Here is a 130,151-nt window from a genome sequence, read left to right on the forward strand (position 1 = left end):
ATGGAGTGCGTGTGATTGTGCGTATGCATGCCGCCGTATTGATCCAGCTGGAGGAAGACTTCCACATGGCCTCGATGTGTGAGAGGCCGTCTGGACCTGGAGACTGCAGTATTGATCAGCGTGTCTAGTCTTAAGTAGCCTCTCCATTCAAGCCTCTTGACGGCAACATACTTCCAAAATGACAGTAATCAATGGAAATGGTTAAATGACCTCACACAACTCAAATGTTATGAATTGCCTTGGGAAAGTGGATTTATCTTTGTGGATTATGGAGCACCGTCTGGCTTGTTGACCACTCATGAGGCTACTTATCCTCCCTCGGATTAGACACTGTGTCAAACTAGAGCTTTTTGTTGATGAACTGTACTCCCAGTTAGTCAGTTTACTTCTCTTCCCTTGATGCTGCAAAAGACCCTCTTTGAATGATAGGCAATACATGAGCCATTCCCCCGTTTTCACTCCTCACTGCTTGTAATCCAAACACATTTGAGTGTGATGGTTGTGAAATGGTAGCGGGTAATCAAGACACAGACAAAAATGAATAATGCATCACAATATGTCTGGCTATTATTGTGTTGATTATTGTCAGAAGGAGCCAGAGCACTGTTTTCAATATGAAAAGACATTCAGCACAGCTCTAGCTCTTCATCCAACCAAATATACATCGTCAGTCTCTCTAACATATAGTTAGAACATACTGCAGCACAAGACAACAAAGTTATAAAAAGTCAGAACTGCAATTGTCAGTTCCTTCCTCATATATTGTAAGCTCGAGAGGGAAGAAAGGTATTCAAGTCGTCCATCACTTCACTTTGCCCCAGTAGTGTAGACACATTGACAAACAGTATAACGCAGACAATTGAGATTGATAGAGCCATAGAGATACACAGAAAGCTCTGGACATAACGGAGCAGACCACAGCAGCAACATTGTCCTATCACGAAAAGCTTGCACAAAACCGTTATGGACAACCGGGCCCAAGTGATTGGTAAGCAGGGGAACTATCAAAATATGCAGGCTGAAAAAGTGAAATGCCAATTCAGAGGTGCAAATGATCTGTCATTAGACACGGCGGAAATGGCAGATGGATGTAAAAAAAAAAAAAACATGTAAATTTACAACAATTCCTCCCTTTGATTCATACAACGCAGGGTCGTGCAAGCAGCATGGTGATTTGTGAGGATCATTACGGCGAGAGGACAGTGTTTAGGAGGAGGACTTCTCACATCAGCAAGAGTGACAAAGATAGAGAGCTAACGGAGCGAAAGTGTGAGAAACTAATTGTAAAACTGACACCAGCATTTAGCCACTGTTAAACTAAAAGGCGGCATGCTGAAGAAAGGGTGCTTTATAGAGTTGTTAGTCATTAGAGAGCAAAAAAAAAATGACATACTCCGTTGCCCAATATTGTGCTGTTAGTGGCATATCTTGGAATTAAAGTGAATTGAACTCCATGGGTAAGAGCTGCCAGTGTTATTAAAACCATAGGGAAGAATGGACATGTATGATAAAGTGACATCAATGTCCACAGCATGCATACAAAACTAATCTATTTTCTGACAAGACTCTGGCACGTTGGCGCTGTTATTGCAATTTTTCTGAGTGTTGCATGATGACAAGCCCTCTCCATTTTTATCTAAGCCTTAATGCTTTTAGCCCCACTTTTTGAATTAGCTGTCAGCCACTGTGGTCTCCTTCTCAATGCTTCTTTGGAGCTCAAATGACTGAATTAGGCTCTACCTCTAAAGATAATTGCTTAATTGGGGTCTTTTCATATGCTGTCTGTAGCTGAGGACCTGAGAAAGGCTCTGATAACTCCGTAATTATGCGGCTACAGCAGATACACGCATTTGCGGAAGAGCTGTGAAGAATGAGCTGACAGCCTCATGCTCTCTTTGTGTCCACTCTTCCTCCATTGAATTTAAGATACAGCTAAAATAGCAGGGCCTCTTTCTGTGTGTGTGTGTGTGTGTGTGTGTGTGTGTGTGTGTGCGTGTGTGTGTGTGTGTGTGTGTTTTGTCAGGACTCATGGCTGTATCTCAGTGTTTGAATGAGACGTCAGAGTATGTCTGAATCCAGCTAGGTATGTCTGGCTTAAAATCTCTGCCTCTGCTTTTATTCCTGCTCGACTGCCACTGTCTCCTATTTGAAAGGTGGAAGAACACTATTACATGGTACATCTTCTTCTTTCTGGTACAGCTCTTGGATACAAAGCATCAGATGAAGTCTATTTGCGTAAGTCCTTTTTGGGGGGGAAGCATTATACATGGCGGTGGCTTTCACCGAAGCTCTTTTTTACAAAGGCTTTGTTGTCAAAATGACTTTGCCCGTAGAACGTAGGAGAGATGTACCAGTAGTGTGGAGGGAGCAGAGAGGGAGAGCGAGAGATATAGAGGGAGGTAAACACAGTGATGGTCTGGGGTGAATAACGGGAGGGTGTCAGAGGAAGAAGTTGGAGCCAGAACGGGAAGAAGGGAGGGAGAATAAGAGGTAAGGAGGACACCACAGGAAGAGAAGGAGGGGGGGAAGATTAGTTTTGCTCCGGTAACGACAGATCATAAAAACACGAAGGGGAGGAAAGAGGAGAAGAAAAAGAGAGAATGGGGGAGGATTAGTGCCACTTCAGGAATGACAGAACATAGGGGAATGAGGGAACTGGGAGTGGGATGGAAGAGGGGAGGAATCCTGGGAGTTTAGTTAGGATTAGTTTTGCTTCAGGGGCTGGGGATTGAATGAGGGAGAGGGAGTTGGATGATCTGGGTGGCGTCAGGGAAACAAAACCTCTTATCAATCAATTGTTGACAAAGTGACACCCAGAACAATCTCTCTCTCTACCTCTCACCCTGCACTCCCAGCCCTCTGGGATGTGTATATTTACTGGATGTCACTGGCAGCACACTTTTATAAGTAATGATGCAGTGGTAAATAAAAGTGTTGAACTACAGTCAGTGACCACATGTGATCCTATCTAAAAAATAAATAAAATACTGTTATTATTTTCAAAAAATATATCTTCATGTGTCCTATACAATCGACGGGTCCCAACACAGTCCGCGTGCACCCATTAACCTCTTAAATGTGGATAGTTTTTTTCCCTTCCTAGTCAACTGAATATCTTTGAGTTATGGACAAAAAACTAAATTTGAGGATCATCTTGGGCTTTGGAAAACATTGATCAATGTTTCTTTTTACCATTTTCTGAAGTGATTAACTGATTAATCGAGAAAATAATCAACAGATTAATTGAAAATAATTGTTAGTTGCAGCCCTAGATGGCAGTAGCAGCTTTATGTTGCAACCCTTTGTCAAAGGTTAGCTTTTTTTGAGCTATGAGAACTTGAAGCAAGGAGGGAGTTTTTTTAAACTTTTTTTTTACCAACCTACCATTATTTTAAACAAGTGAAGAAGAAGAAGAAAATAGCGAAGATAAGAGAAGTGTCTAAAAACATTTTATTCAGCAGATGGACTGTTTTTTTCACCGCTGTTATACATTCATTTAGTGTAAAATAGTGGGTAAACACAGTGTGACTGAAAGTGATGGGCGGGCCGATTCTTTTCTGGTTGAGTTCATTTCTATTTTAGTGAGTAGCTGCCAAGCTGTCTCAAGTCTTGAGCTCGAGTCACTCATTGATGTCCTCGTTCGAGACAATGATTCCTGCCCATTCATTGGATGTCCCGGTTCCTATGTTTTGAGCGACTGCACGACTGCAGCGTGAGCAGTACCTTACAATTACAGTAAGTGTGTGGGCAGTATGAATGGGAAAAGTCAGGGATTCATGAGCACTCTGTTCATTTCATAGGCTGACTGGATGTAAACTGGCCCTTAGTTATTGTGTGTTAGAGTTAAAAGTACTATATACATAAAACTTCATTTGCTTGATTACTTACCTCCTCAGCTGATTCAGATTTCCCGTGTTTCTGCAGGTAGCCCCTCCCTACATATCACAAATAATCTTCCATCAGTCCAAAACGAGAAACTAGTTTGCAGCACATGAATCAGAATGAACATCTACAGCTGTTCCCTTTTTCAGTTGGCAGGAATCTCCTGCTGCTCTTATTTTGCCTTGGAAATGAAAGATTTGCTCGTGCGATATTTTTTCTTCCCTTTTATTGGGGCCATTGGGGGAGCCTTTAACACAGAAATAGTGCTCAACAGGGTGTTCTTTACTGTGATAGAGAGTACAAAAGTGGCACAATAACAAAAAAAGGATGGTGTCTGTAGTTTTCTTCAAAGTTGTGGATAAAAGAGGAAGAAAATGAGATGACAAGAAAGATTGCCAACTAGCTCCCTGGTTATTAGAGACTTTGCATAGCAGCCAAAAAAAGAACAATAGGCCTTGCTTGATGGAAATAAACACCACTGCTGGATCACATCTTTGACTAATCAAATTTCTTGGATGAAACATATTATATGAAAATGGCTATAGCAGATCTGTCTTGTTTTTCTATGCCAAAATTTACACGTAGTGAGAACTGACTGACTTGTTGCCAAGTCAGGTGAATGTTTCTATGAAGCTGCACATGGTATCTTTTCTTCATGCTGTGCCCTGACAGAAAGTGATGGGGGAGAAAAGAAAAAAGGCCCGGAGAGAAAGCAGTACAGCGCTATGACTGGCCTATTAACAGGACTGGTTGTCAGTGTCAGCGGGCTCAGCTGCGGACAGTGGGCAACAGTAGTTGCGGAGGAACATTGTTAAAAAGGAGCAGCGCTGTCAGAGCTAGACATTCTCCTAAAGTGTACATGGCTGAGGTCACAGGACGCATGGTTAACACTCGCAGAAGAGAATAACAAGTCCAGTGCTTTGTACAGATTGACTCTGAAGACTGTCCCAATGTGAATATCAAACCTCGACCGTGACAAATAGGCAAAAAGGATGAAGAGCTGTGCGAGAGTGAAATGATGGAAAGAGGTTGCCGGGAGGAAGGGAGGGTGAGAGAGAGAGAAGTAAAGCGCAAGAGAATGTACGGCAGATGGAGAGAGGTGACAGTGCAGGGAGAGAGAGAGAGAGAGAGAGAGAGAGAGAGAGAGAGAGAGAGAGACAGAGAGAGAGAGAGAGAGAGAGAGAGAGACAAAAAAGGGTTAAGGTTTGTGTTTAATTAGCGGCCCTGGAGAGTGTCTTGGATGAGCCAAGAAGGAACATGGGGTGTTAGTTAATTGGCCCCGCTTTGTGGAGAGGGAGGGATGGAGGAGAAGCAAGAAAGAGAGGAGATGGACACACGAGGGAGGAGAAGAAAAGGAGGAGGAATGACTGGACTTTCGTCTGCTTGGCTGCATACGTGCATATAAGCAAGCTGTTGTGTATTTGTCCATAGAGATATGAAACCAAGTCACTGCACTCATTACATCTAACTTGAGTTTACGTTACTAATTTATGTTTAACTGAGCTGTACAATATGCCGTTGCAAATTTGTAATGTTACCTGGAATAATTCCACTATATATACTGCAGTTTAGTATGTAAGTTTAATTATTAAATAAGTATCATCATTTCATGATTTATAGCTATATACATTATTGGAGCTGGAGCCAGGATACTGTTAGCTTAGCATAAAGAGGAGTACTAATACTAGTTTCTACCTGTCGCTGTTTCATGGGCACAGTTGTGTGTGTGTAACAGTGAAGTGGAGAATTTGATGTGAACCGTGAAAGAGTGAAGTTGGGTGTTTACTGACCATCAATGTGTTGACACCGATGCTGCTACTCAACTCTTCCCAGAAGAGTGGAGCCTGTTAGCAGCTTGTCATTTTTTAGATCCATAGGTACAGTAGCTAGCTGGATCCTGAATTTAAATGAGGTGATTCATCAGATTAAATGAGTTAGTCTAAAGAAAAATCGACTTTTTTTTTAATGAATTTAACTTGTAAGTTTTGTCAACATAAATATATGTGTGCAGCAGGCTAATCCAATAAGGACATACAATAATGATGTAATAATAATCGCTCTATTAGACTCATTGCAACAGAATATTTCGTGAGATAAAGACATGGATTTTGGAAATTCAATTTTGACGTTTGGACTTTACAACACTCTGGAGTTACTGGAAAGCTTGGATCACATGAGTCAGAAACAGTCCTACGCAGCCACATTGGAATCAAATTTTTCAAATAGGTCTACTTTATTCATGTAGCATAATTGTTATCTGAAACTTTGCAGAAATAATGGATTACAACAGAATCTCATCTCATCTCATCTCATCTCATCTTCATCCGCTTATCCGGGGTCGGGTCGCGGGGGCAGCAGCTTTAGCAGTGGACCCCAAACTTCCCTTTCCCGGGCCACATTAACCAGCTCTAACTGGGGGATCCCGAGGCGTTCCCAGGCCAGTGTGGAGATATAATCTCTCCACCTAGTCCTGGGTCTTCCCCGAGGCCTCCTCCCAGCTGGACGTGCCTGGAACACCTCCCTAGGGAGGCGCCCAGGGGGCATCCTTACTAGATGCCCGAACCACCTCAACTGGCTCCTTTCAACGCTAAGGAGCAGCGGCTCAGGAGGGTGGCTGGAGTCTAAGGGAGACTCCAGCCACCCTCCTGAGAAAACCCATTTCGGCCGCTTGTACTCGCGACCTCGTTCTTTCGGTCATGACCCAACTTTCATGACCATAGGTGAGGGTAGGAACGAAGATTGACCGGTAGATCGAGAGCTTTGCCTTCCGGCTCAGCTCTCTTTTCGTGCGGTGAGGTAGAGCGACTGCAAGACCGCCCCTGCTGCTCCGATTCTCCGGCCAAACTCACGCTCCATCGTCCCCTCACTCGTGAACATGATCCCGAGGTACTTGAACTCCTTCACTTGGGGTAAGGACTCATTCCCTACCTGGAGTAAGCAATCCACCGGTTTCCTGCTAAGAGCCATGGCCTCAGATTTAGAGATGCTGATCCTCATCCCAGCCGTTTCACACTCGGCTGCGAACCGATCCAGTGAGTGCTGAAGGTCACTGACCTTCAGTGACCGCAAAAAAAAACCACAACTGCACAGCATTCAAGTGCCGATTTTAGAATTTAAATGCCAACGTTATGAATGATCATCCAACTAGGATTAAAGCAATTTTGCCATAACCAGCGGTTAAATTACGTCACAGTTTCATAACCGTAAGAATCGTAGACGCTACGATATCCATGGTGTTCTTATTCATGCATCGTTGTGCCTGTAAAAAACAATCTTGTAATTCATGTTTTTTTGTGTATCTGGTGAAATCTTGTTTGGTGTGTAAAGAAGAAGAAGATCCACCTCGTTATGCTTAAGTCAAGGTTAAAAAAACAACCTCAGCCAGTGAATTTGATGTTACAAAGCTGAAACAAAACAGTTTCAACTTTGCTGGAGTAGTTGACACCGTGTTACTGCTTTACTTTATGAATCTTGATGTAACTCAGGTTCTATGAGTATGCGTGTAACCCTCTATATCCGATGTTAAATAGGATGATGTGTTTTATTTGCAGGAACAAAAGAGTGCTTGTGTGATTTTTTCCTTCCCCAGTGTCAGATAATACATTTCCCGATTAATAATCTTAAAAAACATGATATTACCTCTGACAATAATGATCTCATATCAGGTAGGTAGATATGTAGGTAGATAGATAGATGGATAGATATATCATGCTGTATAGAGCAATAAAAAATACACAACTAAAAAGGATACTCTTATATTGGCGTATTTCAGAGTAATGCATGTTCGTGCTTTTGCTGCACAGGGTCAAGGAGAAACTTGGTTGCTACGACATGCAACAGAGAGGAGAGGGGAGAAAGCTCAGAGGATATGAATAAGGGAGCAGGAGAGATGGATGAGGGGAGTGGGGTGAGGCAGGAGAGAGACAGAGATGGATGGAGTGAAGAGTCTGGCTGTACAGGGGCACCGCTACAGAGAGAGACAATTCACAGATGCACAGAGGAGATCTGGGAGAGGCTTTGGAAAAATGACAAGTCAAGAAGTTGGGGAAGGAGGGATAATGAGCAAAGGCAGAGAGGAAGGGGTTTGTGTTTGTGTGCAAAAGAAAGAGACCAAGGCCAAGAGGGAGATGTGGGGAGAAAAAAGGGAAGTTTATTGGAGAGAATTTGGAAAAGGGGGGGGAAGAGATGCGCTCGGAGAGATGCAAAAAAAAGGAGATTCAAGAAATGTTTGTGACAGAAAGTAAAAATAAACAGAATCTAGTGGGAGAAGGGACCATCCAAGAAACAAATCAGACCAGCTCAGCAGGTTTTCTTCATCCATTCCATTTAACATGGTGGCATTATTCTAACCATAGCCTTAATCAATACCCCTGACAGCGTATTGGTGATCAATCAAATGTGCCAGGACAGAAATGATCATGCTCAGTCAAATGTGACATAAACAAGGCCTTGTGATCAATATGATGTTAGTGTATTCAGTCCAAGACAAACACTCTGTATCTCAATTAACTGCTCATTTTTCCACAGTGCACTTTGATAAAGAGAGTCATTTGTGCACACTTAAAACGCAGCAGGGTGAAAGATGATATGTATCTGTATGTATACGAATGTATATGTAAGATGATATAACATTACCGAATTATGTAAACCTCAATGCATTTACCTTACCTTCAGACGCAATGCAAAAGCTTTCACTTTTAAACACATTGTTTTATAATAAAGAATTACAAAACATATACGCCCGAAGCATTAAGTGAACACCTTACTGAAGAGGCAATCAACAGAGAAATTGGAGCCAGGGATTTTTCTTTTTTTCTTTTCACTGCAAAGTTAATAACACAGCACACCACTGCAAAACAATCAGATAGAGAAGAGCCACAAGAGGTGCCTTAATTATACGTAGGAGCTAATTATGCTAGATTGAAGTTATGTTTGCTGCACCGATGTCACCATATAATGAGACAGAGCAGAGCAAGGGTCACAACAAAGGTGCGTAAGGCAAAAGACTGCACATCGTGATACTGAGGTCGCCAGATGCACATTTAAAGTCTTCATTAAAGCTCCGATAATTGTGCAGCCTATTGGATGTAAATGAGGCCTGAAGATCGATACCCCATCACTTGGTTTGGTCTAATGGAGAAACGAGTGATGGTGATACATGGTTATAACAGCGCTGCCTCGTATTATGGATAACCCTTGCTAACCCTGTGTACTCGCTACACCTGCAATTAAACGATAATGCCCATGGGAGGGAGAGCGAGCGAGAGAGGCTCGCCGCTCAGATGCTTCTATCACAGCTAAATGATACTCTGTCTGACCTCAGGTGTAGCTAGCCGCGGCGCATGGGGAGCTTTCGGAGCTGTAATGCACCATTATGATATCGAACGGCCGATAGCTTTCTTCCCTTCTCCCATCACCACCCCCACCACCAACGCCCACACAAACTCCTCTGCTTCTCTTCCTCCTTTCAACGCTGAGGCATCGAATTGGAGAGCGTTAGTGTGATTTTCAGGAGTTGAAAACCCCGAGGAGAAAGAAGAATGGCTAAATTGACCAGATTACTGAGACTAATTGGTCCAATCCTTAAGAACTGGCTCATTAAGGTCTGTGAAAAGGTAATGTCGCATGCTACGCGATGCAGGAGAAACATGTGAATAGCACACATGCAAACAGCATGCAATACTATGCTCCACTATCTGGTTTTAGGTCAGTGAGCTCGTTATTTATTGTGGAAATCGGTCTTTGGTCAAATATTGAAAAATTACACAATGACTCGAGGCACAAGGCACAATGGGTTTACTTTATTAACCTCCACTGAACCACAATCTTTTCCACCTTGACCACAGTGCGTTTGTTGTGTAAACCTCAACACACACCAAAATCAGGGTCCTTCTCTCTTATAGTATGTAGAAGACAGGCTAGCAAGATGATAACTGTTAATTAAATAGCCATTTACCTCCATTGAGGCAGACGTTTTTTCATTTTCCTTTATTCATTTAGGTGAACTGACCCTTTTCAATGTAACAACTGATGTTCTGAAGGCTGACACATACTCAATAAAAAACTAATTAGATCATGTTTATGGGCAGCAAAAGATGGCAAGAGAGGGAAGGGAGTATGTGTTTTCCCCGTGCTGAAGGCCTCCATCGCTTCATCGCCCCGTCACTCCACAATCCATCCCTCCATCACGGATTGAGAGAGGGGAACGGACAGCAATGCCTGAAGCCAACAGAGCAGTAGAGCGAGCAGCAGAGAGAGAGAAAGAAAGAGAGAGAAAGAGAGAGAAAGAGAGAGAGAGAGATAGAGAGAGAGAGAGAGTAGGCCAAAGTGTGAAACGCAAAACAAGGCAATGGGGGTAGAGGAAGGCAGAGTCAGGTGTGGAGGAGAGCGATACAGAAAGACCGAGCAAGAGAGCATGAGAGGGACGCTACCCTGAGAAGTTTTCCTCTCCTTTGGTTATCCTCCATCACCCTGCCTGTGTTCTCTCTATACCTGCTCTCTTCATGGCCCTTTGGCTCCGTGACCCCTGTGTCGGCTGCCATTTCTCAGCCCGGCCCTGTCACTCCACACCGGAGAGTCGAGTGTCGTCAGCGGAGCTTGAACCTCACACCATTGTTGTAAGACAGAGCAGATCCTGTGATGGACTAAATGTGACAGTTGAGCTGCTGACCTTTGGTCCGACAGAAACCAGCAGCCAGAGCAACAACGCCCACACACACATGGGTCCTCCATACATCCAGAAACAGAACCAAAGAAACATACATATGAGTTGTACTGCAATATTAAAATTGTGAATTAAGAAAAATGAACAATAACCAACTTAAAACAAGTCAGTTTTACGTATTCAGGGTTCAACCCAGTGCAGGAGAGGAAAAAAAGGAAAACATCATTAAAATATATGAGTATGATCACAATGACATACTGCACAAAGTATCCAAATGGCATTACTTCTTAATTCTCCTATTGTTGTTCTACTATTATCTTTGTTTATTACTTTTTCATCTAATGAGCTTTATTGAGCAATAAAGTTGATACGGTGTTACAACAAGAAAGGTTTCTTGTTGAAGAATATGTTAAAAATAATTTGAAAAACATGCAACGTGGATGTATCTGGCATGTAATTTTTCTCATAATATAAAGAACTAAGCCTTTTTTTCACTAATTCGTGGTGGCAGCAATACAATTATTAAACCAATAAGGAATAGTTTGAGGATATAAATACGATTCTCATGTCTGTACACTACACGTGAAGGTAGAGAAGATTAATTTAGTTAAGCATGACGACTGGAAATGCTGCTAGCTAGTCTGGCCCATCCCAAGCTGTTTAAAGCACATGGCATCTTGTCTGTAGAATTCAAACACAAACAGAAATGTTACACATGGGATGTGGTACAGTGGACAGGGCTTTCACTCCAGTTTCAAAGTGTATGTATGTAGCATATGTCAAAGACATGAGCAAAACGTAGATGTGTGTGCTTAACTCAGCACTTTCTTTGAACAGAATCTCAACCTTCTTATCCATCTCTCTAAAACAAATGTAGATGACATTTATAATGAAATGAAATGTGGAAACGCAGGCATCGCTTCAGGCTGTAAGATCCCACTGTAAACATTTTTTACACTTTTAGAAAGTGTAGTGTATAAAGTATACTTTATACTATGGCAGTTTTCCTAAAATTAGTTTGTGTTTTTAAAAAAGCGCAGTATATCGCCTTGCTTATACTATTGCTAATATTGAATCGTAACCTCTGTATAGTGATACGTATCGTATATATATATTGTATCATATGTATTATGGCCAATACACAGCGGGAGTAAATGTAGTAGTCCATAGCCGATCATGTTCCATTATCTTTTATAAATAGTATTGACAAATCAAAAGCTACTACAGATAACAGACATGTTGAAAGTTGTCACCCTGCATTCGTAACTTGACTTCAGGTCAAAGTCTTGAAGAATCCTCTGAAATTTACATCAGCTACTACTTTACATGTTTTGAATTAACAATGTATCAGTGAATGCATATGTTTAATGTAAATAATGAATCTACGTGTTGTGTATGAAACAAAGGCGTTTTTTAATGAAATGCATATTCTATATATTAGAGATGCTAATGCAGAAACCAACTATCTCTCTGCTCTAAAAGAAAAGCTCTATAGGGAAGAGGGGACTCTCAACATTGGCAAGAACTGCAGGGTGTAAAGTACAGTCATTTAAGTTAAACTACAATTTGTTTTTGTAAATGTCAGTTGGTTTTAATAGGTTGTATAATCCCTGTAGAGTCATGACACTGGCTCCTCACATAGCAGGCCGTGCCAACGCTGGCTGAAGTGAATATGGAAATAACCAGGATTGGAGGTAAAAGGTTTTTCTGTCACAGCAGCGTTGTGTGAGTTAAGGCTGAAGCGGTCCCTGGGGCATTTTTTCCCCCCTCTGGCAGTCATCGTTTCTGTTTCCATCGATTCACTCTCTTCAGTCACTTACTATATTTCCCTCTGTGTTCCACCTTTTATACCCGCCGCATTTCAATTTCATTGCCTCCATCTTTCAAAACGCTTCTCCTCTGAGTCCGATTCAACAGTCTGGTTTGTTATCTGCCTCTTTATCTGTCTATTTTTTTTTGGTGACAAACCATCTACCTCTCTTTACCTCTGTGTCGATCTCAAAGTAAGGTGTGTGTTGGTGTGTGTGTGTGTGTGTGTGTGTGTCTGTGTCTGGTATCCTTTGCACTTGGCGAGTGTATTGCTGGGGACCCAAATGACGTACTTTATGTCTAATTTGGTGCAATTTGTCCGGATGGCAGCACTAGAAAACAGTTTAGTTTGGCCTGTAACTTTTGAGTCGTAAGTCTCAGGAGCAATTTTTTCCGCCTGTATTCTGTGGATCTAGGAAAATCATCTAGATCAGAGGTGCCCAATTCCGGTGCTGCAGGGCCACTGTCAACTAATGATGTGCTCTTTATCAAGCAGCTGAAGCCCGTCGAAGGTTTGATAATCATTAGACTCAGGTGTTTGAGAGCAGAGAGAAACCTAAAACATGCAGGGCAGTGGCCCTCCAGGACCGGCATTGGGCACCCCTGATCTGGATCAACTTTCTGCCACTTTAAATTCTGTCCAAATCTTTCTTTTGCATATCTCAAGAAAGGTTCATCCAGTGAACTTCACACTTGGCAGGAGGTTTACTGAGGACCCAAGGAAGCAAAACCAGGAGCAAAGAAATCGCCCCCAACGGCACTCCCCGAACGGCAATCCCCGAACGGCACGCCCCGTACGGCACGCCCCGTACGGCACGCCCCGTACGGCACGCCCCGAACGGCACGCCCCGAACAGCACGCCCCGAAAAGCACGCCCTGAAAAGCACGTCCCGAATGGCACGCCCTGTAGGGCACGCCCCGTAGGGCACGCCCCAAACGGCACGCCCCGAACAGCACACCCCGTACGGCACGCCCCGAACGGCACGCCCTGAACAGCACGCCCTGAACAGCACACCCTGAAAAGCACGTCCCGAATGGCACGCCCCACCCAGCCACTGCACTAGGCTCCTTAATGCCTCTCTTCTTTCTCTACCTGTCTTAAAAAATAGCCTCCGTCTACTCCCTTCCCTGTCTTTTTTGCTGTTTCTCCCTCAGAGGGGCACAATAACTCACTTCCTCCCCCTCCCTCCACTCCTCCTTCTCTTGCAGTGTTTGTTTAAGCAGTTTCACAGTCACTGCACCCTACTCTGACTGTGTCGAACGACCAACCCTCCCTCTCCCCATATCTTATGGACACACTTTGTATTTGTTTCTCTATCTCTGTATCTCTCTAGTCCTCTCTCAATCCTTTGTATTCTTGTACCCTTGTCCTTTACTGTATCCCTCTTTCTTTTCACTCTTCCTCATGGTGCTCTCTGCCTCTTTAGACTCATTCTGAGATTCAGAGTTGCTTTTAAGACTTCACAGCCCCCCCTTTGTCGTTGGAGCTTTTTAGATCAGGCAGCAGAAATCTGGGCCAGATAATACCAGGGATTGGCAGGAGAAAATATAACTCATAACACATAAGACTATCGCAGAGACATGTAATTGTTAAATGAAAGGAAGGCAGCTCGTAATTATCAGAAGAGATTTATGCCCTCAGTGGGCAATTTAATAACCTGGAGGGGGCACGGACTGTCGGATCTAGCTAATGTTTGAAAAGAGCAGCGTTAAGACACTAATCCCATTCATTTCAAGTTCTATAGTCATTTTTCTTGTGTTAATAATAGCTGCACAAGGACATGCGAGCACTTCAGTTGCCCCGTCTCTCATCTTTACAGTTTTTAAAATGAGTTTGTAATAAAATTATAGCTATCATATTACTCTCAGCAGGTATTTGAGATAACAATTAAAAGAAAACTCTCCTAGAATCACTAGGTTGACATGAAGCTTTACTGAAAGACAGTCTTATAGTATACTGTAGTGTCCATATTTAAAGGGGAACGCCACTGATTCTACACATCGTCAGCAGGACTTGAGTCACCGTTGGTTGGGGCTGAAGACTAGTTTTGTCTTATAAAATGAATAAAAAATCATTTTGTTCGGAGTAAGAAAGAGCTGAGCTTAGCAGACCTCTGTAGCCCGCTCCTCAGGCTAGCAAGTTGAGGCTACATTAGCCGCTAACAGCAAAACACATTAATATCTCCAACCAAACTGTTGTTGGTTAAGTTGCATTGTAGGCTTTGTAAGTACCAGATTTTGACAAGAAAGTAGAATATGTGGAATAGAAAATAAGATATTAGTGGTGGGAGACGAATAAAAAAATGTATATAATTAAAAAGAGGCTTTGTAATTAATTAATCGTGATTAATCGCATATCAATATCAATATATATATCAGTTGGACACAAGTAGCAACATTTTTCTATTTAAATTCTTAATATATTATAAAAAATAAAACAGTGCTTAGTAAGTGTATTTAACATTGCAAAAAATATTTAGAATAATATCTTTGGCATAAAATAAGCAGTTTAACATAGAGAGCCTATGCTCCCATGTTTTCAAAAACACATAAAACAAAAAAGATCCATCAACTAATGACAGTCCCCCCCTAGTGCCCAGTTCAGACCCAAGATTCGCAACGCAACTGTTTTCGAACGTTGCAGGTGAAAGTTGCAGCGGTGTGAACTGACCCGTCTCGTTAGGAATCTAGCCCGCAGATGTCGTCGCTAGCGATTCAACTTGTCAAATCGCTCATTATGAACGAGGCTCAACACGCGTGTGTGTGTGAGAGAGAGAAGTATAGAGAGCCGTTGCTATGGAGATGATACACCGTCTCGTCTCGTCGCATTGGTCTGAATGGGCAGGTTTCAGAACGTTGCGGACCTGCACGTTGCAAGTAGTTGCAAGTTTCAACTCGTTGCAAATTTTTGGTCTAAACTGAACTTTAGAAATGTCCGCCCACTAAACCCAGCCACAAAGTTCCAGCCCTAGAAGATATACAGCATGAGTCTGAGTGCAATGCTACATCAATGGCATTCTCCATTAAAGCAAATGTTCAAAAATATTGGAGAATACACTTAAGCCTCTCTCATATCTGACCGTTCAATATGAAGCTGGAGCCAGTGGCCTGTTAGCTTAGCTTAGCACAAAGACTAGAAACACTCTCCGATTAAAAGTCAATCCCAAAATGTCTTTTCTATTGTGTTAAGCTTAATAAAAAAGCACCTGCGGAGCTTGTACAGATTCTAATTGTTGCTGGAGGACTTTCAAGCAGGACTGAGGCTACTTAGATCAACACTTCTGTTTCTACGTCACCTTATTGCTCTATATGACATCAGTATTGCTATACTTCCACTTGCACTCTAAAAATGAGGCAGACGAATGAGAGCTATTCAAGTATTCGACCTTTCATTCACCAGTGAGATCACATTTGTAATTCATTACTACAAGCCTTTTTAGTCTACAGTATGTGGCTGTACTGCACCACCATCAACTTCTACTACTACACACACACACACACACACACACACACACACACACACACACACACACACACACACACACACACACACACACACACACACACACACACACACACACACACACACACACACACACACACACACACACACACACAAATGCATACATCTCCAAAGCCCATCCCCTACATCATTCACAGCCCCATTGACAGCTAGAACACTTTGTAGTTCCATAGAATGGGTTGTATTCAGCGTTCTCCTCGCTCTCAACACTACTTTCTAGCCTTGTGAGTCTGGGGAAATGTGCCATTGATGACAGTAATGTATTCTGGCCTTCCCCGCAGGCCTCCATGGACCTGGCTCCCTTCCTCTTCTTTTCCTCCTGGGACTTCCTTGATGTGGTGGGAGCTGAGGCCTGTTGACTACCTCCCCACCTATCCTTTTATAATGTGTTGATTCCCATCTTCCCGCCTTTTATTATGGGTTAATGTCTTTTCTCCTCAACCTGGCAAACTGGGATCGGATAAACTGTAAGAAAGAAAACCACAAGGCAGAGAGAGGGAGAGGATATAGTACAATATACAGTAGTCTCATAAAACTGAAATGCAGATTATGTGCTGTGGCTCTGAATAATACCAAGATTACATTCCCTGCGCCAAAAATTGGATTATGTGACAATAGCATGATTTGGATTATGAAAAAATTGGATGAGCCTTTTTTTCATCAGTGTGTTCAATGCAAAGCTGGATAAATCTTAATTTTAGGCTAGAAAAACAACATTGTTTAAGGACAGTGATGAGTTTAAGAAAGCGTTGCCCAAATTGTTTCAGCTCGAGACATAAAAGAGAAATTAGGTGTCTCCCCAGGACCCAAACTCACGGAATCTGGTGCACGTGCATTGACGAGCACTCGATTGGAGAGCGTGGAGCAGCGCAGAGGAGCTAGATGGTAGAGGAGGAGCGTGAGAGTTGTAAAAATTTGACTGAGTCAATTCAACCTGCCAGACTTGCCGACTGTACCTTTACTTAGGAAAATTAATGCACATATAATAGAATTGTTATGCATTTTACTCTGCTGATTGGTGACCCAAATATAGATTTGCAACCCATTTTGGGTTCCAACCCTAACTGTGGGAAAGACTGGTTTAGGGAACTAAAATGTAGTTCACTGTATCTGTCTCTTTCTGGTACAGATGCACCGATCCAGTTTTTTCCGATCCAATCAGATACCGATACCTGGGCTGAGCGTACCGGGCGATACCCGATACCGATCCAATACTACTGTTGAATGAATGAACTGTAGACCTTGCAATGTGAGTGAAGGTTAAAAAAAAAATGTAACAAATTAACACAGATATAAATGTACTTTATATTATCTATTAACAAATAAAGTGTACATTAGCAGCAAAAATAACACCTCCATGTAATGTGCACTGCAAACAGATATTTTAAAATCCATTATAAAACCCTACTCGGTGTTGCAAACAGAATTGAAGTGACTAAATTGCTGTAACTGTATTGCTGTTTAAGATATTAATAAAAAAGAAATAACTGGATCAGAATGCTGGATCGGCCTCATTCATCCGATATCCAATCCAGCTAATTAGTCAATATCTGGTATTGGTGCATCTCTACTTTCTGGTAATTTAACCTGCTTTCTTTTGCTTTTACTATCCAGAGCTCACACTAGCATTAATGACATTTGCATATATTTCAGGAGACCAGGCACTTGATTGCATGTAAATAATAAACTACAGTACATTGACTCCACAGCTAAATATAGCTGTCTTTTTCTCAGAGTTGTGCTAAATACGCTTTGCCCATTGAAAAGAGTGACAACTCTGTTGTCATTGAATATAATATATATATATAGGTAGTTTCTATCAAATCAGAACACATGCTTGGTTGCTTTCTGCACTGCATATTAGATAGAGAGATGTGACATTCTCACACTTTTACATTTTAATTCCTTGTGGTCCCACCAGTTTTGTCTGGAATAAATCTAAAAATTGTAACTGTATTGGAAGAAAAAGCTCACTTTTATTTTTAGTTGTGTTACTTTGTCACATAACCCGATGGACGAACACTTCTGGTTGTTTGGCCGTTCAAGTGAGGTATCAATGCTCTCTCAAGCTCCTGTCATCACCATCTTTTATCTGTACTAAACGTTGCTATGGCTACGGACCTTAATCACACAGCTAAGGCATTATTCATTGGTTAAGGGGGCTAACTGCATTTACCTGTTCACAAGCACACACTGCTCATTTCATTCTGCTCTGCTGCGTACCACAAATTGAAATTCACTCTCATTAGTGGATAGCATGTCAATCTCAAACACCAAACAATGTGAATGTAGCCTCAGATGCACAGCGGGGAACGAAAACAAGCGTAGCATGGTTGAAACTCTACACCAAATTTATTTCATCTTCTTGTCAGCCAGTCATCATGTTAAGCACGTCTGCTGTGACCTGATCAGCTGCCACTTCCAACAATTTGTAATACTAGCATGCACAGAGAGCGACCAATAACGTTTCCTAGCTGCTAGATGTAGCGTGCAAGCACCCAGATGGCCTGTTTATATCTATGTTAACAAAAGACTAAATGTTTGCACAGAAGAAGAGGCATCAGAAGAGCAATGATGGTGTCTTTTTCTCTTTCTTTCTATTCTTCGTATCTCTGTTTGTGCTCTCTTGCTGTCTGATGTGTCCCTGTGTTTGTCCTCTAAATTGAATGATTGCATTGACACACAGATAAGGAACTGTTCCTCCAATGCTGACGCTCATACAGTATGTACACACAGCACAAACAGAGGCATGAACACACTCATACTGTAAATTAATGATATGCACAGATTCATACAGTGTGTATACACACACACACACACGCACACACACACACACACACACACACACACACACACACACACACACACACACACACACACACACACACACACCTACAGGGAAACTTTACTCAGCTCTCTGTATCTTGGGTAAACCTGTCTGGCAGAAGTAAAATTTGGCAGAGCAGTTCTCCACGGCGAATAACACTGAAACTAATGAGTTCATCTCCTCCACTCCTCTTTTCTCTCTGTCTCCTTAGTGCTCCACATTTGCACTCCTGTTTCTCTCTTCCTCTCCTTAGTTTTGCCCTCTGTCTTGATCTGCCTCTCTCAAACACACTCTTCATCATCTCTCTGCTACTGTTTCTCTTTCTCTCCACTCCTCGATCCACCCTCTTGGACATCCTCTCTTTACCTGCACAGATGGTTTCGTGACTCCTCTGAGTCTTAATTATTTCATCAATTACTGTGGGGAAATGTGCAATTAAAGTGGACAGTTATTTTGTGCCGTGCGGCTCCATATTTATTAGGGTTACACCTGATTTCAGAAGCTCTGGAGATTTTCGATGCTCCATGCCATCTTTGCTGTCGCCTCTAGGTATATGTGAGGGACATCTTGGGGGAATTTGGAAATTTTATTTCCCTAACCTTTCTCTCTGTAGGAATTCACACTAATGGATGAAATAGTATTGTGAGCATATGGTCTATGAACCATTAGATGACACGCATAATATAGCCTAGTTTAGTGTTGAAATAAGAAACCATATCAACATAATGTAATGGCATTGATCTGTTTTTCTTGATGTGCCAGTCTCACTCAGGCTCACTGTGCTCATTGCTGGCTTCGCAGCAACCCACAGAGAGTATTTCCCTGGGAATGAGTTTGTGAAATCACGCACTGTGGTGCAACCAAACACTTATATGCTGTGTTAATCCGTTGGAGTACTGTTCTCCCCCAACCTTTGGGTCCATGGCTCTCCCTCTGCTCTTCATTATGAGGCCTTAATCCTGACAGCGACACTCCGCACACAAGGCAGCAAGGAGACGGCCAAACAACAGGAGACCTGCTTATTCACCAAAAGCCCAAAGCAAACACTGCTGCTTCTACGGGTGGGTGATACTGACAGCTAGAGCAGTATGTCAGGGCTAAAGAAGATTGATAGGTGAGGGATATATGTAGGCCTGCACACAAGTATGATGAGCAGTAGGGCAATCTAGATTAGTATCCAGTGTAATGACACCCACAGTGAGAGATAGATGCAGAGTGAAAAGGGGAGAAGTGAAGGAGATGCTTGGCTGATGAGGAGAGGGAAGAGTGTTGTGTGAGGAGAAAAGAATCAGAAGAGGAAGCAGAACAGCAAATAGAAAAGCGAGAAGTGGGAGGAAAGGGAAGAAAGAGAAGGAATACGAGTGAAAGATTAATAGGGAGAAGACGGAGATGGAGGATGGTGGTGGAGTAGAGTGAAGGGCCCATGGCGCCACTCTAAGTCATCCTAACCAATGAGGACCTGGATGCTGAGAGGGCTTGTTCACAGCAGGCAGCTGCTAGCACATCAGTTTGAAACCTCTCTCACATCTCTCTTCCTCCATCTTTACTGCTCTCCCGCTTCCTTTTGCTTAGATTGCATGTCACTTATTATGAATTGTTTATTTTATTTATTTTATTGTTGGTTCGTTAATATGAAGCTCCTGTCTCGGCTTGTAAATGAGATCCTGGATCATAGTGGGAGTAACTTGCATTTAAAAAAAATGGTTGATTAAAAAACAACTGTGAGCCTCCCTGCTCACAGGACAGACGGTAAATGAGAGAGACAGCGTTGTCAGCGGTTAACCGTTTATTCCCGGCTTCTTCTCCCCCCCAAACGTGACTCAACGTCATACAAAGCTGTACGGACGAGCAGCCGTCCCTCTGACGGCCGTGGGCCGGCGTCTGCTGCCTCCTACTCGGTCCCCGCTCTGGTCCTCTCATAGGACCCAGTCTACTGCAAGAGACAGAACCAGGTTACAAACGTGCTTATATAGCTGACTGATTACCTGATTCTGTCCAGCTGTCTGATCACCGGCCGAGCCACTCCTCCCTCTCCTCCAGCAGTCGACACCTTAACCACACCCCACTGCCACAACAACATTTAAAAAAATCTCTCCTAGTCCTCTTTTTTTCTCCATCTGTGGACTGGCAGCAAACGTACAGGGTGTAACTGGGCAGAAGCCTCCTCCTCCTGCTGCTCATTAATGAAAAGATGTGAAGGAAGCCGAGAACAACACATGATTAGTGAATATAGTTCTCTCTATCTTCAGGGAAGTTTTAAGCCTTTACAAGTTAATGTTAAGGAACATCAAAGGGATGGTTTTGATTTTTTTGAAGTGGGGTTATATGATGTAGTTATCCATAGTCAGTGAATGACCTACAGTAGATGACAGTCGGCACGCCCCGTGTCCGGACACAGATGCTCTGGTCAAGGCCACCAGACTCCATTGACAAAAACAGAACACAGGAGTTGCTGGTCTACTGTTGCCTCGATCGATTAGTTTATTTGTGTTATTGTGCGACTTTGGTGTACTGTAACAGTTGTCAGCACCTTCGTGACATCCATGGCAAGTGGATTTGTGGATAAGACAGATTTATTAATCATACTCTAGTTCAGGATAGTGCTAACACACAAACATCCAACAGTCTCGGTCCATTTTCCCATTCAGTTACTCAAAATTGCAGAAATCTTGGTTTTATTTTTTACTTCAAGACCTCACCTGAGACAAACATGTTTAATCAATAGTTCATTCCGGCTTTCATAATCTCAGAAATCTTTCAAAGATTTGACTATTCGACGAATCTAACTAACTGTTAGTTACTACTCATGGCAGTTGTTGACCAACAAAAGTTCTGCGAGGTAAAAATACTATTGTTAGCAATCAGTCTTGTGGCTTTGAAGAGAGCATAGATAACAACTTCAGTTCCCCCATTTAAACTGCACGCATCTACACTGAACCAGGTTCTCTGTCATCTACAGCTTGCTTTTGATACTGTGCAACTGCAACGTACCTTGTGTGAGTACTTGTGTGTAAAACTTGTTTTGAATGCAGACAAAACAAAACTTGTGATGTTTTCAAATGCAAAATCAAAGCCACTGAACCCTACACCTATTTCCACATTTCAGGGCTCTGAGATTGAATCTGTATCTCAGTACAAGTATCTTGGAATAATAATTGACTCTCATATAAGCCTGACATTCAGCAACTGGTAAAAAAAAAACTGAAGCTGAAATTGGGTTTCTACTTGAGGAACAAGTCTTACTTTTTCTTTGAGGCCAAAAAGGGGACTCAGCCTTTATGTCTGTGCTGGACTGTGGTGATGATGTATACACGCATCTGCACAATGCCTTAATATGCTTGATACAGTCAGAGGCAGAATAAAGCTGATTCTGATTCTGACTGTGTACCATGGAGCGATGAGATTCATCACAAATGTCAAAGCTCTTGCTCACCATTGTTCTTTGTGTGCTTGTGTTGGATGATCAGCCTGGTTTGTACATAGACTCAACCATTGACATATTCTTATTTATAGGGCTGTTCTTGGTCTTTACTCCCAGGACATATTCCTACAAACTGTCCCTAAAGTCTGTCCTGAAATAGGAAAAAGGGCATTTAAGTATTCTACTCCCCCTGATTGGAACCAGTTACAAAACCACCTGAATCTTCGGGAGTTGGTCTCATTGGACACATTTAAAGCAATACTAAAAGATTTGGAAGCCGTCACATCTGGCTGAAGATGATTTGAATTATGTTTTGATATCTTAGAAGTATCTTTCTGTAACTGTGTTACTTGTGCTACTGCCTGTCCTGGCCAGGACACGCTTAAAAAAAAGATATCTTTCCTGGATAAATGAAGGTTAAATAAAATAAAATAAATAAAAATCTTGCCTGCTTCTCCAAACTAAATGCACTGCCTATGAATAATCACATCATACAACCCCACTTAAAAATAGCTGAACTACCCCTTTAAATTGATGAAAAACAATCTGCATAATTTGGTTGATGAGTATATATTTACCATCTACCAGACACGTTGTCAAGTCTTGGGTGCTAAAACTTCAGTCTCATCACGTTGATTGACAGGTTGACAGGGGCCACATTGTGTCACTTCACTGCGGTGTCAAACATTAAGTCCATAGGATCAATCCATTGAAGCTCAAGAGTGAAGAACAGAGGAAAAATACATTGCATGCTGATAATTCACAGTTAATGGGAAGCAAAAAGAACAGCGGGGGAAACTTATCAGCCGCGTGATGTAATGTTTACCGGCTTTTTAATTAATTATGAAAATTAGCCGAAGCAGTAGGCACGCTGAGAAGTGAAATCAGATCTTTACGCTTATCGCAGCCTTGCAGCACTCACAGGGCGCTGTTTGAATGACATCTCATCCTGAACGCACAGTCCCACACACATACTCCCACAAATACATTATTCCCTTTGTTCACAGAGACATTACAAATACACTTGCACATGGAAGCTTATAAAGTTCAGACTAATATTAATTTATGCAAACATTAAAGAACACAATGCCATAGAAAAAAAAACCAAAATGCTATTAATTGGATTTACAGTTTTCAAGGTCTGAGTAAAATTAGATTTTGCCCTTTGATCCTTGAATGATGACAGAGTACTCATAATATTAATCTGTCAACATGGACTCGCCTGATCTATATTTGTAAGCATTGATCTGGGGAGAAAAAAACAGGACCAAATATGCACAGAGTAACACAAACAACCAATTACTTCAGTGGCTGACATGACATTTCTGTGGTGTTGATTTATGGAAAAAAAACACCATATTTTTCTTTGTGTCTCCAATCAGCAATCGGTTGTTTAAGTGTTTAGCCTTAAAGGGGAGTATTTCTCTCTTTTTTTGCAGGAGTAAAAGGTTCCAAGACTGTTAACGATATGTGGGCTGCACATGACAGTATAGTAGTATCACTGCTGTAGTGTCATTGTTTCAGTTTGTACTGTTTACCATTAACTGTGCAGTGATTGAGCAGGGAATCTCTTCTCTGTTAGAGCTTGGTTACTCATCACACAAAGTTGGTCCGTGTAGGATGGAGATGGGCAACGAGCAGAATCCAATATTCCACCTTCGAAGACAACCTGCTCTGCTCCCATCATCTCCAGCCGGATTAGGGAGCAGGATATTTTCAGAAATTAGAGAGAGAGTGAGTGAAGCTGCACTGCCAAGTTTACTCCTCCTCCTCCAATTGGACTTGTGTGGAGAAGTAATGCAAAAGACAAATGTGGACAAGACAGGAGGCTTTTTTTCAACTTTTCCTCAAAGGAGGGGAGCAAAGAAACACAAGTTGTCCGCAGGGAGAGGCAGGATTAGCTGGATTAGCTGAGACGCACCAATGATAAGACTGGGCCCTCCTGGACAGAGTAACTCTGGCAACTGGGCCTGTTTGCAGGGGCCAGATGAACAGAGCATTGTCTTAGTAAAACATTGCTCAGAACTGGGTTCAAAGCAAGAGAAGCCTGCATCTACTATTTCCCTGCCTGCTGTGTTTGTTTATCAATGTTAAAACGGACAAGCTTCTGCTGTCAGGTTCAATGACTTCTAGTTTGGGTCCGTAAGTAGGTCTTTCACCTCCCCTTCTTTGGAGAATTTCCTGTTTTCAGCTTCAGTGCTTTACAGGGTCTCGCTGATAAAGTGTTATGAATTTGCATTGCATATTCTGATTCTCAACTGGTGGTCTAGATATTGAGAAGAAGCACTGCTATTAATCCCAGAATTATTATAAATTTATACAAGGATAAATAATAAATGAATAAATAAAGTAGGTGGCCGCAACGCAAACCTGTAATTTATTTGGTTGATCGGCCTTGTGAGACTGCATTAATGATACACTGTCATTGCACCCCACGCTCCTCTGATTTAACACAATCTTTCCCTCTTAGGACATTAAATTTCCCTTCTTTTTACTTCTGTGTATTATGCAGATTTTTACACACGCATTTACAGTGCAGATGCTTTGTTGCTGGCATAATCCCCATAAGTCCTCTATGGTTGCACGTACTGCACACTGCTCAGTCAGTCCTGTGAATCTATATGCATTTTTGTGTGATATGGCATTGGCATTCATTTCTCTGCATGTTGCCTCAAGGGTTCCCCTCAGAATAGATTTACTGTATCTAAAACAAAAACCACAGAAGAGAGAGAGAGAGAGAGAGAGAGAGAGAAAAGAGAACAAAACAGGGGAAGCAAGCCAGCTAAAAAAAGAGGAAAAGAGCAATGAAAAGATGGGAGGGGAGCAATTAAACGAGTGCATGAGAGAGCGAAAGTGAGAAAGGGAGAGGAACTGTGAAATAGGAGGGGGAATTGCATGTTATTAGCGATGCTGGTGTCACATTACAGCACAGTAGTGTTTGTAAAGTGGTAAGATAACTCTCACCTGAGGCCGTACACCGCTGCCATCACTCACAAGGACAATCATGCGGCGAGACTAATGCCGCTGTACCTACTGTTACTGCTGTGCATGCATGTGCTTGTGTTGCTGAGCTCAAGTTTGTGTGTGTATTCCTCTCTGTCTGGGTCTTTGACAATGTGTGTATGTTCATGTCGAGAACTAGAACTACAAATGAGCACCTCCTGTAAGCAGGTCTCAGCTGCACTGTAGGACCAGGAGGAGCGGCTGCTCTGCCTGTGATTAATTCTCCTGTGAGTCTGCATGCGTCCAAGGAGTCAAGCATGCATTATATGCGTTATTTATCGTCTCCGTGGTTTGTCCCTGGGAGGGCCTCCCTTTGGTTCCCCTTTGGATGACACGGTGGGCTGCATGAGACGGGCTCATTGTTGTTCACTGCAGTCTCGTCAGGAAAGACAACGGGGAGGAGGTAGAGGGAAGGAAAGGTGCGGCGAGGGGCAGAGCTTTACCCAGATTGTCTTTGCTCCAGCCTTGCAAAGAGATTGAGAAGGAAAGGGTTACAGTCCGATCCCTGGGCTAAAATCCTCCTGGCTAATGGAAGCTGTCATAAATCTGAATGTAGATTACTTTTTCTTTCCCTCGCCTTCTAAGTGTCTTGGATGACAACACGGTGAAACAGTGTAATAGACACTCCAGATGTAAAACCCTACTGTATGCATGTCAGGGGTGGCGCATGATGATTTTATACTGGAAGATTATTGAGATTTGCTTGTGGAAGTGGGTGTGAAGAAGGCTGATCTTGCATAAAATCCCACCCATGCCTTATTTCTGTATTACATGATCTGCATCATCATCAACTGTGTGTGTGTGTGTGTGTGTGTGTGTGTGTGTGTGTGTGTGTGTGTGTGTGTGTGTGTGTGTGTGTGTGTGTCAATGCCACAGGGGAGGAGAAAAAAAGAGACATACTGTTATAGAATGGCTGTTTGTTACAGTACATTAGAAAACGTCACGGCTCGGGTAGCAGAGCCTCAATGATGAAAGAACAATAACAGCAAAAGACAAGTGCACATCACACACACACACACACACACACACACACACACACACACACACACACACACACACACACACACACACACACACACACACACACACACACACACACACACACACACACGCACACCTAGTAATTACTATGTGCCATCACACAGCTAAAGGGTAATTGCACATGGTGGGAAAGCGCTGCAGCAATGTACATTATGTGCATACTGATACAGGAAAAATGACCTCTATGTTCCATGTTCAGTCTCACCTTTTTGGTCCTTACTCTGCCAACATTATCACCTTCCTTCTGTAGTAAAGGTGGGCTGTAAGTGCTCGTGATTTTACACAGCAAGGCTCAGAGAGCACACTGGAAGCTGCTAACAGTAAAAGGAAAGGATGGAATCACTCCCTCAGCAGGGTAAATCTACAGACCAGTGACAGAATTATGGAGCCCAAAGGAGCATGACCTGTTTTCTGCTCCTGTTTAAAGAAAAGCGATGAATGTGAGCATCCTTCTTCTTCTTTTTTTTTCAACAACCTCTGAGTCTGTTTTATTTTAATTCTAATTCCTAGCATGCTCTCTGTCTCTGTCTGTCTTTGCTGTAACACCTAGCCTGATTCTAGTGATGCTGGTAAATGGTGGCCCAGTTTGTCCCCCCGCCTCCTCCCCCACGCTCCCGCTAGTGAAATTACCAGTTGGTTACTATAGAGACGTGTTTATAAATGCAGTTTACGACTCCCTTTTTGTCCTTTCTCTGGCTGCATTTACCTCCTCATTTTCCACACCTATCTTTCTCTTCTCCACTAAAATGGCATCTTTCTATTTTCTTTCTTTCTTTTTCTTGTCTCTGTCTACCCCTGTTGCAAAGCTTTCTCCTTCATCTGTCCCTTCCATCAGGTTCTTTTTGCCCTTTCCCCCCTTTCTTTGTCGAAATCTCATTATTTTTTTAATTTCGTGGCCAGCCGCCATCAACGTGACTCTCATTGCACAGAATTAATACCTAAATTACCTCAATACTCAAATGGGCTCCACTAGCAGCTTCCCAATCTAGGTGTTTACAATACCACAGGGCTGCCATCTTTTTCTGGCTCGGGGGCTCTAAACTCCTTTTCAGCGATGATGAGTAAATGTAGGGCTCTTCTGTATGATAATGCATTTGTGTGGGTATGTGCCATACATCTTTGTTTGCAAAGCACCCTTCTACCTTTGTGACCAGAGAGGTAACGCAAAGGAAATAAAAGCTGTGGGTTGTCTTTCTGCTCCCTCATGAAAGTCTAATGGAGAGCTGATTCATGCTTGTATCTACCCAAGAAGACAATGGATGTATAGGCATATTTAGACCACTCAAAGCAAAGTGCTGCTGAGGCTTCAATTCTACTCCTACTGGGTGCAGGTGTGGAGGGGGGCTAATGCACTACAAAGGGTTATGCTTATGTAATTATGTAATAACCAACCTACCTCCACTGGCTCCAAGCGAAACACTTACCTCCAGTTTTATTTTTCCATAAATTCTAATTGCTGCTTTAAAAACACATTTACTCGTCTCGTAGTGAGGCATCCTTTGTGTTTGTGATTGACAGATTTTCGTCAGTGATAATGACTGGCTATGCTCTGGTCATTTCAGTTAAATGTCACTCTTCTCTGCAGCTTGGGGAGTTTGCAACACAGAAGGTTCCTTCTGTTGCTTGTCTGTTCAGCCGTAGTACCACTTTCATTCTGCCAATATTACAATGCACCACTCTGGGTCTGAGAAGAAGGTAAAGCTAACTGAGCCTTGTGCATAGTAGGGTTGCAGCCATCGAATCTTTTTGTAATCGAGTATTCTACAGATTATTCGATTGATCAATCGAGTAATCAGGGGAAAAAAAGTGCAAAAAAATATATATATAATTTTGCGTTATTACTCACTATTACTAAAAAGCCAGAGACTGTATCATACTAAGCTGCTGTGAGCTGTAAATTCACCACTTCTAAGCAGAAGGCAGGAGATAACATTATCTCAGAGCCTGCCGTGCAAAGCCTCTCTTCTTTCAGGCAGCTGCCTCCGTCTTCGGGTCTGCAGCTGCCTGTGCCAATTGCAGTCTTCTTTTCCGAGTGAACAGGATGACTTGACACGTAGTGGAATGATTTTACCCCTGAGAGCAATGTGAAAACGAGGAGCGCTCACTCTGTTGCTACTTTTGCGGACCGAAATGTCCCCAGAAGTACACTGCTCACTGACTGACCAAAGACAAACAAAACAAACGACTTGAAGAATCAGAGGCTTCCCAGGATTGAACTCTTTTAGGGAGCAACAATGTTTGAGTAAACATTAAAACATTTCTGGTATTAAACTTTATTGTAGCAGCACTGCAAAATTAACTCAATGTGCTTTTATACCAATTATATTTGGCCCTGTATCTGGTAATATCACAGTAATATTCTACCAAACTACACAATGGATCTAAAATTATGAGGAAACCATTCAAAGTAAATCAGTTTGAGATGGATATAACTCTGTGTGTGTGTGTGTGTGTGTGTGTGTGTGTGTGTGTGTGTGTGTGTGTGTGTGTGTGTGTGTGTGTGTGTGTGTGTGTGTGTGTGTGTGTGTGTGTGTGTGTGTGTGTGTGTGTGTGTGTGTGTGTGTGTGTGTGTGTGTGTGTGTTTGGGGCTGGGGGGTGTCTGCCTGCATCATGTCCCTGATTTGGACTGTCTTGTCATTGCAACTCCATTCCAAGAAGCCATGTTGGCAGAAAAAGCCTGTCTCAACACCCAGGCTGGTTAGATTATACCGTACGAGACAGCGGGACGCGCTACCGTGACATCGATGACACGACGCGTCACCCCTCTGCTGTCTCTTTGCCATTTTGTGGGCCCGTGTGGGGCCCTCGCTTTATTTCTCGCCTTCTCCCCTTCTGGGGATGTGATGAGGTGCAGTAATATATAAGAAATGACTTGGTGGCAACTCATCTAATATGATTTGTGTAGGAGCTCATAAAACCTCGCCAAGCGTAACTTTAAAAGAATGAAATGGAAGAGCCGTGTTGATTCGGCTCCCTCTGTCGCATTGCAGGGATCATAAATGCGTTCAGAATCGGGCAGTGGGATGAGGATTTTCTGTGAATTTCCATCAGTGCTAATGACAACCATATCATTTTGTCTTAAAATGTGTAAGTGCACAATGTTATGTTAATGTTATCCAGCAGCCAGTTTGATTACAAAGAGCTCTCCCTGGGTAACTCTCCTTCAGTCTGTGACTTCCTGTGAGGAAGCAGAGAGGCGTCTGTTTCCCCCTACTTCCCCCCTGCAACGACGCTGGAAATAAATAATAAACACATTTAATTAAAATGAAAATGCGCTGCATTTCCACGTTAATCCTAATTTATTCGCCTTAATTGAGCTTCCATTTGCTTTGCCAGTGGTTGGCAGGAGTGTTAATAAATAAGCCATTGTCTAGATGCCATGAAGCATTTAGCTGAGCAATTCTTAATATACTGTAGCACTTCACCTGCCCAATCAGCAGGAAGAAAACTCCTCAATGTCATAAACTTCTACATGCAGCACACACACATGCTTATTCATGCCTAAGCTACATGTATGCACACACACACACACACATACACACACACCCTGGCAATTTTTCAGCAATAATTACATCCTTTTCATATTGGAGACCCACCCCAACATTAATTATAACAGTATATTGCAATCATAGCACACTGTGTGTTGTATAATGCGCTGTGATAATACTTCCTCATTTATTTATCTTCTTCCTCATCCAACATTCAGTGTGTGGTTGGACAATCGATCTATTTGTCCCTTTGTTCCTCAGCTTCATGTTGCTTGTTAGTGTCATTTGCTAAGAGGATATCTCGCTAAAGTAGCCTTTACTCCCCGCTCATCATCTTTCTCACCTCGTCTCCCCACTTTCCCCTAAATGATGAAAAGCTAGTTTTCTTTCTCTCAGGGCTAGAATAATCACTTTTCCAAAGCAGGGTTTTAATTGCATGTTTAAAGTCCTCTTCGTGAGTCTTTCACTGTTCTTGAACTATGCTCCTCTGACTGTCACCGAACCAGCATGAAGTAAACTCTGTCTCTGTCTCTGTCTCTCTCTCTCTCTCTCTCACTCATGTGTCCCTCTTTCTCATTAACAACGTTTTCCCTTCATTACCCTAATGTCACAATTCTGTCTCCTTCTTCTTCTTTTCAGAAAATGTAATTGGGCTTTGCATGTTGGTGATTGTCTCCGTATCTGCTGCATGTAAAATCACCGAGAGTGAAATTTCACCCCGGGCGTATTTTCACCGTCTCTTAACCTCCCTCTTGGCTTCCTCGGACTCCTGTTGGGAGACAATGAATAATTTTCTGAGGGAGGGTAAATTCAGAGAGCATGAAAGTAAAGGTTGAACACAGGCACATTTCTTTCACTCCCTTCCTCGGCCCCCTTCGCTGCACCTCCATGATGTTTCTCAATCTAATACAGGCAGGCCAGCAAAATATTACACTTCATGCATTCAAAGCAGTGTTTATTCTGAGCATCTGATTAGAGTCCATGTGTTTTTGTAGGGGCGCAGCAGATATCTGGTGTATATATATCAAAAGGCAGGGTCCTCTATGTGGCTCCAGGCGAAGCATCTGCACACATCTGCAGAGTGCAGAGTATCCCCCGTTGCCTCGTTATCTCCTCCATAGCTGCTTAGTGATTTATTTACCTGCTCGCCACATGCCGCTCAGGCAAAAAAGGACGAGGGTTATAGAGGGAGAAAATGAGGAAAAAAGGGAGGGAAAGGGACCAGTTGAGGACAGTTGATGAGAGACAGAGGAGAGGGGAGAGAAAGGAGGCACTGAGAGAGAAAGAGTGTTCAGGCGATGATAACATGCTGATGATGAGAGGAGCAGGTGGAAAGACACATTCAGACATCGTTTACCGACTGACAGAGCCAATGAAGGACCGGGTGAGTGGAGGGAGGAGAAAATGAAAACAACAGGACTGAGATTCAGACTTTAATTCTAATCAGGAGATTTGGTTTGAAGTAAATACAATTCATGCAAACCCCCAAAGATGCCACTTCACGTTAGTGAGGATCCTGTCATCTACAGGAAGACATCAGCAACCCCTGAGACACCAGGTGGTGGTAGACAAAATATTAATCAAGGAAAAGATGACCGTTTTGTGTCATGAAGCAAAAAAAAAAAAGTGTTTGTTTGAATATGCAAACATACAATGAATTCCCAGTATAAATGGATATTTAGAAATCTGTGATCCAAATGTAAACATGTAAACAACACCAGCAAAACCCAAACTCGATCAGTTTTAAATAAATTGACAGGTATTTTAATACAGCACAGTCACAGTCTGAATTATTAATATTTTCTCTTAGATGATTGATTACATCAGGTATTTTTTTAACCATTGCTGTAAAATTGTCCTATATTTCCAATGATTAACGACAAACACAGTGAACGCAGGTTTTTTTCATTAAGAAGAAAAACTCTTTAGTCATATATCTGAATTTAATTTAATTTTTAATGTAATTAATTTTAAGTGTATTGTTCAGTAGCTGTACATATAGTGTAGGTTGCTGCTGAGAGCCCTGGAGAAGTTGGTGACAAATATAAATATTTCTCAAACAAAATTAGTAATAATCCTTAATGAGTCCCACAGTGGGGAAATCTGCAGTGCAAAGGGGATACTGCAATAACAAAAGCGTCAGTTAAAAGGAATAATAAATATGTAAGCAATATTGCAATAAAAAAGCATTGAATCAGTAAATAATCAAGTAAACTTTCAAAAGCTAAATATAACAAGCAAACACACTTTATGGTTGAATACACAATATAAACAGGACATATTTGGCCTCATTCACCAATATCTTGAAGTTATTTCTTGTGTGTGTTATCAAAAGAACGGTTGGTGACATTGATATTGCACACTTGAGTAAAACATGAATTATGACATTTTCACAACTTAATAAACAACAATCAAAGTTAAAGTTCATGAGAAGACATCTTCTGTTATTATGTATGAGTTTAACAGTTAATCTGCTACATCAGGACAGTGTGGGTGTAGTTTGATCAAATTTGACTGACAGCGACCAAACAACCCACCAACTGTCATCAGACTCTGAGTCATGCCGCTGAATTCTGATTGGTTCATGAAATCATGTGATTTCACACAGACAAAAAACAAACAAACAAATCTGTCATATGAAATTGTTTCATATCACAGTTGCATCCATACCGTATCTATATTTTGGTCTATTCATATTGCACATTTGGATTCATTATTCATTCATACATTTATTTATTTTGTCATTCCTACATCAATATACACTTTGTAACTCCTGGTCAGATGCTTAACAGCATTTTAATAAACTGGTACTCACTCTGCAAAGAAAGTTGTTACCATATAATAAGGTATCTCACTAACCATTACATCTCTATAACAAGCAGATGGGTTGGCAGTGAGTGCACGCTTGCCAAGGTCAACCCCAGGGTACTCAGAGATATCGGCGCCTGTGAGGCAACACTTTCATCCACAGCCAAGACTCACGCTGGTCCCTGGAGCGCTGCCTCTCCTCCCCATGCCACCCTTTCTGTCCCCTCTGGATCTGCAGGCTTAGCTAACTCAACCGTGTAAGCACATCTCCCCCACCGCAGGAACCAGCCTCCGTCGGGGCCATGCTTGCTTTGCCGCACAGCACGCACCGCCAGTTTCACTGGAAGCCAGACAGAAGTTCATGGAGAATTCCCCCACAACCACCCTCCTGTGCTCTCAGCCCTTTCCTAACCCAGCATGCCAGTTTTACCCCAGAGGTTCAGTGCCAGTCATGTCACAGCCAAGCCCTAAACCATCTGGGGGTCTAAGATCTTGCTACCACATTCCACTGAATCCAGTCTGCTGCAGTTCTGGAGGGGGGGAAGGCCTTGTTCAGTCCAATCAGGTTTTTTGGAGCTGGAGTGCTAAATGACCCTCTTAATGTCACTGGGGAGAAAAATGGGCAATCTCTCAATTTGGCATGAGCCGGTCCGTGGCAGCAAGGCAAGAACTTGATAGAGTGTGGAGGTTTTAAGCGGCAGAAAACCTGGTGACCTTTCCCTGTTTTCTGACGCGCTGACTCGATTGCCCTTTCGAAAATGCTAATACCAAATGGTTCTCTACAAAACAGGTCCTCCGAGAAGACCCTCAGCGTGTCGAATAAAAGGGTGGAAGACGACCACAAGCAGTGTATGTTCAGAGGGCACTGTGTCAAGTTTTGGGGTTGAAGCCCTGTGTAATGGTAAACTGGCTGCATATATTATAGTGTGTGTTTTTTATGGCAGAAAAACTTCTCTGCAGCATCTAAAATGAGTTGAAACCATCAATTAAGTTAGAGCAAAAAAACGAAATTGCTCTCTCAAAATTTCAACATCTGAAGGGCCAATTAAGAATTTTACGGGACTATTATAAAATCACCATAAGCCTGCTGTTTATGATTGTCGGTATTGTTTTTCCACAAATAAAGTCTTTATTTCTCTCCTTGTAGCACCTGCACAACCTTACACATGGCACATGGCTGCTTAGTTTGTTGAGCTCTGCAAAAAAAAAAAAAAAACACATAAAGACCAACTTAATTATTTGCAATTTTATTCATTCCACAGGCCACAGAGGTGTGCAAAAGGCAATAGAAAGCTTAATTATGTTAATGGAAGACTGAGATGCATGCCCTTTGTAACACAAGCACCTCTTAACAGCCAAATCAATAGCACACTACGGCTGTGCCCTCAGCCCAGGAGTGGCTCACCTCCATCTCCACTATTGAGCACTGATGATCATAATAAGCTGCTTTGATGTGATTCACATCAGCACAAATAATGAGGCATCCTCAATCGAGAGAACGCTATTACCTTCAGCAAAGTTCAACATTAATGTAGATAAACAAGATTCTCTCTGAAACTCTCCAGGGTTTTAAATCCCACTCAATCATTTACTTTCTCTCTCTATTTCCCCGTTTTTCAGTTTGAGTGGCATTTTTTCAAAAGATGAATCAACACTTGGAAAAACCACGTTGTCATGAAATACTCATTCTGGCAGTGTGATAGAGACGCAATAGAACAATAGAATCTGATGACCATCTCTGCACAAGTATCGGCCTTGTCGGCTATGAGCTCATAAGAGAAAACCAGGAGTGCATATTCCACCAAGATGGCCACCACACATCTGGGTACATTCAGCTTAAAAACAGATCCATACAAATTCCCTGATGAGGCTTTTATAACTCCACGTATAAACACGTCAGCTTTGTGACACTGGGAGCAAATAACACTGATTGCTTGGTTCATTACTCCTCCTCACTGGACCCCTGACTAGCAATACTCTAAGGCATTGCACTTGGCCTTCGTACAAGTGCTTACAGCAGAGCGGACTGTGTGGCTTGTTGAAATAGCTCTCTGAGCATCAGCTGATCCCCCTGTGGCTCATACTGACGTTCAAAAAAAAATAAAGTGCCATGGTGTTTGGGGAGAAGCAAGAACAGGGGGATTTAAATCAAGACAGATATTGTTTTGTGACTCCGAGTTGAGAATGGTGTCAATAACGTCCGTCAGGAAGAAGTATCTTGACTTGTGATAGGGAGCACAACAAAAGGCGTGGGACCTTCTCCTTTGTGCTGTTGTTTGACCTGTAAAGGCGAATCTGCCAGCATTGCTGTGGTGTTCGGGTTGTTCATCATCAGTAGTCTCACCCTCCAACACATGAAGGTAGTCTGTGTTAGTCTCAAAGCACTTCTAAATTAATGAATGGGTTATGATAAAGGCATGGGTTAAAATAATTCTTCCCTCCAACCTCCACAGTGCAGATGTGAAACATCTGGATAATTAAACCCAGTGGGGAATACTTGCAAGCTAATGATTAAAATCATTAACTGAAGAAATGCATCAGTCGATACAAAGTGTTGACATGTATCCCTTAAAAGTTGAATTCTGGCCAGTAAACAACATAATATCAAGCTAGCAAACGATGCTATGTGGACTGCTGGGTCAGCCTTGTGCAGGCAGAATGCTTAGTCTTTAGGGGTGTCTGGTTGGTTCAGAATACAAAACACAAGGATTGAATGGAGGGTTACAAAAGTGAAATAACTTTCACGTAGTAGAGGCTTGAGGGGTAGCAAGAAGTGTATTGTTAAAGCAGTTGATCACAGTACAAAAGAGAAAAGAGATCTCTCTGTTTGTTAGAACTCAACTATTTTCAACATGTAACAGGTTCTACAGGATCTCTTTAACAAAGCTTGATATAATATTCTTTACAGGTCCATACATTGCAGTGTTATATGCAGGTTAACAAGTGAGGTGTGACCACAGTAATGGCGGCGTGTCTACTGTTGCTTACAACCTTAATTTGTCCAAAGCAGTGAATGAAAGGACCTAAAAATGTTTCATTTAAGCCCAGCCATTGACTTAGTGTCCTCGCTGTCATTCCCTCTGTTCTGTAGGCACAAGCTCTAAAACACACGCACACACACACACACACACACACACACACACATGCACACGCACACGCACACGCACACGCACACGCACACCACACTCACATACATCCAAATCAGCCACATGCCAGACAGTACGGCAATTATTCACACAGCTAATTAGGTCAGTCAGCTCCTTCTGCCCTGCAGGCGGAGGGTTGTGCAAGATGGTCAGGCCTGACATAGTGACCTCATGACGGCTTGCCTGGGCATCACTAGCTGGGATTGGTCCAAAGCCAAAAGGATGAGTGACCCTATTGCCAGTAGGATTCATGATTGAAATCCTGACCATCAAGTACAGACCTTCTGGGCATCGTGCCATGTGTCGCTGTGATACCGTACTCTATAGAGAAGACGAGCAAGAGTGAAGTCCTTTTGAACAGTTAGGCAGGGTTTATTTTCCCCCCAGTAGACAATAACTTAATAACATTAACTACGATTTCAGGAGATAAACACAGACCATTCACAGGATTTACTTAGACCTGGGTTAAATTGTATTCTCAAATCATTCCTGGCTTTTACTTAATACTGCAGGAAGTTCCAGCCAAAGAGAGTGTTCACCAACATTTGCTGATTGTAACCCCAGTTTACGAAGTTAACTTTTTGACTCACTGTCTAAGGGGACTGGTAGATGGGAAGTCCCCCGACCAAGCATATTTTTTACCAGCCAAAATAATAAATTGCCTTTTTGCATCTCATGCATTCATTTCAGAGTGGTATTTCAGATTTGCTTTCCAACCATGGAAATAAACTATTTAAAAAATATAGTATTGACAGTTGAATATTGATCTTGGAAACCACAGTGGACAAACAGATCTCAACTCAAGATCCATTTTTGTGTGTTGTTTAGTCGCTGGTTGCTTTTTGAACAACTTGATCACTTAAAGCTAACATGGACAAGAAGTCATCTGTGTCGTTAAAATACTGCAAGTTTGAAAATCTAATTTTAGACTATTTTTGGAGTTGAGATTTGGTTGGTTAAACTTGTCTTGTCTGTGAGCCAACAAGCTGCTTACCATTATTTGGTATTCCTCTACAATTTAAGTTTATTATTTAAAATGTATGCACTGCTTCCCCTGATTTGTGTTGTTTTGCTGGAGTCACATTTCCTGAATCTACAACAGATGTGACAAGAACAAAGTTAGCATGCCCACAGTCACAATGGCCACAGTTCTGAGAATAAGTCCCAGGTTAAAAAATACAGTATTTTGCCTTAACTCTTCTCACGACACCTCAGATTTATGTGTAGGCTAAATGAAAAAGTAGGGCAGTGCAGTGTGACAGGATGCTGTTATAATAAGTGAGACTGAGCTACAATAACTTGTTGCTTTCAGAGCAGACCATTTGGTGAATACAGCAGTCTACAGCGTTGACACAGTTATGAGTTATAGCCTATAACAGCCGTGTATACTGTCAATGACACTACATTAGTTCCCAGCTAGATGAATATTGAGCCCACTGGGTCATCACTCTCCATAATCAGCTTGTCTTCCTCCTCATCTGTGTTCCCAGTCGCGACTATGAAGCTATAATACAGCTGTGGTATTTTTTTTTCCAGAAAGCACACATATTGAAAGGTTGATGTCCACACCAGGCCTTGCTCCGGTAGTGATTGTGACATTTCTCCTCCTCCCTCAGGGCTTCACTACAACCCCCCCCCCCCCTTCCTCCTCTGTGCACCTCTCATCCAAAAATGCTCCAATTCCTCCGGAGCAATATCTTCTGCTCGTGGAGAAAAAGGTCACATGCTCCATTATTTCAAAGTGAACTTTCGACCTAACATTTACAGACGAGGCAAAAAATAGCCGCGGATGTGAGGACGCAGCAGGTTTCTTATGACTGTATATTTTTGGATGAAGGATAGATGGGTGGGCAGCATGTAAGGATTATCACTGTTTGACAACACAGAGCTGAGTCCCTGATATAGAGACAAGGGAAAATAAGGCTCAGTGGTCACGCATTGATCTGAGGGCTCCAGCTGCATGTACTGTACAAGCTATTAGGGCATATTGTGAGTCGTGTCTATGCTAATAATAACTGTTCTCCTTGAGCGTTGTGGAGCCTTTACATGCAGGATACGGCCAGCCCCTGAGGCTGTGACTAACATTGCCTTTGGACTCTGATTCACACTGCCAATCGGTTCTCTCTGACAGTGCACTTCCACCTTCATATCTTCTCATTAGAGCAGTGGGCAAGCACAGTGATGAGATGCAAAGATAATTTCTTTTTTTTGCCATTCAGGGTGTGACATGAGAGAATCTGTGTTTACTGATGATGTCCCTCCGTCCAGCCAACCACCGGTGATTAAAGGATTTCAGGGACACTACCTTTACTTACCTTCAGACAGCAATGAGGGTGGATGGAGGGTGGGGAGAGAAACAATCCTTTATGAATACATTGAGATGCTTACTTAATTACTTCCTAAATCAATGCTCGTCCTGTGGTCAGTCCAGGCTGCTGATTTGTGCCTGGTTATTGACTCAGCTGTTGTTTGTGTACAAAACCAATTCCCTGGGCTTCACTGAGAACGGATCCAAGTGAGGGAGAAAAAAAAAACCTTTTAACCAGACAGAAAATATTGTGTAGTTAATTTTTATCATAACTCTCGTAGCTCTCAGCATGCTATTAGGTTTGTCAATACTTCTTCATGCTTGTGCTCGTATTGTTATTGCATGAGGCTTATGTAGGCATTTTTAATGCTTCTGTAACAACATGCTTCACTTAATTTCCAAGACACAGCCACAGTGAACAAAACACTTGGCAACAACATTTTCCATTGCTCGTATTGATTTGAAGTCAATCATGAAGAAGCAGACAGATCTGTCTGTCTGTCTAATGCTTTTAACAATATAAGTCGGATCAATATACAGTTAATATACTTTCTCAAATCAGATTATAACTGAATTGCACCTGCTTCTATCAACAATGCAACAATACAGATGTCTCCTGTCAATGAAAGATCAGCAGTTTAAAGGAGCTGTACTCGACATTCAGAACATTATTTTATAGCAGCAAACTAATGTTTTCTATGAAAATATATGGTGGAGTGATGGCGTCCTGAGCAGAAAATGAAGTCCCTCTTCCTCTGTTTGCCTCCTCTGTGTAATCTGAACGTCTCTGTTCTTTGTTTTGGTAGCCGGCTTTGGTGCATGTGTCTCCTTCCCTTTGGCATCAGAATTTGACGACCTGGGAATGAGAATGGGTTCATGTTCTGCTGGCTGGCTGATCTCTGACGACTTGCTGCTGCTCTGCACTGCACGCTACACGGGCCAGACTTCTGTGGACGATCGGTGCTCATATGCAGGTTACACACTGATAACGCCGCCATCCCAGTTTGGATGGCTAATGTCAGTTAGCCATCCAAGCTGGGATGGCTATTGTAAGCTTGTGGCGAGCAGCTAGCCGCTACAGTTCCATGTTTGATTGTCATGTTGGAGGCGAGAGCCATGTGCAGCCATTCCTGGCTCAGAGCTGTGCAGAGGCATTCCCAGCCCAGAGTTACTCTTTTTCTCCATTTTTTCGAATACAGCCCTTTTAATTCTCTTTTTGCAAAATATTAAATCATACCTATAATAAAAAGTACAAAACAGTGCCTGGGGTTTTCATGTATTTTCTTCAGCGTCAATATTGCAATTTCTACAACTTTTATCGTAAAAACAAAAACAATCCTGAGCCTTTTTTTGAATTCTTGAGTTGCACTGAAAACACACAATTTCAGCTTCCTGCAGGTTCTGTGTGGTGGGGGAAAAAATCCTCTTCCCTTGTACCCGTCATGCTAATAATTTTCTCCTCTTTTTGTTTGCTTATCAGACACATGCTGCTCTGCTCTTGTTTTCTCTCTCCTCTCTTCAATATTTCATGCCATTGAAAGTGCATCTATTCTCAGCGTTCCCCATGCCCTACCACCTCCCGGCTGTCAGAGCATAATATTCTAACATTCGACACCCCTCCACCTCTCTTAACCCTCTCTGTGCCTCCCTGGCTTCCAAGTAGGGGCCATCATGTGCACTGGCTGACCTCAGGTTTACTAAATTAAGTTTTATTTACTTTCTGGTAAAAGAAAATAATGTATGGTATTCAGCATAACAAAGGTTTTATTAAATCTAGCAAATGAAATTAGATGAGATCTGACACACATGATCATGTGACTGAATAGTGAAAGCATGGGTGGTCTATGAAGAAATGACCATCTAACTGGTTGTAGTGTTACTGTAATTTTGATGCTAGATTAGCTTAGACATTTTAGACTATTTAAAGACTAAAAAAAAGTTAGCCAGCCTGTCCCCAGACTAACTGTGGATTAAGAGCCATGCTTTTTGGCTGAATTTAGCTTTCTATATAAAATATAAAGTCTGACAGTTAGATCTAAGCCAAAGTCACAGTCTATTTTTATGAAAACCCCTGGAGAACTGAACTTGGCACTATTGTCCTCAGAAAACATTTCAAACATGCCTTGCATATTTGCTGTGATTTACACTGTGCAGGAAGTTTCTAAACGTCCTGCTAAAACTACAATATGTGTCCCAAAGGTTATTTATTTGCTGATCAGTCTTTAAAGCAGTCATACCAGACAATAACTAAGTGAACTGTGAGCCAGTGAGACGAAGCACGGCCCTATGTAGCAATTTGTCGATAACTTGTTCACATTTCATCCAGTTTTCACAAACTTTGGAAACATATTTTCTTATGGGAAGTTATTTTTCCAGTTAAAGCATATTCCATCCATATTAAAGCCATCAGTATGCTCCAAACAGCGTGCTTGTCGTATGGTCGAACATCATCTGAAACCACCTTCTCTCACCTTTGTTGTTGGAATTGGAGGAGCTACATCAGTTTCCTTCAGACGTGGTCAGACAACTTGTCACATGGACTATTTTGTTTTTGTAACAAATCAAGCCTTTTAGACAGTGCTATTTTTGTACAGCCTAATATAACATACAATGGCTTTAAGGCCCCAAAAAGCGCAAGCACAAAATCCTGCTGCAATGTTGTTATTACTCTGCTTGTTTTCCAAGCCCTCGTATGATGACCATATTTATTTTCTTAAGAAGTGCTTTGCCCTTAATCCATGCCAATTTACTCCTAACATAATTCTGCTGTTTCATTTCTTTGTGTTCCTCTAAACAGATTGTCCTCAAAGTTTATCCCCTCGCTCTTCCAGCCTTCTGTCCTTTACGACCATTTACAGTCACATCACTCCCTTCCCCAAAGGCTCAGCCCTCATCCTAGCATCCATTTCCCTGTGCTCCCTTTTCATCACAGCCCGACGCTGAGGAACATTGTTCTTGATTGTTTGGCAGATGCCATTATCCTGGGCTTATATCTTCACAATCACATTAGCCATTTGCACAGCTGGGTACTTACTGAAGCGAGGCAGGTTAAGCACCACACTCGAGGGGGCAAACTGATGGAGGCCCACCTGGAGCTTAGGCCAGGACTCTCCTCAGCACCATGCCATTTACCAAAAACACTGTTGGCCTTCCTTCCATTTAGCTAATGCCTCCATGTCTTCCTCTCAATCTTCCCTCCCTACACTCCTCAGATTCCTTATAGCATATAGGTTTTTTTCTCCTTCCTTCATCCTTGGTCTATCCGTGCCCCCAAGGCTCGCTCTATTGCTTCCCTCAACTTTTTTTGTCCCTTACTCCTTTTAAACCATTCCTCCCTTTATCACCAGTGTGATAGTGGAGTTAAGGGAGTGCAAAATGTGAATTCACACCAAATGAAAGAAGTAAAGAAGTAGGGAAGTTGGCGAGGTGACTGTGTCAGCACAGTTTACAAAATGCTGAGCTTGGGCGGCAGGCCAGATATACATTTTACACACTCTTACCATATGTTTACTGATACCACTATCGGGAATGCCTCTGATACTGCCTAAGACGTTGGATCGGTTATCTGCAAGTATGTGAGTCTATGCACCGATCCAGTATCACGTTATTTATTAGCCCCCAAAAAGCAATTTTTCTGGAAATCGATTCTTCTTTACTGCTCTAAAACAGTAACCAGTTGAAACAGTAGTAGAAGAATTGATTTCCGGTAATTCATCACGCTAGTTCCTGAGTGGTTTTCTACTGTTTTATATTTCTACTGTACCATTTAAATGTCTTATTCTCCTAAATTGTGGCTACTTTTTTAATGCATTAGTATCAAATTGACATTCAGTGTCGGCTGATACGAAAGTAATGAACCGTAATCAGTATCAGGAAAGAAAGAAAATGGAACATCTCTCTTTCACACAGATGTTTATTTGTCTCCAAGTTCAAAAGGTTGTTGTCATGATCAGGTTGTCTCAGAGTTACTGTATATTCAAGTTTGACATTTCACTAGATCAATTGATTAATCAAAAAAATTCTTCAACCTCGATCCCTCCGTGCCCCCAGACTCTCTCTATTTCTTCTCTCACACTCAATAACTGATTCTGTCCCTTATACTTTTTATCCATTCCTCACTTTATTACCTGTATGGGCATAGTGGAGTTAAGAGACTGCAAAATGCAGATTCACACCAAATAAAAGAAGTAAAGAAAGGAGGCGTGTGAGGGGAGTTGGCGAGGTGACTGTCAGCACAGTTTGCTGAGTCCAGGCAGCAGGCCAGAGATATATTTGACTCACACTTACTTTCACACAGACATGTTTATTATTCTGTGTCTCTAAGTAACCTCCATATTTGAGCACTAAGATTAAATTATTATGTGAGTAAGCAAAAAGTTGTAATTATGTTGTTTTTCGTCACGTTTATTCTAATGAAATCGCCAAAAGTAATGTTAGCTAATGTAACGTTAACTTGCTCACTTACCATTAGAAGAGTCGACCATACAGCTACTGAAGCTAACGTCATTTGGGGAATGTAATAATGTGGCTGTTATCCATGATCAAAACAATTATACTAAAAATATCTTGTGTGTTGAACATTGTTGTAACGTTATAATGATATTGTATGTCATAGTCGGACTTCGTAGTTAAAAATAAAAAAAGAAGAATCCTATCCCTAGTTCAAAAGGCTGTTGTCATTTAATGTTACTTCATTTTCAGGTTTGACATTTCACTAGATCAACCAATTAATTAAATAAATTGTTGTTTACTGACACCGCCACTGGACATTAAACTCAATTAAGACCACCTCATGTTAATCCATTAACATTTAGCTGGGATTACTCTGAAATGAGACATAGGGAAAGGAGGAACAGATGGGTATTTGAAATAAGAGGACACACAGATAGAAGCCGGGAGGAAGAATAAAGAAATCCCAGTGAGGATGAAACCAACGGATTTTCTCCTGGAATATTGCTTACGCCAGGAATTAAGTCAGTTAGAAAATCAATATGAAGTCAACAAGGATATATGAAAGTGCTGAGGCTGATTGATGACAACAAATTATCTGAATAATCAATATGCCCATAGCTGCTGTTCATGAATTAATCACAAACAGAGTCAGAGTCAAGGTAACGAGCCATGGTTACTGTTACTATAGTGGGCACTGACGCCTAGTGCAAAATACAAGCCGCGCTGCTGCAGAAGCTGCAGGAGGCAATAAGCATACATAAACAGCGCATCACATGGTGCAAAGCCGAAAGAACAATCGTGTTCAATAACTTATGACACTGGGAAGCTTCATTCAGTCACACATTCAAAATACACACTTACACACACACACACAACGCGCATCATAAATATGCAGCTGTGCCTCTGCTGCTTGAGACCTGCCCAGGAAACATATTAAATGTCACTCTCTATATTTTCAACTCTCTTTCATTGGCACTGTGTGGTCGGTGCACGCAACAGGAAGCGAGAGATCATCAGTTCATGAAGAAATGGAGGAATATGCTCCTTATATGCAGCACTTTTCTCCTGAGTGCGAGGCAACAAAAAAGATGACAAATGTTTGAGTGGATGGAGGCGAGTGATCCACTGGAGCCACACAGATACGTGGTGGGATGGAGGGAGGCGAGTCGGGAGGGGGGAAAAGTAGTAATGGTACTTGCTTCTTCATCCGCCCCTTTACTCCAGTCGCCCGGGCAACATGCCTGGAGGGCACACAAGAGGCGTCATCGCTGACAAAAACAACAGAGAATCAGGGAGTGAGTGAGAGCAAACGAGAGCAAACTAGACAGACCGTGTATGAATGAGAGCTGAGAGGAGAGAGTATAGGCAGAAGATCTACAGCTGATGCCGACGACCTCTTGTCACTCAAAGAAGAGCGATGTGACCTCCAGAGACTCTGCTGAGAAGTGTAATGACGAACATTCATTCATTATTAGAGGTCATTCAGATTCATGTTTGGACCGCTCTGCTAAAGTTTCACCAACGGCGTCTACGAGCACGTTTATGGGTGTGAATATCGCTGATATCCTCTCTCCAAAAAAGGACACTATTATGGGAAATGAAATTGGCAGAGTTAATCAAACCGAGGCTAATGCTTAATATTTGGAATTAACTGAGCCATTAATACCGCAGGCTGCCGTAAGGCTAGATAGAGTGGTTAAACCACTACAGGCGAAATTAAACAGGTTAATTAAAGTCTCTAAATTTCCATGCACTCTCCCCCAGTCTGTTTCACTGTGAAACACATACATACGCACACACACAATTACACACACACACATGTTATTGCTATGCTTGTGATTGCCTCTCGCTGACTATTAATTTTCTAATATTAATTTGAATTATAGCTCTAAAGTGAACCCTTATCCCCTATACATTCCTTTTCAATTCTGTTTAAATTCAGTTTTATTGTTTGCAGTAATGTCTACCCAAATCATTTTACTTGCACTATTTTTTTCTGTATTTTCTTTTTATAGTTTTTGATGAGCACCGTTGGAGGGCGCCTGAGGCCAAAGATTTTCATCGCAAATGACTTCCTCTGTTATTGTTGAGCACATGATAAATAAAGAACCTCGAGCATTGAAGATTGCTGAATATTGAATCGGAAATAACTCCAAAATCCTGCCTCCAAACAAAATAAATCACACAAAAACAAATATTTGGCATCCATATTGTGCCTCAGACCAGTTTGAGCATCACACTTACAGATAAGCATAGGTGGCGCCAGGGGTGGGTTTATTTGGCTTAACCCAGATCATAGCTGTTTAGGAACCGGTGGACATTTTGTGTGCATGTGCATCGCATGTCCTGGACACTAAATATTTAGCCAATCAGCCGATGTGCAGTCTTGTGGCTGTGATTTGACAGAGAATTGTTAGACAACACAATGGACCCTAACCAATCATAGCTGCTGTCTTCCACGATCTGAAGCGTCCACCACCATCATATTGGATTTTCCTTTGAATTTGTCAGAGATCTGTATATCAAGCAGCTTTCTTTTTTCCCTAGCTGTTGACAGAAATATGTGCTTGTACTTAACCATGAAAATGATTAAATGTGTGATAAAGAGTCATTTCACAGCTGGTGAGAATTTGAGTGTTTTAGTGCGTTCGCCGTTTAATCCCAAAGTAAACCCTCAACGTAACCTGTCAGCCGTATTATTACCAGCCAAGAGACCGATGCTGGTATTGTTTTCACCTTGTGAGTCTGTGTTTGTGTGCGTCATCATGGCAAAATGTGGTCCTGGAAGTCCTGAGAACTACCACGGAGGCAATTTTGAGCTATTTGCCAGGTGTCTTTTCTGCACCCACATTGCTACCAGTCACTGCAGTAGCATCCAAACCGTGCAAGATGCAGTCACAAAACTAGGGGTGTAACGGTACACTAAAGTCACGCTTCGGTATGTACCTCGGTTTTGAAATCACGGTACAGTACAGGACGGTACGGTTCAGAGTTAAGGGGGAAAATGAAAAAACTGAATGTTTGTCAGAACGAACATGAGTTTAATTAGTTCTACACCGCAAAACAAGAGTATACATTCGCCATATTAACGCAATGTATGCTACAGTCCAACTCTGTATTCGTCAGGAAGAGCCTGCTGTGAGGGTTTGGTTCGAATATGTATATAAATATATAACCCTACACAAAACGTTACAGGTGTGAGATCAAATTGATGGTCGAGTTTGAAAATGGGTGGTCCGAGCATGGTCCCCACCCCCACCCCCCATTTAATGCCCCTGGCCTCATGACCGTGCAAGACACAGTCAGGAAACTTTACAGGATCGTGGTTGGGATCAGAATTTAGGTCAAGGTCAACCTGAAGCAGGGAACGGGCAAAAGTTAAAAGTTGAAAGTTAATATCCATCAACTAAACTTACATTTCAGCTTCACTCAAACAAACCCTTATCCCTAAACTTAAACATAAACTATAATTGATCCTTCAAGAATTGTGACTTATTTGTACTGTTTTAATTGAGAGGATTAACATTTTCTACACACACACACACACACACACACACACACACACACACACACACACACACACACACACACACACACACACACGCACACACACACACACACACACACACACTGCATGCTTTGAGGGGGCGGGGCAGCAGCATAGATGGACATGTGAACACATCTCTGCCATCAGAGGGCGGGTTTGTAGCGTTGTGTGCGCAGCGTGTGGCTGCTGCTGCTGCTGCTGACGAGAGGAGCGCGAGCTACACAAGCCTTTCAACGGAGATCCAGCGGTTTCACAGCTGTGCAGAAAAACAACAACTGTAAACACCGACCTCAGCTGTCAGTGGTGAATGTGGTAGCATTGCCTTATCATCACCTGTGCTGTTCCTCTCTAATGAAAGTCAAAACAAACAAGGGGTGAGTTGAAAGTGCGCAGCGGGTACAGAAAAAGAAGTGAAGATGTCCAAGTGGGTCTCGGCGCAATGGGATTTGAGTTGAAGAACACGTATCCACTCAGAAGTCACCCTGATTTAACCCGTTGTTAAGGTAGCTGGGAACTTGAAAAGGCGTTTTTTGTGTGTGTTTTTTGACCGCTGGGATGTTGTGAACGACACGTCGCCTGGGACAGAAGGAGCGGGGACGCAGAAGGAAGAGAGGGGAACCAGGGCTGGACGAGCACCGGAGGGATTATGGCTCTCGCAACGTTTTCTCTCAGCCTCTTCACGCTGGTGCTTTCAAACTTGCACCTGTCGAGAGCCAGCGACCGGCATGCGGTGTACTGGAACAGCTCAAACCTACTGTAAGTGTCTCTCTGCAGCACGACCTGTCCGCGTTTAACAGCAAATGAACTTGTGCTCCTCTTGGGTGATGCGCACCTGTGCTGATAACTTGTTTACAAGAGAGTGGCCGTCCTCTGCAGCGAGGTTTTTCTTTTGTTCAGGACCTTGACATCACAGAAAGACGTTAAATACCAACAAGCAAACCAGTTATTATAGCCAGTTTTAATACAAGACAGTGAACCAACCAGACCGTCAACATCTGCCTTATTAAATTAGTTTATTTTCATGTCTGGAATAATTTAGAGCCTCAGAATGTCTCCTCATTTTCTATGTAGTCATTTAATCAAGAATACAGTAATGCATCTCCAGAGGGAAAGTGTTCCTTTCTGTCTCTGCATCCTGCATGCAGAGTGGTAACCGTATAAATATTTAATTTAGTCCATCTTCTACCTCACAATAATGCCTCATTTAAACCGAAAATGCCAAATATTCACATACACAGCTCCAACTTGCATAAGTAAATGCTTTGAGAATAGTGCGCTCACCATCAATAAGTATGCTTGCCATACAACCACACATGTAATGTATTCACTGAGCCTGTCCTTGCACTCAGTTTCCTTCCACAGCAGTGAGGTTGCTTACCTCAGGTAAGCTTCCCCAGGCTCTCACTATCTCTCTCTACCTGTGAGCTATAAAGCCGGCTTGCTGTGGGGCAGAGATCGATGTGGATTCTACTGCCTTTGTCTTCTCATTAGCCAACAGTGAATCCATCTTTCTCACATTCTTTTATCTCCTCCCCTCACACAACCCCCCCCCCCCCCCCCCCCCCTCTATCTGTGTTGCTCCTCTGTCCATTTGTATGCACCTCAGACACGGGTCTCTCCTATCGCCTCTCTGTATCTCATACTTGGTTATTTTCTTCCCTCTCTTATTTTTCTGCTGTGTCTCACCAGCCGGCCTGTCCCCCTCAATTCCCTTTTTTCTGCATCTCATTACCGCCCCCCCATCTGCTCCTGGTGCCTCATTCACCTCCCAGGCTCTCAGATGAGAGTACACACATACAGTTAGATGATTAGAATTAATATTAGAGCAGATTAATATTTTCATACTATAGAAATAGTGTGAAAGTAATTTGATCTTGATGTGGGGTAATTGAAATATTCAAAGGTTTCTCTCAAGCCAAACAGTGAGAAACCTGCTGTAAAACTTGATAGGAAGAGTCAAGGTACTGCTGCAGCGCGTCGCTTCCTCATTAATGTTAATGTGTGAATGGCAGAGTCACATTCAGAACTATTATAGATTTATGACTGCAGCTAATCCTGTGACGTGACTTGACGATTGGTATATTCATTTTGATACTTGCATTTAAGTTCTGTTAAAGCGCACTGTTTTTTGAGTGTCATAATCAGTGTAGGTCCTTTCTATCAATTTTACTGAGTCTTCTGGCTAATTCTCATTCTATGGTGATTTTGACTGCATTGATATTGTTGCTCATTATAGTCATTTATTACAGTGGCTTAAAATTGATATTTATGTGTTAAAGTGACATGTGCTCATATTAATGAATTCAGAATACTGTGTGAGAGAGAAAAAGAGAGGCAGTGAGGGAGAGAGGGGAACACAGAGGGACACAATGTGCAGGTGTGGGTTTACATGCCTGTGTGTTCAAACCTTTCTCCACAGTGATACAAATCTCTAAAATAATGCAAAAATTGACCCACTTTGCAGGTAGCGGACAAATCCTCCGAGGCTATGGCAAGAATACTGATGTCCGTCAAGATTTAAAAGGCCTTAGGCTATGGGCCACATCTCCACTTGTCGACATGCATAGAGAACCAGCTGAAGGCCTCTCTTGTTCAGCGATGCAACTCCTTCCCTCACCCAGCTCTGGTTATAGAGACAAACTCAGGAGGGAGCTTTAAGAAATGAAGGCAGCCAGAGAGAGCCAGACACCAGAGGCCTTTAGGGCCAAACTCTGTTTGGGGCCTTAATGTCTTACCCTTGAGCGCAGCATTCAGCACAGATGGTGACGGCACAGCTGCAAGAAATGGGATCACTTGGATGCCAAGCTGTTTGTGCCAAAGCCATGAAAATGTTTTTTATGATAACTCTGAGCTAGAAATGTCTTGCTCTTGTGTATGGGAAGTCAAAAGGGGGTTGTCACACAATTGATACCCAGTAATACTGTTCTGTTCAATTCTTTACAGCTTTTTTCTGAAGTAAACAACATCGGACGACTTATGAGAGCCTTTTCCTCTGCCTCGGACAATTTGAAGCGAGATGTCTCGATTATCATAACCCAAAGAAATAGCTCAGAGTGCTTTGATTACTGCCCAAGTCCGTCACGATTGCACTACCCCCCATTAGAATGTGTTGCTCTCAGCTTCCGCTCTCAGCAGTGCGCCTGGCCAACTCGTTACAGATGTCCCTGCTAATGGCTGACTGAGGCAGGAAAAAACACACACGCAGGCCATTAAATCATCTCGCATCTGAGGCCATCTGCCAATTAGAGGGGGGAGATGTGGAACATCTTGAGAGCACACAGGAGCAGCGGTGCACTGCGGTAGCCTCGCCTACCCACGAGCAGCGTCCCATGCCTCTGCCACCTCCTCCCTTCAGGTGTTTGGCCTCACTGGTTAGACAGGCCGCATCACCATAATTGGGCACCCCATGTCAGCATGATCAAAACAACAGTGCAGCTCTCATTCACTCTCCCACTCCTTCCATAAGTCACACAGTGTGTCTCCTGATGCTTACAACTTAGCAGGACACCTGAGTAAAAAGCCTTTGCACAGGCGTGGGAAGGAATAGCAGGGAATTGAGTTTGAAAATGCGCCTCACATCTCTTTATGAAATCACCATTCCTTTGCCCCCACAGCAAGATGAAAGTCTTCTTTTCGCCGTTAGTGGCTGATTGGCAGTGAGTTATAGCTCTGCATGTTTCATGCTATACATTATGACTGTCATTTGACTGGAAATGGTGTATTTCGGGCCCCTAGACCCTGTGAAAAAAAAACAAAAAAAACAGCCCACATGGTATCAGGTGCTACACAATAAATTATCACCTTGACAGAGATAGCCTCCCTAAGAGTTTGAGGTACAGAGGATCTGTGATCAATGTTTAGTTGAGGTGCCGTCTTACTCAACAGGCTCATTAACCGGCAGGTCGAGTTGTGTGGGTGTGTGCAGACCCAGCTTTAGTTGGACGTGGTTCCCTGCGGGGTAGAGGAGAACCCTGACACCCTACAGGGAGAGGTTTGTAGATATTTTGTTGCAGTAAAAGGAATTATTGCTGAAGAAAAGACTGAGAGTGATGGAGAAGAAATCAGGAAATAGATGGAGGGAAAGAGATTCAAAGTGTGAAGAACATCACTGCAGGGAAGAGGTGGGCGTAATGGAGAGATTGGAAGGAGAACATGCTGGAAAGGTGGAAAGTGGAGCAGTCTTTCGGAGGAAGGAAGAGAGGCAAAGATTGATTGAGTTGGCAAAAAGTCAGGAAGGGTGAAAGAGCGCGGGTTTTAGCGGATATGGAAGTTAGTTTATTTGACCGAATGTGTTGCAGCTGCTGTTTTCTGACGAGATGATGCCCACGGCAGTTGATCCGTGCTAATGCGGACACAGGCTGGGTCATTCATGTGGACCGATGCTCAGAGACAATAGCATTCACCTGCCCCTCTGCCCCGCGCAACACGGCACGGACGGAGCATACAGGAGAAGAGCCGATTTGATACCTGATTACATGCACGTCCATCTGCCCGCAGCTCCGTCTCTGGGCTGTTTCAGCAGTTTTGCATACAAATGCGTCTCATTCATTGCCATTCAATTTATTCTTTCACATTCATTGTACCACACAAACAGCACAAGATAGTGTATTTCTTCCCTGGTTGCAGTTGTGGTAAATGAGAATGTCTGAATACCACTGATTGAAAAGTGCAAATTGACCTTTTATACGTTTTTGAATTAAACATGTCTCTCCATCTGTGATGCAGTATTCTGTTCACCAACTATTCAATTTGTTTTTGAACATCTGAATGCTTTATGTGCTCCATCAGGCCCAGGCATCCAGAAGATTAGTTTGACGAACAGCACTTTTAAATGGATAGTAACTTGACATTATCACCTGGCTTTATTATGCCGCGGATCTACAGTGGTGTCTCAAAACGTATTGGTCTGGTGTGCTGGCCATTTTTAGCTCATAAGAGTCGGCTATGAGTCAAATGGATGGAGAAACCCTGAAAGCATGTTTAATGGTTCGTATGGATCCTAGAGTGGGTGTGCGGATCAATACATTTATATGGTATGGCGAAGTGAATGGGCCCTGGCTGAACAGAAACAGTACAAGGTTGCTTTCTGAGCAGCAATCAATCTGGGTGCATCAGGTGATCAATGTCCGAATGTATTTTTAATTGGATTTCACGGTGTCAGTAAATTTCCATGACGTATTCTTAGCTCAGCCCGGGAAGCTCAGATGAAGGATCGCCTTGGAGCAGCATGCTTGAGAATTGATTATAACGGGCTTGTCAGTCACTGCTCCGGGGTTTATGCTCCATGGAGGCCTTAACAATGTCTACACTAAACAAGGTCTTGGTAGAGCAGCAGAGGCCACTCCAGAGAAGACAAAGGCTAAAAAAAAATGAAGCTGAGCACAGATTAAAGAAAAATGTTTCACACTACATCGGTGACCCTTAGATAAAAATAAAAAAAGTTAGAAATAAGTCTTTCCTCCATCATGAACATGCAAGGTTTTCATCAGAGCGTAGATGTAGATTCTGACTCCTTCACAGATTCAAAGGTGAGGTGAGAACGTCGCCAGTCTATATGTTTGCCAAATGTCTCACTGCTCCCCTGCTTAACACCTTAAAGCAAGCTAAGGGAAAATAAAAATAGCCCTTCCCATCACTGAATATGTGTTGTTTGCTGTAAACAATTCTCCACACTTACAGTCAATCTTGAGGCAAAGACAAAAAAAGAAAGAAGTACACTAAACACTTATTTGGCTCTACAGTCCAGTGAGTCAAAATAAGAGATTGGTACTTAATTAACCTGGAGTTTAACGGTTGCAAACCGAAGAGAAGAGATGAAAAGTATCAGCACTCTAAAGTCTCCCATCTTTGTGTTTCCACTTCTTTATCCTCTGTGGTCCCTCTAGATGTCCGAGACACCCTAGTCCAGCTCAGCTTCATTATTATGAGGAATTGGCAGGTTTGATGGACCATTATAGGCTGGACTCTACCCCAGGTGAGGCTGGAGGGAATCCAAAGAAAAACATAGTTAGGCCTTTCATACGTCATCAAAAGTGATTAGCAGTCCTTGCGCTCCAAGGTTATAAAAACTGCACTTAACTGGCAGTGGTAACCCACAGGAGATAGTCCTGATCCCAGCCAGGTAGAACCAATTTCTGACTCAATGATTTGAATGCAAATGCTTTCTACGAAGAGGCCTTTCCAGCTTCCGAAAGGGAGCTCCACAGTACATTACACTGGGAGTCTGCACCGCAGTGCCCGTTACCCACTGGGAAATTACATTGCTGCTATGATGGAAATGGCTGCCATGTAGGAAAAAGATCAAAGCTGTTGATAGGTGGACGGTCACTGGCTGGAGTTTGATTATTTGGGAAATGGGCCTTGCTACGCTCCATAGCCTGGAAAACGATATGGCAGCCACAGCAGTTGGTCAAAATAATTTGTTTTGTTATTGAAGCAGAAGGCCCCTTCTGAGGTATGGCAATTGAGGTGGTATTCTGCACCGACCAGCGCCCTCAGAGTTATCACTGTCCTTTCATAAAAAAGGCAGCAAGCGTGGACACAGGTTTGTGCTCTGTCATATCTTGTTCTCTGTTCATTCCCTTCAGGTCTTGAGCTGTGACAGGTCTTCCCTCTAATGCTCTTGGGCGCTTAACAACACACGGTGTTATGAGAGGTGGAAACTGTCCTCACAGCTTAGTGAATGATACGGCTCAAGTTTCCCTTTCATGTGAGGGCAATTTAGAATATGGGCTGCGTAATAATTAGGTATTCTGTTAAAATTGAGATTTTTCATTTTGAGGATGTAATTATATGAAGGTCTGGGACCCTTTGGCGGGCACTCTGTAATGAGAATATTTTAAGAAAATTGAAATCTCCCTCTAGTGCTCTGCGCATCTAGAATGACTAAAGGTAATTCGACCCTCCAGAAGCAGCAGCCAACACCACCAGTGGCTTAATGTATCCCTCTTATATTGTTAGAGGGAACATTTAAATCAGTACATCTTCAAGCGAAACTGTTCTATTACAGATATGATAGAAAAGTCGTCAGAGCTTGAAAGTGTGATGTAAGTAGATTGGAAGGTGAGCAACCTGCTGACAGAAATGAAAGTTATGCGATTGTGAGGGGTCTGGAGGGCTGTGCTGCTCAAATTGTACATTTTCAGACATTTAAATACTCCTGAGGTATCTACAGAGTTATGAAATTAAACGCTTTTTTTGGAGAGAGCCTGGACTTGTTGTTAACTTTACAGGATGACCTGTACACACAAGGCATTACACAGTGTTTGAGCCAGGTCTGGGAAGGGGTCAAATTGGCCCCTTAGTGCTTTTCTCAGGGGAGTCACTGCTCCATTCAAGGGGGGCAATAAACAATACTGGGAAAGCAGAACACCTGGTGACTGCTACAAAATAATACTTAAAATAGGATGATTTTTATCACACATATTAGGCCATGCACAAGGTTTGCCACTTATTAAACACATCTGAGTTTAAAAATCATTTTCAACATACATAAAACAACGGAATATAATATGCTGTAACGGCATTGTAGCATCACTTTCTACCTTTATATAAAATAGTTGTGACATCACAACCACACAGAAGTGGGCTTGTTTAAAGGCACAGTTTCTGAATACAGGCTGTGTGCATTTCTCTGTGAATTAGGCATTTTGATACCTTCACATATTTAAATAGCACCTCTCCTTGCTTGATAATTTAAAAAAAACGACACGGACATCTCACTTTTTACAACATGGGACCTTTAATACGCCTTATAAAATCTAAAAGTGAGAAGCCTGCGAACAGCTTTGATTCTGCCCTTGGTTTTATGGGGGACAATTGGGCGAAGGAAAGTTGTAGTGATGGGACATTTTATGTTTTAAAGGGGGGCACTGTCGCAATGGCACGCTCAAACTCTGAATATTAATACAGAGTCAGTGGATCAGAGTACGGCTCTGTCAGTGGTGCCACACTTTTTTCTTTGCGGCCTTGTTTCCATATCTAAAACCTCATCATTTAATCAGGTCTCGTGTTGGTCTGCATCAAAAATCTATTTGGAATTCATTTGCTGCCTTGATGTGTAAATTCAGATATGGTTAATACATGAGCTACGGCACATGCATAATCATGTCTCTCTACACACACACATGCATTTTTTTTCTTTCCTGGTGTTCCCACCCATTGATTTGTATGGACAATACGTGACTCATCTCACACTACTGGCATCCTCCGTCAATGGGGGGTGTTCCTTCCCACTCCTTTCCCCTGCCTCCTTTCTTTGGATCAGTGTTGGTAAGAGAAACAGTCCTACAGGGCAGTCTGTTATTTGAATTTGTTACAGCCGAGGGGGGTGATTTGAAAAGGGGCGAGAAAGGATGGTGCCCTGCTTGCTATCGCTACATCTTGAATGCTTCACTATTAATGACTAGATTATAAAGGAAATAAAGCAGAGCCAGTATTCCTGCTCAACATACTCCCTTGTTAAAACTGTGAAAACTTTTCCTCTGGCTATGTACCAATCTGCTACTGTGCTCTGTTTGTTATGGTATTTATTTGGTTAGTTCAGCTGCTTTTCGGTTGCTTTGGGCTATGTACATCTGTGTGTGGTGTTCTCATGGTCGTAATAACCACATTTTAAACATGACATCTTGTGTAATGCTGCATGGGGCTGTGTCTAGACTCAAGTTCTTTCAATACTGATACAGATACCAGTATTGGAAATGCCTCTAACCGCCAACTGCCTACAAAGCAAAGTGTTTTTAAAGTAGCTCCTGCTGTCAGGCAGTTACCGGGCAAAGTTAAGCACCATGAACTCTGGAGTTCACACAGTCTGTGCACATTCACATGGGTGGCAACCGCTTCATACCCCTGCCGCCATGGTCAAAACCGCTTCCTACTTCGGCCGCCTGTCCTTAATTGAAATGACTGCTAGATGCTATACCACATGATTTAGCCAAGAAAAAAATCCACTTTGAAGTTGTTTCACCTCGATAAAGAGTCCATCAATTCTTCTTTGCCTATTTAGCCTACACACTAAGTTGCGTTCTGCTGACACTGAAAACTACTATTTTTAGAGCGGCAAAGATTAATTAATTTCTGGTTGGTTCTGCTAGCAGAGAGTCCAACGTTAGTCAGGACTGATGGATGGCCGTGCGCCAAGAAACAAGCTGAAAAACCTTTTCATTCCTCCAGCTTGCACTATTTTTCGATGATGCAGAGGAATATTTGCACCAATCGTTGATTACAGCCCCATCTTTAAGTATTGGATCACTGTTCTACGTACCACAACAGCGGGGTAAAGAAGTACAAATGGGATGCAGTGGAACGGGTCTATTTGTACCATCCAACACAAAAATAACCGTTCTTATGTGGAAACAAGGCTTTGTTCATACTTTACAAAGGGTTTAAAATGAACCAGGCCATACAACATAATAGCACCTATTTCACGTCCATAAAGGGTTGGTATTAAACGGCTGTTGAAAAATGATAACAATATTTTTAACATTTTAACACATTTTAATTTTCACTGGTATCAAATCGGTACTCTTTATCATCCGATACGCAAGTTCAGGTATCGGTCAGAATTGGTAGTTGGAAGTAAAAATTGTATGGGAACATCTCTAGTCTAGACCAGTATAGAGTGTGTAAACCTGGGAGACACAGACGAGTTCAGATACTCACCATGCTGTGTGTGGGTGTATAGAATATCAATGTCCTGCTGAGCTCTCTTACTCGGTGTGCCTGGCTGCTATTAGGTGGCTCCTAAGGTGTTTTCATGTCTCATCGTCTCTGTGGGTTATTACGTGTGTATACATGCTTGTTTGATTGATTGTCGGTGAAAGCGGTGTAATGATAGTACCTCCAAGTCTTGGCCCTCACTATCTCTATTGGTCAGTCCCTCCTTTGAGCTTGTGTTTCCTCTCTGTTCGTTGCGTTTGCCTCACAAAGCAGCAGCCCTCTCTATCTTCCTGCCATGTCATTTGAAGTGTTTTTGCTCAGCCTTCTGTTCCTGATCCATTCTCACCTTGTGCGGAGTCAATGGGAAGTCCCCGAAGACTGCTGCGCTCAACCGCATTGCCGTGCGTGGGTGGAGAGTGGGCACTACCCCCCCCCCCATTTTCCTCCCTTTTAATGTATCGCTCTATTGCTATTGAGAGAGTGAATCACCTATATTGTATCATTATTTAAAAATCCTCTCGCTCAGTGCATATGCTCTTGTCTTTCGAGTGCAGCGTAGGTACACGAGAGAAGCTATGTTTTGCTTTTCCTCTGCAGTCTTGTGTGTGTGTGTGTGTGTGTGTGTGTGTGTGTGTGTGTGTAAGTGTGTCTTTCAGTATAGCATAAAGTATACGTACAGTAAGAGATAGATGGTTATGATAAATAGATTTGCTTTTGCAGCACTTAAAGGGATTCTGTGCCACTTCCCTGGAGGAAGGGGAAGAGAAAGTGGTAGAGAAAGTTATGAAAAAAAGGAAGAGGTAGAAAGTAAGGTTGGATGAGGGAAGCATTGAGAAAAAAAGATGGAGGAGGGAGATGTGCAAAGATGTAAAGGCAGAGTGGAAGTGGGGGTACGAGAGGAGAAAGGGGAAGGGGGTTGTACGTAGAGGAGAGGAAGAGTCTGTATGGAGAATATTAATGGTGTGTCAGGAAGTGGAGTATCTGTAAAGACCTCAACCTTTCTTCTTGTGCTCATGCGTATTGTATCAGAACAAGCAGCTTGGAGGCACTGCTGTAAAACAGGGAACTGCATCAGTGGCAGATTTTACCCACATACATTCATTACAAGGAGTTGTTTTTGCAGGAATCACATTGAAACAGTGAACTAAAAAAGCTCAACACCTACAATATCTACCTACACCTACTCTATCCATCTATCTGTCTATCTATCTATCTATCTATCTATCTATCTATCTATCTATCTATCTATCTATCTATCTATCTGTCTATCTATCTATCTATCTATCTATCTATCTATCTATCTATCTATCTATCTATCTATCTATCTATCTATCTATCTATTGTATATCTCTATCTCTCTATTTATCTATCTCTTTATCCCTTTCTCTCTCTCTTTCTATCTATCTATCTATCTCTATATATCCATTTCTCTATCGCCCTCTATCTATATCTGTTTCTCTCTCTATATATATCTATATATTGGTTGCTATCTTTCTCTCTATCTACCTATCTTTCTATATTTCTCTACTATATCTATCTCTATATCTCTATATCTATAGCTTTATCTCTCTCTATCTTTCTGTATTTTATGCACACACACTCACTGATTTTGGAGTCGCAGCTGTGTCAGGTCTTTGAAATCCCTCTCAGCATCTGTCAACGGCCGGATCTACATCGAGAGAGAGAGGAGAGGAAGCTGCAGGTGTGTGCGTGTGTATTGCCCGTATGCAGGAAGGAGAGAGAGAATAAGAAGTGACGCTCATTTACCACATGATGCAAGGAAGAAACATGCTGTCTTGTGTGGAAGCCTGTGTCACTGGTGACAGTCAGTGACAGGGCCAGGAAGAGAGGCGCAGGAAGCACGGGAAATGAATATTCCCCATATTTAAAATGACAGAGATGCAAAGGAAGTATAGGCATACAGTATGGTGACAGGGAGAATAACAGCTGAGCACGTTTGTAAGAGTTAAATGATGTAGTGGGGAGAATAAAATATACAGCCTGAGGTTGTCTTGTATGATTTGAGAAACAGGTGTGACACACGCCGACTGCAAAAGATGGATTCCTCATGCGGAAATTGGTCTAATACCAGCAGGTTTAATTTGCTGTGAGCCCCGGCTGCCATTAAAAGCATTGTGGGTTATGATTGAAAAAAGAGAGAGAGACTGTAGATAATCAAATTCAGAAACTCTGGAGTTCCCGTTGCTGTCAACATAAATCTTGTCTGCTGAAAGAAAGTTTACTTGTAGCATTGTCATGCCTTCCTAATATCTCTAACAACTTCTGACTTGGCATTTGCAATTCATAAAACAGGTTGTAATCCCTAATTAGCAGGCTTTAATTTCCCTAACGGCAATGAACTTTTGGTCAAATTAGAGGTCCCATTAAGTTTTGATTCTAACCTCCAGCGCCTTCCTTATAGGGCTAAATTAGTGCCAGAGAAACCGTATCTCTAGCTAATATGCACTGCCAGGAAGATAACAGCAGTTTCAAAAATGCCAGAGACATTAGCATTCCTGCATCGTGCTGTGTGTGTGAGGACTCAGTTTTTAAATCTATAAAGAAAAAAATTGCTGTTCGTCAGCAAAAACTCTGCTCCCCCCCCCCCCTCCGCCTCCTCTTCATTAGACAGTTCATCAGCAATCTCTCATCATATGTATTATTTATGAGCAGAGCCCAGTTCATTCTAAACACACAGCACAGGTTTCTTTAGTTATTTAGGTTTCAGTTATATTTTCAAATTGCTTGTCAGGCCTATTGTGTGTGTATATATAGAGAGTAGGAGAGGGAAGTCTCAGCCTCAGAAAATGATGCTTTTCTGCCTAATGAGGACTCGTTCCCTCCCAGCGTTGCCACCGTCACCTGAGTGGAGAGCCAAGGTTTACTGCTCTGCCAGCCTCTGCTCAGTGCCTTGTATGCAAATACCCATTTTTCATCAACCTTCATTCTGAGGCATTCGATATTAGGTCTGGCCTTCTGCAAGGTAATTCACCCAGGGCTCCTTTGACCTCCAGTGTTACCTGGTGGAATGACACCTTTAATCACTAACCTCCACTGGATGCTCACGGCCTTCGAAGTGACGGACGAGGTCAGTGAAAGTAAACTGGCTGCGAGTTTGTATTTAGAGAAGGATTCCCCACTGATCTGACGGTGGTGTAATAACACTAACTGAGTCGAGGTAGCACCACTGAACGCTATGTAATGATACAAATATTGGGTGCTAGTGTTGTGGTTACTGAAAAGGTAATTTTGCATTATAATTACATAAGCCCTGAGCTAGAGCTGTTGTTGATTGACTCACCACGTAGCTGCAGGGGTCATAGAAACAGTCTCAGGTCAGGTAACATTTCACTGAAAATACATTTGCAGTATTATGTGACGTTAGTATTTGTAACTAGATAACAACTGGCCAGAATGGGAGCAGCTGTAATGAGGCAATTAAAAGTGAACAGACCTTAAAGCGAATAATGTAACAAAAAATTTCTGTATTGTCAACATAAGTTTAATATTGTCTTAACTCATACATTGTAAAACTATTTTTAACAAATATAAGACATGTACATATTGTGGGGATATTCTTTTTTTGTCTTTATCATTAAAACATGTTATTCCTGAAGCAATGGTTAAAACAAAAGGAACATTTTCCCCTCAATTAATGTGACTGCCGTGTGACCTTCACAACTAACCCTCGCCCTTAAATCCATAAAACGCTAACTATAATTTGGTAGAACCGGTGAAGCTTCTTAGTGCACAGTAAATACATGACCTGCTTATTTAACTCTTTATGTAAAATTAAAAAAATAAGCTTCACTCAGAAATAGAATAGAGTAGAATGGACATGCCCATTCAAATCAACATAGCAGGATGGTCAGAGCAGCGGCCATTTTTATTTGTGCAAAAAACTGTGACCTTTGTCGCGGGCTCATTCTATATCTATGTTCAATGCACAGTGTTGAGTGCCATTTTCTTCAAATGACCACAGCAAACAGATAAATGTACGTTCTACCCTCATTCTACTACTCGATGTAGCGCGAACAATGTTATTTTGAAAACTCAATTTAAATCTGGATTTTTGTGGGATAATCATTTCTTAAATATTGTCAGGCCTTTAAAAAACACAGCAATGATTGTTTTATGTTAATAAAACAGACGGATAAGAAAAAAAAATTGTGTGTGTGTGTGTGTGTGTGTGTGTGTGTGTGTGTGTGTGTGTGTGTGTGTGTGTGTGTGTGTGTGTGTGTGTGTGTGTGTGTGTGTGTGTGTGTGTGTGTGTGAGTGTCTAAATAACTATTTGCCCGAAAATTGGTGGAATATTTGACCATTCCCCATCTCATGGTTTAAGTGCAGTACCAGTGCTCAGTGCTGATGCAGGAGGTCGTGTGCTTCCTCTGTGGACGTGGTGCATCATGGCTGTGTAGCGTGTTTTTCTTTCATGCAGAAGACCAGAGTTTGAGTGACGTTACAGAACCTCAATAAACATTCACCTTTTTATTTATTGTGTTTTTAAAAAAAATATATATATAACCCTCATCAAATCTTAGTTTATTTCCATAACCATAATTTCCCCTGACCTTAACTCCTTAACTATCATGTACTTGGAAATATTGCTCGTGAGCCCTTGAAATACAGACTCTCCACCCTCTTTCAACATTTACCGTCAAGCTGCCCTTGAGCAAGGCAATAAACTTTTAATTCCTCAAGTAAGGCAGTTTGATGGCCAGTGGTGCAGTGCTAGTTTTACTCTGTGTGTAACCCTCCCCGTTGTGACGGTAGAAATAAGTGTGGTTTGTGTAAACGACAAATAGTGTTTCACCCATCAGCCTACATGATAGTTCTGAACCTGCAGGGAGGAATTTCACTGAACAGGGCTGCAGCTATGTATTGTTTTAGTAATTGAGTATCACATAAGAAACACTTTTGTTAACATTGTTAATGTTACCATGTGTATGGACCCCGGATAAGCGGATGAAGATGAGAAGATGAGATGGTCCGCTGACTGGATGCGTAGATTGGATACTTTCTGTTGAGATGCTGAGGGATTGACGACTTGTTGTAAACTAGTTAAATTTTACAATAGACCCACCGTACAGAGTTTTCACTTTGTTTCGACTTAAAATGATTCCAAACTTTGGACACTTTCTATCTAAATCTAAATCTATAACCTTAATTAAACAAAGCTCCAATGCAAAGAAGTTGCATTGATGCTTTTTAGCAATCCAGTTGCTCAAGTTTCTCCAGACATCAGTTCAGCCCCGGACCTGAATACCCCCACTGACTCTCTGAGGTGATCATCTCACATATGGTCAGCCACTTTAGCATGCAGTTATAACCATGGGGCAGTACTAAGATGTAGTGTCTCTGTGCAGTAAGACTCCTCACCTCACACTTTTCCACTACTATTCCTCACAAGGAATAAGGAATAATTTGGACTTTTTGATGCAGGTTTGTATGAGGTACTTGTCAGAACGCCCCCAGTTTGGAGGAGCAGACGGGAGTTCCTGCATGGAAGCTAAGCGATGTAGTGCTGTTGAGAGGACAAAAAGGTCCACCTAAAAAGTGTATGCTTTATTAAGAATATTTTCACCACTTAACCTTGCCTTCAAACGGCCCTTTATGATGAGGAACTGAGGTTAATGTATACATCATCTAGAGTCTTAACATCATCTGTCCACGCCAGCAGAATCACAATACGGTTAGACTCAAGAGATTCTTAATCGCAAAATAATTCTAAAATTGTATTGACTATTGAGAAATTATGCAAATGTAGTTGCTCCATCATTTCTTGTCGAGATACATGTAGAGTAATCATAACAAACTGATTAAAGTTTTGATTGGGGAAGTTTTTTTTATGCCGTTGAGCTATCAGTGATGTGCTTTTATAAAACAGCCAATCAACAGAAAGATTCATTGTACGCCTTGAATAACATATAATGTGTAACTAATCAAGGAAGAAGAGGCTACAGACACACACACACACACACACACACACACACACACACACACACACACACACACACACACACACACAAAGAAGCTCAGACAGAAAAGCCAGTAACTCTGATTCCTCTCTGCAAAGCCCTGCAGGTGTGGTCCAATCCTCCTGCGCTGGCTATTAGCACAGCCTATCATTGGTATTCATTTCCCGCTCCTAATTCCCCCACAGTATTTTTTTCCCTCTCACTTGACAGAGGACCGCGGGTTAAACGCCGGGGGGAGCGCTCCATCACGACTAGATCTGATCCAATTAAATACAGATTTAATCAGCCCCGCAGTCGGCGAGTGAATACACAATGTGATCAGACCCGTGGTAACTGGAGGCCCTGCACCGAGGGCGCTGGTTTCCATCCACGGTGAGGAGACTTACCTTGATCCTATCTGACCTATCAATTGAGCACATGCACATATCTGCAGACAGTGTTGTTGAAGCCGTTCCTTACGTCTCTGCAGTGTCCAAAAAAACCCTTTGCTCTCATGACCCGCTGATTTAGTGTTGTGAGACACGAGGTGACAGAGTCTCCTGTGGAGGGTCTGCGAGATTTACTGTTGATGCAAACACACAATTAATTAATGATTTAGGGAGTGGATTATATCTGTGGCAGGCAGGGAACAACCGGGAGGAGGTTAATCTTTCTTGTTACTGGCAGAGAAGTAGAACCTGTCGACTGGTGACCGCAGAGGAAGCGAGGAGAAAACACCTCCCTCCCATGCCAGAGGAGGAAGACTTTCCTTCCTCCGTCCACAATGGCTGCAGCTGCTGATTGTTGAAGCCGTTTACGCTGCAGAGGAAGCAGTCCTGTGATATGAGGTACAGCTCCCCAGTGCCCCATCAAAGTCCACTGTAACTGCTGTGTCACCTTCAGAGTTCCAAGGGAGGATTGTACATGGGGAACTGCTGCAGCGCCTACTAATGAGAAGTCATTGGGAAATGGGTTTGCTTTTTTAACATAGCCCAATGTCCAGTGTCATTTCAGTTACGACCCGAGACTTAATTACAAGTCCTGCTGTTGATGTGTGTGTGTGTTTGGTGGTGTGTGTGCCGGTCTGTGACTAGATATTGTTGTGAAAAATAGCAATTCTGGCTGTCACTCAAATGTGTTGCTGTAAATAAGTAATGCCCGCCTTTAGTTACATCCCACACAATGCAAACATAACACACCATGGGCATTAAGTGCACTGTTTAGTGCCTGAACCAAATCCAATCTGGCAAGCTGATCGCTGTGACTGACACATTTAACAAGCTGGGGGCTTGCTCTTCATCCTGCATGCCAGTCATGTACAGTATGTTAATGCAAACAAGGTCCCTCATTCTCCATCTCTTAAATGTTTACAGTGATGAATTATGTGCTATCAGATCGTGGCCTCATATCCTGAGCGTCATTGGCATTCAAAGCATTCCTGCAACCTTTTATTGTAAAACCACAGAGGACCGATGCCTTCAGTTCTTTGTATTATTCAGAAAAGGCCTATCTCAGTTTATTGTATGGAAAAATTAATGCAAAAATTACTTAAGGAGATCTCATAGTGGTTCCAAATGAAAGGTCTAAAGAAGTATAATTAGTTAATTACACTGTGAAATGATTCCAATCTTTACTGTAAGCATTTCACCCACATCCTGCCCCTGGGATGGACAACCTCTCTCCTCTGCCACCTCAGATCAGTAGACCATAATTGCCTCTTGTGTCTGGAGGAAGACCCACCTCGCTTGTCATTTCCAGGTGTAAATGAGATGGGGAGAGAAAGGTTACTCTGAGCCCCACAAGACCGTGCAGTCCTTCAGGGTGGTCTGGGCTCACCCCTGCTGTAGTCTGATATCTCAAACAGAGCTGTGTTTGAAGTGCTTGGTTGGGTGCCTCCGCTTTCTGCACTCGGGCGAGAGCCGTGGTGCTTGTTCAACTCTGGCAGTCCCTCTGTAAGTTCCTTCTTTTGTATTTGCATACCGCACAAACAGGAAATTGTGTTCATTTGTATGCAAATGTGTTTGTCCCCAAGGCTGGGATTTTGAATTAAAAGTTTTACCGTCCCATTAATTCCAAATTACACACAGGCACTGACATGGGCTCCTCCGCCCGGCAGGGGGGTATCCGACTTGCCATCCAAAAGCATCTCTGTCAGTTTAGGCTGTTTGGTTTGCCATCTGCGAAACAGAGTCAGAATTTGGATTGAATCTGGTCCACTGATTTGCAGATTGATCGTCTGCACCACGTTGCAATCTCTTCTTAATTATCTCACGGAAATATGCAGAGATTTCAGTGTGATTGATATTCGAGGATACTATGAGAGACAGACGTGAGGAGGCCTTGGAGTGGTTGACTGACAGGTTGTGAGGAACATAGTGAATGAGGGGGAGTGGTGAAGGCCGTCCACTGTGCCGATATAGCACACCTCATCAGCCCTGCTCATTAAAATACATGTACAACCTTATGAAAAATGCATGACCCCGGCAATGACGTGTGGCATGTATGGCCTGATGCTGACAGTCAAGGTAATATGAAAAATTAGCACCTACACAAGAAATGAAATGGGAACTTTGCATAAAAAGGCCTTGTCATAATGTTGCAGCTGAAGCACTAACATTGTTTTAATTTAGCTGTTTAAAGTATTGATTATAGTGATTGAATACCTGGCTGTATCTTTGAGTAATAGATAGATGGATCTATGTTCTGATCTAAATTACTGTTTTCACCGGTGTCAAGATTGAGAGAGAGAAAAAGCCACCGCTGTATATCCAGCATTTTATCAGGTTGTTTTTGTTCCAGCCTGGACCCATGGAAATACCATAGTGAAAAAGTGATAAAGGCATTTTATTGGAAGGTTTACTGGACTGTAGTATAAAGTAATAGGCCTGCTGTCACTGTGGTGGTACTGTGCTTTTCTTCTTGTGTTCTTTAGTTTTACTGCAACAGTTATTCATTATTTATCAAAATTAGTTTGCATACAGTTCAAGAACTGAACGTTTTAAAATTCTACTTGTTCATCTGTTGAAATTATTACTATCTTTTTAAAAAGACAAATAGAAAAATAGGAATTCAACTTGGTTGTCACAAAGATGTTTCAGCTGTTGGCATCAGAATCAGGTTTATTGCCAAGTAGGTTTTATCCTCGATTATATCGAACATGGACGTAGTCGGCGTGACGTCACTTTTGAAGCTAAATGTCTTGGCAGAGCCTGACTCACCTGCTCCCATCTAATCCCAGCTAAAGATGAGCATAATATAATTTAGTGAGTTTTTTTTTATATATATATATATATCACCCCCGCAGAGTTGTCATGAACGGGGGAATTAGCTGGACCAAAATAATTTTATTTGCATTTCAGGGGATCTATTGGGAGTGACTTGATTTGAGAGCCAGCCTCAAGTGGCCATTGGAGGAACTTCTTTTTCTGCGTTGTCTTCATTTTTCATCCCCAGAGGTTGCTGCTTGATTTTCATATACAAGGAACTTGCCTTGGATGAACGTCAGCATCTTTAAAAGTGTAAAAAAAAAAAGATGTGCAAAGAGAGAAACACACACACACACAAATTCACAAATTAATAATGCATGGAGCACATCTTGTACACATGCAGAGTTTTGGCAGACATCTGATGTCTCTGTGTGATGAGCCAAAGGGGACACATCATTTCAGTCTCTCCAGTCAGAGAGCGATGGTGGCGGAGTGCCTGGATGCCAGGTTTGTCAATAAAAGGGAAAATTTGGCTATGTGTCTTTTCAAATAATTGGCTATAAAGCGCCGTATGTTCTTTGGAGGCGGTACAGTAACTAACATGGAAGGGGGCAATGCCTGACCAAGAAGAAGACTTACAATCAGTCTTGTCAGTCTACTGTTTTTTAGAAACACTTGGAAGTAAACATATTATGGCAGAGACTACTGGGCTAAGAAACTCTTAATTACTCTAATTACTAGATGGGGAAATATTGATTGATTTTGTTTATCACTTTTGTCTCGTTGAAGGTTATAGATTGTAAATAATATGAAAATGTTTTATTTTGTTAGAATGAAGAAACGACTCGTGTATTGACTAAAACACAGTGGACACTCAATCAGCCTCTCTGAATTGATGTCGAGTGCTGGTAATAGAAAATTTTGTTATTTTGGCAATACTTTATCGAAATAATGAACCAATATTCTGAACGTGTAGTCAAAGAAATTGATTTGCACATTTCATGCCGTTGTTTATTATTTGTTACTGGAAAAATCAATGTGAAATTTATCAAGAACAGATGGAATCAGGGTTGTTTTGCACCTGAACAAAACCATTTTTCAACGATCGGAGAAAACGCCAGGCAGTTTTCTGTTTTCATTAGCAGAACTGGCAACCGCACTCCTGCTCAGCTCGCCTCACATCACTCTGATTGCAAAAAGGATGAAAAGTCCCTCGTCGCCTTTTGCCATTTCACACACCCTCCTGAAAGCTGTATGTGTAAAATGTGTCACATGTAGAATTTAAATAAAAACCGCATTAAGTTGCTGCTTTTTTCTGTAAAACCCTTTTTATTATTTTTATGTGACTGAATATGCAGAGCAAATATTGAATAGAAATATGATTACTAAGTCATGTTTCATGCTGCACCGTCCTCTCTGACTATTTCAGGGCGCCTGCTGCCGTTGCATCATGTGTGACAGAACAAACTGCTTTGTAATGAGAGCTGCAGATACGTTTCTGCACCGGTGCCACTGAGACAAATTAGTGTTTATTGTACTTAGTGGACAAGTTGGATCTGAAAATGTTTCAGGATCAACTAACCTGCTATGTACCAAACACGGGAGGTACTTATTGTTAGAATTATTTCAGGTCTAATGCATCTCACCCTCATATATACAGGTATATTTAGTATAGTTGTGACATCCTAACTGATAGAAGTCCTGGCAGCTCAATTAATATCATATCATTCTGCTATATAATAAATATAATAATATAATAAATATAATACGTTTCACAATATGTCACCTTTCAGTTATAATGCAAAACAATGTTGTTGTAGGTTTTTTTTTTTTAATTAAATTCAGAATAAAAGGCCGAAAAGGAAGAATATGTATCCCTGGTTTTGGCATTGACACATTTAAATAAATGCACGCATGAAATAATTAGCAGCTTTAATCAATCAATCACAAGACAAAACAAGTGACAACCGATTCATTTTCGTCAGAAGAAAATCCTCAAAACTCAGTGCAGAACAGCAAATCCATGTGGTGGCTATTGTATCCGTTGACTGCTTGTGTGCCTTCCTGCTGTTTAAATTATCTCACTATTGTTTTGTCCTCGGGTGAACTGTCACAGAGCACAATATAGTGAGAAGTGTACATTTCGGTGTACAAGACGGAGAAGGTCGTCAGAAGTTATTACGAGTCATTCTCTCATGAAGCTGCAGTCTGTGGGAGGTTGAAGGAAAATGGTCGGTAAAAGTGGACGCAAGGTTAAAGGAGGTAGCAGAAAAATATGACACAAAATGTACCAGTGCCATTATCACAGGCCCTTACTTGGACACCGTATCCACGTGTTATTAGCACTGGATTGGGGGGATTGAATTAGACTAATTTGTCTTTTAAAAGCCCCTAGAATCTAGCTGCCAAAGCCTTCCTGCCTTTTTGCCCGACAGCCAGCGAAGGTCAGCGGGGGCGCGTGAGTGGGCAACGACTGCCAGTCACAGCCACTCAGAGACACCCAGGAGGGGGGAGAGGGGAGAGCCGGCCACAGCTTGGCAGCTCCACTGGAGTCTGATAAGCTTTAATGGCACCGCCACAATGATTCACACCATGCGAGACACACACACACACACACACACACACACACACACACACATACAGACAAACGCAGGCACACCTCTCGTACACTTGTGAGGAATGATTTCTGGACCCTGGATAAATTTGCAGTAGCAGGGAGTCTCTATTTACCAGTAATTGCATTTCTCTACCCTCTTTCAGCCCTGCCTTCAAAAATGTTCTGTGCCTCAGGAAGTTGAAGGTGGCTGGGGAAAAAGCAACAGAACATGTTGTCGGCCTCACACGGCGCTCTGCCACTAGTTGACAGCTTATAGGCCAATCTGTACCATACATGAATACAAGCTGTGTACGGTACATAACCTGTCAGATGGACATGTTGCGTCATCTGCATTTCCTGAAAGCCTGTTCAACCGAAACAGGAAACATTTAACCGCAGTGCATGTGTGTCTACTCAGTCTACAATGACTTAATTGGTCCATTTACTCTCCATCAGCAGAACTACATTCCGGCAAACGAAGATGTTCAAACTCAACATCTGTATTAAGTGCAGCTGTCAGTTGGTGTAAATTATGATTAACGCTCTGGGTATTTGGTTAATGTTTCATGGTAGAAGGGGTTCAGGCTTGTCTGTTGGCATCGAGGCAAACCGTTCTGGGAATAGAATAAAACAGGCAAGTATCCCAGGGAATTATGCTTGTATTGGACGCTTCTGTTGTACAATGTATATCCAATGCCAACGTTCAGCGCCAGTGCAGGAAGGACGGATAAGAGATGGACATATTGGTAAATGGTGCATTTAACTTTCATACATCCTGTCATAGACCAACAAATGATGTTCACAATATTTTCCTAAAAGATATTCCAGTGATTTATAGTTGTGGGACATGTGAGAGAATTATTTTTAAAAAGTCAAAATAAAAGCTGCAGAGGCAAAAATAATGGATCCTACATTTTGGGCTTCCATTAGACCCTCACTACATGATAAACACCCTTGTTTGAGTTTACACTGTCTAATGAAAGTGAGTTGGACACACCCTAAATGCCCTTGCGCCCTGCGGTATAGGCCATGCAATATAGATTGTCGAACTAGAACTTTAAATTTAAGAAGAAAGTGTCATATATAGGGCATCCACCGCAAGTTGTCATACAGCTAGTCTATATTCTTACACTTCCTGAGAAGTGCTGGCAAATTGCTTCATGACCACATAGCAACTATAACTGTTGTACGGATATACCTAATATAGCAAATAAATATAACTCTTATGCTGCATTCACATGGATTCAGGCAGACGGACAACATCCTTGGAATTAAATATATTCAGTACCATTATTTCCTCGGGAGGATCAAGTTAAGATCCTGTAATTATGAGTATTGTTGCACCAAATAGCTAGCTAGATCACCCTCTGTGTGACAGAGTAATGTTACATACATTCAATTCTGTTACAGAGGACAGCAAAAGGTAACGCCATTACAGTTGCAGGTATTTTCTGCCAGCCTCGTCCAATCTTACCGTCCTGCTCTCATCCTCTAAAATGACTGAATCCATATGGACAGGATCCTATATTTCCCTGCAATACAACTTGCCAGTTTGTTATTTAATTAGACCGGCCTGGTAAACATCCACATTTTACTCCCCTAGTTTGTCATACAGGTTTTCTGTTTAAAATTTGTAGTATCCAAGCCCAATCAAAGGTAAACTTGATGACATCACTATGACAACATCATGGTTACTTTCTCACACTTGCCGATTGTCCCCCGGTGCTGCAAAAATAGATTCTTAAAATGTTTTCATAAACTAATAAAACATTATACCAACCATGACGAATAAACTAAGCTTCCCGTGTAAAAAAAGTGTTCCTTTAACCACACCGCAGTTGCGATGCACACACCTCATTAGGTGGAAGAAGGGGTGGGCCATTAATCATGAGGGTTGGCGGCTTGATCCCCAGCTCCTCCTATCTATATGTTGGAGTGTCCTTGAGCAGGACACTAAGCCCCAACATTGCTTCCAATGTGTGTAAGGAAAAAAAGGTTATTTTGAGAAAAGCATCTGAATGGACTGTAAAAAAAAATCAATAATTTAATCATTTGACAGTAAATACAATCTGGCACTTCTTCCTATTAATATTCTGTTTGGCAGGGAGGTTAAATAAAACAACAATAGGGAGAGAAAAGCACCAGCTGCAACACACATCCTTATTGAGTGTCTCTTGACTGATCAAAGGGATTGTGTATAGAAACTGTAGGGTGTGTGAATCGTTGGGATACGAAGATACACACTTGTGCTGAAGAGAAGTAAGGGTTGGACACAAGGGTGATGGAGTGGAGTACCACCACAAAGTAGTGCCTCCACTTAATCTACACAGAGCTAAGTTGGAGACACACAGGGAAACACCACATGGACGGGGAAAAAAATCAATAGTGTGAAACTGTTGCTTGAATAAAATACCCAACTCTGCCCAGCTCACTGTAGTTTTTGAAGCTCTTTAAGTCTAAAAAGAGGACGAAAATCTGCTACTTGTTAGTAGGAAGTCACTACAATGCAATAATGTACTTAGCAGCTTTGTCTGTAGAGAGTGATTGCTGGGCAGACTGCTAGCAAGTGGAACAGATTGCAGTATTGCATATGACTCAAAACGTCCATCTGCCCCCATTATGTGTGCAGTGGCTTTTTTCCTCTCATTTTTTTGCTGCTTTCAGCATTATGCTGTAAGTGTGCACCTACATCGCTCTCTGCCTCTAGGAGTTCTGCTTTTTAACATCCTTGTTGGTTGGTTGGTTGGTTGGTTGGGGGGGGGGGGGGGGGGGGGTTACTTAAACACACACACACACAGACCACCTCAGTACAACAGGTAATTATTTTCAAAGAATTGGGCGAGTGTGTGGGGGGCAAATTGCATTGTGGGATGGCTTTGTGAGATTGAAAGATGTCAATTGAAGAGGCTGCTGTTTTTATGCAGGCCTCATCCATTGTTCTCCTTGGTGAATTGCAGGGGGCAGTGTCATTGTATATACATGTACCTCTTAGAACGTGGGCGTATTTGTTTGTCTCTGTCAGAGAGGATGATTTGCCCCTCGCTGGAGAACACTGTGCACAAACAGCCGGTAAATGGGAACATGAGTTTAGCAATAATTTTGAGTCCCTCTTGAGAGCGACACTGAGGTGTGCAGCAAGCCTGTTGCCACCTGTCATAACCCTCAAAACAGCAGGTAGGGCAGAAGAGACCCACCTGTCAAAACTCTTTCTCGCTAATTGTTCGACGCACATTCACAGGATTACTGATTTAATTCTGCTTCATAATCACTGCTCATTGTTCCCACTTATTGTTTCCTTGCTCAATTTGTTTGTTTATGTTCACTCTTTGGCAACACAAATGTTCTTTTGTCATGCCAACCAAGCGGTTTGTGGCAAAGGCAATTTCATTAATTGAATTTAAGGAGAGAATGGAGGAAGAGCAGTAGCAGGAGAAAGGGATGAAGAGACATGTGCAGACGTGTTAAGCAGTTGAACAAAAGAAAATTAGGGGATGCAAAATTAAGACTATTTTAGTCATTCTTTTAGGCATGGACACTGTTTAAACCAACATACCTGACAGCAAATGATGGATTATTCATTTAAAAGGACACAATTACCATATTAAGTAGGTCGGTTTTTTAATTCATGAACCAGGCCGCTATATGTGGTGCCTATTCATCTGGAGATACAAAACTGTAAGAACAAAGCAGCCCTATCACTTTTGGCTGCCCATGCTTTTGCGTTAAGAGATGTGTTTGATAATCGCAGGTCGATACTGTACTTTCTATCGAGATTAAGCTTCAGGATCCGGTAATCCTCGATAGGATCTCGATAGGAACGACCAAGATTCTGTTGCAGTATATTCCTGTTTCAAACGGATGATATATTACCCATGTTTTCAGCTAAAAACATTTGATTACTTGCAGTGGAAAAAAATTTGTTTGCAACTGTAGAATGAATAAAATATGTAAGGCCTCTAACTTTGCGATAAAAAGATACAACTGCTGCTGTAGTGATAAAAGAATATCACTTCTACTAGAGCTATTACCGCTGATAGAAACATGCATGATATGCAGTATGATAAAAAAAACAGTCTTCAATATCTTTTTTGATTATAAAGCAGGTCGAGGTGCCCCATACATACTGTGAAAGTCTCAAAATGTTGAATCCACAGAGAAATTCACACAGCCTGTATTCAGAAACTGTTCTTTTAAACGAGTCATCAGGACTTCTGTACGGCTGTGATGTCACAACTATACTAAATAAAGGTAGAAAGTGACTCTACAATGCAGCTACAGTCATTCCCCGGCTGCAATGACAGTGCAGAGACACAATACTATACACGAGATACAGAAGACCCGGAAACACTAACCAATGGTGGTGGTGGTTTATTCTGACACAGCATGAGTAAAATAATGTGTTTTTTAACATTAAAGCATGTAAATATGTTCTACTCGAAACCCTGAACATATGAACCTGAAAATGAGAATAATAATATGTCCCCTTTAATTTCCAACAATCCAGTATTCACAGTTCATGTCAGTTGTCTGCTGTTTGTCTGGTTTAGTAGAGATCTGTACCTGTTTTGTGAAGTGTGGCGTTTTGTGAAGTGTGGCTACAGACTGGAACGTGTCCAGCTCACTCTCAGTTGTGGAGTTGGGTGGTTCAAAGCCCTTTGCCCAGCGCGTAGTTGTGCCCAGGGGCAGCGAGAGAAAAGACTGATCTAACTGGTTGTAGACTGGGGTTGTCTGAGGTCTCCTAACTTCCTCACAAATCAATACAGGTCTTAAACTGCAGCCAACCGGCTGAAACTGGTCGCACTTTCCTCCCAACTGAGGCTCTGTCCATGTTTCTCATCAGTAATGACTGAGCAGTTTGAATTGAGCCAAACGCCCCTGTGGGCCAAAGAACACTGACTCATGTTGTTCCCACACATTAATAATGCATTATAGCATGTAACACAGTCTAATTAACTCTGCTGCTAAATACAAACTCAGTCCAAAGTGCCATTCTGCCAGTATGCAGTTTGCAGAGATTGAGAAAGGGTAGAGTGATGACTAAGACTTCCATCTTTGTTATGAATGATTACAGGCTTTACACTTTTTTTGTTCGGTTTGCATTTAGTTTCATCATTGTCAACATGAACTGCTACAATTAGACGGATATTAATCAGCTGCTCAGTTCTGAGCCAGACAGAACTTTCCTTATTTCTTGAATCCAACAATATTCATTCTGCGTGCCAAGTTTCCATGTGTGTGTGCACTAATATAGCTGCTGCTCTATACAGGGCTGGAACTTATTTACATTTTTAGCTATATGTGCTATAGGTGTAACTATTTTATGACTGATTTGATAGACCAATCTATTCATAGATTAATCAGAAAAATCAATCAATAGATTAAGTGATGATATTTTGGAATATCTGTTCCAAGACTTCTTCTTCCAAGTGGCAACCTGAGACATGAGAATGGGAGTTGGACTTGAGAGATAACATCTCTGTAAGCTTTTTAAAACAGCTAAATTCTTGTCAGAAGATAGCCAATGTGTTCCAAGATTGCATTCGGCAAATGCGTTTATTCTTTTTTAACCTTTTTTTAACTCGAGATCTACCTACTAGCTTCTCCTGGAGCTTTCAACCAGAGAGAAAGAGAAAAGAAAAGTGAAAGTAAATGACAGCAAAACACATTAACGACTCTCGCACTAAGAATGCAAACACTGTGCTGCAACACGTGTCTTTCGCTTTAAGGCAGTCATTCTTTATAGGATTGTGTAAAATAAAAGAATACCAAGATTAAAAAAGAAAACAAATATCTACACAACAAACGCATAGTGGAATAGTTGGCTCCAGCCCTGGCCTTTTCCCCGGTACACTTGATAACTCAGTTGTGACTGTGTTTTTGTACTTTACAGCTCTTTCAGTGTTGTTTCCTTGTGCTGAATGTGAAATCCACTCTCTTTCACTATCTCCTGCTGCTTTTTAAGTTAAGACTCCACGTTACATCGGCTGCACATTTCAAATATACAAAGACTGATTCTGTGATTTGCATTCTGCCAACCCTAATTTAACCAATGTAACAATCTAATTGATCACTTAAGTGTAATTGGAATAATTTGAAGCTTTATGCTCCAATCCATGTTATCCATGCTTCAATCCCCTCTAACACTGCTTTTTTTCTCTCTCTCTCTCTCTCTTCCCTCTCGCTCTCTGTCTCTATCCCAAGTGGTTCTGGTCCACTGCCCTCCCTCCATCTCCCTTGCTCTTTATTGACTGTTGAGTGTAAGGCGGTGTTAAACCAGCATCGATGTAATAGTGAGCATTACCCCTCTGAACTGCCCTTAATCTGACTGTAATAAACTCACATTTATTTTGGTGGTAGAGGCTTTTTTCACACACTCACACACACACACACACACACACACACACACACACACACACACACACACACACACACACACACACACACACACACACACACACACACACGTTTGTGGATAGATAAAGTGTGTGTGGGAGAGAGTTGCATAAATGGTCATTGTGTTGGGGATAGCATACCCAATGTAAAGCCTGTCAAAAGCCATTGTGCGGTGCAGTGCACTAGAGCCTTGCTTGAGACTCGCCTTTAATTGGAATGTAATTGGAGAAGCACCATTGATCATGAATCACATTCAGCTCTGTCTTCCTCCTCCCTGAACTGCTCCATTTCCCACTGACTCCTTCCCTCTTTCTCTCTCTCTCTTTCTTACCCTCCTCCTGTATACCTCCTCCTCTTTTCTCCTCCCGTGAGGAGAACGTCAGTCATGTGCAGTGGAGCGACGCAGAGGAACAAGGCCCCCTACTGGGTCCAGAGCGTGTGGGTCAATGTGTGTCTGGTGCGCAAACCACAAGAACCAGGGAGAAAAAGGAAGAGAGAGGATAGAGGAGGGAAGAGAGGAGATTAAGAAGAAAAAAGAGGGGGAGAGAAGAGATGGAGCGCACGAGTGGAATCATTTGTAATAGCCTGTGCGCTCTATTGCGCCATTTCATCCAGCATTTAGTTAAGCGAGATTTGTTTTGTTTTGCCTTTGTTGTGTTGAATGCTCGGAGAAGTCAATTTGTTGGCTCATTTGTCAAACGCTGGACTGCGTCAGTGGCATCTAAGCGGTGTCATGGAGCGGAGAAAAGCTCTCTCACTCAGCTGGAGTGTAGATGGGAATCGGGCCTGTGAAGATTGCCTATGTACCATTTTAAATGTGGACTGGAAAACAATGAAAACTAAGGGCACTGGCAGAGCACCTCTGTCCCAAATTGATTCTTAAGTGGAATGAGGCAGCATGAGCCACGAGGTGGGAGGGAGGTGAAGAGAGAGGAAGATTGCAAGATTCTGTAGTTTGGGAGCAGAGCTGAACCATTAATAGCTTTTTAAAGTGCAATTTTAGGGAGTTTTTTTAAATTTAAATTATAACCTCACATAAATAACCGTGCCTTAACCAGCTGTGGGAGGTGAAAGTTTTACTTGGCAACCATTTATTTCCCAAACTATAACGACAACTGCTGATTTACTCAGCTGCAGCTAGTTGACGTTATTTCTTCAGGATGACCAAATAACTAACGCATCCTTGGCTTTTGTCTGGTTATTCATACATGCTGGTGTTCAACTGTCCAAATATTCTTTCACCAAGGAAGAAAGCCCGCTCTGTATGATTTTGATGCCGGAAAAAAAAAAGAATAGTTGGCTGCAGCTTCCTCTCACAATCTCGCCCATCACCCCGTGTCAGTTTCAGACAGGAAGCCAGCAGTGAGCTCGTTAGTCATCGAGTGTAAATGACGGCCAGCTGGTGGACAGAGTTGTGGAATCTCCCATTTAAACAGTTTTTTCCCCAGTAAATTTATTTATAGGCCTTTTTAAAAAAAAAAAAACTGAAGACATTTTGACAGGTCACATTAGAAAAAGCAGGGGTGTAAATAATAAAATGAATGATGGCTGAATTCATTTTAGCTACTTCATTTTCAAGGTCCTGGTATTGTGCATGCTGGCTCACTGTCATGGCTTATCGGCACAGCTGAATAAAACAAACCCCATTGTCAATGGTAAGTCCCTGCTTTTCCTGCTATGCAATATAAGTTAGACTTTGAGATACAATCAACTTAAAACAATACGCAACACAGACAAGTGAAATACAAAAGAGAGGCTCCAGTACAGTCAGTGTTTTAAAAGAGAGGAACAGTTGTTTGCGCTGTAAATTCAAACAGAACTACGTGGTTAGGTTTAGGCAACACAACAGCTTGGTAAGTGTTAGGAAAATATCGTGTGTGGCGGCTAAATTAGTGTGTTTGTAACTAAAGAGTACCGCGGGGCATGGAAGGGAGTGAGTGAGTCAAAGTCCGGTGGTGTTTGACCCATCCACCACCCAATCCTGCCTCCTAAAGTGGTGCTTGGTGTTCCTAATCCGGGAGCACTTGCTCTGAGCGTCTAATTTCACTGAAAACCAGTTTAAAGTTAAAAGCCCCGAGCAAAGGGCCTTGACAAAACACTGGTATATGGCCCGGTGGAAATGAAAACAGGCTGGATATATAGGTACACGCAAATATTGCAAATACCCTGTGAGATAAAATATATAAATAAATAGGCATTATACCACGATGGGAAATCATAAAGTCCATAAAACTGCCTCCTTGCCTATGAACTACAAGTAAAGATTAGCTTGTTTTCTTGTTGAGTGGTGCTAAGACGCTGGAAGGAAAGAAAGCTTCAGACGGGTTGTTTTGGATCTGCTTTGTCATCTCCACTGTGTTCAGAGATAATAAAACAGTTGTCTTGACACTGAAAACCTGTGTATGCCAACTTTTCTCCCTCAGAAAAGGGAATCAATAAAGAATTGGACTGATGAGCAGAATCGATAATGGCAGTAGTATCAATAAAATCTTAGCGAATCCCATTCCTCCTCACCGTTAGGGCTTAGTGAGACTTAAATACAACATTGTTGATGTTATTAGTAACAACTGTGCATTTCCTACTATGATGAGTCCAAACCTGTAAAAAAAAAATGCTGTAAAAAAGTGTGTTTGAAGAGGAAATACGTCAGTTCAAGGTCAAAAGGAAATACAGTATGTCTTGTATGCATACCACAGATTTTACATCTTTGCCGTGCAAGTGAGATCATTTTGTTCATCTCTGGAATTTAAGAGGTACTTGTAAATTCAAGGCACAATACTGAATTTAATTATTCGAAGAGATGTTGACTTTAACAAGGTTTGAGCTTGATCCAAAAGGTTATTGGAATCTGCATCATCATAGCAATGATATAGTGCCAGATGATTTGTTTTATGAGAGGTTTTTCATAATCAAAGCAGTTATTGTTAGTGGAAGCGCATCATCCGGTTGTTTTAAGATGACCTCCGGGATCCAGGACTGTGAAGCAGGTCATGGTCTCAGTGTCTGGAGCGAACATTAACTCAAGTAGTGCCGGTGCAGAGCTGTCCGTAGTACCATTATGGGTTGTCAGTCAGATCCAGTATTTAAACATATTAAACTTAGGATATGCAAGTTAACATAATTACCATTACTAGTCAACTTTGTGTCTACTGTGTAGGCGTGAATGTCATGATTGATATTTGAATGTATACCGCTAATGCAATATCTTAATAGTAATTTTTATTTATAGAAAACTTGTCAAGTCAGTAATCGATACATTATTGTACCGGATTCTACTCATGTAGAGGTTCAGTATGTTTCGTGATCTTTTTTTAAAAATATTCGATATAAATATACTGTAGGCTCGGTGTGTTACGTAATCTTATTATTAATTGAAGTATTGCTCCTGCTTGCGTTGCAGTTTGAGATTTTTCTTCAGCTCCACCGAGGAGTCAAAGCTGAAAAGGGAACGAGGAGCAGGGGAACTAGAGCGGGGTCAGGGATCCTTCTTTGGTATTTATGAGACATAAAGAGTGACATGAAAATGTGATCATATGGAGGAGACGGAGTGAGAGATGAATGTTTGATAGAGCAACGATTACTGATATGAGGATTTAAAAGAGAACAAGAGCAAAAAACAAACCGACACCGCGCAATCAAACGGACAAACAAAAAAAAAAGCGTTGACGAATAAGGAGCTGCAAATGAAAACGAATGGGGAATGAAGCGAGGGTCGTGAGATGTGAGGAGACTAGGAGACAGGCCGGAGGGAGGTTGAGAGTCAGGGCGATGATGGAGGGAAGGATGGAGAGAGAGAGAGAGAGGGAGAGAGAGAGAGAGGGGAAAAGTGAGCAAGCAAACGGGAGAGGTTGTTGTTTTAAGATCAGTACGGATGAGTGCGTTTTGCCTCTCTAGGGAGGGGGGACCATCGGCTCTCTATGTCTGTCACTCCACTCGTTTATGCCTCGCTCTGAGGGAGAGGTAAAGGGCGCTTAGTAGTGTGTGTGTGTGTGTGTGTGTGTGTGTGTGTGTGTGTGTGTGTGTGTGTGTGTGTGTGTGTGTGTGTGTGTGTCCGTGTGTGTCCGTGTGTGTCCGTGTGTGTGCGTGAGCGTTAGCGTGTGCGTCTTTGAGGTGCCTCATGTGAGAATGGGGGCAATTTGGAAAAAAGCATGTAGTGCTCTTTTCATCACGGAATGAGTCACCCCTCCTTTCATTAGCTTGTTTTTCTCCCCTCCACCACCCTTTTTTCTCTTCACTGTCTCTTCTCTCCTGCCTTGTTCTTCCCTATAAATACAGGTTGTGCTTTTCTGCTTATGTAGTTCTTTGTTGTCGTCTTGTACTCTTGAGAACGTACAGTACACTTTTATATTCTGTTTGGTTTTGAGGTTCAGATGACATGAGGTCTTGCATTATATTTATAATACATTAATCAGTCAATGTTGATTTCAATTTATCTCTAAATGAGCTCAGAAAATAGTGAAAAATGCCCCAGAGTTCAAAGTTAAGTCTCTTTTTGGACAAAAATATACCATTTACAGTGGTAAAACAGACACAGGCAGAGTACCCTCACATTTGAGAAGCTGTAACCAGTAAAACATTCACTGGTTCCAGCATCTCATGCTTTTTCTTTGATTAAATGATACAATTGTTTTCATTTAATTTTATGTCAACTAATCAATCAACATCTTCTCCAGCACTCCTTTTGTTGCAGTTTATACAGCACAAGGATAATAAACTGCTCTATTTAATTATGTCAATGTCATTTCGCTTTTATGATGTTCAATTTAAAAGTAACACGTAGAGTGAAACTTATTAATTTTGATTGAATCTGTTGATAGAAAGTATTTTGATCAGATAATTAGCTCTTTTATTTCTTTAATTCATTTATTCCAATGTCATGCTGTTTCAGGGATTTAGACAGTCATGTGCTTCTTTAATTCCCGACTGAACAGGGGAGGAAAGAGTTCAAAAAGCTTTTACACAAGTCAAGGTAAAATTATTGGTTTTCTTAAAAAGTAAAATTGTGCAAAAAGTGATTTTGCAGTGACTACGATAATAGAAAATGTCATTTTTCCACCCTTGCTGCTCTGCTCTTGACTTAACATCATCGACTAATGACACTAATGACTCTGGGTGTTCATGGAAAACTCTGGGATACATTACAGCTTTTTAAACAAAGAGGGAATTCATAAAAATATATTAAACAACTACATGAATGAATAAAGAACGGAAATGTCATTGCTGGTTTTATGGTCTGTTTTTTAGTGTCTGTAGAGGGATGAAACTCCATCATTTTATTTTACAACACAGACTGGCTGACATCTGATATTTAATTAAAGGCCAGTATCAGTCAACTATATTAGCAAGATGATTTATCTGTCTAACCGACGCAATAAGTAATATCCGCCCTGTCGTAAAATTAACACTAAAGTATGCCTCTGTTTCAATGTGATAACATGCATTTGGCTTAAATTACGGTGTGTCAAATGTTCCATTTTTAGGGATAATAATTGTATCAGTATTGTAACTAGCTTGCAGCAGCCTCTAAACCCCCCCAGACAAAGTTATCATTGTTTTTGCAGGTAGGCAGACCTGTCACCCTGAGTGTGTGTTTAGCCCAGTTGCCATGAAGGTTATCAGGCCAGCGCACAAACTAAACTAGAGGTGGAGGGGAGGCGCACTCCCCACAGGTTAGGAGGCATAAGTATGCAGCACCATTTAGGTGCTTATTTTTACGTGTGTGTGTGTGTGTGTGTGTGTGTGTGTGTGTGTGTGTGTGTGTGTGTGTGTGTGTGTGTGTGTGTGTGTTTACAGAGCTGTCCGTCCATGTGTCTGTTTATCCGCCTGTGCGCGTGTGTGTGTGCAGAACCTCCCAGCAGGAGCAGCCAAAGTGCGTTCCTCTAATGTCATCCTGTGGCCGTCCTCCAGCTAAAAGCCAGCGGCTCTCTCTCCTCCACACTCCTCCCCCAATGTCACCTTTCCTCCCTCCGCTTTTTACTTTCTCCTCCTCTAACGCCTCCTACTCCTCCTCTCTCTCCCTTCACTCCCTCTGTTTGTCATTTTTCATCATCTGTCCATGTTTGCTAATCTCGTTCTTTCTCTGCTCTCCGTCTCAATTCATCATCTCTACTTGGGTCTTGTGCTGAAGGTTACCGAGTCGCTGATGGAGAGAAGACGAGGAACAGACGCTCATAAAGACTGACAGCGAGGGAGGGAGGGAGGGAGGGGTTATCCTCTTATCTATCTCTCACTTTTCCCTCTGCTCTTTCATTCCCTGTGTTTTCTCCCCCATCTCTTCACCCCTCCATCGCCCTTTGTTTTCTTTCTTTCACTCTCCCCCTCTCTGTTCCTCATCTCCCGATCTCTGCCCGCTCCATCTGCTTCTTCCCATCATTTCTACCCTGACACAACTCACCTCTCCCTCCCTCTCTCTTCCTGCTGATCTCCGCACGCTGACAGCCGTCAATTTCAGACAGACGGACACACTTCACAGAAACAGCATTTGAAGGGAAGGGCGGTTGTCTGTCTGTGCTTAATAAGATGTGAAGCCTGTTATTGTGACCCGTGCACCAGGTCAACACATAACCCAGCGTGTGTTTACAGTTTGCTTTCGGCATGTTAAATACGATCAGATCGCCTTACTCTGTCATGCTTCAGCACATATGAATGCAAAGCTACACACACACACACACACACACACACACACACACACACACACACAGCTCAGTACATTAGGCTGTTAGAGGATTCTATCTTTACACACATAAGGTCACATTCAGAGCTTCCGTATGCCTCGCTACACAGGCCGGCTGCATTAGGTCCAGGAATCATGGAAAAGCGGCCTGCCTGTCTCTATCTCAAATTCTAATCACCACTCGCAGTCATTACTATTCAGTCTGTGCTCCCGATGGCTGCCTGCACAACAGCTAAGCTTTGCACTAAAGTTTTGGTTAAACCGTGAAGGCCAAAGCCCATTTCCTAACACCCACATTTGTATTACATATTGATAAACACAATCTGTGTTACTTTCTGCCCCCAATCTGCCGTCTCCTTCCCTCCCTCCTCCCCGCCGGTCTCCCTTCACCTTGGCCTCCACCGGTCCAACTTCAAAACAATGTGCCTGCCCCCACCACCACATTCACGGCACATTCAGCGGATCCATTTCCTTTGTCATGACTTATTTATGCATTACACATCTTTTCTTAATAATCTCTCCTCTCATCTTTCAATTTTCCCTCCTTTGCCGCCCTCAGTCTCTGCATACCTTTCTTCTGCTTCGCTTAAAGCATTTCACCTCTCCACTATCTCCACGCCTGGGCACACTTCCCCCCCATTCGACTCAATTCTTATCTTCCCCTCTCTATTCCTTCATATCTTTCTTTTCCTATCCTTCTTCTCTATCTTTCTGCCCAGCTCCCTCCCCGTGCCTTCCATCCCCCTCACTCTTCGTCCTCCCGCCCCATCTGAAATTAAACCCCGTCGGCGTGAGCCTGGCCCGACCACGTCTCCCACCGAGGCCCAGCCACACGGACCCAAGAAACAGACCTTGAAAGACAAGATAAAGTACATCAAAACTGCAATGGGTTCACCACTCCATGGGCAGTGTATATTTTTGGATACCATTTCACATTTTTACACTCTCCCCGCCCTGCTCCGCCCAGACTGTCTGTGTTTCTCTCCCTCCGTCTGTTTTGCTCCGTCTCTCGTCCCCTTCCTTCTCAGACATTGTCGCAGTCTTGACAGTAAGGCGAGTCTGCAGTGATTAACATTGATTAAAGTGGCTAACGAGTCTCCTTTTCATTCTGCTGGTGTGAGGCTGTGTGTGCCTGTGTGTTTGTGTGGATATGGGCTGTGAGAGTGTGCCTTTAATGTGTGTTACTGTGAGTGTGTTTTAGTGTTCAAAATGTGTCCATAAAGCTGTCACTCATCTGGGCTGGGTGTGTGAGGAAAGAAAAGCCCAGCTGTGAGAGCTTAGCAGTTGAGGTGGCTCTGTGTTTAATGGGATTGTGCACAGGCAAACATGTGTGTTCACCTGTGTGTTTGTGTTTGTGTGTGTGTAGTATACAGTGTACATGAAACACACTCACTAATTCATCTGCCTGTTTAGCACAGAGGCTCTCATCCTTTGTTTTCCTTCCACATGGACCATTTTACCCGCAGTTTTGCACAGCGAGAACCAAACGCCCTGCCGGTTCATTCAGCTTCCAGTCAAGTGACCAATCAAATCTGCCATTTTTCCCTCAAGAGCACTTTGAGTGTGTCGTGGTGTTTTATTATATTAAAAAAAACGTGTGGACTTTTTGTATGTATGATCACGGATGTTGCATTCATGTGTACACTTTTTTTCCCTGTGCTAATCTCAGAAAATATTTCAAATTCATGTTCATGTTTAGTTTAGACGCCATCAATTAAGTACAGACTAAAGATGGTTACATAGGTTGTTGTCCAGGCCTGGGCAATATAGTTCGAATAGGTTTTCAGATATTTAAAGCTGCTTTTATCAATATTTTATATTATATTGATGAGCCCACAGAGAATTGTGTAGTCCCCCTCAGCTCTACGGAGCATGTTAGCATTTTGTTTTGTTTGGCTAATTTAATGTTTTGTTCACTCTCACTGGTCTGTTTGTTGATTCCAGCAACAGCAGGTGGCTGGCTCTAATAAGCCCATTGTACACTATCTTCCAAGCACTAAATGGAAGACAAAGGGAACCACTAGCTGACAACATAGTGGAGCATTTAGCAGCGAAAGAGCCAGATATTTTTCCAGGAGTTGGTGGAGACCAAAACAGCAAAAAGAGAGTGAATATTGAATTCACCAGGTGAACAAAACACATCCGTACAAATAGTAGATCCGTACAAGTAGATCCGTACAAATAAACATAAATTAAGACTAATAGTTATTTTTACCTTTTTCAAGGCAACCGGTTTACAGCATTTAAAAAAAAGTAAGATCAACTTGTCCCATTTTACAGTGTATTATTGAGTTTATAGCTAATGCTGCCTCCAAGTGGCCTAAAAGCAATTGATGCATAATATGGTACATATAACAAATAATTAAGGCTAAAATAATCAATAAGATTCAAGGATAAAGCTGTGAATGAGTAAAATAAAAAACCTCCCTAACTAGTATTTTTAGTTTTTAATTACAACCTACACAACGAAACAAAACCCCACAAATCTAACACAATGAGATGATACAAGAAAGGATTTGAATTTCTGCCCAGCCCTATTGTTGGCTGCATAAAAGCATACCAAATTGACTTTAAAAAAAGGTGGTGTAGTCTGTGGAGCTTTGAACAAAAGTGCAGAATTTGCATGTGCTATACGACCCAGGTGTGATTGAGCGTGTTGATTTAGTGTTGTATGGTACCTGAACACAGTAGCTTGAGCAGTAACCCTCCTAGCTGAGGCGGTGAAGGCTGAGTGAGCCTTTGAGGCGCACAGATTCACATTCGACATGGCTGCCTGAGCCATAAGAACAACTCCATGAATTATGAAAGGGCACAAGCCCATCGCTGGGCTGCTCTGAGAGGGGAAGAGATGGAGGGAGAGATAACTACATTGTAGATAGAGAGAAAGATAGTGTAGAGTGAAGCAAAGTGGAAAAAATGAAGGAGAGAAACATGCACTGGCACAATGAGAGAGGAAGATAAACCGTGCATGTGTAGTGGAGTGAGAGGGTGTTTGTTTTGGAGTGAGGAAGGAAGTGTGTGTGCTTGTCTCTGTGTGGAGTTTTGCCTGTCTGTGTATGTCAGAAAGATCGACGATGCATGGTTCCCAAATCTAACCAGCTGCGTAACTATGGCATCAGCTTAAGGCTCATCACTGGGTCCACAAAGGCAACATTTTCACGCAGACATAACATGCACCACGCAGGCTTTGTTCCAGCCTCTTCAAACAGTTTCCACTGTGTAGGTGTGACAGCACGCCAGGCAGGGATCTGCTGCCCACCATTTCCAAACCTCGGCAGAGGAGAGACAGAGAAGGTTTTTTTTTTTTTTTTACAGCAATTATCTAATGTGTGATCTGGGGGTCTGGCTGCCTGTCATGTGGAGCCTCTGGTTTATTCTGTCTTTTAATCTTTCTGGTAATCTTTTTGCCACTGCTGAGCCGGTGTCACAGCAGTGAACTCCAAGACAAGGCAATTCCATTAGGAGGTGGCATGAGGAGGCATTCATTAATGGCCCTGACCAGATGCTGCGCCGCATATCGAACAGAGGCGGGGGGGGATTTGATTTCTTCAGGATAATGCACTGTGCATCATCGCAAAGTTGTTCCAAAAAGGGGTTTTCCATATTCAGGACGAGGCATTGTGGCTACTGAGAGAGCAGGTGGATTTCCTTGGGTGTTATTCTAGAGTATCATTGTGTGGTTTCACAACCTCCCTCCCATCCCTCGCCATCCCGGATTCTGGTCCAGGTCTATCTCTTCGGAGCCTGCTCAGTATTCAACACTCACAGCTGTCCACTCAAATCTTCTCTCAATCTATCGGAAGAGTTTAAACAGAAAACAGTACAAACATGTATTATTTATCCTTCCTGCACCCAATCCTCCCCAGAGATGTTCCAACACCCGAACATATATGGGTGTATACCTTCCAACCCTGTATGGATGTGATCGGATGCTTTCATTGTTGGGTGGCTTGGCTCCGGTTAAATCATTTGTATAACATGAAAAGATACATACAGAGATTTTATGCCATAGAACTTTCCTTTATTATCTTGTTTGAAGGTCAGTCACAACTGAAAAAGAACAGAAATAAATCTAGGAATATATAACAATTCCTTTAGAAAAATGCAAAAAATTACAACCACACCAGTAAAATAAAAGACATTCATAATTTTAAATTGTACAGTAAGTAGTGTACATTAGTGCAAAGGCAACTGAATTGGCAGCACTAGTGCCATTCTGAAATGAAGCCTTGCATAGTGTACACATCGCCGTTTAACCGGTGGATCTTCCAGTGTAAAATATTGCCAAATTGCTGGCATTTTGCTCACGTAAGTTCGGACTAATGTTACACTCTCCGCTAGCAGACTAAATCAGAAATCAATTCTTTTTCAGTGGTGTAAAAACAGTAGTTGCCAGTGTCAGCATAGCACAACTTACTGTACAGGGTGCTGTTTTAGAGCAGCAAAGAAGAATTGATTTCTGGGAAACCGGCCATCTTATCTTTGTGAACCATTTTTAAAATTTTCTTACATGGTATTGGATTGGTGCATAGACGTGTGTACTCGTTCCAGATTTTTAGGCTGTAACTGATGCGTTTCCTATACTGGTATTGGTGTTTAACTCTAGTCCTACCAGTGTCCCTCTCCCATCACTGTCTGCATGCATTACCCAGCAGCAGCTGCGGTGTTAAAAAATTGTCCTCAGGAAGTTAACATGCTGAGTGATGCCTCGCCTCTGCAAGGATGTCTCACACCAAATGCTTTCAGAACGCTCCCTTCTTTATCTCCTCGGTTACATAAGTGCCTATATGTACAGGCAACCTTCACAATTCATAGCCTTGGGAGACGTAGAGTGATGGAAGTGAGAGGAAAGATATAGGGGGAGGCAAAGAAAGTAAGAAAGAAAACACAAAAGAGAGAGATGAAGAAGTGGAGTGGGGGAAGAACAATAGTAGGAGATGAACTGTGCAGGTGACGCAGAGGAGATAGAGAGGAGTGAGAAAACGCAGGCTGCGGTCAGTCAATTATTCAGAAGAGAAATGTCTGTTGTTCCCTGGGAGCTGCTTTGAACATGCATGCCTGGCATCACCTGCTAATGGGCCACAGATTGACATGCTACCTGAGCAGACTCCCCTCGTAGCTCTTTCTCTCCTCCTATACCGGCTCTTATCAGTGCTCTCTGGTGGAACGTGTAAATAATTACTCCATGACCACTCGGCTGTGTGAGCTGGAGGGTTGTTTGCACAAAGAAAAGCGGATATATTTTAAAAGGGCGATGGGTTATTTTAAGAAAACAGGTGAATTATTTATGGCGGCCTGCTCGGAAGTGTTTGTGCATTTGTGCTTCTGTATGTTCGGTGTGTTTGGGGATATCGCGCGCTGGAAATGACGTACCGTGAGTGTGTTTACGCTGCGTGTAAGTCGTTTGTCTTCAGCCTCAGTCATTGGGGAGTGTGTTCATTTTGCTTTGACGTTTTGCTTTTTAGAGTTTTAAAAGTGCATGAGAGTGTTTGTGTGTTTGGTGGTCTTTAGGGGGGCTGCGTACCTACATGAAACCCTGCAGTTGCCATGACTCGGAGAAAAAAGGCCAGATTATTCTCATTGGCATCCATTGCTTGGCACTGCCTGAATATGGTCCAGCCTAAATCTGACCCAGAACTACTTTCCTTCATGTTTCTTTCTTCTTTTCTACCTCTCCCCCTCTCCCTCTCTCCTGTCTTTGTTCCCTTCCCTCTCTTTCATTCTGGCTGAGAGAGGGATGTGTGTGCCAGCCCAGTGTAGGGGCTTAAAGACTGAGTTTTTTTTTTGAAAGTGAACACCCTACTGTGGTTGACTTCCTGTGAGAGCAGCTGAGCCCCTCGCACACTGAACTTCAAAGCTTGCATACAGCACTATATACTGATGATAGAAATGGCTGAAATGCCTCATGGTGCACATCTCTGATGGCTTTACATCAGACGTTTGTGTTATATTTTACTCCTATTTTCTCTTATATGTTGTGGTTATTTCAGATGCTTAATTTGTCTGTTTATTCTCAAGCCTTTTAGTCTTTTTCTTAAGTGTGTCCTCTGCTCTGTCGGTGGCCAGACAGTTGGACATAAGTGAGATAAGCACTTTGTTTTTGGACATGCTCACGACGGGCTAGTGGGAGCTGCCTGGCACCCTTGCTGAGGGCGTGTGCTGTGGAGAATTAATCTTGATGAAGTGTGTCACAACCTCTCGCCTGTCTTGCTTTCTGCCTGCCTGCCTGCCTGCCTGCCTGCCTGCCTGCCTGCCTGCCTGTCTCCTGCCTCATGCTGTCTCTCTCTGTCTTTTACATTTAACAAAATAGAAATTGGTGTGTTCTCACAGGTAATATTTCCGGTGTGACAATAGAAAAGTGGTTTCATTTGGCTTTGATTGCCACATTGCCTCCGGTCAGGATCAATTCCAAATAAAAGATATTGATTGGCTTCAGTGTCATTTCAGCAAATCCAAGAATGTATTAAAGCAGAGTCATTAGGAAACATGTGAGACAGGGAAGGCTCTGTCCTTGATTTTACACCTTCTTAATATTGAGTCTCATTTCCACACGATTCATAGTTTACTGAATTTAGACTTAAACTGTTTTCCAGCCGATGCTGCAGCAGGCACCATATGGGGATGAGGTCCATTAGTTAAAGGTACTTAACAGATGCTTAGCAGAATAGCAAAACAGAAATATTAGTATGTATCAAATGTGGTGAAGAAATCACATTTCTCTTCTGTTTTCAAAGAAATTACACTGACTGTTTTTTAATCATCAGTGCTTGTCAGTGAGATGGATTTAATTTATAAATCTTCTATCCCGATATAAGTCATTTCATATCTCAATAATGATATATCACGCTAAAAAATGTTTTCTGGATATTCAATAAACAGTGAAATAATGACCACCTGGTAAAGCCTTATTTTATATTTGTGATTTAAATACATGACAAATGAAAAGTACAGAGAATTTATCATTTTATAAAGAACTTAAATGGAAAATGAACATAACGTAACGTCAATATCGCTGTAACGCAGTTGGGCTGCTGGTTTTTCTACACCGAGATAGAAAACCTCATACAATAGAACATTTTTATATCATCTTATCGCCCAGCCCTAAGTTGAATTCAATCTTGTTCGGATTGTACTGCACCCTTACCTGAATATATTCTAAAAAAACGCAGTCATTTTCCAGGGTTTGTACAATCTTTCATCCATGTGTGAATGCAGAACCTTTGTGAAAGGCTGCCTTGGATGATAAAGGAGAGAGGTGAATGAGTTGTGCTTTTCATGATCTGACGACGTCATTCTGCCAAGCTGGATATCTCGTGAATGAGAGGCGGAGGGTGAGACAGTAAATGAGAGGTGAGCTCACGGAGAGAGCAGATGTGGGCAATCGAGCCTTTAATAGTGAGATACAATTAGAGCCTCACCTTTAGAGAGGTGGACCCTTGTTATCGCAGCTTGTCGCAGGGTATAATCACGCCACAGACTCAGCGGGATGACTGACTTTTCAAGACTGGTCTTGACCGTGATCTGACATCACCCCGTGACATACCTCTGAAGACTTTCTGTTATTAAGAGGAAAGCTGTTCCCATTATCTTTTCCCATTTCACCGTTTTATTCTTTGTGTCCATCCTGTTTTTATAATTCAAATTTCAACATGACCAGATTTTTGGACATTACAGAGACCACAGCACTGATATTTTAGCCATTCAAATCCTAGTTGCATTGAACTAAACAATAAAATATGCAATGTAATTGCTGGATTAGAAATGAAGTGTGAGCCGTATTGCTGCCAGTCTGAGTTGACACACCGGTGCAAAGCCCAAAGTATAGCGGCCAACCACATCCAGAAACAGTTCCCAAGTGGTCCTTGGAAGTATTTCACTGTAATAAAAGGGGAAAAAACACAGCTAGTTGCCTCTATTACATTTATTTTATGCAAAGAGTCTAGCTGGAGGAGAGTCACAGTTTAATATTCAACTGTGTTATCCATATTTCTGTTTGATATTTAAACTTCCTCTGTGGATGTCTAGAAAGTAAAGAGCAGCTTAAACCTCATAGATTAATCAATGGAATTTATGCCTGTTCATATTTCCTCTGAATGAGCTGGCAGCAACCCATAATGCTTTGCAAGTGATTTAATCAGAGGTTGGTGCTGTAAGAACCGTGTTATTATGTTGATCATGATCAGTTTTGTTTCCCTCACTACAACAATTCAAATAAGGACGCCCATTGAGCCCACTAGCAAACACAAAGTGCCCTTTGAGTTGGGCCAGCCCTTTTTAATTCACGACTCCTTTCTTGTTTAATTCATGTGTATACAAGTTTATCTCAGCTGACACCATAATCGATAACGATCTGCTTCTCGTGGCCGATACCAGGAAGTTAACTGATAATTTCACATTTTTGTGAAGCTCATAACATGTAGTTTACGCATAACTGGGGTAAGAAAGGCTAAAGTGCAGTGAACAAAGATGGATGATTTAATATTCCATATAGCTCTGGCCTAACAAATTCAAATGAAATGCTTTTTAATCAGTAATATATTCCCATTATATGTTTTAATAAGTTTTAAAGGCTGAGAGAGATGTTCAACTATCCAATATGCTAGAAGACATGTCTCAGCATACATAAATATATGTATCAAATAGAAGCAAAATGGATTGTGCCTTTTTTGTGTCTGTATCATTGTAAATTTAATATTTTGGGGTTTTGGACTGCTGGTCGGATAATGCAATTATTAAAAAGTTTTTTTAAAAAGTTTGGGCTGTGATAAACTGTGAAAGGGATTTCTCACTATGCCGTTACAGACAAAAGGATTAGTTAGATAAAGCCTTTGTATCAGATATTTGGTTTTCTGAATTGCTATCATGTTCATCGTCTTGTGACCCCTCTGGAGAGGCCGAACCCCCAGATTGGGAGCCTTGTGTGTACTGTATTTGTGGTCTGTGTTTTTGACTCATCTCTGCATCATCTCCTCCACCAGCTTGGACTATAAATCCTGGTTATGCTGCCAGACATTCTGTTTCCCGTAATATGTGACACTGCACGCTCCTCTCATAGGTGCATTTGCCTCAGTTAAGTTGGCTAATACTTCACGTTTCTGAATGGGTCCCTCAAGCCTCTTCCCTCCCACTTTAAGGCACACCCAGAGTGATGCTGGGGGAGACAGGCAACTCAACTGCAGGGTGTAATAGTGAGCATATAGTCCTTACTTTAAGTGAAAGATCCATTTATCAGCCCCTGCGTCGGCGAGAATCTGCCCCGCAAGGGGCTGAGGCTGCACTGTGACCTCCCACCGAGAGGAGAAAGCAAAGGGATTTTACTGATTGGAGATCAATAAAATACCCCTTTAAAGGTGAAATCCATAACCTTTTGCATGTCCAAACCACAGCAGCAATTGAGTGTTTAATGCTGCACTTATCAGGCTGTTTCACGTCATTGTTGTTGGTATGCAGTGTGAATGATATGGTGATTCATTAATGTGAAAGCGTTGGCGTTTCAGCATTTCTCAGTAGCAGAGTGAAGAGTTTATCCCAGAAGTGGAGCACTGTGGATACGATGACAGATATCCATTTTATTTTAAATCACAGTTTTTAACTTTAAGATTTTGTGAGCTGCCTTCTGTTAAAGTGACCGGCTTTAAAAGGTAATTCCTGTCAAGGTGTCCTTGAGCAAGACTAGTAATTTCTTCAGCAGAACTATATGCTGTAGGTGATGTAGGTGTACAAGATAGCTCCCAGGTATGGGTGTCTGTAAATGTTAAAACGTTATTGCAAAGCTCCCCAGAATTAGATTAAAAGCCAGGAAAGAAATGGGACAGAGCGTCTCGAATGAGGGAACCAAAGGTGGAAGGCCGGGGCGGGGGAATAAGCCGCGGCGAGGTTTGTACAGGAATGGGTAAATATAAAAAGGTAATGCTTCCCAATTTCTCTGAGGCCAGAGTGGACAGAGGTTGTGGAGGAAAGTGCTGGATGACTCCCAGTGGTCTAATAGTAATAGAAAAGAGTTGCAGCGTTTGCCTCTTCCTACGGACTGGCTCAGCACTTGTCTCACCCTTAATCCTCCATTTTGGATCGAAACATTGTAAACCGGACCGTTAATTGCGGCGTTAACTCAATCAGTGACGACTCACAGGAGATATTGTGTTTGAGTGTGTGCGTGTGTGCTCGCATGCATGTCTGATGGTTGTCTATGTCCTTTGTGCGCATGTGTGCTTGTACAAGTAATGAGTTTTGGTGCTGAGGTACAGAGAAAAAACAGCAGAGCCCAGCTTGTCCCTGCCAGGGGACTCGATTGAAGGGTCTTGTAGGTAGTAAACAGACGATTGGTGAATGGCTTTTTAGTCAAGCCATTTCGTGCATCGGTAGTTTATCCTCCAGATGAGACTGATGTTGATTACCCCAGAGAGTGTGTTTTTAAGGTCATTAGTGATGATGTTGCGCTGACCTCATCTTTGCTGAGAGAAGCTTCTACAGCTCTGAAAAAACAGTGATGCTGTCTGTAGAGGTACAGTACACAGCAAATACAAGGTTTTTACATAATTGCTTTATTAAAAAAGTTTTATGAACTACTTTTTTTCATGGCAGCCATCTTGGAAAGCCAAATGACATAAAATGCAGACACCAAACATAGCCATGGCTTGCACTTTTAATTAGACATAGATTACTTACTGTTGGTGCAGCGGGTGTGATAGTCTGTGCGACTACAGGTCGATTCTTTAAATTGAATCAGACTCTCTCCATGGTGCTACGTTTGACACGGAAAAGCTCTGTTCAGGGTAACTTTGTAGATGGACAAGCAGATAAAACAAGTTGGGGGACAAATCTTAGAAATCTTTGCGAGGAAACTAAAAAGCTGGCCAAATAAAGCAAAGTTTTGACGTCATGGGAAGTAACACAATTAAACAGTTTGCCTTACAACAGTTATTTGGCTTTCATGTGACATTTTCATTTTGAGCCTCTAACACTTGCTGATATTGGCATTTGTTAAGAAAAAAATACTGGTGTAATTGTATTCTTTACACTACCTATCAGCATTGACACACACAAGTGCTTTTTTGTCCTCCACAGTCACCACTATTGTGTCTTTTCTCCTGCCAAGTTGGACTAAAGCAACAACGTGTGTCTTCCAGCTGTTTTTAATGGATTTCTGAAAACAGTTGGAGCCTCTGGCAGTAATGTAGGGCGAACCCACAGCAGAACAAACAGCACTAACTTCAGACTTTGAAGAATACCTTGGTGGGTTTAGACTTTTCATATCCATTCATGTCAGTGGGCATGGGGGGGGGGGGGGGGGGGGGGGGGCACACAACACAATTGCACTGTTATTATTTTTCCTTGAAAGTCAGCAAGCGCTCATGCTTCTGCTTTGATGCTATCTTGCAAAATTATTATACAGAAAAATGACAGAGGACACAGATTTGTTTAAGTTTGAAACACAGTGAAGCAAAACAAAAAAATGATTGGCACCACTCGTGTGGAAAGTGAGGGAAATATTTCCTGATAATGCCTCACTTTTGTTCCTTACAAATGATTCTTTATGATGTTTGGTTTATTTTTTCCTACAGGAATCGTAGATTTCCTGTGACTGTTGGAGATGCCCTGTTTTTTCCCACTGTATATTTTTAAGTGTCTTTTAGCTGTAGCGCTATACCTTCCCATTGTTATTTATTGATACCGGCAGTATTCTCCAAAGACTCTTTTTAGCGCAGATGTGAAAGGTGCAGTGGTGCTATCTTTGTCTACCTCGCTTGTTCTCCCCCACCTCCTCCTCCTCTCTCTCTCTCTCTCTCTCTCTCTCTCTCTCTCTCTCTCTCTCTCTCTCTCTCTCTCTCTCTCCCCTGCTATCTGCCTCCCCTGGCAGTCTTCACCAGCTTGTGCAGCCTTTGCTAACTAGCTGCGCACTCCTACTCATAGGAAAATGATGATGAGACAGCAAAACCGCCACAGAGACAATAGACAGCGGAAAGAGAGGAAGAGAGTTGGAGGGAGACGGAACGAGATGCAGGAAAAGAGAGAGAATGAGAGCCATCAGTCTTTTTTATGCACTTTCACCACATATATGTTCATCCCCGGGGAGCACTATGTCTCTGTCTGGGCCTCTGCCAACCCTTTCTGCACCTTCCTCTTTGTTGTCATCATTCAATGCATTTTCCTTTCCTCACCCCCACCCCCCCCCCCCCCCACTGTAAGTTATTAAATCTCCTTTCACCCCCTTCTTCTGTTTCCTCTCCTCTCTCCATTCCTCTCTGCCCTGCAACCTTTCTGTCTTGTGCCACTAAGTAGACTGCTTATATAACATTGTACACCTAGAGCACCCAGCCAGCCTGTTCTTCTCACTCCTCCCATTCAGTCTAGTGTTTTCCCCTTCTTCACCACCTTACCTTCTCTTCCTCCAGAGTCAGTTTTTCCTCCTCCCCTTCCTTTCTTCTCCCGCTTCCTCTAGTGCCGACTTACAGTATGAACAAATGATCCTCCCTGCTGCGTAGCCATGTCTGCTGAGGCTAAGTGATAACCAAAACAGTAAACAGTAAAGTAACAGGTGCGCATCTTCATCTAGGCTGCAACGATTCGTTGAGCAGCAGAAAAACTAATCAATAACTATTTTGATAATCAATTACTGGTAGTTATTTAAGTTATTTATCAAGCAAGGAAATATTTTCTAAAAATCCCAAATGTGATGCTCAAATGGTAGGATTATCTGAGCATCATTTGTGTGTGAGGTTGTAACAGTCATTCTTTTCCTCTTCCTGACATTTTATAGACTAAACAATCAATACTTTAATGAAACTTTTTTTTTTATTGATAACTACAAAAGAAAACTGCTGACCATGCTGCACTGCTCTATATTTCCCTCATGGTGTTCTTGGTATTATTATTATCATTATTAGAGACACCTTTACTTTCTAGACTTTGTTCCTACCTTGAATGACCACACACACACACACACACACACACACACACACACACGACAACTGACATCGCCTGTCCTGTATCTGTTTGTTTTGTTTTGTTCATTTTTTGTTGCTCTGTTATTTTTTTATCTTGCAATAAATTCAAAAAATATAGAAAATAATATTGATAACGAACTGAATCTTTGTCCACAGCTTGCACACTCAAGCCACATGGATGCAACAAATGAGTTGATATTGTCCATTTTAGCAGCCTCTCATATACATGAATTTTTCTGTTTTTCCAGCTGGTAAAATTCAAAACACGAACAATGCTTCGCCGGTGAGTTAGCTGCATTTGCTCTACTGTGTCACCCAGGAGCGTTTTTCCATAAATACTATTGAGTGCTCAAACACAGACACACACACTCTTCCTCCTGCTCTTGCTCCCTCTTGCACACCGCTGTCCTCTCACCTATTTCTCAATATCTGCCTCAGTCGCCACTCGCATCCAGGATCCTCCTCGTGGTGTGTTTTCATATTCAACACACCCCGTCTTTCTCCCACTTTCATCTTAGGTCTATCTGCTTACTATTCTCTATATCCCGCACCCATTGTACCGCTTTATCTATCTATGCCCCACCGCTCTCCCCCCATCTCAAACTTCCTCCCCTCCTCCACCACCACCAACACCCCTCTCTAAATATAGTCCCTTTGAAGCATAGCTGTGTTGTCTCTTTCCACAACACCGCAAGACAAAAGTCTGTCATCTCACATCTGAGCACCGGGGATAGAAAGCTCAGATAAGATTGATGGCCCAAAAAGAACACTGGTTAAGAGAATTGATATTCATCTGCCACAGCATGGATGACAATGAAGAGATGGGTGGAGATGAGAAGGCAGAGAGGATCCCGAAAAAAGGAGCATTGGTAATGCCACAGTGAGAAAGATGGCGAGACAGAAGAAGAGGGAGAGGTGTTATGACATTTCTGATCCACATTTTGTAATTGAATAATAATCTCTCTGGAGGCCTGACCTAGTAACATATGCGTGTGTGTGTGTGTGTGTGTGTGTGCGTGCGTGCGTGCGTGTGTGTGTGTGTGTGTGTGTGTGTGTAGGCACAATGTACATGCAGTGAGTGATTGCTGTGTGTCTAAGTGTGTGCTTCTTTGTTTGTGTGTGACAGAAAATGTGAAAGAAAGAGGAGACAACCAGGAGTGAGGGAGAAAAATGATTGCAGGGGAGAAAGAGGGAAGGTTTGCCATTTAAACACAAGGCGGCGCAATACCTCCACCTAGTGGTGCAAATGAGTCATTACAGCTGTACTCGGTGCATGTTACACATCACTGCAGTCAAGGACAATTCCCATCTCATCAGCTCACCTGCAGAAGCCCTTCTAATGACTCCTACTTTGTTTAATTACAGATTGTGTAATTTACATAATAAGTATACTTAGTATTATAAGCAGTGAAGATCACAGCGTGGCAGCTGAATATGAAATCATATCACATCATCACCTCAGTTGTTCAGTGAGGAGTCTTGAATCAGCTGTACTGTCATGTACATCGCGCACACACACACACACACACACACACACACACACACACACACACACACACACACACACACATAGATGCTCAACCTTAGAGTGGCCCTCTTTACCTGCTAACAGCCTGCTCCTCCATCAGTAGCGGCTTCCGGGGGAGCAGTGGCCATCATATGGGCCGTGTACAGGCCGGTTCCCCTGCGGCCGGAGCAAACATCGCCACTGACAGGATCTCCTTCCGCCTCAATGACCCGGCCGGAAGCTGGCTCAGGGGGGAGTGCAGATTATCATTCTCAGCACTCGCCACGAGAGTGAGGAAATGTGTTTTTTATATGCAGAGGGAGGCGAAAGGTGTAATAGTTTCTCTCTTGAAAAGAAGAGGGTGTTAATGTGCGCTGAGGGAAAAGCCCATAGCTCTTCCTGGTTTCTTTGTGTTGCTTTTATGCTGAGTGTCTTTCTCTGTGACTGTTCTTTTGAAGACATCATTTCATTATTGTTTGATGTTTTATGAACTGAAGGATCGATTAATTGTAAAGATAACTGAGGAGGAATATTTCCACGTTTAATTATATTAATTGCTGTCTTGCAGAAGAGAAGAGAAGATCAAAATCATTTTTAAGTCTGCCAGTTTAATATGAAGCTACAGCTGAAAGATGGTCCAGCTACAGGGCTAAACAGCTAGCCTGTCTCTGTCCAAAGGTGCAAAAATCCACCTAGGAGCACCTCTAAATCTCACTCATTTACATGTTTTAGTTTGTTTTATTTGTGTAAAGTAGCAGTTTTTATGGGGTGTTATGTGCCGGATTATTTCTTGGCTGAGAGAAGTGATTTCCTGAAGTCTGGTTGCCTGGCAACCTCACACTGAGGACAAGGCTCCAAATGTCAAACTATTTCTTTAACAGATAATGAAGACAATTAATTATTTTTTGGTCCTGGTTACTTATCCACATTTCTGTCTTGTCTTTCCTTCTTTCTTTATTCCACTCCTTTATCTCCTCTATCTGTCTGTATTTTCATTCAGGCTCCGGAGAGAGGGATACACAGTGCAGGTCAGCGTCAATGATTACCTGGACATCTACTGCCCACACTATAACACCAGCCAACGGAGTACGTTAGAGCGCACTGTGGCCGAGCAGTACATCCTCTACATGGTCAGCTACCGTGGCTACCGCACCTGTGACCCCCAGCTGGGCTTCAAACGCTGGGAGTGCAACCGACCCCACGCGCCCCACGCTCCCATCAAGTTCTCTGAGAAGTTCCAGCGCTACAGCGCATTCTCGTTGGGCTACGAGTTCAACGTGGGCCAGGAGTACTACTACATCTGTGAGTCAGGCCGGTATAGCCGCTGGTTTATTGTGATGGATCGAAAAAAAGACTGAGAGTGGTGAACATCCGACATTTTAATATCTTCTCTTCAGCTTCTGTCACCCACATGTATTGATGGCATGTGGGTGTTGCTAATAGATTCTGGAAGTTCAGCTGAGGACAGGCAGTTGCTCAGTTTCATAGCTGCAGTTTGCACTGCTGGGTGGTGCGGCCTGCAGAGGGCACAAGGTTGACGTGTGTGTGTGTATGTGTGTTTGCTCTCTCTTTCAGCCACGCCCACCCACCACCACGGCCACAGCTGCCTGAGACTGAGGGTCTATGTCTGCTGCTCCACCGGTGAGACCCAACAAACCTGTCTTACCTCCATACGTCTCATTTCACACAATTTTCCCTCTTCCTGTGTCATTTCACCTCCACTTTCCTCTCCTCTCCCTCCTTTCTCTGTCTATCTCCCAAAAACACACACAGAAACAGAGAGAAACGAGGCAGAGGAAAGGAAAAACTAAGATCTGACAGTCTTGTCTCAAAGAGAGGCTTTTCTGCCGCACGGTGTCTTGGCAAGGTTTTTGATGGTGGCGTCTTTTCCCTCGAAGCAGCACTTTGAGAGTGATGGCTTAATGTTATTCCCTGTCTCAGTGCTATTACAGTAATGTTCTATCTCTCTCTCTGTGAATGGCACGCTATTGTGAATCCACACAAAAGATGTAAAAGGGAAAAAAACGGATTCAGCTGCAAGATTCAGCTCTCTCTGCTCTCCTTTTCTCCCTCTCTCTCTCTCACTCAGCTGTCTTGACCATCTCCTCCCCCCTCCTTCTCCCCCACTGTCTACCTCTTCTCCTCTCTCTCTGGCTCTCTGATGCCTGCTGCCCTGTATAGTGTGCGTGTTATTTTTACCCGGTAGCCTGCTCTCTCCCCTGCAGGCCTTTGATCAGGCAGCCCAGTGCTGAAAGCCTCCCCTTCTCCTCTAACCTTGTCAGCACTAATACATCCCACACTCAGGCCAGTGTCAGCCCCTGTGTACACATCACCTTAACACCCACCACCCCATCCCGATGTCACAGCTAATCTATTGATGTGTATGCCACGCATCCATTTGCTTCTGTGTGCGTTTGTGTGCACCGCTGTGTGTGTTTCGAAGTGTAGGAGTTTGAGCGCGTGCGTGTGCCTGCACATGGTAGTTTTCTCGGCCGTAAATCTTTTTAATGTGTGCATGAATGGCTATGCTGTGTGCATCGGTGCATTTAGTTAGTTTACAATCCGCAGCCTTTACTCAGCAAGGTCATTTTAACAGCTTGCTATCAAATCCAGACCATTTTCATTTTCTCTGCATGGTTCCCACCTTAACCCTTACAAGACTTCAAGATAAGATGAAATGTGCATTTTTATGCCATATGCTTTATATCCGCGAAGAGCTACATCTTAATTGCTACCAGCTTCTATGTAGATTCTCTGTAAACACGGTTTCATCCTCCTAACTGTGCATCAGAATCACAGGCTAACGAAAACACACATATTAAGTTTTAAAAATAGCAGGAAAGACGTATACACATCACCAAACCCACACATCATTCATTCATGGATAATTTGGCAATGCAGACTGGATGGAATTGTATGTCTAGACGAAGAGTAAATGTAAACAGGATTTCTGTCCACCGGTTTCAGATGCTTTTAATCTTCAGATGGAAGTCCAGGATTTCTTCATGCTTTCTCAGATGGCAGTGGCACACCAACTGCTCCATGCTCTGCTATATCTGTATACAATTTAGTGGTGCCTGAAATGCACATTTACCAAGTCTTGTCATTTTAATGAGTTGTTTCTCTCCCTGTTTCTCTCTCTCTCTCACTCTCTCTCTCTCTCTCTCTCTCTCTCTCTCTCTCTCTCTCTCTCTCTCTCTCTCTCTCTCTCTCTCTCTTTCTCTCTCTCTCTCTCTCTCTCTCTCTCTCTCTCTCTCTCTCTCTCTCCCCACACCTTTTTTTTCTCTCCTCTGCTTTTTATTCTCTTCTTTCTTTGCTGTCTTTGTGTGTGTATATGTGGTGTGTTTCTCAGTTTCCCAGGCAGATGATGACTCCAGTCAGACCTCTCCCGACTACACAGTCAGGCCAAACATCAAAATACACAACATTGGTGAGTGAGTTGCTCGAAATGAACAGCAGCCAATTTCCAGATGCTGGTCAATATTTGGCTGAAGCTGCAAAGCTCGATTTGTGTCCCAATCATTGTGGAAAGGAACCAACCTTTTGTTAGTGATTTTTTTTTATTCTATGGTTGGCAAAGGAAAAATCCACAGACCATAGTTGGTTGATGAGTAAAACCTTTATTTTCTGCTCTTGAGAATTGGGCAGTATGGGAAAGACCATGAATAATGCAATTTCAATGATTCAGCAGTAATGACGTACTCTTAGTTTCTTATGTACATACTGAATTCACAGGCATCTGTGTAAAAACACTCATATGTACATAAACAAATGAACCCACTTGAACCCATCATTTACAAACTGTATTATACAACGTTAAAGGGTAATTTTACTTTACGTAAACCTGGAGGGGATCATGCATTTGAACGCGTGTGTGTGTGTGTGTGTGTGTGTGTGTGTGTGTGTGTGTGTGTGTGTGTGTGTGTGTGTGTGTGTATATACATGCTCATGCTCATCTGTCTGTCTGTCTGTCCGCAGCTAAACTCACAAACTGCTGCACCCATCAGCCTAATATTTTTTGTGCACATTTATGAACAGAACATCTGCAGATGACAATTCCACTCCCGATATGTTTGATCCACTAAAGTTAGGCGCACTACGAGATGAATAAATCCCTGTTTTTGTTTGCCGCCATCTTGCCTGAGATTTAACTCTTCTTTGTTTGGGAGGGGAGAACTACAGTATGTTGCACAATAGTTATAATTTGGGTCTTATTTTTTGCAGTTTTGAACATCATCTCTATCAGTTATGATAGCATCATAATCCCGAAAGTAACATGGAAGCAAGGAGCCAATACTTTGAAACGGTACCGGTGCAGATAATTACCTTATTTTACAGTTAATTTCTCATTCCTGTAGTAACATTAATTCAGTCATGACAGGACGCTGACTGTTTTTAGTGCCACAGCGATCTCTGGCCTCATGTTGCCTAACGTAAAGAATATTTTAATGAGTTGCACACAGCGACGTATACAGTACACATTTGGGGAGCACTAGAACAAAAGAGCATGAGTATTCGATCAATTTATTACTCAGCATTGCAGATATACTAAGTTATGTTGGGTAATGGGTAATATTAAGCCAGAATTACAAAACAACCCACACACACACACGCACACACACACACACACACACACACACACAGACACACACACACACACACACACACACACACACACACACACACACACACAGGTAAAACCTCCAGAAGGTCAGTAGAGGTCTTGTAAGGAATGAAAGGTCCATGTTTGCCTAAAGAGAAAACATGTCAGCGAGCAAGTCAATTGTGCAGCTGAGTGGTTACATAAACCCTCTATTTTTCTTTCTCACAAAAGCCACTTGCCGGGAATCATTTAGTATGCTTGTTTCTGGGAGCTGTGGGCAGTCTGTGACGAGGGCTAAGAGAGTGTGACCTGCCTGAGATGGAAACTGAGACCAGTTTTTCGATGGAGCGAAGAGAGCTCTTGAGCCATCAGCATGAGTACCTTCAGAGAGAGAGAGAGTGAGAGGGCAAAACAGAGAGACGAGGAGGCAGGGGGAGGCTTGAAAGAGTGAGACAGGGAAAGTCACAGATATAAAAGACAGGAAGGAGGCAGTGAAAGAGAAATGCAGCAGGAGAAAGCCTGTCAGAAAGAGGCAGAGATAAGGTAGAGACAGAGAGAGAAGGGGCAGAGGAAGAAAGAAAAGCTCAGTGGTGGGCGAATTGCTCAGCAGTAACTCCGGCTCGAGCTTACGTAGAATTTAATATAAAAACACACACACACACACTGGCAGGGAATCATAAAAGATTATAGCCTCTAGCATTGTGATGCATTTTGCTGAATACATTTGGAGGAATAACAAAATGAGGACACACAGAAACACATATAAAAACAACTCGTACCCCTCATGGCCTTGCTGACCGCTGGACACCCACTCTCTGACTCAGCCTCAGGACCAGACCAGCCTACAGACTGGCTTAGCAACAAACAAATCTCCTACCTCTCTCTCCACATATGTTTGGACGTGCTGCCATGCTCGTTACTTTATTATTAGCTTTCCTTCTACGTCACATTTTCTTTTTTCTTTTTTTTTTAAACAGAGTGTCTAAGGATAAATCTGGTCTATGCTGTAGGTTCAGCCATATGTTTTATGGGTCTTTTTTAAGATTTGAAGATTCCATTGAGGTTTTCAAATGAACTTTATTGTATTTTATGACGTCCCCTAGGGCTGGGCAATATGACAATATATATATTGTCAAAACAATATAAAAATGTCTATTGTATAATTGTTTTTATCATTTTCTATCGTTGTGTTACAGAAATATTTACGTCATTTGGACGAGACTTTACATTCTGATCCTCACATGTTATGTCCATTTTGACTCACACAGGAGTATGCAAAAATAGGTTTTACCATGTGGTTATTTCATAAACAATTTACTTATTTATTGAATTACCAGAAAACATGCTATACCGTGATATTTATCATTACAGAGACATGAATCGACCTACAGTATATCGGGATAGAAGATCTTGCCCATATCGCCCAGCCCGAACGCTTCAGCTGGGAGATGTGTTTGAGTTGCGCTACATTCTGCAAACTTTCTCAGCTTTTTTAGTCTAATAAATAAACTAAATAAACTAAAAAAATGTCAAGAAAGGAAATGTTCTTACACCTATTTTATTTAACAGAAAAAGACTTTGAATTCCCATTTCTCTCTTTCACTGAACCGACTTGCTGAATTGCCTTGTTAACTCATTGTAAAACATTCAAACTCATTCATTCATACTCACCAGAAACAAAATAAAACTCACCTAAACAGTCTTGATTAGTCTCAACGTTCACCAACCACCAGGCGTTTGGAAGAATGTGCAAATATGATAGTGGCTCTACACGCTTTCTGTCCCCCCGTTCTCTCTGTGATGTTGCCGGCCTCTTTGTGAGAGCAGAGTGAGAGATGCTGTTCAGCACAGCTCGTTTTTCAGAGGCAAGCAATGAAATTAGCAAAAAAAAAAAAGACAAAAATCACCCCTCCCCCCCAAAAAAAATAGCCGCCAATGTACTCAGCCAGTATATTTGTCCGATCGACCAACCGGAGCACAGCACTCAAATGTTGATTTAGTATTCCACTGTGAACGTTCAGTGAAACTTCGATCTCACCGGTGCAGCCCTGTTAGTAATCAGGTCATGTTAAGGTCATTGCTGAGATCTGGAAACATGGTGAGGATGTCGGACATGGCCTGAAACATGAGCAGGGCTAAGATCATTTAATCGGGAGAAAAAGAAGAAATGGAGTCCAACACTAAAACATATAACTCAGGCTGTTTGCTGTAATCATCACAGTTTATCATTGGTGAAATGAGACGCTGCCACCATTTGCAATCTGTGTGCAGACAGAGCGTGTGAATCACTTTGGTGAAATGGGACGCTGTTGGCTTCTTAACAACCTGTCTGATCATCTGACTCGCTTGCCTTTTTTTTTTTTGCCCCATTAGAAAGTGTTTCCATATCTTGGCAATTACTTTGGTGAGTCCATTATGTAACATGAACTACAACAACAAGACACAATTTGTGAAAAGTGTGAGTTGACTTGATGCTTCTCTTTCATTATTTAAACTCTCTAAACCCTTGGAAACACACGTCTGTTCTACAGAGCAGGGATTCGTCATGGTATGACATCAAAACTCTCTAACCCACGGCTTGTTGCCACAAATGTGCCACACCAGTTCATCATCAGTCTTGCTGCTTGAATAAATCATAGCCTTATAGATTCCTGCAGCAAAGCCTAGTATACACTGAGTATTCCTCCATCGGTGACATAAACACTTTCCTCCTTTATTGAGTGTCTCCAGCAGTAGAAGAGCAATATAGATAAGGTGGTGGAGCAGAAAATACAGCCGTAAACAGATCATTCAAAGTTGCATCAATAGGCACCGGCACCCTTGATTCATCTGTTCCGGGTGACTTGTTATGTGCAGATTTTCTCAAAATCAGTCATAAGATATAGTGGTGATGCACCGAGCAAACCTAAACACTTCGTCTTACATGTGCAGTCTGTACACTCAGTGACCAGCACAATTGAAACGGGCATGGGAGACCTGCCAAAAATACACCGAATGACACGAAGTGCGTATTTTCAGCAGCAAATCTTTGCTGCTCTGCTCCGCGGGGACAAACACGGGACACACTCATCTGAAAACAGAGCCCACATACCCATGACACAGACCTGGATTTAAATGGGTACAGTTTCTCTTTAACAACGGATATGTACCCTCCTAGCCCATAGGGACCTTAAACAGTGATGGTTGAAGGGACGGTTGAAGCGACAGTTGAAGCGACAGTTGAAGCGACGATTGAAGCGACGGTTAAAGAGGCGGTTAAAGCGACGGTTAAAGCGACGGTTAAAGCGACGGTTAAAGCGACGGTTAAAGCGACGGTTGAAGCGACGGTTGAAGCGACGGCTGAAGCGACGGCTGAAGCGACGGCTGAAGCGACGGCTGAAGCGACGGCTGAAGCGGCGGCTGAAGCGGCGGCTGAAGCGGCGGCTGAAGCGGCGGCTGAAGCGGTGGTTGAAGAGACGTTGAAGTGGTGGTTGAAGAGACGGTTGAAGTGGTGGTTGAAGAGACGGTTGAAGGGATGGTTGAAGAGAAGGTTGAAGTGGTGGTTGAAGAGACGGTTGAAGGGATGGTTGAAGGGATGGTTGAAGGGACGGTTGAAGGGACAGTTGAAGGGACGGTTGGAGGACAAGGGACGGTGGGTACAGAAAATCAGCCGTCATCCCTTCAACCTTCGCTGCTTAAAGTCTCCCTTTTTGTTTTGGGGCTGGGGGATTATTTGGTGGTTTTGTTTTAACTAATCAATACTGAGTGATACATCATTCACAATATTACATATACACGAAAGCTATGTTAGCAGTTGCTAGGAGCATTAGGTTTTTCACGACAATGGAAAACGTTTACATGTTAAAGAGTTGTTGGATGTGTTTGTGGTCTAACTAGAACGTTCAGCTGAATCACTCTTTCTATTTCTATTTTCCTGTGATGACCTTTAGGGCTGTAACCATACCTGATGTGTCCATCCTCTCGTGTTGCTTACACATCATTGCGAGCCTACCATTGTTGTGGTGTAGTCGGCATGAAGATTTATCAGACCAGACAACCTTCTTCCACTCATCAACAGTCTAGAGCTGATGTTTCTTATCTCACTGTAAATGCCTCGGGCGGTTTTCCGTGGACAGGAGAGCTACCCCCTGTGCTCCTCTGTTGTTTCACCCCATACAGACGAGACTGTACTAGATTGTGGGCTCGGAAATTGATTGCTGCATCTCACATTTGTACTGTGATGTTAGGTGTCATACTGTGGACCTTTTGATAACTTGTTATGGCCCGAGGCGCCAGACGTTCCCCACATTCATCTTCCAAGGGCGGCCCTCCCTAAATAGCAAGGGTTTTGAAGAAGTGCATATTGTGCAGCTTTGTGACTGTCAAAGCTCCTGGCTCCCACAAATAAAGTCTGTAACATCACTCGAAGTGAATCAGTTCAGATGAAACTGTGGAAATGGAGTTGTGGCTGCATGTACTTGTTTGTGTAAAAGCGAGGGAGCGCTCACTTTTTCTGCAGGGACAGGCTGTCTTTTCTTCTGGTCACTGAGTGTACATTATATTTCTGGAGCCTCGCTGATGAAATCTTTTTTGGAGAGACAAACGGGATGGTGTGAAGGCTCCACCGTGACCTGTGGGCCCTACCTGAGGCAGTGCTGGTTTATATTCTCCCTCATGCCTTGACTGACTGTTTTCAGTTTGAGTTCATCCCGGTGTGAATGTCAGTGTTGTGCGTCATTGCTGCAGACAGATGCCTTGTGTTTCGTAAGAACAACTCTGACGTGGACAAGAGTCGCTCACAACCAGGACAAACCAGAGAGGTCGGATGGTTTCCTCTCAGGCGGCAACAACAAAATTCCATACACTCACCAAACATCAGCTGTCATGCCATTGTTATGTCTTATCACATGCCTTGTTTTTACTTGTTGCCAATTACTGTCTCCTTGTATTTAACAATCTCCAGACAAGTCTTTAACGTCACAGTGAACCAGCATTTTTTTAAGACATCTTACCTCTTTAATGTGATTTATTTACTTTGGAAAGTCAGTTTGATGTGATGGAAGACGATATACCAGCTGGGACTTTTACGCTCTGTCTGGGACATTAAGATGACAACATAATAAAGTTAAAGTAATGGGATTTTGATAGACAAACATGAAGATTTTGTCAGTTTTTGGGCACTTATTGTCAAATAGATATATACCCTTCTTGTTGCAAAACAAGTATTTTTCATCTTTCCAGCGCGATTCTAAGCTGTTCACTCAAATAATGTCCTAATGATAAAATGTAACACCATCTCCTCCATCAATCCTCCCTTCACCTTCATCAATCTTTTATGTCTGATGTGGGCTAATGTGACTGATGTCAGGAAGAAATTGCATCTTTCTTCTGCACTTAGTGTGTATACTTCATAGAAAATAGTGTTTTTCTGACTCTCAATACAGCCTGCCGTGCTGTTTTTATATTTATTTATTCAAACACCAGAGCTCTGTTTGGTTTCTTCTGCTTAAATTTAGCTTGTAATAACCCTCTAGATATAATGGGAAACATGTAGAGACAGAGCATGATGACTCAGTTTAATCCACTTATTTACCAAATATTACAAAATGTGTTCTCGCAGATCTTTCTGCGTCTTTCCCCTCCAGCTAATGTTCTGTTGTGTCTAATCAATAGCAAGGCCATAGTAATTTGGTTTGATTGAAATCCCACTCGGATAAAAACATCATTAGTGTGAAAAAGAAGAATACATGAAAAGAAAACAACAGATCAGAAATAAAAGTGTTTTTAATGTTCCATCCCACGGGGGAAAACGGCCATATGTAGTCGCGGTGATGATAATTGGCGGTTTGTTGATAATTGCATGATGTCTCTTTCTCTGCATATGTTAGAGCATAATTTGCATGCATCACACATTGCTTTTAGATTGATGAATTAATAATGTAGTAATGGTTCATTTCCTGTCTGGCACACTATCTCTCTGCCTAATTCACACTCACGTTCTTCTCTTTTTCTCACTTTCTCGTGTTCTGTGGCTTTCTCTCCAGATGAGTTTAACCCTGAAGTTCCCAAACTGGAGAAAAGCGTCAGTGGCAGCAGCCCATCACGTGACCGCCTTCTTTTCACTGTGGCGATGCTGCTTGTGTCTGCCGTGCTTTTGTCCTAGCGACTTGTAACCGTGAGTGACACTTCATGCATGGCTGGGACTGCCTCGTCCAAAGGGCTTTGTATCCACCAAGTTGTTGTTGTGAAGGTTGGCAGAAACACAGAAGAGGATCAAGCAGAAGTGCAACAGAACCACGATCACTAAAAGAAAAATCCTTGAACTTAACTTAACTAGACTTTTTAAAAGGAGAGGCCTTTTTGCTGTCATATTCACACCAGTGTATTTTGACACTCCATGTGTTGTTGGACATCATTATCATATGAATACCAGAGCTTTTCATGCAGGTGTGTTTGCCTCACCATGGAGAACACAACCACTATTCAGAATCAGACTTCTGTGCTGCTGTTTTGCCTGTCAGCCAACAGGTAACTGAGAACGTGGACTGAGTTGTAATGAGTTGGATGTAGACTACACACTCTTTGTAGCATGGATATCAAATCACCTGAGGAATTTAAGCTGCACTGTTTTCAGCCGATGAAGGTTTTTTGTGACTGAGCTGCGAAGAAGGAGGCAAACGTAGACTTTGCAGTGGATTTTTAGGACCGTGAACCATGGACCAAGTATGCTTAACTTAGATGTAGTCAAGAGAAAGCTAGACTCTGGAACTGTACTGATCTTACCTGGCCTATACAGGATATTTATATAATCAGTCAGTGATGAGAACTGCTACCATTATCCTGGACATTGAAGAATGTGTTCACACTGGTGCGAGGGAGCTGCTGGTAAAAAAGAGCCCAAAGTGTTTCTTAAGAGAAGGAAAAGACTTTGTGAGGATATCCACGGGCCTTTCAAGAATCTATTTTCACCTGACATGAAAAAAAACCCTGGCTTTGTGATAGGTACAGATGCAAAGCCTACGTTTTTTAGAAGATAGCGAGTGCCCTCTTAGAACTAGTCCTTTGTCTGCATTGCCTGCCTTCACACTGTAACAACCTGAGAAAAATACAGACCCTGGACTAGCAATTTGGCGGCACTTAGATGTGGTAGATGTGAGGTTTTGTTCCGTTTCATTTACCTTCAGCACAGGCGTAGATTTTCTGGATGTCAAACCTTTCTCCTCGCAGCAATCAGCAGAGTCATTCAGAATACCACTAATTTACAATTCTTAAAAAGCTCCCTGCACAGCAAGTTCCCTTTTAGTCCCAGACAACCCCATCTAGTCCTTTTCCCCTTCAGAGGTTCCCAGCCAATCAGTGCTGATGACCATTACAGCAGTCACAGTCACCATGGAAACGACCCCATATAGTCGCAAGAGTGCGGCAGGTGCCTGAGAAGAAATTGTGCTTTGAGTCTCAAAGTAACGCTCCCGACATTTTGTAAAAAACAAAACAAAAACAACAACAACAAATAAAAAAAATAAAAAACACAACACGTGTGAATGTGCAAAACAAGAGAAGTTCACTTTTTTATATTGTAATACAGGACAACGTAGGCTGGCATTAATCAGATTACAATGTTGTGCTTTTTTAATTTATTTACTTTTCAAATGTATTTATTTTAACATTAAAGTATATTATTTATCTACCTTATTTATTAATGTGCATTTGTAGGCCTTTGCTCAATAAGCTATTGTGCCATTTTTTTATTCTTTTTTTTAAACAGTGACATTTTTACTGCAGCATTTTGCTTGTGTAGATAAAAAGGCAGATGTTATTCCGCCTGACTAAGAGGGGGTTACTGGTGGTGACTAATCAGTAGGGATGTACACTCAGTTACCCTGCTCTCATGTAACAGATACTGCTAACCAGATTGTGTTGCTCAAGCGCATGTCATAAACCCACTGAATGCACAGACAGAGTTGATGGAAGAGCAGCATTCCTCACGTGCTGCACTTGCGAAACGAAGGTAATCTGCATTGTAATGTATATTTATAATACATGCCGGTTATGGAATGTGTGTGTGTGTGTGTGTGTGTGTGTGTGTGTGTGTGTGTGTGTGTGTGTGTGTGTGTGTGTGTGTGTGTGTGTGTGTGTGTGTGTGTGTGTGTGTGTGTGTGTGTGTGTGTGTGTGTGTGTGTGTGTGTGTGTGTGTGGGGCTTTATCTGCCTGCTTTGCTACGTGTGGGAGCGAGCAAGAGAAAAAAACGTGTGCACATTTGTGTGCGTATGTATGTTGAATGTGTTTGTCCGCGCTTTTCCAGTATGTTGCATTTAGAAAATTCGTACCCGTTAAAGGAGTCGTTTGTAGGAACTGAATATGCAAGTGTGTGTGAGAGAATGTGCTCTTCTGTAATGTTAGTTTACGTTACGGGGTTTGGGATGCGGGCGAAAAGCATTTACTGTTAAAGACAACCACAAGAAATGTGTTTACCTTTGACAAGAATGAATTTGGAAAAAAAACCTGTAAATTGATCCAAGAATGATTAAAACAATGGCAATTAAAATCTTTTTGCAAATTTACTTTTGTGTGTTTATTTATAAGTGCATAACAAACTTAACCGTACTGTCTTTCCAGGGAAATAACATGCAGCCTGCTCCTTGGCCTCGGCCCTTTCTTTATCTTAACAGTGACTCTTTCACCTTCACTCACTGCACTTACTCCTGTTTGTTTTTCTCGAGCACTACTTGAAAGCAAAGCTCTCCTTCTGTCTCTCACACTCTAGTTTTAGACATGTTGGTTGTGAGCAGACGTGTAAGAAGACAGCACTTTTGCTGCACATGCTCTTGGTGTAAAACTCTCACCCTTTCTCACATGGCACATCCTCACGGCACCTCGATTCGGTTTTGCAAACACTTCTTCTGCCATAAAACATAATGACAGCGTGGGGGGGAAGTCACAGCTCCACAGCTCCTACTCGATCCATCTCTCACAAAAAAGAAACGGAAAAAAGAAACACCTGCAAGCCATTCATGTCTCCACAAATCTGTCTCCCTCCACCTCTCCATGTCCCTCTGATTTCCCTTTGCCGCTGTCAGCTTCTTTCTAATCTTTGTACGCAGAACAGAAAGAAGCTGACGATGGGGAGGGACACATGTCTCAGATGCACCAATGTCCATGTCGGAAGGGACGGAGGCAGCAGATAAGATTTTGTCTTTGACGTTACACATCAGGTCTGATATCACATTGGAGAGAAAGAAGTAGAGCAGATTCTGCTGTTGGCTGTCAACTTTTCACTTCCAGACATGGGTCAAATAGTATTTGCAAGTGTGTGTATGTGTGCAGATGTGTAGAGGGGCTAGAGCCAAGAAACTTTCAAAGTTAATTTGATATGTGGTACGTGACTGATGATTTACTTGTCAAAATGTGAGACATACTTAACCAGGCAAGTTACAATAAAGTGATCACGTTTTTTAATTTATTTGTTTCACAGCTGTTTGACTCTCCTGTGAGGAAGCAGCTTCTGATTCTGTCTGACATTTGTGCGTTTAACTGACAAACTGATAATTGTTGAATATTACAGTATGTCTTGGCTTACAGTCAGTCGCCCACTCATAGGTTTGGACTTGCACATACATTTTTCAGTGTTTTGACACCGGGGGTAACAGGGGAAGGGTTTTAGCTTCTGCTCCAGGACCTGAGTTGACAACTTAAACCATATTTTTTTCGCAGGAAATCAGCCGGCTTCGTTTTTGGCAGTGAGGCTGTCTCTGGTTTGTTATGTAAGGGGAATTAACACTGTCATATTTACACCTTAAATTCCTGTCTGGAAAAGCTTATGTTTGCTTGTGCCTAAATTAAACATTAATTGATGCGCTTACTATTCAAATGAGAGGATCAGGAGTGTTGCGAGTGGATTAAAAATGCCCACCTTTCCGTGAGCGGCTGACAGAGAGCCTCACGTTTCCACCGTGAATAGATATTTAACAAGTGCTCTGTCCACACTCTAACTAAGGAAGACATTCCATTAGCAAGAGGAGATGACCTCTTCTCCGTTTGAAGGCATATTATCGTTTTCTGAATCATTTACTGTGAGATAAGCCATCTGTAGCATGGGCAGGCCCATGCCGACGAGAAGAATTCCTCTGACAAGCTGCGCCGTCTGGCCCAGACAATGGAACAGATGCCTCCTCCTCAGAGAACTTGTTATAGCTCAGGACATCAATGAGACGATCGCTGAGACTGGTGCTGCCTTCAAGTGCTCTTTGGAAACTCCTGTTTCGAGGTTTGCAGTCGTAAAAATGAATTATGCTTCATTCAGATGCCTCTGGCCAGAAAACAATGTAATTGACATAATCAAGGTTATACTTGTGGAATCATACAGCACAAGAAAGACGTTTGACAGATGCTTTTGACCAAAGCTGCACACTGTAGCTGCCAAGCCTCTTTCGGTGATATGCCATTCAGTGCCTGTATGCCTGTGCAAAAAAGTAATAGTAGTAGTTTTCTCACTTGTATTTATTCAATAGCTTCCCTGACAGTGAGGTGGCAGTATATGTGCAACATGTGCATTTGTAATACAGTAAGTGTAACAAGTGTAAGATGTACTCACGAGTTTTCCATCTACACTTTCAAGACAAACATATGACGATATATAAAACACCTACCCGCAGGTTTCTTGTTTCTAGACAGCAGGTATTATGAGTATATTATGCACAGTGTTGCCACCTGATCTACTTTTGACCCATAGGTGTCGCCAAAGCTTTCTTTCAGGCTGTGTCTCTGCTGATGAAACAGCAAGATACACACAGGGCATCTGAAAACAGTATGCAACAGATTTACTGTAAGTATGTTTGCCTATATGATTAATGTGTAGTTGGTTAATGTATTACATACCCTGAATAGATTTAGCTAACTTTATTCATCTTTGCTGAAGTTCAGGGGGTCTAAAATTATATTATGAGGCTTCTGTGGGAAATCTAGTGTCAACAACATGATGAAGAAGTGAACAAAGGCCATCAAAGACAGCATCTGGTAAAAAGTAGAATATGTCTCTTATGTAACTGTTGAAAGGATGAGCTGACCTACTGTACTAATAATTTCTTTCAACCCTTAAGGATTATATTAGTTCAAGGGTGAGTCATCACAGATTAAGTCTATTTCTGTTTTAAATGGAAATCTAAAGTATATTCTAGTCTTAATCTGTGCATATGAGGACAGGGTTGCTATGCTGCTGCGCACAAACACACAGACGCTGGAACATTTAGAAGCAGTTTATAAGAAAACTAAACTAAGCTGTTTATGTTCTGTGTCCTAACGTTAGCAGATGTGTTTTCTAGTTGGAAATGCGAATGTGACAATTTGTTGTATGTGGGTTTTGGCAGGCAGCTGTTGGCCCCTCTTCCCAGTAGCGTACCGGCACTGAATCTTTTAGTAGTACTGGCCTACTTTCATCCCTGATTATAGAACTTCAACAGTATATCAGCCAACTTAATGCCAAGTTTGAAGTAAAAGTCAATGAGCTGATAGTGTGGTGTTGTACTGCAGCGGAAGAGAAATAGAAACATGGCTCAGAAGGAGTGGAAAAAGAAAAGGATTGCAATGGGATGCCAAAATAGTCCCACCTAGAAATTCTCTCAGTGACCCTTCTGGGCCCTGTACGTTTACACGTAAAAGCAACAAGTTACAGTTCCAGACTTCAGAAAGTCACCGAACATGTCACCTTTACACTTTTTGTACAGATACCAGATACAATAAACACAATATAATGTGAAAAGTAGTGAGCTTTATAGGTTTTTGGCATATTATTTTTCCTTTTGACAGACTGGGGCTACTTATTTTCTCGTTTCCTGTGTTTATGCTAAGCTAGGCTGCCAGCAGTAGCTCCATATTTAGCATACGAAGATAAAAGTCATATCAATTTTCTCATCTGACTCAGCAAGAAAGCAAATAAGCATTTCTTTAAAAAGCCCTGAACTATTCCTTTACTTGAGTAAACTGTACTGTAACTCTCATCGCACTGAGTGAACTCTAACGACCTCAGTTCAATAGCTGCAGTATTTACCTGTTCTCACAGCCTCGGAAAGTATCCTAACGGGACCTCTTCAAATCATTTGGATTTGACTTGACAGTCCTCCAGCTTCAGGTCATTGAGTCAACTCTTCTCCTCAGCAGATGAAAACAAACCCGGGTGGGGTTTTGTTTTAGATGAGATGAGGAGATGTTTTGGGATCCAAAATGACATCTTTTAGTCCCCTGGGAAATATGATGCGAGCTACCACAACAAGGATACTTGGCAGCACAGGGGAGGATGACCTGGCAGTCCTCTGATGAGGTAAGCAAGTTTTCAAGGCCGGTAAGAAGTGTGATATGTCAGTGTTCATTTTATTATATTTCACAGCTACTGATCTGATACACGCAGCACTCGGGGTATGATGGATCCGTGCAGTCGGCTTCTAATCTCATTAGTGGTCCCATCTGAGCTGATAATTTGCCATCGGAGCAGTAAGAACTGTGTTTAAATCTCAATGTGAAATCTGAAAACAAGAACAACTCAGCTTTCTTGAAATAGGAAAAGAAAAATGAATAGGCATTAAGGCCTAAATTGAATGAAAACTTCCAATTTTACAATGACAGCACACTTAGCACATTTTGGTTTTTATGAGGCAGACTTTCTCGGACATGTTAAGAGAAGCAGGAAATGTGAATGTGCATCTTAATTAGAACGGCGTTAAGCTTCCTAGAGGGCTTTGCTGTTGCACACATTAATTTGGGCTCTTGCCAATCCTCTCCAGATCAGTCAACTAATGTGTTGACAAGTGGGGGAAAGTTTTCGCAGAATATCAAACAGAGCACATTGGCGTCAGCAGCAACAGTGCGTGTGCGAAAATGCATATTAAAGAGGGCAGGATTTGACTGTAACCGAGGGCTAGAAGAAATAGAGGTAGCTATCAGGCTGCAAAAGGACAGAGTGTATTCCCTTAGTTGCGGTTTTCAATACGTATTTACATTTATAGCCATATCAGGGCAGTCAGGCACTTTATTTTTTTCTAATGTAAACTGTTATCTGTTTTTCCATTTAAAAAGCTAAAGCTTCTTATGAATTATTGAAAACACATCTGAACTCTGCTGAATGCTGCACTGTTCCTTTGCAGTAACTATGCCTCCCATGTGTGAGCATATTAATGGCTGTGAGAGTTAAGATGCTTCAACTGCAACGCAGCCTTCTCTGCAGATTGCTGAGAAAGCCCAAGAAATCAATGAGTCTGTAATCAAATGAAAAACAACAGACTGTGCTACAGTACAACGTTCCCACCATGGGATGGTTTTTCATTTTAGCAGCAGTCTTTTTTTTCCATCCCTCCAGCTTTCACTTGTTAAAAATCTGCCTCTTCCTTCCTGTGTTTTTTGCTTTCCACAATTTCACCAGTTTTCACCACATCTCGCCCTGCACTCTGCCTGAAGCCTTTTATCATTTTTGTCTAATCCATCTACCATTAGGGTGCATTTCCCCTCACCCCTCTTAACCCTTGTCTTCATTTTTAACGGTAGTACCTTCTCTCCGGTCTCCACACTCTTCCCTAATCACCCCGCCCTCCTCTTCCTCTCTCCCTCCAGATTTAGCTGCTGTAATCCCTCATTTCTGGTTGCTTCATCTGTACAGCACTCAACAGCTGGGGACCTGCTCACACAAACAGCCGTGTGTGTGTGTGTGTGTGTGTGTGTGTGTGTGTGTGTGTGTGTGTGTGTGTGTGTGTGTGCGTGTGTGTGTGTGTGTGCGTGTGTGTGTGTGCGTGTGTGCATGTGTGGTTTTGTGTGTGTGTGTATGTGCGTGCGTGTGTGCGTGCATGTGTGCATGCGTGCCGGTCAGGCCATGAAAGTAATGCATGGTAATTTGTGTCTATTCCACATATTTATTGTCGCTGTATTCCCCAGAGTGAAAGTATGTGATTGTATTTGTGTAGTGTTTGTAGTTTTTGAAAAGTATTGCCTGGCTCCTAAAACACAGGACTTTAAGCTGGGGGAGCGGGGTTCAATTCCCATTCATACTAAAGCAATCTATGACCTTTTTTTAAAAGTCCCAATCAAGTGTTCTTCATCCCTAACCCTAACTGTCACTTTTGTTGGCTAAAATCGTTGTTTTTATTTTAATTGTTGCACTTCCTGTTTGGCGTCTTTTGACTTGCGGTCCGGTCCTGCTGTCCGTTTGCATGTTTTTTTGTAGGCTACGATATTCTGTGCATAATTTTTATTTTTCGTAGAATTTTGTACGGACCCGTTCATGAGAACACATAGTAGATGGTAGATGTGCATGTGTTCCCACATTTTAGGCATCTAGTCAAAACTTAAACCCAAGGATAGCTGATGCTTGTCTCCCTGAAAAGATGAGTGCTTGTATCAGGCAACAATTCAGGATGCTGCAGCCTGACACAAATACATATCAAAGGAAATAGATGATAGCGTTTCAAGTTCACAGAAAGCTCCAAAGAGAGTACATGTAGTCTGGTTTGTAAACAAATCTTTAAAAGGATATCTGGTCTAGAGATGACATGTTTTATTACCAGGAACTTGGATTTCTCACTTTTGATTTATGACTCGAAACAGCTGATATCACTTTTGAGCTTCTTCACCTTCGTTTTAGTTTAAATGAAAGTTGCTGAATGGTTAAATGTGGATGTTTCTTAATGAATTTCAACATTCCAACATTAAATAAATAATACTCCTAAATTTGGATTGAAAGGTAACAAGTGTACAGCCATGCTGGCAGCTCTGTGAGGTGATACTTAAGCACAGCAGTACTTTGAGCTAAATGCTAAAATGAGCACGCTAACATGCTTACATTGATAACATTAGCAGATATTAAGTTTACCATGTCCATCATCTTAGTTTAGCATGTTAGACAAGCAGCAACCTTCAGGACTGAAAAGGAAGCCAAAATGCCAAAAAACGCAGTTTCCAGAGTAGCATGTTTAACATGTTTACAGCCTGGCTTTGCTCTCTGTAGCTTATTTTCCTATTTATTTGACTGTATGGAGGTTTTATAACTCAGGGGTGAGGGGTGGGTGACGGTGGTTAGCTTACGGCAGGTAGCCGCAGGCACTGCCAAGGTGGTGATGGCCTGAGCTGCCCTAACTGAGCTCCACATTGGCTCTACAGAAATTTAAGAGACTACGTTTATGTTTTACGAAGTCTATGGTGTCAGCATGATACCAACAATTAGCACTAAACACAAACGTATAGCTGAGTTATTTGTTTTGCAGGTATTTGGTCATAAACCAAAGTATAACCAGATGATAGTGGTAGATGAAAAGTCAAGGGATCACCAAAATCATGAGGCTTACCCTGTAGGGCAACATGACTATGTGAACAAAATGTCATGGAAATCAATCTAAAGGTCAAGATATTTCAGTCTAGACCAACATTGCTATCCATAGAGCCGTGCCGCTAGCACAGAAAAAACAGAGGATTACAAAAGTCATTATGATTTATCCTCGGACACCATGGATAGTGAACCTAATACTAAATCACAAAAGTGCCAACCAGACCATGTCTGTAAAAAAATGTCATGCTAATCTAATCCACTAGTCGCTGAGATCATTTATTCTGGTCCAAAGTAATGGACCAACTAATACTGGGATAACTAGAGTCATGCCGCCACTAGCATGAATATTTCACGGGGGATTTTTGGTCGAATGACACATTGGTTTTGTCAACACCAATTTTCCCCTCAGTCTGATGATGAAGCACTGATATGAAGGGGCATTTTATTAAAAGGTAGAGCATGTTGCACTTCATAACTATATTTTGTACCTTGTGTGAGCGTATGTCAGATCCACTTACTTCAACTGACTACATCAGATGTCACAAGGTAGCCTATCTTAACTGACTTCCCTCAGGGAATATCTCCCAAAATGTCATATTGACAAACTAATTTTGCAAATGCCTTTCAGTTTCATTTTTTGTTCTGTTTTTTTTTGCAGCTTTTGATGCAAACTAAGACTGACATGCTGCACGACTTAAAAATATACATTTGAAAAGAAACAGACATAGCGAAACCAATCTTGTGAAAATATTCATGAGTTCACAAAGTGTTTTTAAGTTGTCAGTGTTTTCATCACGTTTCACTGACAGCCATGCATCGGTCTCTCGACTCTCTTTTTCTGGAGCATAAATAATCTTTGCGTTAGAAGCCAAATATCCGTTCGCAGCACAGAAGACTTGTGTGAGTGCCACATTACACCAGCAGGCAACCAAGTGTTGATGGCCGTAATCACAGATGAGATGTTAAGGCAGACTTGTGAAACATTAAAATGAAGTGGCAGAGTGACATTGGGAGTTATATTTCTAAATAAGTCATATAGCTAATTAAAAAAGTAGCAGCCTTTTCATGAGTAGAGTTAATTGTTTTTTTAACTTTTTGTTTTGTAAAGTTGGGCTGGCAACATCTGTGGTGTTTGCAGAGATTGCGTGTCCTAGTTTTTCCCAGCTGGAAACTAGTATTTACAGGAGCCCCAACATGCATGAACGCAGCATGACTGTTGGTTGGAAGCAGTGGCGGGGCAAGGGTCCTTTGGGGCTCCAAGCAAGAAATTTGTGGGGGCCCCACCCCATCCCTCCACAGTGAAAAAAATTGTTTTTTGCACACAATTTCTGGGACATTTGATATGTATACTGAAAATAATACTTTAGAAGAGATTAGGGGTTCTCAAAGTGAATTTCAGGGAGGAACAGAAATTCTTAAAACCCTACGCCTATCAATAATTGTTGTAAATTAACTGACACCAACACAATATAAAATATGAACTTTTTTTATTACAAAAAATAGAAATCTGAATGTTGTTAACAATAAAATAAATACAAAAATAAAATTGACTGTTCACATTTCGGTCTTGATGGAGCTGATGACAAAAAAGAAAAAAAAAACAACAACAGGGTATATTTGTTATAAATAATCTTTAATAGCATGGGCTAATTACAGCAATTCTTGTTGCAGTTATTATTATTGTCATTGTTATATGTTCTCTATGGAAGTAAAAAAAAAATATTTAACTCACAGTCATCTGTGTCAGCAGTTGGACTTGATCTCTGATCATCGGTTGGATGTTCCTGCACAGGAGGTTGGAAAACCACTGTGCTGCTGGAGGTGGATGTTGATGGAACTAAACTCAAAAAACAACAACAGGGCATATGAGAATCTCTAAGGGCAGGCATATGATTATGTATGTGCACAGCATTTTCTACTACTACAGCTTAATACTACTGCCATGAAGAATATTAAGGCATAACATTATCAATTGTGGAATAATGAACTTACAGTTGTCATCAGGGATGGGAGGGGGAACATCATCCTTCCCTGGATGTGTTGGTTTTAAAAAAGACAGTAATGATCCTGAGGAGAGATGAGAGGGAAACATATTGTTAAGTTCAACATGTATTATGCACTTGATGTACTCTTGTGGTGGGTGCACATATCATATGTACTGCCAAACACATATTTCTCCCTTTCTGGCACTATTAAGTTCATCTCATCATTATGCAAAGCTTATCATAGAAGGTGTACTTTAGTATTACATACTACAGTGGAAACCGCTTATAGTGATCACGTTGGTCCAGAGCCAATTTGATCACTATAAGCGGTTGGTCGCTATAACCGAATTCTTATTACAGTATTTCACATTTTTTATGCAGAATATTATCTAAACGCCATTTATATCGTTTTTCAATGATAAGAATTGCACGAAACGAACCGTTTCAGCATTTACTGAATTTTATTATGGTTTCAAACACATTCGTTTCAAATGCTCCTTTTGAGAGGAACCATGCAAGTTATATTACTGCGCAGTGTGCAGACATAACTCATAAATACATAAATACAAATACAGTAACTTCTTCTGTGCGTCGGCTCTGCCGTGAAGCCGGTGCATTTTTTTAAAACAAGTCTTAAAATAAACTTTGAAACACTGTTTCATAGAACAACAACATAGAAGATAACAACGGCATCAAGAAGAGTTAAGCTACGTCTGTTTTGTGTTGCGGCTCCGCTGCGCCGCGTTAAGAAGTCACTTCACATGTTTCCATGGATCAGTGTTGTCTAACACCAAGTTCACTGGTTTTTCAAAACGATAAAAAAAAATCTGTCATAAGCCTTGAGGAGACGTTTCTCATCAGGTGGCAATGACTTCCCTTTTCCAGCCATGATTCGCGCGCTTGCTGCCGGTGTCAACTCCTTACATTAACTAGCTGTTAGCTCACTCGTTAGCTAGCTGTTAGCTCACTCGTTAGCTAGCTGTTAGCTCACTCGGCAGAAGCAGACGTCCAGCACGTTTTCATTCATAAAATGAGAAAAAAAATGAACACTATAAGCGGATTTCTCGATCACTATAAACGAATTATTTAAACAGCATTTGTATAGAAATGATTCTGTCCCAAGCCTTTTGATCCATATAAGCGGTTGATCACTATATCCGTGATCACTATAAGCGGTTTCCACTGTATTAGGCTGTTGTTGTTGTTGTTGCTGTTGTTGTTGTTGTTGTTAGACTGTCTGCCTCACTAAACTTTCTGTTGTTTTCTGCTGGTTGAGACTGGAGAGTGGTGCACATCTCCTCCTGCTAGCTAGCTTCATGTAGCTGTGTCATGTTACGCATTCGTCATAGCTTAGTTTTTAGCTTATTAGCCGCTATGGAGTCCGTGACAACACAACACAGTCAGTCAGAAAAACATAACAATGCACTTACCACTGTCTTACTTTCGTTTTTCCTCCCTTTCCTTCCTCTGTTTTTTCTTTTCTGCCCCGCTGGGATAACTCCTCTTCATCTTTTCGCAAGCGCGGAGCTCGGTGTAAGTGGGCGGAGCTCGGTGCTAAACAAACAATCAAACCTGCGGTTCGCGCTGATTGACACAGACAGCGCCGACGGCAGAAGTGACGTGGGGGCCCCCAAGGGGGGTTGCTACGGCGCTTTTTCATAGTAAATGCCCGTTGTTGTCGTTGCTGTGCCGTACATTAGCACTTGGGGCACCGGTCACTGGGGAGGATGCCCAAGTCGGGGCCCCCTGGAAGCCGGGGCCCCAGGCAATTGCCTGGTTTGCCTGTTGGCAAGCCCCGCCCCTGGTTGGAAGCCAGCGAAGATCCAGCCTTTAACAAGCTACACCTGTGTCTAATCAAACCCCTGCCTTTATATCTGTGTGTCAGTAAACACAGAGGGAGGCTGGGGCTGAAATGAAGAACGACTTTAAACACTACATGCAAAAACTGCGGCCCATGTGGTATCTTTCATATGTTACAACCCCTCAAAACACAGCCACAGAATTATCTACCGTACCCGGAGGCTTTATGTAAAACAATTAACCAATAAAATCAAATCAAACATTTAACAATCACTCCCTTCGAACCAACTCCTTAACTGATGTCCCGCTGATTTACTCCTTGGAAAGATGGATCCACTCCAACATCTTCTGTCAGCAGGAAATATAATGAATTAACAAAGATGGAGAAGAAAGGGTTGGTATGTTGAAGTGTTGTAATGTTGTTGTGTATTCAACATACAAAATATACGAGTGTCTGTATGTTACAGTTACAATTTAAATGTTGTTAGTTACTGTCTTTAAAAAAATGACTTTATTTCCTCACCCAAGATGGTTATGTTTTTGGTGCGATTTGTTCGCTCATTTGTCTGTTTGTCAGCAGGACTACTGAAAAACTACTGGCCCGATTTCCATGAAACATGGTAACAGGTTGTACATACGGGGTCATCCCTATGTTCCCCAGGCGCATAAGCTTACGCCTTCACTGATTTAATTCAGCATTTTGTTGGTGTTAGGGGTTAAGGTTAGGGTCACGGTGTTAGGGGTTAGTGTTTGGGTCGACATAGGCCTATTTGCCATGATTTTGGAAAAAATAACAGACCTGGGAACATAGGAACCTATGTAAATCATAAATAAGTCATAGAGTGTGGTCTATACCTACTCTGTAAAGTGTCCTGAGATAACTTTTGTTATGATTTGGCATTATAAATAAAATTGAATTGAATTGAATTGAAATAGGACCCTTTTTGTGAAAAGTGGGGAAAATAGCATTAAAAAGTGGAGGTCTGTGCTTTCCAAGTGCTCTTTGTTTTTGGTTTATTTGCTCTAATATTCATATGAGGAACGCATTCCTATAAAACATGTTTATTTTAAACGTGCAACAATTTCTGCACGTGCAGTTCAAACTACATTGGCCAGGGCACTGTCAGGAATGTGTTGTTGAACGTGTAAGTATAAGACCCAATCAAATGAGCTCAGCAAAACGATTTTGAAGGATTCCAAAAGTCGTGGTCATCTTTGGCACATTAAATGCTCCACACAATGATCAAACAGCTTATCAGTAAGATGAGCAGAAAGGTTCTGATGTGTCAAACTTGCTTGCTTCTCTGCAGGGCCGGAGGTCAAAACATGTTTCAGTCTGATATTCATATTATAACCACTAAAAAAATGTGTTGTAATCCCAATCCCTCTTTCCTTATTGACAGAGCACCGGATGTGTTTTTTCTCTGATCCGCTTTTACTTTTATTTCTCCTTTTGCATATCTGCTTCTTGTCAGTGCCCTCTTAAAAAAATATGCATGTGCTGAAGTGGATGCAGTGATTTAAATTGGAATAATGAAACTGAGAGTGTTACTTTTTCACTTAAAAAGCCTTCATCAGTCTTCATCCACATGTCAAAGCTGTCACATTAATTCGGACACCTTTATATACTTAGACAAATTGGATCACGGAAAAGATGATTAACAGCTTGTGTCTCACACAAAAGTAATGCAACACTTCCCATAATCGCCTTTGTTTCCTTTCACAAAGGATGTTGCTTCTTGTGTGCTTTCTTTCCCTCTCACTTCCCTGAAGACAAATGGGATTTTGGAAAAGATTTTCCCACCACTTTCACTTGTTCCACCAGCAGCACTCTAAAAGAAAAACTCTGAAAGCCTCAGAAACTCTCACGCTGAAAAACAGATTTTTAAAAAGCAATTTTAAAGATTAATTGATGTTAAAATGCCAGTTTCCCAGAATCGTTCTCTAATGCCTCCTAGTCTATATTTTTCTTTCTAACATATCTTTTTTCACTATCATGAAGGATGATAATGATTTACAAGTATTTCTTATCCATTACTTTTCAATGTGATTTAACTAAAAGGGACTATTAACAGAGAGCGTGAGGCTTCCTAGTTCATTTCCTCTTAAACGACCTGGAACGAACTTCACTTCCACCGTGGCATCGAGGCCCCAGAATGGGCACCAGAGTCAGTACTGACAGATGCTGATGACTTCCAGGCAAAGCCCTAGTTTATCCTCGTACCACTAATGCTGCCATGCCCAACAACACCCTATTAACAAGAGTTTGGGAGCTGTTTTTTTTTTCATGGAAACCCAAAGAGAGAGAGAGCAATTAAAACACCCTAGCTGACCTTTTATCCGTTATCAACCAGGCTAAATATGAGTGATGACCGCAGTTGTGACCTCTGCCCAGTCATTCATGAGGTTAAGCCCTCTTCTGGGTGTGTTATGAAATACCGTTGATTTCATTGAGTGGGATCAAACTGAGGTGAAACTTACCCACACATCTGCAGCATTTGGGTTTAAACCTATAAATGGATATTGAAAGTGTAGTAAATGCAGGATAAAAAAAGTATAAAAAAAGAGTAAAAAATGTTGACGTGTGTCTGTCAGGGTCAGTTAAGTGGAAATATGGGTGTGCGTATATGTGTGTGTGTGTGTGTGTGTGTGTGTTTGTGGATACATGCTCATGGCAGTACTTATTCAACAGAATGAAAACAAGTCAGAACATGGTTACATGGTTCACCTGTCCTGGAAGAGCTGTTACACAATCCCTGCTCGGTTGAAGACACGTCCCAGTGAAGCAAAATAAAAATGACATTGGCTTTCTGATTCTATTATATACAGGTTATTGGACTTATTCATATTATATAATTTTCACTTAATTATGATCACCATTGGCAGTGGTAAATTGTGTTTATTTTTTTTGTTTTACGTAACCAACACCCCTCCTTGCATTGCACTCTGTCATAGAGTGTTTATAGATGGATAATTTGTCATACATCACCCCCGCCCACAGATGATGACTTCAAGTGTGCTAGTATTTATTGTTTTAATGCAAAGTCCTACATTTGAACCACTCACTGGCGTGGTATTCACAGTTTCGCAAGTGGAAAATTTCTGATTTGTGAGCTATGACATACTGTCAGAGGCAATCAAAGTTGTTTTTTCTGTTGTTGTTATCTTTCTTGTTTGTTACTTCTTAACTTGATAAAAAGCAAAGAACACCAAATCATTACCATTTTGTTTAATTCCCTTACAGCTACACTGTTCTCTTGAATGCCTTGAATGTCAGTGTCTTGCAAAAAGACCCTTTGAATAGGCAGGAGACTTGCCGTTATTGTTGCTTTGACCCAGATGCTGTGGTTCAGTGTCCTCAGAGCTTGGTCATACAAACATTATAACAGGCTAGCTGTTTCCCCCTGTTTCCACTTGTGAAGGGAACAGGCCAACTGGCTGGCAGTAAGTTCATATCAAGCATACATATCTGAGAGTTGTATTGATCTTCTCATCTAATTAGTGAATGATTTTCCCAAAATGTTGAACTATTCCTTTATCCTTGGTGAACTTTTTCCAACCAGCAACCGGTGCCAAAAACTGCTGTTCTTCGGATGGCCACTTGACCCTAATGTGTCAAATGTCCAACTTTACTTTACTTTACAGCCTGGTACAAAAAATGTTTTCTATATAGCAGATTTTCCCATTCATATCAAGTGTACTGGGGTGTATTTTTTGTTATATAACTCACCTTTTTGAATTGTATTAAGGCTTAAAGTTCTGCATAATTAAGGGCTGGCCGCTTTGAGTGACAGGGCGAAGTCATTACAGGTGTCGAGCATAGACTGCAGGTTTCGTTTGGGCCGCCTCTGCTCATTTTTGGATTAACCAGGAGCAGGCAGAGTCAGGCATTGCTAAGATGGCGATAGTTAGAACAACCATCAGTACGCTTCATTTTTGCTTTTCAGAAACCTACAGGCGATGTCACAGAGACCATGTCCGTGTTTTATGGAATCTTTGACTTTTACACATGATTTTATGGAGACAGCGTGAATTGAGGAGCTACAATATTATCTGTGTGTCAGGATCAGTAAGTACATCACCGAACTTCCAACACCACCTATTTTGCAGTGAGATCACCAATCCATTTATGGCAGATCACCAGTAAGGAAGCTCTATCAAAGCTTCATAGCACCTGCTAGCCCACTGGCCAGTATGAACACTCCAATTAATCCTTCACTAATACGATTTTTCACTGGAACGGTGAAATTTGCCAATAGCAACGGGATGATTTAGAGCACCCAACTGTGCTGAGCCCCTCATATCTCCTGAGATGAACATAGCTTACTGTGCATGCACTAATGCCTCCTTGAAGCCCATTGGTGGAAATCCAAATGAGGGCACATCACCCCAGATAGTATCCATATGTATCAGCCTACCAAGAGGTTCAGGAGAGGCTGCAAACAGACCATCCAGCTGTTGCACCAGTTGTGTGGTAAACACAGCAAGGATTAGCCCCTGCTCTTAAGCTTGGAGATAATGATTTGAAATGGCCCGTGGTCAAAGGTCGATTGCATATGTCCTGTTCTGTGGCTGACATAATATGCTCCCTTTATCCTGTCTGCATTCAGAAATAGAAAGACCTCTGGTCCAGGTTGGCACCTGAGTATCCGCCGTCACACCCCACTGCCAGGCTCAGATGGATCATTTTGGAAGCACAGGAATGAAAATGATACGTACGGGGCAGATAATTTGAGAAACCTCAAATATACTCACAATATACAGCACATGATCCGCATCTTTCACATCTTTATGAGCAGGAAGGGCCAAGAGTGACCTTACAAGCACTCTAAATCTCTGGATAAAGTGTATGATTTGCACCGGGTCATAAGAGGTCTTCACTAGCATAATGTACATTAATGAGTGTTTTAATGTATGAGTTCAGCTTCAGCCCATTAAGGTCAAGTGATGAATATGACCGCTCCTCTCAAAAATGAAATACTATTGCACAACATCAACAGGCCGGAAAGAATAATCTCTCTCTGCAGTAGCTGCAGCAGCTGTAGTTATATGATATACTTGTTATAAAATTCTTCCAGTTCGGAGATCAGAAAAAAATCATACAGGGCCATAATGTACCTCGGGAGCTCAAAGCGGTAAAAGGCTACAGCAGTTGTTGGTGATGGTAAACATTTTGTCATGAGATTTCACAATATAATCTGTGCACGAACCATGACTTGATATTTTAACAATAGCAACTGCAGTTAGCGGTTTGAAATAGAGCTGTTAGATTAGTGCTGCACTACTCGTATCACATTGACACAAAATGGCAAAATTAATTCCAGTCTGTTTCATTATGATCTGATCACCTCTAGAATGCTAAGAAGGATTAATTATCTCTTCCCGAAACTAAAACAATCCAAGCTCAAGGTCCACTTACTTGCTTCTTCTCTTCGTGGATGGGAGTTGCCCCGGTTGTCATAGAGATGGATTTGTTTAAACAACCCATTCTCATCCCAACTCGTCACATACGGCTGCTTTGTCCAGACACCTTGGTGTCCCTTGTCAACGCACTGGGTAGCCCTGTGTGTCAAGATGTGACGCTCCACCACCGTCTCTGTTTTAAACACTTGTTGTGAATTCAAACAACACTACATGGTTAGGTTTGTCACTGTGACATTGTTGGCATGATGACATTAGCATCTAGTTCAAAGCACTCAAAGAGCTGCTCTAAAGCTGTAGACTCTTTATCTTGTTCAATCACGTTTTGTTTACACACTTGTGTATGTTGATGGACCTCTGGAAGATTAACAAGTGCATTAGCAGACTTCAATGTGGTAACTATAAATAATAAAAGGGTTATTGAATCATCAAATTAAGATCATGTTTGTTTCCAAAAGGTGTACAGCATATGGGAGTACACCTCCTCAACAGCGATGATAAATGGAGGAACAGATGAGCTCTTTCTCAACTCTGTCATGTCCAGTCACTTTCTACTGAAAAACCTGTTCAGCAGACAAGACTTGTCTCGCACTCTGCTCACATAAACAGCTTTTCCTGCACAAACATGTTTCTGAAAGAGTCTCCTTCTCCCCCGAGGAGACGGTGAGTGAGCATGCATATTCATGATGGGAGCGTGTATTGTCATGTTACAGCTAGAGACAGGAAAGCATGTACCTTCTAACCTTTCCTCGGGTGAATCGCTAAGGGCTTCTACGCGCTATCGAATCCAAGTGCATGATGCACAGGAGACCATGCAGAAAGATAGATCCCGACAATAATGGATGCCAGCAGGAGAATGCAACCTGTTTGAGAATGATAGCTGAAAGCCAAACCATTTTAAGGGGGACCAATCCATAATGCAGAAATCCCAAGGGGCAGCACCTGCCTGCTTATACAGACAAGAACACACACGTTTCTTTCCCAAGCGCACACACAGCATGCAGGGCCAGTGGAGGCGGTTGCTGCGTTGGTGTGAGGTGCAGAGTGGGGCCCCTCTTGGGCAGAGGGTCTTTGTTCCTCTTTCATGGGCTCTGCTTCCCTCTGATGATGGGCCCATTGTCCGTGCTTCCAGTGGACCTGCACCATTCAGCCTGGCTGATAAAGCCCCCTTTCACAAAACCGAAGCAGGGGAACAAGGAGAGAAAGAGGGAGAAAGGCAGTGATGGAAGTGTGGAAAGGCAAAGGAGATGGGAAGGAAATATGCAGTGAGAGGCAGAGAGGGTTAAAGGCAGGAAAGAAAGGGTTGTGATGGAGCAGAGAGTTCTGGGGATATTTTCAAGCTGGACTAAAAAACAGTCAGAGCTGGAACAAAAGAATAAGTGGAGTAGAGTAGTTGAAGGTTGATGAAAACTGGCTCCTCGTCTGCTGATCTGAGATTAGCCATCAGGCAAACAGAAGCTCTTGTCTCTCTCTCTGTTTCCAGCCTGTTAGATCACACACGGTGGAGTCAAACCAGCACACATTCAGTGTGTACATTGCATGACCCTGAACATTTTTTCCATTACTGATTTTTTTCTGAACTTTGAGAGCTTTGTACCTTAATGAGAACTAACATCAGTACCTGACTTGCAATACTGTAATGGCCGAAATTCATCAAAACACCGGTTACGTAATTATGAAGATTTATTTATTTATCATGTGTGTAACCATGCGACCAAACCAAACAAGAATTTTTTTTCCTCTGAAACGTGGGGAAAGAGAAGGAAGAGGAGGCAAAAAGAAGTGACCGCTTGTCGATGTCATGCGGAGCTGTAGGGGATGTTGCTGCAAATGTCACACAGTGTTCGGTCATACCAGCAGGGCTTGGCCTTGAGGCAGCCTCTCCCCTTTCTCCTCCGCAGGATTAGAGGGGTGAGTGGTGAGCACTCATCATGGTCATGTGTTTTTTTCACCAGCTCGCTACACAAGGCAAACGCACACACAGTCAGAAGTAGTAAACAGTAGCCAAGTACTACAGGAAGACATGGATTGGGGCCACAGGCCTCAGAAGGACAAGGAAAGAGTGAGGCAGCTGGTCACTTCAGATGGTTAATGATCAAGTCGCCTTTCATTCGAACCTTAAAAGCAAGAGACCCGAAATAACAGACTTAAGAGACATTAAAGCAGATTTGCCCCAAAGATTTAATGAGATCTTTCAAGCAGGAAGTCCATTAATCTGCCCTGAAAAACAATAACCTAAACATAGTTGCCAATGTGTCAAACAGATTCTGTGTACCTATTTTTGGTTAAATCCTCGTGACGTGATGATTTGCAGCGGCGGAGGTGGTCATCATAACATAATCTGTACTGAGCCTGTCCAGAATGTTCCGTGTCAATGTGCAATAGCTTGAACTGAGGCTTCACGCATTGATGCTTATGTCTGGACACATAAAAACACACTCCTTATATAAAGAGGAGAAGTGGAGGAGTCCTCTCAGAGCCAGCTGGTCTGAGTCAACAAATAAGATGAAGATGCCCTTCTGGATTCAGAAAAAAAAAAATCCAAGCTGGTGACTCAATTTGACATGTCAAGCACTCTCATTTGGACTTTTTAAAGCTTAAATGTTCACCCACATCTGTGAAAGAAAACTAACAAATTGCTTTGCTTATTCTCATCAGAGGGAGTTCAAAGCAGCCTGGTACGTCATGACTTTTAAGGTCAATATAAAAAGTGAGCTTTCTGAAACGTTAAAAATATTCAGTGATGATTACAAAGCACTGGCAAAAGCCTCAGAGAGCGCATTAGTGTGCCAACGCAATGGACCATTTAAGAGGTGCAGTAGAGTTTCAATTTATTTTCATTCTGTCATTTTAATCCAGTGACTGCAGCCGCTACATGTCTGATATCTCACAGGCTCATGTATGTATGTGTGTGTGTGTGTGTGTGTGTGTGTACACGGGTCATTCAGAGGGCCAGAATAGATTTAACAGGTGTCAGGAATAGAGCTGAGCAATTATGCAAGCAAAGAGACCCACTAAATGAGCATTTGCATAAATCCTTGCACAAATAGACATCATGTGAAAAAATAAAAAATTGCTGTCGCCCTGACTCGGATAAAAATAGCCTTTTTGTGAATGAAGAGGGGGTTGCAGATCCATAGGTTACGATGGTAATTACAGGCGGGCGAGAGGGGGAGACAGGAAGCGCTGAAACTGAGTGGCGAGTAAAGCCGCAGGGAGGATATGTTTTTAGAGGAGACGTGGATGTGTTCAGGACTTCCATCCGCACAGCAACGGGCACTGGGACAAAACAACAAGAAGAGAAAACAAGAAATGTGGAGGGTGGAGAGGAAAAAAGATGAGGATATAGAGTGTGAGAGGGAAATGAGAAAAGACAGAGAGGAGCGCAGAAGAACTTGTGTCTTATTACTTCAATATGTCATCCTGACAGCTGTGGTACTGTGCGTTTCTTGGATTTAAATGAAATTAAATTCAGCAAATAAGACTCATTCAAAGCATATTTAAATTCGATTAACAGAAAGCAGAATCAAGAATGCGTTGAGAGACAGAGAGATTAATGTCATCTGAGCAAAGGGAGGTATAGAGAGAGATGGGGGAAGTTAAGGAAGGCGGAGAGAGAAGGATGGAGCAGGAGGGGTAGGTTAAGTACAAATTTGGAACCACACAAGTCAACCACACGCTGAAAGACTGTAATTTGGATTTTCCCAGAATAGCCAGTAAACGAGCAAGAGAGGAGGGACGGAATAACATAAACTCTTTAGCAGCACGCAACACGCACAACAACAACACACTCCCCCGGACAGCCATCTTATATCACACACACACTCATGTATATAGAGGCATATAGGCAACGCATACACCACTATACTTATGTGTATCCTATACATACACCCCTAAAGGATTAGAGGTACATGTACATGCGCAGAAACAAAGTATGTGTTTTCTATTAAAAACAGAAATACGCTTATTTGCGTTCTTGCAGAAAGTTGGATGATAAGATTGATACCACTCTCATGTCTTTATATTAAATATGAAGCTTCAGCCAGAGGCTAGAAAGCCTGCCAGTCTCTGTCAAAAAGTAACTGAATCACCTACCAGCACCTCTAAAGCTGTTTCTTCTCGCCTCACAGTCTCTGCAAGAGAGCCAGTATAAACTACCAAAATGTCCAACTTTTCTCCATGACTTTGAACTGGATTTTTAGTATAAATGTATCTTTGCATTAACCTTCCCCTCAACAGAATTTCTCCACACACCCCAAATGATGGGAAATGATGTCACATTTATCATTGATCACAAATGGTGCATGAGATCAATCATGCAGTTTTAAGTCTTGTAGTGTAATATTATACAAAACAAGGTGATGATGCACCTGTAAAATAATATACTAGGATTTACCTTGTTAATTAGTCAGCTTTAGGGCACTCTCGATGCGCACTGTGCCCAAGCCCGAATAGCGGCTAAAGTCTAGCTGTTTGACCCGTGTGAGTACAACTGTTCTGTGCCTAAGACTTTAGTAAAGCACTGATGCATATGTACAAGCATGAGCATTGGCGGCAGTCTGGGACTATTTATATACAATGTGTTTACTGCAGATTTGATCAGATGAAAATAATCGAGAGCAGTTGGACAACAAAAGAACTCTAAGGGGTGATGACGTCTATAAGCAAGAAGCAATTGAGCCGAGGCTCAGGTCATTTCAAGTAATGTGAGCTTAAGCAGGCCTGGGCCACAGGGGAAGAGGGAGGGGGGACAATCACCCTTAAGCATGCATCTTCTGAGCCAAGTGTGAGTGTGCCCTTAGAGGTGCTGGTAGGCAGATTTTTGCCACACAGCCAGACTAACTGTTTTCCCCCGTTTCCAGATTTATCCTAAGCTAAGCTAACCAGCTGATGGTTTGGCTGTGGCTACTTAAGCTGGGCATACATGAGTGGTATCAATCTCTTCACGAAAGCGAATAAGCGTAGTTCTCAAAATGTGAAACAGTTCCTTTAATGTTGAGGCATTTCTGTTTTCAGGTTGAACTTCCATCGGGAGTTGGAATCAATCAAACAACATGCTTGACACTGAGGTCTGCACAACGTCTTGAGATTTGGGAGGTGTAGATGTCGGCTCCTTTGCAGCCCTCTACATAAAACCCTTCACTTCATAGACCCCAGAGACGTTTACATGTATCCTCAGAGAACCATAAGTCCAGCAATGGTTGCTGCAAAGCTAACAACACAAGTGATTTATTTTTCAATTTGTCATTTTCCCCCTTGTTTTTCTTGTAGTTCTTTCTTGCTGTTGTCATTGTTGTTTTTCACTGACACAAATGTCTCTGTAACCGATCACGGCACATCTAAAATTAATTAATACTTCTGGAACGTCCTGAAACAGCTGAAACCAATAATATCATCAGCTGCAGTAGTGTCATGGCTGATTTATGACTTTGCGTTTAACACTTCTGCACAGGCCTGCAAAGCCCCACACACAGTGAGCTCTAGCTATCCATCTCTGTGGAGGTTGTGTCCTTCGTCAAGACCCTTTCATCCGCATGTCAGCTGTGAAGACAATGCACAGACATGTGTGGCTTCCAGCAGCCGTCTATCAAACTTGCCAATAGTTTTAAATATACATGCATTCAGGCTAACTGGACACAGATGTTGTGAAAAACTCTGACGTGCTGTCTAAAACACTAACAGCATGGATTGCAGAGAAGTATAAACAAAGTGTCATTACCACACGGCACTCAAACAAGCGGAAAAGTCAGTTCTAATATGTCAAGGTTTTCCATATCTGTTTTACATGCAGCTTTACTTCATTATCATGTTGGGGGTGGATGTTATAACAGCACGATTCTGACTGGAAGAATAGCTGGTTTCAATTCTGGCCCTGCTAAAAAAAAGGCAGAAGAATGAAAACTGATAAAAACGGCTCACTTTAATTTCAGTAACATTAACTGCAGCTATAGTGCCCCTGAGCAATGTGTTAAAAGCGGTATGTTGTCGGTGATTGAAGCAGCTGTGTACTTGAAGTAAGGCAGCAAAACAGTAGCAAGCTTTGCTCCCACTGATAAAGGAGTAAAACAAAAGACTGCTTTGGAGTTCTCTACACAGGGCTAAGCAACAATAGATATAATAGAAAACAAAATCAGTATTAATCAATCTGTAATCATAGTAACTATAAACCAAGCAAGAACCATAACCTTGAGTATAAGGTTAAACTGAAAT

At 42.1% G+C, this 130,151-nt stretch overlaps 1 protein-coding gene across 1 annotated transcript; it reads left to right on the top strand.

The window, feature by feature from the left end:
- Nucleotides 1–46,365: 46,365 nt before the first annotated feature.
- efna3a (ephrin-A3a) lies at nt 46,366–105,597 on the top strand (the record flags this gene model as incomplete). The annotated part of the gene is made up of 5 exons (XM_083926291.1): nt 46,366–46,675; nt 95,853–96,154; nt 96,428–96,493; nt 98,205–98,282; nt 105,479–105,597. Exons 1-5 carry the CDS (start codon nt 46,566–46,568, stop codon nt 105,595–105,597), a joined length of 675 nt encoding a protein of 224 aa, XP_083782417.1. The 5' UTR covers nt 46,366–46,565.
- Between the last annotated feature and the right edge of the window lie 24,554 nt (nt 105,598–130,151).

The sequence above is a fragment of the Echiichthys vipera genome (assembly GCF_963691815.1).
Source record: "Echiichthys vipera genome assembly, chromosome: 13".
NCBI classification, from domain to species: Eukaryota; Metazoa; Chordata; class Actinopteri; order Perciformes; family Trachinidae; genus Echiichthys; species Echiichthys vipera.